Raw genomic sequence first — 127,248 nt, forward strand, 5'->3', positions numbered from 1 at the left:
CAATGATCCCGGGAACTCTGCAGTGGTGACACTTTCTGGCTGGGGGTGCAGCCAGCTCTGGAACTGCGAGAAAGCCACAGCCAGAGCTGTGAGCACCACCCCGAGGCCCTCTCCTACTCGCCAAACTCCTCATCCTTTTTGTCATAGCCTTTTCCAGAGAGACAGGTCTAGCCCATGACCCAAAAGAGAAAGCAGTCTGTTCCCATAGCCTTTCTTTCCACCACTGGGTAGGGAAAGAGGGCAGAGTTTTGCGCCTTTCAACACTGGGGAGCCTCTGAGCTGCCACGAGCCAGCCATTCCCACTGTGTGAGTTTTGCTGGGATTTTATTTTTTATTTTTATTTTATTATTTTTTTGCAGGTCTGGGGATGGAACCCAGAGGCATTGATTGACCTCCGAACCACATCCCTGCCCTATTTTTATTCTTTATTTTGAAACAGGGTCTCACTAAGTTGCGACGGCCTCAGTAAGTAGCCGAGGCTGTCCGCGAACCGCGATCCTCTGTTCAGCCTCCCGAATGCTGGGATTCACGCGTGCGCCACCACACCTGGCTTGCTGGGATTTTAACCCGAAGACAGTTTCCAGTGTTGGTCCTATGTGAGGTGAGGATCACCAAAGACACGGTGATGGGGAGGATGTTACCCCTTCTGGCTGTGTGACCCTGGGCAAATCATAGTGTCTTTCTGAGAGCAACTCTGGTGGTATCATAGGACCATCAGCCATAGGGCTTACAGTTTTTGTTTATTTGTTTTTGTGGGGGGGTTTTGTACTGCAGATTGAACCCAGGGGCATTCTCTCTGGGCTAGATCCCCAGTCCTTTTTTTTTTTTAATTTTAAAATATTTTTGTGTGGTGGTGCTGGGGATTGAACCCGGAGGCCTTCTACCTCCAAGCTACACTCCCAGTCCCTTTTATTTTTTTATTTGGAAACAGGATCTCACTAGGTTGCTAAGGCTGACCTCAAACCAGCAAACCTCCTGTCTCAGCCTTCAAAATACTGGGATTACATGTGTGTATCCCCATACCCAGTATTTTTTCTTTCTTTTTTTTTTTTCTGGTGGTACTAGTGGTGAAACCCAGAGGCTTTCTACCTCCGAGCTACACTCCCAGACCTATTTTATATTTTATTTGGAAACATGGTCTCACTAAGTAGCCGAGGCTGGCTTCAAACCTATGTGATCCTCCTGTCTCAGCCTCCCAAGTGCAGGGATTACAAGCGTGCGCCACCACACCCAGCTGTATTTTTTCTTTTTAATTTGAAACAGTATTGCTAGATTTCCGAGGGTCTAGCTAAAATGCTGAGGCTAGCCTCCAGCATGCAAACCTCCTATCTCAGCTTCCCAAGTACTGGGATTACAGGTGTGCGCCACCACGCCCAGCACACATGATTCTTATCGCCATCTCACTGATGAAGATGTGAGACCAGGAAAGACGTCATTGGCCCAAAGTCACATACTTGGCAAATGATGTTGCTCAGACTAAACCCAGGTGTGTCCACCTCCTAAGCCAGTGCTTCCTCGACTGCCCACAGCGCTTCCCTCGGCTTCTGTAGGACTGAGCTTCCTTATCATGTAACGAGCAGCTGAACCCCAGGGTGGCTGAGGAGGCTTTTGAAGGTCACTCATTAGCTTAAAAAGAAATGGGGCACAGAATGTTAACAGCCATTATTCCAAGGGCAAGTATATTTGGGAAAAGATGGGGTAAACAGAGAAGCAAGTTTCCTTATGTGGGGAGCTTTTCAGAGGCTTTATGAAAGTATACACTATGAGTCTCCCCAAGGCAGGTAGAGGCTGGCACGTACCCACGTGACTTTAGCTTTGCAGAACACACTTTGAGAAACACTGGCTTAGAATGTGCCAGCCCTGTTGGGTGCGGTGGCACATGCCTGTAAACCCAGTACTTGAGAGACTGAGACAGGAGGATCACAGATTCCAGGCCAGCCTCAGCAATGTAGCAAGACTCTCAGTAACCTAGTAAAACCCTGTTTCAAAATAAGGAGTATGAAGGGCTGGGGATTTAGCTCAGAGGCAGAGGTAGCATGCCCTTGGGTCCAATCCCCAATACCACAAAACAGTGTAGCAGTTCCCCCTAGGCTGATAATTGGCAGTTCAGTCCCCCTCCCTTCTGCCCATCCTCGCACTCAGGAGTGTCTCAGACCTCAGTTGCTTCCCTTCTCACCTGGCACGTTCTTTTGGCATCCTCTCACAATACCCGGGCTCTCAGTGGTCACCCACCTGCTCACGACACCCCGACCTCCACCTCTAGATGAGTCTCATCCTCAGCACGGGATCCCCAAGACCCCCTCAGGGATCCTAGAGACACATTAAGCTCAATTTATCCAAAACCAAACTCACCATCCTTCTTCAAACCCTGATCCCACTTTAGTATAGCTGACCTCTTACAAATGGCACTAACATCCACAATGGCGCCAAGCGGGAGACCTGGGAGCCATTTGAGACTCTTCTTTCTCAGCTCCCACATCTATAGCCTGTTAATTTTTTCCTTCCACTGTCCCCACTGCCTGCTGATATATCTCAGACCGCTCTGTTTCTCACTTGGAGCCTTATAAAGCTCAACACCACCTGCTCCAGCATCTCCCTGCAGACTTTCCACCGTAGTGCTTGCCGGTAACTTTCTAAGTCACACATGCATCTCCATCATGACTTTGCCCAAAAGCTTTCCAGGGCTCCCTACTGCCTATAGGATTACAAGTATCCAGTCCTTCCTCACCCATGGCTATCTTCACCTTGAATCCTACTTCCCATTTCTCCAAATTACTTTCTGCCATGAAACATGAAGTACCCTGGACTCATAGCCATTGTACTTCCTGGAGTTTGAGCAGGTGGCAAGAATTGGGTCACTTGTTTATAGTCCCCGATCCAAAACAAAATAAAACCTTGTCCTGTGAACGCAATGGTGATTCAGGACCACGGAGAGCGTCACAGAGCAACCCCCACCCCCAGAGCCTTTAGTAGGGCTCTGCCTAGCTCACTCCTCCTTGGTCCTTCAACAACCCAGAACAGACTTAACTTCGCCCAGGAAACCTTTCCTGACCCACCTGAACACCCGGTCATTTCCTCCTCTGGGCGATTGAGTAAGCTGCACATCCCTCCGTCACGCCAAACTCATTAGTCTGATTCTGTTTGGATAAGAGTCCACCCCCCACACACATACAATTGAGGAGCCTGGAGGGCCCCTGTCTGATTCATCTTCACGATCCAGTATGGGAGGCACAGAAAATGTTTGTTGATTGAATGAGTAAATGGCATTTAGCAGGTGCAGGAAATGCGTGTTGATTTGCATCATGTGTCTGTTGCTGGGTGACTCAGAAACCAGCCAGATCCCTCGCCTGGCCCCTCTAGAAAAGGCATTTTTCTCCCAGTTTGACTCCACCTTCCATTAGTCTCCACCTGCCATTTGCCTCCCACCGTGTGATTAGCCTTCTCTGCAGGTCACCACCCACGGGTGGGGAGAAGGCACCTCTTCCGCTCCTACTGTTGCCAAGCGGAGGACTCAGTGGAGCACCCCCATCCTCCAGCCCAAGCCTGCTGCAAGAGAACGCCTCATCTCTGCCTCTCTCTCCTGCTCAGAACAGATGGCTCTGAGTCCCCACGAACGCAGAAGTCCCCGTTCTGTCATTTGAACATTTTTTTGTGCATGCGTGGTACTGGGGATGGAACCCAGGGGCATTCTACCTCTGAGCTACACCCCAGCCTATTTTTTACTTTTTATTTTGAAACAGGGTCTCACTGAGTTGCAAAGGGCCTCACTAAGTAGCTGAGGCTGTCCGTGAACTGCGATCTTCCTGTCTCAGCCTCCCGAATGCTGGGATTACAAGCGTGCCCCACCATGCCTGCTTTGTTTTTGGTTTTTGACACTTTTTTTTCTTTTATTGCTGGTTTTGTTTTGCTTTGTTGTTGTTGTTTTTGTGGTGCTGAGTGTCAACCCCAGGGCCTGCCACTGCTAGGCAAGCACTCCACTGAGCCACACCCTGCTTTGTTTTGATAGTCAAAATTCATCAAATAGAACTCTAGAACCAGGCTTGGTGGCACACACCTGTAACTCCAGTATTTGGGAGACTGAGACAGGACTGCAGATAACAACCAGCCTCAACAACCTAGCAAGATCTTGTTTCAAAATAATAGGGGCTGTGGCATTAGCTCTAGAATGCCTCTAGGTACACACACACACACACACACACACAGAGAGAGAGAGAGAGAGAGAGAGAGAGAGAGAGAGAGAGAGAGAGAGAGAGAGAGAGAGAGACACGGCCCAGGAACCCTGGCTCCTGAATTGCCAACTTTCCCATCAATTTCATAAGCTCCCAAAATGCTTCCAACAAATCTTATTCTTACTGAAAGTGGCCAGTTCATTTCTGTTGCATACAACTCCACATCCCCAAATGATATGGTGACCCAGAGCAGCTGATACAGCCAGACACCTCCCTGTACTGGGATCAAACATGGTTCCAAGCCCAGCGTGGTGGCACATACCTGTAATTCTAGCTCTTGGGAGGCTGAGGAGGATCCCACGTTTGAGGTTAGCCTCAGCAAGTTAGTGAAACCCTGTTTCAGAGTAAAAATTAAATAGGCCTGTGAGTGTAGCTCAGAGGTAGACTGTCCCTGGGTTCAATCCCTAGTAACACACACACACACACACACACACACACACACACACACACACACGTTTCCAGCAATCACATTTTTTTTCTTTCTTTTTTTTTTTATGTGTGTATGTGTTACTGGGGGATTGAATCATATTTGTTATATTTTTATTTTGGAAATTGGGACTAAGTTGCTGAGGCTGGCCTTAAGCCTGTATCCTCCTGTCTCAGCCTCCCAAGTACTGAGATTACAGGTGTGTGCCACCATCACCATACTCGACCTGCCTGCTTTTCTTTTCCTTCCTTCCTTTCTTCTTTCTTTTTTCCTTTCTTTCCTTCTTTCTTTTTCTCTTTCTTCCTTTTTTGCAGTACTGAGGATGGAACCCAGGGGCATTCTACCTCTGAGCTATACCCCCAGCCCTATTTTTTATTATTCTTTATTTGAAATTGTGTCTCACTGAGTTGCAAAGGGCCTCACTAAGTAGCTGAGGCTGCCGGCGAATTGCAATCCTCCTGTCTCAGCCTCTCAAATGCTGGGATTACAAGTGTGCCCCACCATGCCTGACATCTGCCTGATTTTCTTTTTTTCTTTTTTTTTTTTTTGGTGGTGGTCCTGGGGTTCCTGGAAGCCCTTCTACCTCCGGGCTACACTCCCAGACCTATTTTTTATACCTTTTTATTTGGAAACAGGGTCTCCTAAGCCAGCGCACGCGGCTGGCTTCGAACCTGCGCGATCCTCCTGTCTCCGCCTCCCAAGCGCGGGGATGACAAGTGTGCGCCACCACGCCCGGCCTGCCTGCTTTTCTTTAGAGACTCAGTTCACAGGTCAACAACCTCACAAAACCCACGTAGACAATGCAGAAAATCACAAACTTCAGAGAATGAAACAGACAGACCAATGGCCAGGATAGGGTGCGGGGATCTCAACCTTTGTTCTCAACCCCAAGCCTTAGGTCAGAGTGGAAGGAAAGTGTTTATCTAAGCCCTCTAAACACTCCTTCACATGCTTACACGTGAACTCAGAGATGAACAACAGCGCCAGGTGTGGCGGCACATGTGCAACCCATAATCCTAGTAAGGTTGAGACAGGAAGATCACATTTTTGAAGCCAGCCTCAGCAACTTAGCAAGGCCCTGTTTCAAAATAAAATATAAAAAGGGCAGGGGCTGTAGCTCAGAGGTAGATTGCCCCTGAGCTCAGTTCCTAGTGGGGAGAGAGAGAAAAAAAAAAAAACAGAGAGGGAGGGAGGGAGGGAGGGAGGGAGGAGGGAGGGAGAAGAGAAGAGAAGAGAGAGAAGAGAAGAGAAGAGAAGAGAAGAGAAGAGAAGAGAAGAGAAGAGAAGAGGAGATCAGGCACACACACACACATGCGTATGGACAGGCACCCCTGGCCAGCCAGGGTCTCATTAACACGGGCACTAAGCAGTGTCAGGTTTGAGGGCTGTCTTGCCCAGCAGCATTTTCCCTGCTGTTGGCATTCCCAGCAAACAAGTCACAAGTGTATTAGGGACTGGGATTACTCAAGTGCCCTTTACGCCTGGAAGACGGCTTCTGTCTCCCGGAGTCCTCCACTCTAGCCTGAGTGGCTGGGCTCTCCGGGCCACTCTCCCTGACCCACACCTGAGGCCGCAACCCACCAGGACTGGCCCTAAAGAGGCAGAAGCTGATTGGAGCTGGGACCTGGAAGGTGGGAAGTTCAGGCCAGGAGCTGGGTGTCTGTGGATCCAGACCCAGTGTGTGAGAAGCACGATAAGCCACGTTCAACTCGCTTCTCTATAGTGAGGGAGCCTGCAGCTCCGAGAGACAGAAGGCGGGCCTGGTCACACGGCCAGTGAGCACCAAGAGGGCCCATGTCATCCCAGCTCTGGCCCAGACTAGACTGCCTTCTTCTCAGGAGAAACTTCAGGCCAGCTTGTTTCATGAGTGCCAGGGTCAAGTCTCAGATTGAGGGTGTGCTCAGCCTGTGAGGGGGGGCTGGCCCTGGGGAGCAGGTGCGGGTTAAGCTGGACAGTCCAGCTCTTGGGGCCTATCACAGCCAGTGAGAGGCAGGGATGGATCAGGCAAGGGTTGGGGCTGTGCAGGGTCCGGGCCGCTGCTCCCCCCACACCGCTGGGAGGCCAGCCCAGCAGGATCCGCACAACAGAGGTGGAATCGGGAGGTGAACAAGTGATGGCTGCCTGGACTCCTGGGCAGAAAGAACATGTCTCCCGACTGCTGCCTGCCTGGAGGCTGTTGATCTCCTGCAGGGCCCGCGGAGCCCAGCTGCTCGGAACCCAGTGGCAAGTGTACTTCCCACAGAGCCGCCTCTCCACAGGCAGCCGGGGTTAGAGTGTGTGAGGTGCACAGGACAGGGCACACCCGTGAGCCCCTCCGCCCAGCTCTGGAGCCACCTCTAGGCTGGGGCACTCCTCTGAGTGATCCCTATTTTAGTAGCCACCTGTATCCTTGGCCTGGACTGCCCACCTCTTCCTCCCCTCCCTTCCTGCAGAGACACCATGAGGCTATAAATAACAACTGTCTAAAGGCCTGGAGTCCACGGGCTTTGTACTGCTTGCACTTTAATCAGGGCCCCTGGGCAGCCAGGCTGAGGACGTTGGGCTGGAAGGGCCTTGTGCTGGGTGCAGGCCTTCCTCGGAGAGTGCTGACAGCTCAATTCCCAGCCCAGCCACCAGGCCCTGCCAGCTCTCTAGCTGGGTGCGAACAAGTAGCAGGTGCAGCTCAGCCGGGGTTCCCAAGTCACAGCCAAAGGCAGGCGGAGGCAGCGCCACTGTGTGCAGGGCCAGCATGGGAGGATGGGCAGGCTGGGCCCTCAGGGGGCCTCTGCGGAGGCACTGACACCAGCAAGCCAGCCTTGGGTCTCCACATCCTTTCCATCCAGGTCTCTGCTGTCCAGGGTCCCTGTGGGAGAAAAGGCTCAGCCCACCCTAAAAGAGGCGGAAGGGACTTTGGGACCTGACCTAGGCACAATGTGCCAGGAAATCCTCTAGGTGCTATTTAAAAAACAAACTCCAGATCCAGCCCCTTCTCACTACGGTCTATGCCACCACTGGATACTTCCAGAGCCTCCTACTGCCCGCGTCCCCCAATGACTGCTATCAACCTAGCAGCCAGGGAGGTGCTTTTATAGTGTAAACCAGACCTCTGAGTCGCCTCCTCTGGAACCTCAGTGGCTCCCATCTGGCTCAGGGTAAGGCCACAGTGCTCACCAGGGCCTCCCCAGGCTTGGCCTTACTGCTGCTCCAGCCACACCAGCCTCCTTGTCGGAGACCTCAACACACTAAGCACACATCCACCTCAGGGCCTTTGCACTAGCTGCTTCTGATGCAGAGAGCAGCTTCCCCCGACAGCTGCATGGCTTGCTCTCACTTCCTCCAAGTCTTTGCTCCAGGGTCACCTGTGCAGAGAGGAGATCCCCAACCTCCCTACAGACAGTTGCAGCCCATCCATACTGTTCCTCCTGACTCCCCTCCCGCTCTGCATCTCCATAGCATCCATCCCCTTGAATATATTTCATCTCTCATTTTTCCTGTTTCTGGTCCATCTTCACTCACTGCAGTGAAGGCTACGAGGGCTTAGACTTGGCCTACCTCAGTCACTCCCCAGGACGGGCAGCCTTGCCTGGCATATAGCAAGAGTGCAAATATATATATGATGTGTGCACAGACGTGCGCATGGCACTGAGGATCGAATCCAGGAGCATTCTACCTCTGAGCTCCACCCCAGCCCTATTTTATTTTATTTTATTTATTTTTTTATAAGTTTTGGGTTTTTTTAAATTTTTTTAATATATTTTATTTGGAAACAGGGTCTCACTAAGTTGCTGAGAGCCTCACTAAGTAGCTGAGGCTGGCTTCGAACCCGTGCGATCCTCCTGTCTCAGCCTCCCAAGCGCGGGGATTACAAGCGTGCGCCACCACGCCCGGCTGCCCCATTTTATTTTTAATTTTGAAACAGTCTCACTAAGTTGCTGAGGGTTGTGCTAAATTGCTGAGGCTGATCTTGAAACTTCAATCTTCTGGTCTCAGCCTCCCAAGTACTGGGATTACAGGCATTCAATTCACTATTTGTGAATGAATGAGCAGGCAAGATGGCCAGGGGCTCCGGGCCGGCAGGGGCAGACGAGGCCCAGTGTGAGTGGGAGGGGCAGGAGTACCTGTGCCAGGCTGCTGAGCCTGGGCCTGGGCCTTGGCCTGGTCTCTCTCCAGGTGCAGCGCCGTCAGCAAGAAGCAGCCACCACCCAGGACAATGGCAAAGGCGCAGCACAGGACACTCTGCTGCAGGCTGAGGAAGCGCTGCAGGTAGGTGTCAGGGCGCCTGGCCCGCAGGGCGCTGGAGACCTGCAAAGGAAGAAGGGGTTTGCCAGACGCACCGGGCCAGCCCCCACCCAGCCGCTCCACACCCACACGCCCTGACACGCCTTACAAGTCCAGTGAGGTAGGGGCTGCCAGCGTCTCCCAGAACATGGCCCACTGTGATCTGAAGCGCTTCTGCTGTGCCCTGGCACCTGGGCACCACCACGGACTGCAAAATACAGTGGCACCAGGGGAGCTCCCCAGTCAGGGCACAGCGCCCTCGCCCAACCCCACGTGGAGGAGCACCAGGCTGCCCAGGTGTGTGCGATGGGAGGGGTCAGTACCCGAGGCTGAGCCCTGTCCTAGCACAGGGGTCTCTGAGGCCTGTGTGGCCTCCCAGGCCACGCCTCTTGAGAGTTTGCTCTTGAACAGGACAGAGACCAGACATGACTGTTCTGCTCAGAAGCCAGCCAGGGGAAGCAGTGCAGGCTGGCAGGGGCAGGGCCAGGGCTCTGCGTGTCAGGCAGTTGGGGTAGGGTCTTGATGGAGGACTCCACCTCTCTCTCTCTCTCTCTCTCCTTTCGTGTGTGTGTGTGTGTGTGTGTGTGTGCAGTGCTGGGAACTGAACCCCAGGAGTATTCTACCTCAGAACTATACTCCCCAGCCCTTTTTATTTGATTTTATTATTTTATTTTGCGGTACGGGGGATGGAACCCAGGGCACTCTATCTTGGAACTACACCCCTAGCCCTATTTTTTTATTCTTTTTTTTTTTTTTTTTTTTTTTTTTGCGGGTCTGCGGATGGAGCCCAGGGGCATTCGACCTCTGAGCTACACCCCCTACCCTATTTTTTATTCTTTATTTTGAAACAGGGTCTCACTGAGTTGCAGAGGGCCTCACTAAGTAGCTGAGGCTGTCCGCGAACCCTGATCCTCTGGTCTCAGCCTCCCTAATACTGGGATTACAAGCGTGCACCATCACACCAGGTTTATTCTTTATTTTGAAACAAGGTCTCACTTAGTTGCAAAGGGCCTCACTAAGTACCTGAGGCTGTCTGCAAACTGTGATCCTCAATCCTCTTCTCAGCCTCCCAAATGCTGGGATTATAAACATGTGCCACCACACCTGGCTTGTTTGCTTTATTTATTTATTTATTTATTTATTTATTTATGGTATTGGGAATGGAACATTCTGCCTCCTAACTATCCTCTCAGCCCTATTTTTTTTTTGAAGATTTAAAGAAGTTTATTAAAAAGATAGAAATACAGAAAATAGAAATACAGAAAATAGTTACAGCCCCATGCCAAAATGGCATGGGGGGAGGGTGGTCCGAGCCAATTTACCACCCCCTCAGCACTATTTTTTAGTCTTTATTTTGAAACAAGGTCTCACTGAGTTGCAAAGAGCCTCATTAGGGAGCTGAGGTTGTCCTCGAACCATGATCCTCCTGTCTCAGCCTCCCAAATGCTGGGACAAGTATGTGCTACCATGCCTGATTCCTAATTTTTTTTTTTTTTCTTTCAGGTCTGGGGATGGAACCCAGGGGCATTTGACCTCTGAGCTATACCATCTGCCCTATTTTTTATTCTTTATTTTGAAACAGGGTCTCACTGAGTTGCAAAGGGCCTCATTAAGTAGCTGAGGCTGTCGGTGAACCATGATCCTCCTGTCTCAGCCTCCTGGATGCTGGGATTACAAGCGTACGCCACCACGCCTGGCTCTAATTTTTTTTTTTTAACAGACATGCTAAGTTACTGAGGACCTCACTAAGCTTTTGAGGCTGGCCTCAAACCTGCAATCCTCCTATCTCAGCCTCCCAAGTACTAGGATTACAGGCATGTACCACAGTGCCCAGGTTTTTGTTTTGTTTTGTTTTGTTTTAAACAGAGTCTCACTAAGTAACTGAGATGGGCCTTGAACCTGTAATCCTCCTATCTCAGCCTCCAAAGTATGAGGATTACATGTGTGTACCACCAGGTCCAGCTCTCAGTCCTTCTCTTAGGAGTTCTGGCCCTACTGGGCAAAGACCAAAGGCAGCCATGTCAGGGAGTCCCACACGACTCCACAGAAAAGGGTGAGGAAGTAAAGAATATGGATTCTGAGTTGGGCCTGTGGGGTGCACCTGTAGTCCCAGTGACTGAGGCAAGAGGATCACAAGTTTAAGGCCAGCCAGAGCAACTTAGTGAAACACTGTCTCATAAGAAAATGAAAAGGGCAGGGGTGTAGCTCAGTGGCAGAGAACCCCTGGGTCCAATCCCCAGTACCAAAATTATATATGAATTCCAGAGGCAGACTGCCTGGTTTCTAGTCTGGGATCTCCCACCAAGTAGCTGTGAGACCTTGGGCTGGTCTGCGCCTTAGTCTCATCCCCAAACAGGGATAGAGGATACTGGAGGGTGACATCCATTATCAGTCCTCAGCTGTCCCCTGTAGGCAGAAGGCTTCTGGGCAATTGAATGTGCTGTGTCTTCTGCCTGGCCCATCTCCCCCTCTCTGATCCAGCTGGAGTGTCTCTAACTATCACTCAGGACTTGCCTCTGGGTCACCTCCGTGATGCCCTCTCGGGGCTCAGGGGCTCGTCCTCAGCCCCCACGGCCCCCGCGCATACCATCCACAACTAAGAGGGTCCTTTCTTTGTCCACTTCCCGTGTGCGGAGTAGGCACCAAAGCCCTTAATTTCTCTTGGGGTCCCTGGAGTACACCCAGATACAGGGCAGAGGGGACTTGTGAAAGAATGCCGAGCAAGTAAGTCAAAGACGGGTCCCAGGAGAAACCCACCAGGACGGCCATAAGGGAGTTTTCTGCCCTAAAGCCTTGTCCCCAGGACCTCAGTGTCCATAACTTGAGCCCGGGAGAGCGCAGTGACAATGGTAACCGTGACTAATGTTTATGGAATGCTTCCTGTGGACATTTCACATCGCAACTTGAACTAACAGCCCGAGGGGAAGGGATGCTTATTTTATAGATGAGGAAAACCTCCAGATGGAGGGTAAAGTAGCTCACCTCGGGTCCCAGCCAGGAAATACCAGGGCTGAGACAGGATCTCAGGCCTTCCCTCTCCTTTCGGCCAGTCTACTGTCATGAGCAAAGAGGAGACTGCATTTCCAGCAGTATTTCTGTTTGTTATCGAATATTTAGAAAACGGAGAGAGTACGAAGGTGGTGCATCGGTAGTGCTATGAATGGGTAGGGAGGAACCAGGTAACAGAGAGAGATGGACAAAGGGCTCTCCAGGAAGGACATGGACAAGGAGCCCGCAGCACAGTCTCTGGATTCCAGAGCCCAGAGACTGGCACAGGTGTCTGGTGAAAGGCGCCTGGTGAGCCAAAAGAGGTGGTGCACACCTGTAACCCCAGAACTTGGGAGGCTGAGACAGGTGGATTGCAGGTTCAAGGCCAGCCTCAGCAACTTAGCATGGCTCTCCGCTATCTAGTGAGACCCTATTTCAAAAAGAATTAAAAAGTCTGGGGTGTGGCTCAGAGGCAAATGCCTCCGGGCTCAGCCTCCAAGATCCTCCCCCACAGGGGCCTGGTAGGTGGGCAGCGCAGAGCCACAGTAGTCACTGTGGTTGACTGGCCAGGCCCGGGCCGCTGGCACAGAGCCGCCCTGTCCAGGTGGTGAGAGAAAATGGGCCCCTCGCCATCGCCGGGACCTGCCAGCACCCAAGAAGGAACTGACCGCAGCGTTGCACCTTCCACAGAACTTCCTCCTCACCCCATAATTATGTGATTACTCACTGGTGCTTTGGGGGAGAGGCAGAGCTTCCTAGAGGAAGGACCTAGAATGTTCAAAAAGGGCCCGGGATGTCCAGAAAGATACACGGGGGTGTTTGGGTGGCTTGGACCCTCAGAATAAGGCCCAGGAAGGCTGGCCCCTTCTCTTCCCAGGAACCCCAGCCCTGCCGCTGCTGCCAGCGGTGGGAGAGGCATCTCTCCCTAGCCTGTCCTGGGTCTCCATTGCCTAAGGTGGGCCCTGCGGCATCTGGAGAGCCAAGGGGTTATTTTAAAAAGAAAAGGCTTTGGAGTTTCCAACAGATCTAGGCTTACTCTGTTCTAAGACAAAGACGCCTCTGTTTTGGCTCTCTCTTCTTAGAAGAGTTGTTCCCTTTATAGCCCATGGCAAAATCAGCTCTAGCTCCGGGCAAAATCAGCTCTAGCTTGGGGCTTGCTAAAAGTCAGAGTGGCAACCACCAGGTGCAGACTCCCTGGCAGCCTGCCTCCTGCCCTCCCCACTCCGTCCTCGTGCCCAGACACCCCTGGGAGGGCAAGGCAGACGTGCGAGCAGATGGCTACCTGGAGGGCAGAGGCTGAGCGGGGAGGATTGAGGCAGGGCAGAGGGGAAGGAGGAGGGTGCTAGTCCTCCAGCGGAATCTGCCAGGGACTGGGAAGTGAGCCTGGGGGTCAGATCCCAGGCCCCAGTGGGACCTGGGAAGGAGGCAGCAAGCTGCCCTCTGTTCTACTCCCCACGCTGACTGGTGGAGTGAGCTGGGTAGAAGCTCTTGAGGGTTAGGAGGGAGCTAGAGACCCTGGAAGCACATCTGGGGAGACTGGGAGCTCGGACAGGGAAGATACAGGCTGGAGACACGAGACACAATTTCAGCCTTCCAGGGAACAAGACCCTCGAGGCCCGGGCCAGCCTCGCCAAGAGCAGCCACCAGCGGTGGTTATGAGTGCTGAGCAATCTCATTTTCATAAGTGCAAATCCTCCCTCCCCCAAAGCAGGGGCTGCCTGGGTACAGGGAGTGAGCACCCTATCAGTAGATGTGTGAATAAGGGGCTATCAGGAATTTCTTTTTCTTTTTCTTTTTGGTAGTGGGGATTGCACCCAGGGCCATTCTACCTCTGAGCTATAGCCCCAGCCCGTTTTTAATCTTTATTTTGAAACAAGGTCTCACTAAGTTGCTGAGGCTGACCTGGAACTTGTGCGCCTCCTGGCTCATCCTCCCAAGTACTGGGATTATAGGCGTCTACTGCTGTAACCTGCGGAATGGCGGGAATTTACAAAGGGCTTAGGGACTGGGGAAGTGACTGTGTTAGACCAGTGTTTTATGAATGTGCTCTGAGGAACACAGGACTAGAAACACAGTTCCCCGGATCCACCACAGACTCACTGAATCAGACTGAGGACAAACGGCCTGCAATTAGTAACAAGCTCCCCCAGACTTGATTCTAATGCACCGTGAAGTTTGAGAACCACTGAACCAGAGACCACCAGAAGCCCTTTTCCAGAGAGAATCTGGATTTTCCCCTAGTAGGTTAGGGGTCAGAGGGAGCAGTGTCCTGAGGCAGGACTGTTCTGGCATGATACAGGCCTGAGCTCATTTCCTTTTTATAACCTATTCTACCTATTGTATGCTTAAGCACACTGAGGCCCAGAGAGGTTAAGTTGCTTGGCCCAGGTCACACAGCTCCCAAATGGCAGGGCTGGAAGTAAAAGCAAAAGAATAGCACAGAGTGCCCAAGCCTGGGTTCTGCTGTCCTCGCCCCTCTGACCCACCTGCAGGCCCCAAGCCCCAGGACACCCACAACATCTCCACCACTGTTTCCCCTCAGCCTCTTGGGCATCATCTACACCCAGAGCTATGCACCTGCGGCTGGCTCTGCACCCTGCACCAGGCCCCCTACGGCCTCCTCACTCCTCAGGCTCTGCCCAAAGAGAAGCTCACCTCTCCCTTAGAAGCAAGTTCAGACTGCTGAGACCTTCCTCCACTTCCTGCCAATCACCTGTCCCCAGCCGTAGGCCCCACCCCTTGCTCCACACCCCCAAGTTCCTCCTCTTTGCAAGCATCCTCCCCGGTCTCATGGAGGCCATTCTGGCCTCCTCCTAAAAGGCCAGCTTCCAGCCGGGCGTGGTGGCGCACGCTTGTAATCCCTGCGCTTGGGAGGCTGAGACAGGAGGATCGCACAGGTTCGAAGCCAGCCTCAGCTACTTAGTGAGGCTCTCAGCAACTTAGTGAGACCCTGTTTCCAAATAAAATAGAAAATAGGTCTGAGAGTGTAGCCTAGAGGTAGAAAGCCTCTGGGTTCCACCCCCAGTACCACAAAAACAAAACAAAACAAAAAAAAAAAAACAGGTTTTTGAGCCAGGCGTGGTGGCGCACGCTTGTAATCTCTGCGCTTGAGAGGCTGAGAGAGGAGGATCGCACAGGTTTGAAGCCAGCCTCAGCTACTTAATGAGGCTCTCAGCAACTAGTGAGACCCTGTTTCCAAATAAAATATAAAATAGGTTTGGGAGTATAGCCTGGAGGTAGAAAGCCCCTGGGTTCCGCCCCAGTACCACCAATAAATAAATAAGTAATAAAATAATAATAATAAATAATAAAAGGCCAGCTTCCAGGATCTTCTGCCATGTTCAGGAAGTGTCTCCCTCTCGTTTTCACAAATGTCCCTCTACTGCACACACAGGGTCCCCCACAGGCCTGCAGAGGCCCTGAGACCGCTCCCACCAGATCCCCGATTTCTTTACCAGGGAATCAGCAACATGGGGAGCTGAACTCCAGGGCTGCAAAGATTGGTCTGGCTCCACCTCCAACATAGAAGGGCAGCGTGTGGATGAAGGGCCCCACCGAGAAGGCAAGGGGCGGGAGTCTTGCCAAGCTGTGTGGCTGGAGTCCTCTGAGCCAGGGGGAGCCCAGGGAGGGGGTGCTGGGTCACATTCAGCCCACTCCTTTGACAGCTCCCCAAAGAGTGGGCCAAACTCCAGCTGGCCCAGGACCCCCTTGCCTGCCTCAGCCCTCTCGCCTCACGCACACACGCTCCTCTACCTCTCCAAAGGCCTGCCTCTGCCAGGTTAATCATTCTTGCAAACACAGACACCGGGCGACAGGGCACAGTCTTCACATATCTGGGGGGCTATGATGTGGAAAGGAGGCACACAGTGGGGGGCAGGCAGGGGGAGCTGCAGGGGGCAGGCAGGCTCAGCTCCCTTCGAACCGCCTGAGAGACCGAAAGCTATGCTCACCTCCCTGTGTCCCGGGTGCTTCCTGCGGGCTGTCTAGCTCGCCCCACCCAGCAGGTCATGATTATCCCTTTTTATAGACAAAGAAACTGAGGCCCAAGGCCATACTGTAGGTCTGTGGTGGAGGCTGGGCTGCAGTCCAAGTCTCCCAGCTGCAGGGAGAGGAGAGAAGACCTGCCGGCCCGCTGCTGCCGGCTGAAGACAAGGCCGCGCTCTCCACGCTGGCCCAGCATAGGCCTTGGGGAGGGGGCGATGGGAGCTGCGGGCAGGGGGCAGAACTTCTCAGCAGGGAGCGAGTGTCCCATCAACACTAGTGTGCAAGCAGGCCTTGCTGGCTAACTAAATGACTATACATCCTTGTGGCCCTTTTAAACCCAAATTCTGCCGGGCGTGGTGGCTCACGCTTGTAATCCCCGAGCTTGGGAGGCGGAGACAGGAGGATCGCGCTGGTTCGGAGCCAGCCTCGCTGGCTTAAGAGACCCTGTTTCCAAATGTTAAAAAAAATATATAAAATAGGTCTGGTAGTGTAGCCCGGAGGTAGAAGGGCTTCCAGGAACCCCAGTACCACCAAATAAATAAACAAACCCAAATTCTAGGATGCCAGGATTTCTCTGGGGGGATAGATGGGCAGTGGGAACCTCAGAACCACTGAGACCTCTAGCCAGCATCCTCTGAGCCAGACTCAGGCTGGTTCACAGGGACAACATCACTTCACCCTCACAACAGTCCATGTGTAGGCACTGCTGTCATCTTCGTGTTCCTTATGGGCAAACTGAGGCTCAAAGACACAAAGCGACTTGCCTGGTCACACAGAGCTGGTGGCAGAACAAAGCTGGAACCCAGATCTGTGTCCTAACCCAGGCCTGGGCCTCTGCGCTAGATGGCCCTCAGGACAGCCCTACTGTCGTTTTCCAGGCTGCCCTGACTCCTTCAGGCCCAGCACTGAACTATGCCGGCCTGCCAGGAGGGTGCAGGAGGGCCCTCGGGGTGCTTCGGGAAGGCCCAAGAGACGATCGTCAGTGAGGCCACATCCTTTCACAGAGTTCTAAGTCCTTCCCAGAAGGCAGAGAGGCCATCTAGAGAGTGTGAGGCTCAAGGAGGTGCCGAGATGAACTCTGGACATAGCAGAGTCACATGATCAGGACAGTGTCACTCATTGCAGCCTGAGCCAGCCCCTGTGTGAGCACGTGAGCCGAACACAACAGCCTCAGTGGCTAGTGCGATGAACTCAGGCCTCCCCGTCTGCACATCCCAGGGCTCATGGTAAAGAAGGCAAGGAAGCCAGGCATGGCAGCACGCTCCTGTAACCCCAGTGCTTGGGAGTCTAAGACAGGAGGGCTGAGGGTTCAAGGTCAGCCTCAGCAATGTAGCAAGGCCCTCAGCAACTTAGACCCTGTTTCAAAATAAAAAAATAAGCCAGGAATGGTGATGCACACTTATAATCCCAGTACTTGCGAGGTTGAGACAGGAGAATTGCAGGTTCAAGACCAGCCTCAGGAACTTGGCAAGTCCCTCAGCAACTTAGCAAGACCCTGTTTCAAAATAAAAAAATAAAATAGGGCTGAGGGTATAGCTTGGAGATAGAATGTCCCTGGGTGCAATCCCAAGGAAGGAAGGAAGGAAGGAAGGATGAAGGGAGGGAGGAAGTGAGTAAAAGAGGGAGGAAGGAAGAGAAAGAAGAAAGGCAAGAGGGAAGGAAGATGCCAGTCAAATGCCTGGGCCGCAGTCCGGACTCAGCCTGGCACTGTAGGACCTTGGTCCAGGCACCTGCTCTCTGAACTTCCATTTGCTTATCTGCAAAATGAGAGTAACATCAGAGGAGATGTTTGAGGATGTCCAGCGGCCTGTGGTTCAAGGTATGCAACAGTCTTGGGCCCCTAGCCCCTCCCAGGCCCAGGCCTCTTGTATCAAAGGGCCTAAGCTAGCCCAGCGTGGTGGCGCACGCTTGTAATCTCGGCATGGTAGCGCACGCTTGTAATCTCAGCACTTGGAGGCTGAGACAGGAGGATCGCACAAGTTCGAAGCCAGCCTCAGCTACTGAGTGAGGCTCTCAGCAACTTAGTGAGACCCTGTTTCCAAATAAAGTATAAAATAGGTCTGGGAGTATAGCCCGGAGGTAGAAAAGCCCCTGGGTTCCACCCCCAGTATCACACAAAAGGGGGGGAGGGCTGAGCTGGAGATATCTAGCCCACTCCACCTACCAGCAGGATATCAGCAACCACGGCCCAGTTGCAGGACAGAAGCAGCTCCCCCAGGGCCAGGAACACCTGTGGGCAGAGAGCAGCCTGGGTGAGGCTCCCTGACCTCGGGCACCAACACCTCCTACCGTGTCAAGGGCAGAAACTGAGGCTCCTCAGAGGAAGGCATCCGCAGCGACAGGATGGGTGAGGCCTGGAACTGTTTTTCCACTTCCAGTAGCCTCAAAGGTGGTTAGACAGTGCCAATTGATTCGGAGGTGGGCGCCAAACCCTGAGAACTGAACTCTCCCTGATAGATGGCCCTGGGCCCCAGGAGGAGGCAGCCAGGACTCCCAGCCACGTTCAAAAGTGAAAGAGGAGACCTCCGAAAGGAAGGCCAAGGTCAGCTCAGAGCGTGCCACCCCTCCCCTGTCTTCTCCTAAGGCCCGCCAACACAGATGAGGTGCCTACTGTGTCCTGGCCATGCACCCCACAAGTGGCCTCTCCCAGGCCATCCCTTTCCCAGATCCAGAGCAGCTCAGGGACATGAGCGACCCACTGCCCAGACCAAGGCTTGTCGGAGGCCACTGACTGACTGGCCCAGGGCCAAGACAGCCCGCCAACATGGGGCTTCCGGCCTCTGTCTACCCCCTGCCCTGCTCCCAAAGTCCTCTGGTGACCACAGGCCGTCTCACCCCGCTCCCGGAGCACCCGGTGCCTTGTGCCAAGGGATTAGCCCAATCCTCATTCCCCTCACTCAAGAAGAGTTTAATGAAGCAGCAAGAAGAAAGGGGGGTCTCATTTCTCAGAGTTCCCAAGAGCTTATTGCTGGAGTGGAATTAGTCATTTCTGCAGTCACGGGGCTATGCCAGGGCAGCCCAGGCTCCGGCATTCAAAGGCATGGTGTTCAGAGGCCTGCAAGCACCAGGGCAGAGGAACAAAGCTGACCTGCTACACAATCACGACTACGAGTGCCTACCACTACATATGCTGCGCATACACTACGCACACCTGCCGCCACCAGGCAGAGACACTTTTTTTTATACTAGAGATGATTTTTGTTTGTTAGTTTGTTTTGTTTTGTTTGTTTTTGCAGTACTGGGGATGGAACCCAGGGGCATTCTTCCTCTGAGCTACACCCCCAGCCCTATTTTTTATTCTTTATTTTGAAACAGGGTCTTACTGAGTTGCAAAGCGCCTCACTAAGTAGCTGGGGCTGCCCTTGAACCATGATCCTCCTGTGTCAGCCTCCCGAATGCTGGGATGACAAGCCTGTGCCATGATGCTGGGACTGTTTTTGTTTTTTGCAGTACTGGGAATTGAACCCAGAGGCATTCTACCTCTGAACTCCACCCCCAGCCCAAATTTTTATTGTTTGTTGTTGTTGTTGTTGTTTGTTTTTGTGGTACTGAGGGTGGAACCCAGGGGCTTTTCTACCTCAGGGCTGTCCTCCCAGGCCTATTTTATATTTTATTTGGAAACAGGGTCTCACTAAGTTGCTGAGAGCCTCACTCAGTAGCTGAGGCTGGCTTTGAACCTGAGTGATCCTCCTGTCTCAGCCGCCCAAGCGCTGGGATTACAAGCATGCACCACCACACCTGGCTATTATTGTGGGTTTGTTTTAAAAAAAAAAAAAAAAACAGGGTTTCACTAATTGCAGAGGGTCTCACAAGTTGCTGAGGCTGGCCACAAAGCTGAGATCCTCCTGTCTCAGCCTCCCAAGTGCTGGGATTACAAGCCTATGCCACCATGCCCAGCTGCACTGGAGATTGAACCCAAGGACACTCCACCACTAAGCTATATCTCCAGCCCTATTTTTTTTTTTTTTGCGATGTATTAGGGATTGAACCCAGGGGCATTCTACCTCTGAGCTACACCCCTCATGCTAAAGTTTCTCAGATCTTTCCTCCCCAAGCCAGTTGCCTCTCCTAGGACCCTTACTCCTAAATTTCTGGAAAATCTACAGATCTTCACAAACCATCTTAAAGCTATTAGAAATTCACTCACTTATGATAATAGCCAGGTGCACTGTTAATTATCCCACCAATAAATAGTTTAAGCAAGAAATATACTATAGAGCCGGGTGTCGTGGTGCACGCTTATAATCCCAGCATTCGGGAGGCTGAGACTGGAGGATCACAGTTTGCGGCCAGCTTCAGCTACTTAGCGACGCCCTCTGCAACTCAGTGAGAACATGTTTCAAATAAAGAATTTTAAAAAATAGGGCAGGGGGTGTAGCTTGGAGGTAGAATGCCTCTGGGTTCCATCCTCAGACCCACCAAAAAAAAAAAAAAAAAGAAATATACTATATAGGTTGAGAAATTTATAGTTTAGGAGGCTTTTCTGCTTATCTATTGATCAGACAATGAAGCCTAAGATAAGCCCAAGAGTCCAGAAAATGGCCAGACTATCAGACTGATGTCATTTCTACCTACGTTCTTGTGTGTGTGTGTGTGTGTGTGTGTGTAACCCAGGGGCATCCTAACTCCAAGCTACACCCCCAACCCTATTTTTTATTCTTTATTTTGAAACAGGGTCTCACTGAGTTGCGGAGGACCTCACTAAGTAGCTGAGGCTGTCCTTGAACCGCAATCCTCCTGTCTCAGCCTCCCAAATTCTGGGATTACAAGCGTGCGCCACCACGCCCAGTTTATTTCTACCTACTTTTCATGCCCACTCATCACTAAGTTTTCTTTAAAAGAAAAGACGGGCATGGTGACGCACACCTGTAATCCCAGTACTTGGGGGACTGAGACCAGAGGATCACAGATTCAAGGACAGCATCAGCAAGGTAGTGAGATTTGCAGCAACCTAGTAAGACCTATTTCAAAACAAAATATAAAGGCTGGGGGTGCAGCTCGAAGGTAGAATGCCCCTGGGTTCAGTTCCAAGTACACACACACACACACACACACACACACACACACACACACACACACAAGCCATGAACTAGCCAGGCGTGGTGGTGCACACTTGTAATCCTAGCATTCTGGAGGCTGAGACAGGAGGACTGTGCAGGTTCGAAGCCAGCCTCAGCTACTTAGTGATGCCCTTTGCAACTCAATGAGACCCTGTTTCAAAATAAAGAATAAAAAATAGGACTGGGGGTGTAGCTCGGAGGAAGAATACCCCTGGGCTCCATCCCCAGTACCGCAAAAAAAAAAAAAAAAAAAAAAAAAAAAAGCCATAAACTCCCAAATGCATCTCTGGAGGTGCCACCATATTCTCCCCTGAATGTATATTTCTCACTGCACCCCCAAAGACCTCTCTTCCTCTTGAGATGGCCCACATTCTCCACTAAATGTTTATTTCTTGATTTCCTGAATAAACCTCTATTTATGTCTCTGACTGGTGTGTTCTCCAATTATTTTCATCATGTTAGCCAATGACTCTGACAGGGATTAGATTCAGGGGCATTCTACTGCCAGACTACATCCTTACATCCTTAGCCCTATTTTTAAATTTTTATTTATTTTTATATTTTTATTTTTACTTTTTGGCAGTCTTGGGGATTTAACCCAGGGAATTGTATTCTACCTCCAAGCTAGCCCTATTTTTATTCTTTATTTTGTTTTATTTTTTATTTTTTATTTATTTATTTTTGCAGCACTGGGTATTGAACACAAGGACATTCTACCTCCAGCCCTATTTTTTATTATTTATTTTGAAACAGGGTCTCACTGCCGGGCGTGGTGGCGCCCGCTTGTAATCACTGCGCTTGGGAGGCAGAGACAGGAGGATCGCGCATGTTCAAAGCCAGCTGCGCTGGCTTAAGGGACCCTGTTTCCAAAAATAAAAAAGCATAAAATGGGTCTAGGAGTGTAGCCCGGAGGTAGAAGGGCTTCCAGGAACCCCAGTACCACCAAAATTAAAAAATTTTTAAAAATGAAACAGGATCTCACTAAGTTGCAAAGGACCTAAATAGCTGAGGCTGGCGGTAAACCTCCTATCTCAGCTGCCCAAATGCTAGGATTACAAGTGTGCGCCACCATGCCTGGCTTATTCTTTATTTTGAAACAGGGTCTCACTAAGTTGTGGAGGACCTAAGTAGCTGAGGCTGGCCTTGAATCTGTGATCCTCCTGTCTCAGCCTCCCAAATACAATGTGCCACCATGCCCAGCTTATTTTTATTTATTTTTTAAATTGTGAAGCAGGAACCAGGTGTATTGGCACACATCTGTAAACCCAGTACTTGAGAGGCTGAGATAGGAGGATCACAGGTCCAAGGCCAGCCTCAGCAATGTAGTAAGACTCTCAGCAACTTAGGGAGACCATATTTGAAAATAAAATATAAAATAGGGCTGGGTGGTATGGATTGAAGGAAGAAGGCACCTGGTTTCATTCCCTAGTACCACAAAAAATAAAATAGGACCATGCATGGTGGTGCATGCTTGTAATCCCAGTACTTGGGAAGCTGAGACAGGAGAATCTCAAAGGTTCAAAGCCAGCCTCAGCTACTTAGTGAGGCTCTCAGCAATCTAGTGAGAGCCTGTGTCTAAATAAAACATAAAAATAGGTCTAGGAGTATAGTCTGGAGGTAGAAGCTCCCTGGGTTCCATCCCCAGTACCACAATAAAGAAATAAATTAATTAAATTAAATTAAATTAAATAGGACCTGGGGTGTTGCTCAGAGATAGAATGTTTTGGTGTTAAATTCCCAGTCCCACAAAAGAATAAAATAAAATAATAGTAACAATAATGATGATAATAATAATTCTGAAGCAGGGTTTCCCTAGGCTGGTGTCAAACCTGCTATCCTCCTGTCTCAGCCTCCCAAATACTGCAACCATCTCTCTCTCTCTCTCTCTCTCTCTCTCTCTCTCTCTCTCTCTCTCTCTCTCCCTTCTTCTCAGAATCCTCTCTTCTCCTGTGACAGGTGGGGCCCAGCTGTGAGGGAGCCTAATGAGCCCAAAGAGGCCGGGCAGCCTGTGTGCTCCTGAAGCCAGACTCCCTGTGGCTGCAGCCTCTGGCCCTTGGCACCTAAACTGGGAGAGCCTTGAGGACAGAGCAGGTCTCCTCTGGCCGTGACAGGGCTGACGCGGTGGGAAGGAGGAAGTCTCTGGTGGGCAGGCCTCAGGTGGGGCGGGAGGCCGCAGGCCCACATTCCAGCTTGACAGGGTCTGTCAACTCCACCTCCTGGAGCCACATGAAAGCCAGGCCAAATGCACCCATCTTCCCCACAGTGGTTTAGGGCTCACCCCCACCTGGGCCACCAGACCCCTGTCCTCACATTCCTGCCTCTGTCTCTGCCCCCCACCCCGGCCAGACGCCGGACGCCCAAGCCACCTGGCCACGTGGCCTCCGTTTTGTTTCTCCCCTGCCCCTCCACACCCACAGGACATACTGAAATACACCTTTTCCTTCCTCCAGCTGGAGTAGGGTGGATCCTGACCCCAAAATAGAGCTGATCAGAGGGCGGTGGCAGCCACAATGGGCCCTTTCAGGCTGAACAAGCCACACAAGGATGCCAGACACACCTGGAAACCGGCACCGCGCCACCAAATCCTCAGCTCCACTCTGCGGCTTTGAGGGGCAAAGGGCCTGCCAGGGAGAGACCGCCTTCTAATCCCGTAATTAAGGCTCCCCAGACAGGCCTAGAGCCTGGGGCAGTGCAGCCCCGCCCTGCCTGCCGGGACACCCTGGGGAGGTCACCGCCCTGGTCCCCACCACTGCAGCCTCAGATGCCCAACAAGGCTCCTGGCACCAACAGACTGACCCTGAAGGCTGGCAACCTCGATCCTGGTCCCCATAGGCAGAGTGAAAGTCGGGTCCTGGTTCAATGACTTCCATGACTGATTCACACTTGGGTTCCTCAATTAAAAAACAAAACAAAACAAAATCTAGGACTTGGGAAGCTGAAGCAGGAAGATCACAGATTTGAGGCCAGCCTCAGCAACTCAGTGAGACCCTGTTTCAAAATAAAAATTAAAGAGGCTGAACACCTCTGGGTTCAATTCCTAGTACCCAAACAAAATAAAACAAAAGGGCCTCCGTTTAAAGAAGTTAGCTGACTGTTCAAAGCTATTCCTACATGGGCATCTCAGCCCTGGAGCTCCAGGCCCCAGCTGAACAGTCGCGGGCACCTCACACTGACCAGGTCCCCAAAGCCCCTGCCTCTTCCTGTCCCATCACATCCCTGTCCCTGCCCAGCGTGCCCTAGCTAGCCAGGACATAGGCACAGACTGTGGGCTAGTAAACTGCCAACATGGCTTCTTCTCCAGCTTGGGGGGCCGGGGAGAGCCCAGGCCAGGCGGTCCTCCACGCCACACACGCCCTCATACCCTGCAGTTGCCGACTCCTGTCCATTCCTCATCCCTGATGCTCCTCAAATCTGCCTCCTCCTCCCTCTACTGCCGCTGGCCTGGTCCAGGCCTCCACTCCTCCCACTTGCTCACCAGTTTCCCAGGCCCCCACCATCTCTCCTGACTCCCAGCCCAGAGGGGACTTCCAAAAGGGAACCAGGCTCTGCCTTCACCTCCTAGGGACCTGAGCGGCTTCCCTGCACCCCGACTTCACCCCCATCCCGGGCAAGAGGGCCTGGGAATGCTGCCTGGAGCCTGAGAAAGAGGCCAAGTTTGGCCTCTGCCGTTTGAGACCCAGAGAATTCCCCCCTTGAGCTGGAACACCGAGGATAAATATCACACGTCATACTCACACCATCACGTGTACACAGGCCTACATACACATGTGACCACACGAGCATGCACAGACACTTGCATAACAAGAACACAGAACAAGCAAGCCTCACACACATGCACACTCAGACCTATACACGTACACAGACACCACCGAGGAGACACATGCAAAACTCACACCACAAGTACACTTGTATATAAGAGGAATGACATTTGCTTATTTATTGTGGTACTGGGAATTGGAGCCAGTGGTATTCTACCTCTGAGCTACACCTCAGCCCTATTCTATTCTTTTATTTGGAAACAATTTGGAAACAAAGCCTAAGTTGCTGAGGCTGGCCTTGAACCTGTGATCCTTCTGCCTCAGCCTCCCAAGTACTGAGATTACAAGCGTGCGCCACCACTCCTGGCTATTTTTATTTTTTACTTTTTTATTTTATTTTATTTTTTCAGTACTAGGGATCAAATTCAGGGGCATTCTATCTCCAAGCTACACCCCCAGCCCTATTTTTTATTCTTTATTGTGAAACAGGGTCTCACTAAGTTGCGAAGAGCCTCACTAAGTAGCTGAGGCTGGCTTCAAACCCGCGATCCTCCTGTCTCAGCCTCCCAAGTACTGGGTTACAAGCGTGCGCCACCACGCCCATCTTATTTTTATTTTTTTAACAAGGTCTCACTAGCTTGATGAGCATCTCATTAGCTTGAACCTAACAATCCTCCTGTCTCAGCCTACCAAGAATTGGGATTACAGGCACATGCTACCAAGCCAGCTAAGGGATGACATTTAAAATATCAAACGCAGCTGGGCGTGGTGGCAAACGCTTGTAATCCCAGCATTGGGGAGGCTGAGACCAGAGGATCGCGGTTCGTGGACAGCCTCAGCTACTTAGTGAGACCTTGCTTCAAAATAAAGAATAAAAAATAGGGCAGGGGTATAGCTTAGAGGTCAAATGCTCCTGGGTTCCATCCCCAGATCCTCAAAAAAATAAAATATCAAAACACATGTGGCACTGGGCGCGTTGGCCTGTGCTGCAGTCCCAGCTACTTGATAGGCTGAGGCAAGAACCCAGGAGTTGGAGCCAGCCTAGGCAACATAGGGAGACATCATTAAAAACAACAACAACAACAACAACAACAACAACACATACAATGCTGGGCCTGGTGGTGCCCACTTGTAGTCCCAGCATTTGGGAGGCAGAGACTGGAGGATCGTGGCTCGCAGACAGCCTCAGCTACTTAGTGAGGCTCCTTGCAACTCAGTGAGACTGTTTCGAAAATAAAGAATAAAAAAAAAAATTAAGGCTGGGGGTGTTGCTCAGAGTTAGAATGCCCCTGAGTTCCATCCCCAGTACTGCCCCCCAAAAAAATTTATTTTTGCCAGGATTGATAGCACACACCTGTAATCCCAGTACTTGAGAGGCTGAGACAGGAGGACCGCAGATTTGAGGACCAGCCTCAGCAAGTAGTGAGATTCTAATCAACCTAGCAAGACCCTGCTTCAAAAATAAATTTAAAAAATAAAATAAAATAGGGCTGGAGGTGTGTGTAGCTTAGAGGTAGAATGCCCCTGGGCTCAATCCGCAATACCACACACACACACACACACACACACACGCACGCACGCACGCACACACACACGGGCTGAGGATGTAACCCAGACGTAGAACACTCCTGGGTTCGATCTCCAATACCACAAAACAAAAATAAAAAACAAACAAAAAAGAAACACAAAAGTGCTGGGAATGTCACTGAGTGGTAGAGCACTTGCCTGGCGTGTGCAAGGCCCTGGGTTCCATCTCCAGTACCGCAAACACACACACACACACACACACACACACACACACAAACACACACACACACACACACACACACACACAACACGAGCCAAACAGATGGTGGCATTATTAAATACTGCCACGGGCCTGCTGTGGTGTACTTGCAGAATAACAGGCTAGCACATATCCTCTCATATGAGGCCTAGCAAACACACACACACACACACACACACACACACACACACACACACACGGCTCATGCCTTCACATCCATGCATGTCATGCACACAGCCCTGCACTTGCTCACACCTGCATGCAGAGGTAGGCATGGGGAGGAAAGAAGGCGAGAAGGCAGGACACCTGCCTTCCGGGAAGGGTCAGCCCCTGGGAGGTGGAGGGCCAGTGTCTTCTAACTGGGCCGTAACTGATCTCTGAACTGCAAAGAATGAATTCCAGGTCCCACCAGACAGGGGAACACCCAATGGCCCCCAAGGACTCCATGCCTGGGGCAGACTTGAGATGGAAGACTTGAGCCAGTCAGGACATAGGCCCTGGGGTACAGACTGGCCGCCAGCAAGCTGTTGCACCAGCTGGCATGCTTTGTCCCAAGACCTGCCAACCTGTAATTGCAGGGATGGGCATCCGGGCACAAGGGCACTGCCTGGTTTCCAGGGGTGGCAGCAGCCCAACGATGTGGTAGGCAGGTAGGCAGGGAGTGAGGCGGCGGCAGGGCAGAGCTCTCGGGTGCTCCCGGGACTTAGGCTGGGATCACGGGATCTCCTGGTGAGCTGTGTCACCCATCAGAGAAGAGATACCTGCCAGACCCTGGTAAAAAGGGGGTAGATGCAGGCGGGCTGCTCTCGGTCTCTGTGAGGCAGCCCCTGGTAGGGCCTGCTTCACTCCAACCCAGAAAGCAAGAGAAAAGGTTTATCCAAGAAGGGCCCAAAGAAGCCAGGCCTGGTGGAGCATGCCTGTAATCCCAATACTTGGGGGCTGAGCAGGTGGATTACAACTTCAAGATCAGCTTCACCAACTTAGTGAGGCTCTCAGCAACTTAGTAAGACCCTGTTTCAAAATAAAAACTTAAAAGGACTAGGAGTATACCTCAGAGGCAAAATGTCCCTAGATTCAATCTCCAGTACTTAAAAAAAAAAGAAGCCCAAGGGTTACATCTGAGAAGTGATGAGTTCCCCAGAGCTAACCCTGGCACAACACCACTGTGGGAGCCTCCCTGGATCCTCCTCTGACCCCTAACTACAGTTGGCGGTGGACACACATCCTGGTTGATCCTTGAGAGTCACCAGGCAAGCGCCCCGGAGATGCCAGGCTTTCATCCAGGTCCCAGCTCGGGAGTGCTCGAGGCTGAGAAGGGAGGCGCCCTCCTGCATGTGGAGGCCTCGGTGACAGCCACAGCACTGGGGCAAGGAGGGAACTCAGAGTCACGAGGAATCTGGGCTGGAAGGGGCCTTACAGGTCATCTGTGGCAACTCTCAGGTAAAGATGGAGGATAGAAATTGCATCATAAATTTTCCCTCTCTCTGGATGCAAAAAATAGTAAGTTGGTAGGGGGAAGGTTTTTCATCAAAGAAAAGAACAAAATCTAAAGAAATAAACATTAAATACTGGCAGGCAAGCAAACAGGAGATGGTTCTGCAGTACAGCCCTGCCTGAATTCTCCTCCCCAACGCCACTCAACAAAACCCTCCCATCTTGAGGAAAATGAATTGGGTGGGTGTCCTTAATGGAGAACCAGCGGGAAAAGCTGCTGGGGTAAAAATAGAGAAAACGAAGAATGATGCGAGTCGCTGCCTCCACTCCAGGCCCCAGGGCAGTCCCCATCCAGAGGGGATGCACCCAGCAATTAAGCAGAATGAGCCCTGTTACACACAGCATTTACCTAAATCCCAGAAGAGAGAGCAGAGCCCAGGTGTTCCAACAAAGACTCCTCACTGCCTGCCCCAGCCCTGCAATTCTGCTGGGCGACAGAAAATCTATGGAATTTAACGTTCAACCCTCAAACTACAACCCTTTGCAGGAGAGAACGATCATGAAGGCTGGAGGACAATCAGGAATGAGTTTCTCATACCACAGCAAAGGCAGGATCTGAGCAGAACTGCCTACACCCAGGTCAGGGGCAAGAATTCAGAACATGCGCTGTGCAGACAGAGAGCAGAGAAGAAACGGGGTGGGGAGGAGACGAAAGGAAGGAAAAGGCCAGCGCTCCAATTGCGGCCTGGCAAGAGACCATGAGGCAGAAGATCCAACAAGGCTAGGCCTGGATTTTGTGGCCCACAGAAACTATGGGACAATGAATGTGTTTTGCTTTAGAGTGTTGGCTTTGGGGGTGATTTGTTACGCGGCAGCAGATGATTAATGTGCTATCTAAGCTATTTCGTTTCAAGAATAAATATTGAAATCTTCAAGTATCTAGTTGGCAAAGTGAATAGACATAGGATTTAAAAAAAAATATCAGGCTAGCCCGGCTCAATGGCACAGCCCAATGATGTCAGTACTTAGGAAGTCAAGACAGGAGGATTGCAGGTTCAAGACAGCCTCAACAACTTAATAAGAACCTGTTTCAAAATTAAAAAGTGAAAAGGGCTAGGGTGTATCTCAGCAGTAGAACCCCTCTAGGTTCAATCCCCAGTCACACACACACACACACACACACACACACACACACACACACACACCAGGATAACTTGATTTTTCATAACAATATCTGCTACCAGAAGACAACAGAGAAATGCAAATTAATGAGGGAAAGAAAAGGTGATCTAAGAACAATACATCTAGTTAGACGTTGCTCAAGTAAGGAGTCTATTATCTATTATCTCATACCATTTAGCCACAAAATCTACCCAATTAGGGGCTGAAACAAAATGAAGAACTCATGAGTGGAGAATCTGTGTGAAGACTGCTAATGAGCATTGAGTCTATTTGAATACAGGATCACTGTCAAACAACTCTAAGGATTAGGCAAAGAAAGCAGACTGTGACTGTTGTAACTCTACAAAACACAAAAATAAAAATATAACCAACCAAAATCAGGAGGTTGGGGAGAGAAGAAGAAATGGAGGAGATATAGTATTCTCTTTTTTTTTTTTTTTTTTGGCGAGTCTGGAGATGCAACCCAGGGGCATTCTACCTCTGACCTACACCCCCTGCCCTATGTTTTATTATTATTATTATTTTTTTTTTGAAACCTGGTCTCACTGGGTTGCAGAGGGCCTCACTAAGTAGCTCAGGCTGTCTGCGAACCGTGATCCTCCGGTCTCAGCCTCCCGAATGCTGGGATTACAAGTGTGCACCACCACGCCTGGCTTAGTATTCTCTTTCATAACTGGAATTTGTCAGTAAGTCCACAGTTTTACAATTTGTTTTAATTTAATACTTTTGATTTCCCTTCAGCTTCTTCCAGTAGATTCATATAAGTTACACATGTTTTATGATTCTACTTCCATGAAATGTCTAGTAGAAGCAAATCTATAAAGACAGAAAGCAGTTTAGTGGCTGCCTAGGGCTGGGGTGGGTGGACAGAGTACGTGGAGGTGGGGAGTGGCTGCTAATGGAATGAGGTTTCTGGGGTAAGGAAAATGTTCTGAGATTAGGAAGGCAGGTGGTAACACTGGCACATACCCATAGTCCCAGCTACGCGGGAGACTGAGGCTGGAGCATCAGGAGCCCAGAGACCCTGTCTCAAAATAAAATAAAATAAATAGATACGGGGGCCGGGTATGGTGGCACATGCTTGTAATCCCAGCATTTTTTTTAACAGATGTAAACTATTTATTGAATATTTGCCACCAAATATTGTTAAATACATTATCTTGCAGCATATCGCTTTCAAGTTAAAATGTCAGAAACAAACACCAATATTTACAATTCTTTTAAGGAATGTTATATAATGACACATTAAGGCGTAAATTCTTTTGGCTTATAATTCTTAAAAGAATGATAATAGCAAAAGTGATGCAAAATCTTCAGTTGTGAGATTAAGCTACATTTTATAAAAATATGGTGTAAAATGGCAATAATCCCATTCAACATCCTGGATTAGATCACTTCAGGAGGGACTGATAATTTATATAGTCAAACTTTAAAATTTACAGATAAAGGCAGTTTAATACTGCCACTGAGAAGTACATCTTCTAACATATACAACTTTAAGGCCACAGTTTTGAAGGTCTGAAGTATCAAGTTGGTTTGATGAATTAGTCTGTTGGCACTTATGAACACATTTATTGCCTTGCCATCTTTAAAATACATTTTCAGAGTATCACTGAAACTTTTGGAGCACTTTACAAATTCTTTCTTTTGGTGTCAAGTACCCTGCGGTTCTGATATTAATATTTCTTTTTTTTTTTGGTGCACTGTATTCATACATCATAATGGTATAAAAATACTTTTGTAGACATACATGCACACATCGCCCAGTCAGCCCCCACCCGATCCCCACCCCGTTCCCTCCCCATCACTCCCTCCCATGCTTGGCTTAGTGTTTGACATCTAGTATTATAGCAATTTACATAATATTAACAATGATAATCTCACGTAACAGTTTCATTTGTCTGATACCAAGCTTTTGATGACTTAAAGATAACATTTCAATATTTCTTTTTGCTTTCTTTCTTACCAGAGAATATTTTTCTTTTTTTTTTTTTTAGGTGAAACTATCACACATTTATTTATTTATTTTTCAGGGAAAAATCTATCCTAATATGGAATATGGACTCTAGATACCCAAAACGATCTTGAAAAAGAACAAAGCTAGAAGATATATATTTTCTGATTTCAAATGTTATAAAGCTACAATAATTGAAACACTGTAGTACTGTTCTAAAGGCAGATATATAAACTATTGGAGTTAAATAAAAGCCTAGAGATAAATTCTTCCATATACTGTCAAGTTATTTTTGACAAGGTTTCCATAGACATTTGGTGGAAGAAATACTAATCTTTTAACTAAATATTGTTGAAAAATAATAATTACATGAAGAAGAATAATTGGACCCTTACCTAACACCATATACAAATAATAACTCAAAATAGATAAAAGACCTAAATATAAATCTTAAGACTATAAACTTTTAGAAGAAAATCTGGGTCATAACACCTCATAACATTGAAATTGGCATTGTTTTCTTGGATATGATTTCAATGGCACAGGCAACAGAAGGGTAAACAAACTCCCTAGAAAATAAAAAAAAATATTGTATATCCAAAGACAATGTAGACAGAGTTAAAAGTTACTGATAGAATGGGATAAAATATTTCCAAATGCTATATCTGAAGGTATATTAATATTCCAACTAGAAATCCTAAAAATTAGCAACAATAAAAGCAAACAATACAATTTAGAAATAGGTAAAAGACTAACATAAATAATGAATCTCCACAGATAACCAATCTTAGTTGTCTGTTGGATGGAAAATCTTTTTTCTCTGGTTTTTGTGTGTGTTACCTATTTCTTCTTTGTAGTTAATCTCTTTGACTATTTTCTCTAGTGCTGGTTTTGGAGACATAAATTCCTTCAGTTTCTGTTTGTCATGGAAGCTTCTTGTTTCCCCATCTAATTTGATAGAAAGTTTTGCTGGGTAAGAAATTTCTGGCTGGAAGTTGTTTTCTTTCAGAGTTTGGAATATGTTACTCCAAGCCCTTCTGGCTCTCATGACTTGGTTTGGGAAGTCTGAAGTGATTCTAATTGGTTTGCCTCTGAATGTCACTTGGCCCTTTGTTTTTGTTGCCTTTAAGATTCTCTGCTTGGCTTCCACATTGGTCATTTTGACAATTATGTGGCGTGGGGATCCTCTTCTCCGATCCTGTCTAAAGGGAGTTCTATAAATTTCCTGGACCTGTGTATCAACCTCTTGCTCTATGTTTGGGAAATTTTCTGCTATTACTTCCTTGAAGAGATTGTTGATCCCTTTGGTTTCACTTTCTTTTCCCTCTTCTATTCCAATTATTCTTAGGTTAGCTCTCTTAAAATGGGCCCATATTTCTTCAATGTCAGATTCCTGCTGTCGGATTTTTTTTTCTAAATTAGAAACTATGCGTTCATTTTTGGAGTGATCATCTTCTAGGAGTGAGATTCTATTCTCCATGTGGTCTAATCGGTTGTTTATTCTTTGATTGAGGCCTTTACTTCATTGATTACATCCTTTATCTCTTTTTGGCTCTCTCTGAATTCTTTTTGAAACACCTCTATTATTTCTACAGTTATTTTCCTGATTTGATCCTCTAGAAATCTCCGAATTTCTGTTTTATCAGGTTCTGATGTTGTGGGGTTGTGGGCATTCACTGCTCCATTGTTATTTCTCTTTCCCATGATTTCGGAAGTTTGTGCCTTCTCTGGGTTCTTCCCTGGGTCACTACGACTTCACTTAAGGTGCTCTGAATCTCAAGTCTGTGGTATCTCAGTCACCACTACTCCTTTACTGGGTTGTATCGCAAAGTCTCAGACCCAGGGAGTCGATAGAGGCTGCTTTAGACCATGGGGGCTGCCAGGCTGGGCATTCTCCTACATGGAGTTGTGACTATAGTGTGATATCTCTGCCACCGCCACTTCCCTACTGGGTCAAGTCCCTGGGAGTCAGTACTGGGATTTCTCCTCTAGGGGCCGCAATTTGACTCACTGTTGTTGAGTGCGTTGATGGAGCTGTAGTGGACTTGGTGAATTCTCTGCTGCTGCCCCGGTGGCAATATGGCGCCGCTGCCACGCCCTCGGCCGTGAGGCTGGCATATTTCTTCTCTGTTTTTGAGCTCCGCTCTGAGTCCCTGCAGGGTGCGCTGAGCCCAGCCCCTGGGAGCTTTAGACGCTCCCTGCACCGAAAAATCTGCCGAATCCTGCCTGGCTGATACGCAGCAACTCACCTCGGCTCACTGTCTGCCGCTCCTCTCTGGAGCCTGGTGGGCTGTTGAGTTCGTTGGTCTGGTGCCATCCGATGAAGTTGCCGCTGCCACCGGCAGTAAGGCACTGCTGCTGTGTCCTCGGCCGTGAGGCCGGCGTATCTCCTCTCTGGCTCTGAGCTCCGTTCTGAGTCCCCCTCCTCTCTGGAGCCTGGTGCTGGAAGGCTTGATATTTCTTGAAGACATTATTCACTGTATCAAGAAGTTCTTTTATTGCACTAGCTATATCCTTGATTGTCTGTAGAAATCGCACTCGGTCATTGATCTCATCTGGGATCTTACTGAGAATTTGCTTAAGCACGCGTGCCTTTTCATTTAGGTCCTGGAATTCTGGCTCTGGTCGTTCAGTCACATACTCTTCTACATCATCAGCTGCCATACGAAGAAGGGACTCTGTGAAGTTAACTTCTACACTTTTTTTCTCTAAAATTTTCATGATAATGTCTTGTGTGAGACCTGGAGGTGGAGACCAGAGGGTCGTGGTTTTCCGACAGCCTCAGCTACTTAGCAAGACCCTTTGTAACTCAGTGAGACACTGTTTCAAAACTAAAAAGACTAAAAATAAGGGATGGAGGTGTATCTCGGAGGTACAATGCCCCTGGGTTCCATCTTCAGTACCGCAAAAATAAATAAATAATAAGTGAAAAATAAATACAACTCTTAAGTATACTGAAAAGCACAGAATTACATACTTAAAATGGATAAATTGTATGGCATATAAATTATATCTCAATAAATATGTTTTTTATTGGGCATGGTAGCACACACCTATTATCCCAGAACTTGGGAGGCCGAGACAGGAGGATTACAGGTTCAAAACCAGCTTCAGAAAAAAATTTAAAAAGGGCTGGGGGTGTAGCTCAGAGGTAGAATTCCTCTGGGTTCAATCCCCAGTGCTATAAAAACAAAACAAAACAAAATCTGTATTTTTTTTTTTTTTTTTGGTGGTACTGGGGGTTGAACCCAGGGGTTTTCTACCTCTGGGCTATACTCTCAGACCTATTTTATAGTTTATTTGGAAACAGGGTCTCACTAAGTTGCTGAGAGCCTCACTAAGTAGCTGAGGCTGGCTTTGAACCTGTGCGATCCTCCTGTCTCAGCCTCCCAAGCGCAGGGACCAAATCTGTATTTTAAATTATACTGCCCTGTGAGCCCAGTTTAGTAGTTATTTCTAACCATAAACCTGTGTTTTACGTGGACAGACACACAGAATGATGGTCACCTAAATGAACAGTAAACACAGAAGCAAATAAGCCAGGATGTTAAGAGTTGCTACTTCTAGGAGATAAAAATGTGGGTAATTATTCTTTTCTCTTATTTTTCCTCAAATAAAAATACAAAGGTCAGCGTGGCCGGCTGGACTGTCGGCCGTTGGCTTCACTGTTTCACTCCGCTGACATTCTATACCCGCTCTTGACCCGTGAGCAGCAGAGCCTAATCCCGGGGCTCCTTCTTGCCTGTCCATGCCCATCCCATGTCAACGTCAGTCAGTCTCACAGTTGTATGTATGTATGTATGTATGTATGTATGTATGTATGTGGTACTGAGGATTGAACACAGGGGCATTCTATCTCTAAGCTGCAACCCACCTCTATTTTTTTTATATTTATTTTGAAACAGGGTCTCGCTATGTTGAGAGTCTCACTACTTGCTGAAGCTATCCTCGACCCTGCAATCCTCCTGTTTCAGCCTCTGAAGTACTGGGATTAGAGGTATGTACCACCACACCAGGCAGGCTAGTGGTTTTATTTTATTTATTTATTTATTTATTTATTTATTTTATTTTGTGGCACTGGGAATGGAACTCAGGGGCATTCTACCTCCAAGCTATACCCCAACCCTATTTTTTCTTCTTTTATTCTGAAACAGGGTCTCACTGAGTTGCAAAGGGCCTCACTATGTAGCTGAGGCTGGCCTCAAACTGCAATCTTTCTGTCTCGGCCTCCCAAATGCTGGGATTACAAGCGTGCGCCACCACGTCTGGCTCAGTCTCATGGTTTTAAATAGCTAGTATATTCACAGCCAGCCTCAGCAACTGGGTTCCTATACATCCAACCACATCTTAATATCTCCGGTTGGATGTCCTAGGAGGCATCCCAAACCTAAAATAAATATCCAAACCCATCCCCTCCCCAAAAAGTTTATTTATTTATTTATTTATTTATTTATTTATTTGGGGTGGCACTGGCGGTGGAACCTAGAGGCTTTCTACCTCCGGGCTATACTCCCAGACCTTTTTTATATTTTATTTGGAAACAAGGTCTCACTAAGTTGCTGAGAGCCTCACTAAGTAGCTGAGGCTGGCTTTGAACCCGTGCGATCCTCCTGTCGCAGCCTCCCAAGTGCGGGGATTACAAGTGTGCGCCACCACGCCCGGCCCAAAAAAATTTTAAATAACTTAACCTTGGCCCTTCCTTAGCTTCCCCATCTAGTAAACGGAAGCTCCTTGCTTCTAGTTGCTTGGGCCAAAAACCTTGGAATCACCCTTAACTCCTCCCTTTCTTTCCCACTTCACACCTACCCTGTCAGGAAATCCTGTCCATTCTACCTCTAAAATATACCCAGAATCCAACCACGTCTCCACACTTCCTCCATAATGATCCTGGCCCAAGCTGCAACCATCTCTGGCTTGCACTATTAGAAAACCTTCTAATTCGGTTTCCCTGTTTCTGACTTTAGCACCTTCATTCTATTCTCAACACAGCAGCCAGAGATCTTGTTAAACCACGTGGTCAATAGTTAACAAAATGGTCCCAATTAATAGTGCCTCTTAATGCTCACACCTTTGCACAGTCTCTTCCTTGGTGAGCCTGGGCTGGCCCCACACCTTGCCTTGGCCCATAGAATGAGGCGGGAGTGATGTTGTTGTAGCCCCGGCCTCTTCCACACGCCTTCTTAGAACGCTGCTCTGCAGCCACCAGGGAAGGATGTGCATCCAGCTCGACGGAGGATGGGAGGCCACAGGGAGAAGAACCAAGGACGCCGGCTACGGCCAGGCCTGAGGGAGGCCAGCGCGGACACTCTGGCCAAAGCATCCAAGTGCAGGTGGCCACGAGAGTGGACTCAGGCAGAAGCAGCAGAACTGTCTCGCCAACCCACAAAATACAATAAGGGCAATAGTTGTTTTAAACCACTATGGTTTGAGGACATTTGTTATGCAACAACAGCTACCTGATACAAACCACAAATGAGATCACTTTGCTTTTGTGTTAGACACCTTCGAATGGGCTCTCGTTTCACTCGAGTCTGAAGCCAACGACATATGTGCAAGGCCCTTCACAGTCTGAGCCTCACTCCCCTCCCACCATCACCTCTGCCCCATCTCCTCCGCTCCCCCCTGCTCAGCCGCCCAGGCTCAGCCCACCAACGATGCGCTCTCCCTCGGCCTGAGCCTTGCCTCCCACTTGCTCTTCCCCCTACACGGAGGGCTCTTCCCACTCACCCCACCTCCTTCCTCCACCTGCTTCCAGTTGCCGCTGAAGTGCCGTTGCAGTGAGGCCCCCGGGCCCCTTGCACCATCACGGTTCTTGCCCCCTTCTCCTCTGTGCTACTCTCCGCAGATCTGCAGAACTCATTCTCATCTAGCATACTCTTTGTTGGGTTTTTCATAGTGGGGGTTGAATCTAAGGGCAGTCTCCCTCCAAGCTACATCCCCAGGCCCTTTTTATATTTCATTGTGAAACAGGGTCTCTCTAAGTTGCTAAGGCTGTCCTTGAACCTGCAATCCTCCTATCTCAGCCTCTCAAGTACTAGGATTATAGGCATGGGTCACCACAGCTGGCTTTCTAGCATAATATTTTATATACATTATTAATTTTATTCCAGGCATACACATAATACACACACACACAAACACATTATATATATATATATATATATATATATATATATATATATATATATATATTCCCTTTTTGTTTTGAAACAGGGTATTTCTAAGTTGTTGAGGATGTCCTAAATTGCTGAGGCTGGCCTTGAACCTGTAGTCTTCCTGCGTGCAGATTACTTGGCTCCCGTGCATATTTTTGTCTATTTTGTTCAGTGCTTTTTTTCCCCAGTGCCTGGAACATGGCCTGACATGCAGAAAGAGTTTGGGACATATTTGACAAAAGAAACAAACACTGTAGCTCCTCCCGGCCACCTCACTGAGGCCGCTGCTCTGCCCTTGAGGCTTCAGCTGTGCCTGCTTCCTCCACCCAGGAGGCCAAGCAGAGGTTTGATGGTGAACACTTGACTGAAACTAGAGGAGCCGCATAGAACTAGAAACCCACAGCTGGTGGGCCTCCTGGACACATGGCAGACACCCTTCCCTGTGAGTCCAGACCTCCAGGAGACCCAGAGCAGGAGGGACAAGGAGGCCTTGGGCACTGTGGCAGACTGTATATTCCAAGGTACCTGCTGCAATATTTCGAGCCCCACATGCTCTTTCAGATCACTGATCCTCCCCTAAAAAGATGGAATCTGTTTTCTTGCCCTATTAATCTGAACAGGAAGTTGCAGCTCAAGCAAAGGAGAGAAGGCAGCAGAAGTGTCACTTTGAAGAGTAACTTTCCAGCGGAGGTCAGAGGAGGCCATATGCTTCACGGCTCTGTCTCAGAATGCCAGTCCTTGGAATCCAGCCACCTTGTGGGGAGGAAGCCCGGGCCACATGGAGAGGCCAGGGCAAGTGTTCCAGCCCCAGCCCCAGCTAAGTTCCTGGCCAGCACCAGCTGCCAGACAGCGCTGGCCCCGTGATGATCCGTCCCCTGCCCCATCTTGCCCAACTAAGATCAAGTGGGAAAGAGATGGCGTCTCCTCTCGCCCCTAACCAATCCTTGTCCACACTGAAAATCTGTGAGCAAAGCAAATGTCTTCGTCCTTTTGCGCTACTAGGTTTTATTACATAACCAAGGTAACTAGAACAGATTCAAAAGTTCATTTAGATGCCGGGCATGGGATCACAGGGTCATGGCCAGTCTCAGCTACTTAGTGAGGCCCTCTGTAACTCAGTGAGACCCTGTTTCAAAATTAAGAATTAAAAAAAAATAGGGCTGGGGGTGTAGCTCGGAGGTAGAATGCCCCTGGGTTCAATCCTTAATTCTGAGAATAAATAAATAAATAAACAATAAGAATAAAAAATAAGGCCAGGGTTTAGCTCAGAGGTAGAATGCCCCTGGGTTTAATGCCCAGTAGTGAAAAACAAAAGTTCATTTAGGTCCTCAACAAAACCAATAGCCAAGTAGTAGCCTTCCATTTTAGTAAGTAAAGAAGCCAGAGTGACATCTAGGTCTGTTAGACCTTTCACAAATGCCCTCTCCCCATGCCTGGCTCTGGCCACTCCATCTCAAACACAAAGCCCACAGAAGGGGGATTACAAGTGCTCAGCCACATCCCCCAGTGACACTGCGGAGCCCCTGCCTCAGGCCCAGGCCCTCCTCTAAATACAAACCCCCTCTCCTCTGAAGGGCAGCAGCTCTGGGAAGAAGGCCAGGGGAAGGGGTGAGAGCCAAGACCTGCTGCGTGTGTGTCTGGATCCTAATTAACAGCCGGGAAGGCCACTTCTGTAGCCAAGAGACCACAGGGATAGAAGAGATGGAAGCCTTCGCACCCAGGTAGGACCCAGCGCCTGGGCTCCCCGAAGGAAGGCCCAGACCAGGCTCTGCATGCTAAGAAAACTGCATTTCCATCAAACACGCAGCGTAGTTTGGTTCCCATTTCGGGAAATTTGGGAGCAACACATTGTGTCACCAAAAACCCCTCCTTCCTGTGCAAGGCAGCTACAGACATAATAAAAGAAAAGCTATATTCAGTCACAGACACACATGCACACATATATTCCATGTCATTATCCACATACTGTGAGGTGCATGTATGAATGCATGTGCACAGACATGTAGACAACACATGTAGGCACAATTCTATACATGTGAATAAATTAATGTGATTAGACATGCATATGCCACAGACATTTAGCATAAATATACTTGTGCTAGGTAATATATACACACATATATACACTCATGGACCTGAATACATTCACACTTCGATACATGCACGCACTGGCACACATGTTCACCTTCCCACAGGCCCTTCCCAAGATCTTGATCCCAAGATCAGGCTCTGACAGGCTCCTGCAGCAGCAAACACAGTGCAGGACAGACTTGCCTCCTGCAATCTGAGAGGACTGATGGGTATGTGGGTGGGTCGATGGATGGATGGATGGATGGATGGATGGATACAAGAGGCTAATGACTTGCTATTTTAAAGACCAACAAAAAACAATGTGTTAGTCCCCTTTGGACACCTTTCCTTCTTTCTTTCTTTCTTTCTTTCTTTCTTTCTTTCTTTCTTTCTTCTTCCTTTCATTCTTTCGGGAGGGTACTAGGGTTGAACCCAGGGGCATTCTATGAGCTATACCCCAGTCCTTTTTATTTTAAAATAGATTCTCACTAAGCTGCAAAGGATCTCCTTAAGTTGCCAAGGCTAGCCCAAGACCTAAGATCCTCCTGTCTCAGTCTCCCAAGTACTGGGATCACAGGCGTGTAGCACCATGCCTGGCCTGCACATCCTTTCTAATGCTGACCCCCTTAGCCCCCCAAAACCAAATGACATCTATGATAGTGGCCTGCAGCCAGTTCCTGCACACTGAAATTTTAAGGCTGATGCCATGTCCCTTGGACCTCAGACTTCTGCATCTAACTCTACCTATACCTCTATGTAAATGGCACCCTCCAACACAAACAGAAAGTACAAAACCAAGCTGCTCATCTTCCCCTCAAACCCCCTGTTTCAGCTCACTTTCTTATTCAGGTAATAGACTCTCCCGCTTTCTTATTCAGGTAATGGACTCTCCCTCCTTCTCACAGCTCGGACCAACATCCCAGAACTCACCTTGGACTCATCTTTCTCTCATACCCCACATCCAAACTCGCAGGAGACTCTGAGAGCACTACCTTCACATGCACTGTGACCTCCCACTCTTGCCACCTCCGCCACTGCCACTCTCCTCCAGAGCCCCCCAGCATGATGGCCGGCCTGCTGACCACTCTCCTCCCACCCTTGCCCTCCACACCAGCCTGTTCTCAGCAGAGTAGGCAGGCTGATTCTACTAACCATAAGCCAAGAATAGAACACCAACGGAAAACACTGACAAAACCCAAAGCTGGTTCATTGAAAAGATCAGCACAATTGACCTTTTTTTTTTTTTTTTTTTTTTTTTTGTGGTACTAGGGATGGAACCCAGAGGCTTTCTACCCCGGGTGACACTCCCAGACCTTTTTTATATTTTATTTGGAAACAGGGTCTCGCTAAGTTGCTGAGAGCCTCACTAAGTAGCTGAGGCTGGCTTTGAACCTGTGCGATCCTCCTGTCTCAGCCTCCCAAGCACTGGAATTACAAGCGTGTACCGCCACGCCCAGCTAAAATAGACCGTGTGTGTGTGCGTGTGTGTGTGTGTGTGTGTGTGTGTGTGTGTGTGTGTGTGTGTGACTGGGGATTGAACCCAGGGGCACTCTACCTCCAAACTATAACCCCAAGCCAATTTTTTCATTTTTATTTTGAAACAGGGTCTCACTAAGTTGTGGAGGACCTCACTAAGTAGTTGAGGCTGGCCACCATGAACCTGCCATCTGTCTCAGCCTCCCAAGTACTGAGATTACAAGCCACCACACCCAGCTTTATTTTTATTTTGAAATAGGCTCTTTCTAGGTTGATGAGAGTCTCACTACTTGCTGAGGCTGTTTTTGTTTTTGTTTTTTTATGATACTGGGGTTCCTGGAAACCCTTCTACCTCCGGGCTACACTCCCAGACCTATTTTATTTTTTTTATTCGGAAACAGGGTCTCTTAAGCCAGCAAGACTGGCTTCGAACCAGCGCCATCCTCCTGTCTCCGCCTCCCAAGCACAGGGATTATACATGTGCGCCACCACGCCCGGCTCTGAGGCTGTTCTTGAACCTGTGATCCTCCTGTCTCAGCCTCCCAGTTGCTAGGATTATAGGTGTGTGCCACCATGCCCAGCTTGAGAAGAGTCAAATTATAAATTCAAGAATGAAAGAGGGAGCCAGCATGGAAGTGCACAGCTATAATCCTGTCCTTGGGAGGCTGAGCCAGGGTTACAGGCTCCAGGACAGCCTCAGCAACATAGTGGGGCTTTCAGCAACCTAGCAAGACACTGTTTCAAAGCAAAAAATTTAAAAAGTGGGGGAGCCTGCTGAGGGTATTTTTTGGTGATAGAATGCCCCAGATTCAGTCCCCAGTACCACAAAAAAAAAAGGAAGGGCCATTACTACTGACCTGATATAAATAAAGAGAATTATAAGGAAATATTATAAACATTTGTGGGCCAAGAAATTACATTAGCCTAGATTAAATGTACTAGCTGAGTGGGGTGGCAGACCTGTAATCCCTGAGACAGGATTGCAGGTTCAAGGACAGCCTCAGCATTTAGTGAGACCTCCAGCAATTTAGCAAGACTCTGTTTCAAAATAAAAAATAAAATAGGGCTGGGGATATAACTCAGAACACCTCTGGGTTCAGACTCTAATAACACACACACACACACACACACACACACACACACACACACACACACACAAGTACAAATTCCTAGAAAAATAAAAACTACCAAAATTAACTTAAGAAATAGAAAATATAAACTGGCCTATAACAAGTAAATATTTAGCTTATATTAAAAAAACTTGCCCCAAACAAAAGTCCAGAACCAGATGGCTTCACTGCTGAATGCTACCAAATGTCTAAAGATGAATTAACATGAATCATTCATAAACTCCTAAAAAAATCAAAAAAGGAACACTTGCCAACTCATCCTGAGGCCATTACCCTGATACCAAAAATACAGGCGCATGTATGCTCACCTCTAAAGTTTCAGCGGAGTGTATATATTAGGATAGAGATATATCTTAACATTATATATTAGGATAGAGATATATCTTAACATTCCTAACATCCCTATAAATGTAGGCACAAAAATCCTCAACCAAATACCACTGGGCCAAACCCAGCAACACTGAAAACAATTTTACACCATGACCAAGGGGAGAACCAGGAATGCAAGGTTAGTTAAACAAATCAATCTCAGGGCATGGGGGTGCATACCTGTCATTTTAGTACATAAGACGCAAAAACAGGAAGATAGCAGACTTGAGGACAGCCTCAGCAAATAGCGAGCCTCTTATCAAACAAGTGAGACCCTGTTTAATAATAAAAATAAAATAGGGCCAGGGTTATAGCTCAAAGATAGAATGTCTCTGGGTTCAATCTCCAGTACCACAAAGAAATAAAAAAGTTTTAAAGGGCTGGAGGTCACTGAACATGGTGTCACATACTATTAATCCCAGTACTTGGATGGCTGAGAAAGAAGGATCACAGGTTTGTGACCAGCCTCAGCAACTTAGCAAGGCCGTTCACAACTTAGTGAGACCCTGTTTCAAAATGAAAATTAAAATAGGCTGGAGATATAGCTCAGAGGTAGACCGCTCCTGAGTTCAATTCCCAGTATCTCTCTCTCTCTTTCTCACTCTCGCTCTCTCTCTCTCTCTCACACACACACACACACACACACACACGCACACACATCGATTAATATAATACACTATTGTAATAGACTAAAAGACAAAACCACATGATCATCTCAATATATGCAGAAGATAAAAGTCAGATCTCCAGCTTCTTAGCACCAGCTCCCACTCACAGTAAAAGCCAAGTCCACTTCCTGCCCACAAGGGCGGTGTGCGCTGCCCACTGTCCTTTCTGTCCTCACCGCCCTCTCGCCACACTCACCACAGTGACCTCCTTCAGGGTCTTTACCACTGCTCTTCCCTCTTCCTAGAAAACTGTCCCCCAGATATCCTTACAGTTCACTCCTTCGCTTCCTGCGAGCCTTTGTTCAATCACCTCTGGGCTGGGGTGTAGCTCAGTGATAGAATTCTTGCCTAGCAGGTGCAAGGCCCTGGGTTCGGTCCCTTAGCACTGCAAAAATAACAATAATAGTAATCACCTTTTCAGTGGACCCTCTCTCGTCGCTTTATATAAAACTGAAACCCTCTTCCCCTAACACTCACATGTTTTGTTTCCTTTCCCCACTCGACTTTTCTCCTATGCATTTACTATCATCTGAAATATTGTGTATTTTACATGTATATCTTGCTTGTCTATTTCCCCCAACTAGAATGTTAAGTTTTCTAAGAACACAGATATTTTGGTCTATTTTATTACTGTTATGTCTGCAACATTTAAACTAGGCTGCCACTGAATCAACACTCAGTAAATATTTATTGAGTAAATAAATGACCACCAATAGCTTGAAACTCCACGGGCGCGAGCTGCCCCCACCCCAGCCCATGTGTCCAACACTGTGCGCTTCCAAAGCTGGGGTGCTGAGGAAGATGGAACCCGGCCTGGGCCCTCCTGAAACTCAGACCGGGACTGGGACTGGACGCAGAGCCAGGTAACCAGGATTTGCAGAAGCTAGTGAGGACCACTAGGTGAGGCAGCGGCTCAGGAGAGCAGGGCGGTGCGGAGACGGTGCTCTATGGAGACAGGGTGCTAAGCAGCCTTCGGAGCCTATGGAGAAGGGGGTGGGACAGGGACCCAGAGCAGGGGAGAGGCGTACGGCATGTCCTGCAACAAGGCCCGGCCCTGGGCGGCAAGACTGTTGTAGGGGAGAAGCTCAGAAGTTGCCAGGTGAGTCCATGGGGACTTTGCCAGCATGAGGAGTTGGATGGAGTTCCAAAGGCAGCAGAGTGCCATACAAGGCTTTTGAGCAGGAAAGGTCCATGGGGCTAGAAAACTCACTCTGGCAGGTAGGAGAACAGACTGTAGTCAGTGAATAGGAAAGGGAAGAAAACGAGAAAGTAGCTTCTGACAGTCGTGGAGAGAGATGGTGAAACATGAGCCCAGGCTGGGCCCAGTGGTGAGCAGGGGAGGGTGCGACTGGCAGGTATGAGAGCTTTATGAATGATGGCTGGTGTGAAAAGGAGCCAGCGCCTAGATCTCAGGGCAGAACCTCTTGAAGGGCTGCAGAGGCAGTCAGCAAGCGGGGAGAGGGCTGGAGTTCTGCCACGAGGCCCAGCACCGCTGGGTCGTCCTGCAGCCGATCAGGTTCCCCGCACCTCCTGGCCCTTCCCCCCTCCCTGGTCTCACCCCTCAACCTTGGGCGAGCCTGGAGAAGAGTTTGCTCATCTGGCTTTGTCAGCCAAGACACTGTGTCATTTCTAGATGAGCCTCGCGGCTCTGGAAATGAGCCAGGCTGCAGGATGGGGGACAACTGTGTCTCCAAAATGTAGCCAAGGAGTGGCCTCTCAGAGCCAACCAAGACAGTGGCAGAAGAGGAACTGGCAGGGGTCCGCAGCTCCAGCTGGCTGATGCAGGGACAGGCCTTTGATGGGGTCTCCATCTGCCTGGGCTGCAGTCTCCCCATGAGGTAAGGCCCCCTCGGTCCCCACCAGCTCCCAGCAGCCAGAGGTGAAAAGGTCCCTGGGCTGGAGATGTGGCTTTATGCTTAGGATGAAGGTCTAAGCTGGGCGTGGTAGCACATATCTGTACTCCCAGTACTTGGGAGGCTGAGATAGGAGAATCACAGGTTCAAAACCAGCCTCAGCAATTTAGTGATGCTCTCAACTTAGTAAGACCCTGTTTCCAAATTAAAAAAAAAAAAAAATCCTAGCCAGGCATAGTGGCGCATGCTTATAATCCCAGCGCTTAGGAGGCTGAGACAGGAGGATTGCTCAGGTTTGAAGGCAGCCTCAGCTACTTAGTGAAGCTCTCAGCAACTTAGTGAGACCCTGTTTCCAAAAAAATTATAAAATAGGGCTGGGGGTGTAGCCTGGAGGTAGAAAGCCCCTGGGTTCCACCCCATAGTCCCACAAAAAAAAAAAAAAAGCAGAACTGGGAGGATAGGTTGGAGGTAAAATGCCTAAAATGCCCTTGAGTTCAATTCCAGCACCACAAAAATAAAAAATAAAAAATTACTTTAAGAAAAGCCAGGAGCAAAGCTGGGCATGGTGGTGCAGGCTTGTTGATCCCAGCATTCAGAAGGCTGAGACCAGAGGATCATGGTTCTTAGACAAACTCAGCTACTTAGTAAAGTTCTTTGCAACTCAGTGAGACCCTGTTTCAAAAAATTAAAAAGACTAAAAAAAAGCTGGACATGGTGGTGCAAGCTTGTAATCCTCTTGCTTGGGAGGCTGAGACAGGAGGATCGCATGGGTTCGAAGCCAGCCTCGAACTTAGTGAGGCTCTCAGCAACTTAGTGAGACCCTGTTTCCAAACAAAATATAAAAAAGGTCTGGGAGTATAGCCCGGAGGTAGAAAGACTTCTGGGTTCCACCCCCAGTACCACCAAAAAAAAAAAAAAAAAAAATAGGGCTCGGGGTATAGCTTAGAGGTAGAATGCCCCTGGGTTTTATCCCCAGTACCACAAAAAAAGAAGAAAGAAAGAAAGAAAGAAAGAAAGAAAGAAAGAAAGAAAGAAAGAAAGAAAGAAAGGAGGAAAGAGGCATACTCCTGTATTCAGGCTACACCTGAGAGTGTAGCTCAGCAGCAGAATGCTCCTGGGTTCAATTCAATCACCAGTAGCACCAAAAAAAAAAAAAAAAAAAAAAAAAAAAGGAGCACATGCTTGTAATTCTAGTACTTGGGAGGTTGAGACTTGAGGATCACAGCTTCAAGGACACCCTCAGCAATTTAGTGAGGCTTCCAGCAACCAGTGAGATTCTGTTTCCAAAAGAAATAAAATTGATCTGGGGATGTAGCTCGGAAGTAGAATGCCTCTAGGTTCAATTCCCAGTACCACAAAAAAAAAGTGCAGATCTCAGTCACTTCTCCCCCACCCCAGGAAATAAACATCAAGATTAGGGCTCAGTGAGACAGACTCAGTTTTGTTTCCTGACTCTCCATAACTGCCTCTAGCAAGAGAGTCCTGCTGGGAAGACCACACCTATGTTAAGAAATTGTGCAATGTAAAGTCATGGCCAGAGGACCCCCAAACTAGAAAACATGTCCCTCGGCCAGGTGTAGTGGTGGATGTCAATTATCTTAGTACTTGAGAAACTGAGGCCGGAAGATCACAGATTTGAGGCCAGCCTCATAAATTTAACAAGACTCTCAGCAACTTAATGAGATCCTGTTTCAAAATAAAAAATAAACCGGCATGGTGGCACATGCTTGTAATCCCTGGTTGAGACCAGAGGATTGTGATTTGCAGACAGCCTCAGATACTTAGTGAGACCCTGTTTCAAAAATAAAGACTAGCCGGGCGTGGTGGCGCACGCTTGTAATCCCGGCGCTTGGGAGGCTGAGACAGGAGGATCGCGCAGGTTCAAAGCCAGCCTCTGCTGGCTTAAGAGACCCTATTTCCAAATAAAATATAAAATAGGTCTGGGAGTGTAGCCTGGAGGTAGAAGGACCCTGGGTTCCATTCCCAGTACCACCAAAAATAAATAAATAAGTAAATAAATAAATAATAAAAAAAATTAAAAAGACTAAACCAGGCATGGTGGTGCACACTTGTAATCCCAGCATTTGGGAGGCTGAAACCAGAGGATCATGATTCACAGACAGCCTCAGCTACTTAATGAGGCCCTCTGCAACTTAGTGAAACCCTGTTTCAAAATAAAGAATAAAATATAGGGCAGGGGGTGTAGCTCGGAGGTCAAATGCCCCTGGGTTTCATCCCTAGACCTGCAATAAATAAATAAATAAATAAATAAATAAATAAATAAATAAATAATAGGACTGAGAGTGTAGCTCAGAGGTAGAATGCCTCTAAGTTCCATCCCCAATCCCATAAAAAATAAAAATTTAATTTAAAAAATAAAATAGGACTGGAGGGTGTAGCTCAGAGGTAGAACACCCCTAGGTTCAAGTGCTAGTACCACAAAAAAGAAATGTCCTCTAGCCCAGTATCTGCCACACAGGGGGCACTGACAGAAATGGTCAATAATCCTTGGCCATTTCTCGTCATCTTTCCTCATAGGCTCACCACAGAGGGGACACAGAGATGAGAGGCACAAGCTGGGACCAGGAGCAGGACAGCTGCCCCTCTTCCTAGGGTGGGTTTCTGGGCCTCAAGAGCAGCTTTATTTGGAAGTAGAGCCAGAGCTGTGATTTAAGTGGGACCAGTCCATGACGGCGACTAGAAAGCACAAGACCCGGTCTTGCCCAGGAGAACCCCCATCTGCAAGAAACACTGAAGCCTTTGTGAATTTGCTGGCTGAGTCCGTCTACTTAGTGAACCTGGCACACATGTGTGAGGGCATCTATGTGCACAGAGGCAGAGACCACTGGGCCCAGAGACAGAGCCCTGGCCATGGACCTGGGGGGACAGGAGGGAGCCTGGTTTTGGCTAGGCAGATGCCATCTTCCAGGAAACAACGGTGCTTCTCTTGGGGCACAGGCAGGGCTAGAGACACTGCCATACACAGGGCCTCTCAGCTCTGGCCCCTGCCGTTGGGGCTTCCTGCCTGTGGACACAGCCCGGCACACCTGGAGGTCACATGGGGCCCAGGCTGAGCCCAAGCCTATCTTTATGTTGACATAAAGACAGGGTATTTGGGAGGCTTCTGGAGGATGTGGCTTTGCAGAAAGAGAAGGATTCAAGGATACACAAAGAAGGAATGGTGTCCTTAGTAGAGTTAATGGACACCAGCAAAGGCTGGCAGTGGTGACAGCCCATGTCACTGGGACAGCCAGAGTGTGAGGTGCAGGAGGGATGCGATGGGATAAGGACTTGGAACTTGCTCTTATTGTGATTATCACCCATGGCCAATGGGGGCCTCTCCTGCTTCCGTTAGCCATACCCTGGGGAGGTTTGCCACTTGGACTCACAACTTGTTGCCCTGGCAACAGACTTGCCCCAATATATCAAATCAAAGCATGGCCAAGTATGGTGGCTCACACCTGTAGTCCCAGTACTTGGGAGGCTGAGACAGGAGGATGGCAGGTTCAATAACAGCCTCAGTGAGACTCCCAGCAACTTAGAAAGACCCTGTTTCAAAATTAAAAATAAAAGGGGCTGGGGGTATAGCTCAGAGGGACAATGATGCCCCCTGAGCTTCATCTATAGAAAAAAAAGGAAAAGAAAAGAAAGAAGGAAAGGAAGGAAGGAAGGAAGGAAGAGAAAAAGAAAGAACAAAAGAAGGAAAGAGAGAGAGAGAGAGAGAGAGAGAGAGAGAGAGAGAGAGAAGAGAGAGAAAGTGTGAACCAGAACAGGAAAATCAGAGGGAATACTTCAGAACAGAAAGGCTTAGGTTCAAATTTCAGCTCTGTACTCTCTGTGCCGGGCAGCTCTTGCTAAGCCTCTATTTACTCATCTGTAAAATGGAGGTAACAAGGTCTCCCTGGAAGGAGCAGTCTTCATCATGTACATAAAGACCCGGCAGAGGGAGCCAGCATCTACAGGGACCCACCACCTCCGAAGGGGCCCTCACTCACATAGGAGGCCGGGAGGGTGGTCGGAGCCAGGACGAGAGCCAGGTAGAGGCAGGGGGCTGCAGCCAGCAGGCTGGAGGTGCAGATGAGGGGCTCAGCCCTTGGGTTGACTTTCTTGAACCTCCTTGCAGCCTCTGCCCCCAGGATGACACCGATGACGCCAGTCACAACAGTCAGTATCCCAAAAATCAGGCTGATGGGAAAGAGCAGAGAGGGCTGTGTTGGGCCTTCATCCTGTCCCTACCCCCGGGTCAACCTACCTGGCCAGGTGGTGCCAACAGGGAATGTGGCTGTGGGCCCCCGACCCAATCTCCCCTCGCCCTTCCCTGTTAACTGATGTTCCTGGTCAAAGATCCACATATTCCCCCTGCCCTCCCCACCCCCTGTCCTGTCTCACCCTGGGGATGCCACTGGCCATACGGGTGACCTACCCAGGACCTCAGTACCGCAGGTCCCAGCCTCCTCCAGTGACCTTCTCCACTCCACTCTCTCACACCCCAGAACAGCCCCACTCAGAAATCTTAATTCTAAAGCAGAACGTGGTGGCCATGCCTGTAATCCCAGTACTTGGGAGAGACAAGAGGATGGCAGGTTCATGGCCATCCTTAGCAAGGAGTGAGACTCATCAACCTAGTGAGACCCTGTTTCATATAAAAATAAAATAAGTCTGGGGGTATAGTTTAGAGGTAGAATTCCCCTGTGTTCAATCCGCAATGGCATACACACATCAAAAAAATCTTAATTTTATGATAGTCACCAAGAATATAAATAATCCAGGTATGGTTGATAAACTACTATAATCCCAGTACTTGGGAGGCTGAAATAGGAGGATCACAGGTTCAAGGCCAGCCTCAGAAATGTAATGAGATGCTGTTTCAAATTTTATTTTTTTATTTTATTTTATTATTTTTTTGTGTGTGTGGTACTGGGGTTCCTGGAAGCCCTTCTACCTCTGGGCTACACTCCCAAACCTATTTTATATTTTTGAAACAGGGTCTCTTACGCCAGCGCGGCTGGCTTCGAACCTGCGCGATCCTCCTGTCTCCGCCTCCCAAGCGCGGGGATTACAAGCGTGCGCCACCACGCCCGGCTCAAATTTTAAAAAATAAATTTGGGCTAGGGGTGTGGCTCTGAGATAGAATTCCCCTGGGTTCAATCCTCAATACCACACACAAAAATGATGGGTTGCCAACAAACTAAATGCCACCAGAACTACCTCCCCTAAACATTTTCCTGCGACATGTCCATCCCACAGGCTGAGGACTAATAAGTTCTGGTGACCAATAGTTATCCCCATCCCCTCTGTGTGTAAGAGAAAGTAAGGAGCCCAGAGAGGGCAGGAATTTTCCTAAGGCCTACTACATCAGGCCCTCAAGGCAAAGCCAGAGCCTCCTGGCTCTCTGCCCACCACAGAGAAGCATGTTTGTCCTTTGGCAGCTTAGAGCTCCTCACCAACCTCCCCAGCTTTCTGAGCTGAGCAAAGCTCTGGCTCAGCCAAGTCAAGTGGCCCCAAATTCCAGTGAATGTTATCTACCTCCAAGTCCTGGTCTGCGCTGGCCTCGCAGCTTCCCAATACCTTTGCAAGACTTAGGACTGATCATTCAAGCAGGCAGTGTGGCCAGAGCCCCCCACTGGCCCTTGAGCAGGAGGAGCACCCAACCTCTAAGTCCTTGGCACTCACCCACACAACACTGTGGTTCTCGGGACCACAGACTCAGAGCCAAGAGGACCCTGACAGGTCTCTCAGTTCTGTGTTGCTCCCCTGGACAACCGCCCTAGTAAGCAGTTGTCCAAGCTCTGCTTACACACACCCCCGGGGGGGGGGGACTCACTACATCCCCAGCAGCCCCTTTCCCTGGGCCACTTCTGAGTGTTAGAAGTTCCCTCTGCCACAATCCTACAGAACCCTGCATCCCGCGGCTTCGCACCCCTGTCCCACCTCACCCTGGGGCCTGTCCTAACCAAGGAGGGTGTTAAAAGCTGAGGTCTGTGTAGAATCCCAACACCAAGATCTTCTCCCACTCTGTAGTAATCCAGATGATGACCTCCCAAGATGTCCTGATCTCTGGAACCTTCTATGGGAAAATATGCTTTGGGCCAGGCTCAGTACTGCATGCTTGTAATCTCAGAACTTGGAAGGATGAGATAGGAATTGCAAGTTTAAGGCCAGTCTCAGCAATTTAGACCCTGTTTCAAAATAAAAAATAAAATAAGGCTGAGGGTATAGATCGGAGGTGGAATGCCCCTGGATTCAATCCCCAGTATAGAAAGAAAGAAACATACAAGAGGGGAGGGAGGGAAGGAGGGAGGAAGAAAAGAAGGAAAGAAGGAAAGAAAAATATATTTTGTAGAGGATGGGGCTCCAGGGAAGGTCACAGAGCCCTGAGGATCTTCAAGCAACCAGGACAGGAGGGAGAAGAGCATGAAGCCGAGGAGTTCTGGGCCTCAGGGTTCCATGAAAGAGAGGCAAGGAGTCCTTGAGTCAGTGTCAGAGGTGGTGGGCAGAAGAGGGATCAAGCAGAGCCAGGCCCTCTAGGCCCCCAGAGCTCTGAGCGCCTCAGATGAGCCAGAGAACATAGGAATGCAGACCTGAAATCCCTAAGCCAAAGAGCTCCTGCTGCCCCATCTACAATGTGCAAAATGGTGCAACCTCACAGAAAACACTAGGGGCCCCTCCTGGGAATGGTGGCCCAGGACTCCCCACTGAAGCCTCATCTCCTTCCCCTACAGGTGCCTCTGGACCTCACCACAGCCCCTAGAGAAAAAAAGCCGTGGGAGATGCTGCCTGTGGCCCCTCAGGTGGCAGGCTGAGCCAAAGCCAGAGGCCAGGCCCTGTACCTGCACCTGCTCCCCAAGCCCTGCCCTCTTCGCAGAGCACCACAGGCCCAGAAAAATGAGCCTGGGGCGCACAACCTCTCCAGACTTCCCCAGCCCCACGAGCTAGGCTAGGCGCCCGTCCCCAGAGGTCTCTCACCTGTCCTGGTTGCTGCACGGTTCCCGGAAACAAGGCTGCTGTGACCCGTGCACTATGCGGGCCTCCGACAGAAACTTTGGGACCCAGAAGCCCAGGGCTCCAGTCACAAAGGCCATGAATGTCACTCCGAGGGTCGACCACACAAAACTCCAGCTGTGAGAGAAAACGCCCTTCTCTCATCTCTTCCCTCTCTGGAGCCAGGAGAGGGCTGGGGCTGAGGGGCCTGTCCACTTCCCCCACCCAGTTACACAGGCTCCAACTTCCAGAACCTTCACGCGGCACCCTGCGCTCTAGCATCCCCAGCGTGCCTGAGACATTGCCCGCCTCCACGCCCCTGCGCAAGCCATGCCTTCCTCCCCATTCTGAGAGACACCCATCTGGGCCTCACGGCCCCCTGGAAGCTGCCCCTGCCCATCCCCATCAGCATCCCCTCCACCAGTCTCATGGCTCTGGAACAAAGAGACTTGGGTCCTGTCACATCCCGCGTTGCAGTGAGTCCTGAATCAGGGCAGCAGTTGGCTCTCGCCCACCTCCCTTCCCTCGCCCACACTTCTCAATGGGTGGAAGTTAGCTGTGACAAGGTGGGAGCTTATCGACATTTCAGATCCCAGGCAAGCTGAATGTGGCAACAGAACACAGTCTCTGGCAGTGGGACAGCGATGCTTTCATAAGTGCCTTGTATCACTCAGGTACATAACAGTTTGAGGACCACTAATCTAAATTTAAAAAGGAGGGGAGCCAGGTGTGGTGGCACATGCTTGCTTGTAATCCCAGGGCTTAGGAGGTTGAGGCAGGAAGATCACGGGTTCAAGGCGAGCCTCAGCAACTTGTGAGGCCCTCCACAACTTAGTGACTCCCTGTTTCAAAATAAAGAATGAAATAGGGCTGAGAGTGTAGCTTGGAGGTAGAGTGCACCTGGGCAAAAGGAAGACTCGCCCCCATGTAGCTTGGGGAGATGAGCAATGGGCTCCCAGCAGTCTTAGAAGCTGGCAAGGCTGGAGAAAAATTCCCGTTGAATAAATTAGGAAAATGGCGCTCTGAGTCTCAGGGCCACTCAGGGAGTGACAGGGAAGGCTGGCATTCAAGCCACCGCCCCCTTCCAGCCCACACTTCATAGCCCCAAGTGAGGGAGCCCCAAGTGAGGGAGCAAAGCTCGGAGGAGGAAAAGGTCTGGAAGCACCCAGACAGCAGGGAGGGCTCCCTAGAGGTGGAGAAAGGGAGGCCCGGGGGCTGCGCCAGCACAGGAGGGCCCGGGTCTGTGGCTGCAGGGGCACTCACTTTCTCCCCAGGTATCTGACGTCCTCACACCAGCTGCCCCGTGGGGTCTCCACAGTCACCTCCCCCTGCTTCTCAGCAGCTCCTCGGGGTGGGTCTGGAACCAGCAGGATTAGTAGGACCAAGGCCACAGCTTCCAGGCAGGGCATGATCTGGGGACAGGAGAGCCCAAGAAGATGAGGGCAGCATGCTACCACACCCAGGAACTCTGAGCTCTGCTGTCCAGACCCTGGGCCCCTATACACAGAGCTGGACACACCACTGCTCCTTACCCAACCCCCCTGAGGGCACAGACTCTCTGGGGAGCAGCCCCTGGGGACCTGACTAATACCCATCTGTCCAGGACAGAAGCTACTCTACTGGGAGCAGTGGGCCTGAGACAGTTGAAAATGGGACTTTGAGCCCAGGTGTGGTGGCACACACCTGTAATCCCAGCTACTCAGGAGGCTGAGGCAAGAGGATCACAAGTTCAAAGCCAACCTGGGCAATTAAGCAAGACCTTGTCTCCAAATAAAAGATTTTTTTTAAAGGCTGGGATGTAGCTTAGTGCAAAAGAAGAAAGAGAGGGAGGGAGGGCAGAGCCAGTCATGGTGCTTGAAAGGCTGAGACAGGGGGGTCACAGGTTCATGGACAGACTCAGCAAGTAATGAGATGCTCGTCAACCTAGCAAGACCTTGTTTCAAAATTTAAAAAAAAAAATAGGACTGTGGGTGTAGCTCAGAGGTAGAATGCTCTGGGTTCAATCCCCAGTATCAAACACACCTCACACACACACAAAAGAAGGCGGCGGGAAAGGTGAGAAGAAAAGAGAAGAGCTCTGAGCACTGAGTACATGCTGCCCCTACCACTCCAGTCCTGCCCCGGCTCCTGCCCTGGAGTCCTCCCTGCCCACACTCCAAGGTCAGGGATCTCACGACCTGCCTTGTAGCCACCTTCAAACAGCCAGGACCATAAGCAAGTTCAAACCAAGTCGACCTCCTTGAATCCTAGCACCCAGCATCCCAACTCTGCCTTCACCGAGCCCCGCCCACTCTGCGGCTGAGTTTCCTCCTCTTCCAAGACTGGACTGTGGCTGCGGCCAGACAAGGCCTACGAGGTATGTTCCCAGACGTCCTGGCTCCACTCCCTGAGTGACCCTGGCTGCCAGTCCCCAGGGGCCTCCAAATGCCTTGTCTCAACAATCTGCAAGACTACATAGGTGGCATTCACCTCTCTCCAGTGGAATTGAACCCAAGGGCCTTCTGTCTCGGAGCTGAATCCCCAGCCCTATTTTTTTATTCTTTATTTTGAAACAGTGTCTCACTAAGTTATGGAGGGCCTCACTCATTAGCTAAGGCTGTCCTTGAACCTGTGAACCTCCTGACTCAGCTTCCCAAGTACTGGGATTAAAAGCATGCGCCATCATACCCGGCTTCCCTTTTATTTTTATTTTGAAACAAGGTCTGGCTGTGATCCTCCTGTCTCCCAAGTACTGGGATTACAGGTATATACCAAAGCACCCAGTTTCACACTCCCACTTCACACAGAGCCAAACCAGGGCTCCAAAGAGGGAGGCAGTTTGCCTGAAGACACATAGCTAAGACCGAACAGCTGGGATCTGACCCAAGGTCACAACTTCCATAGCCCATGTTCCACAGGAGGCCCCATTGGCCATGCTAACGACGTCTGGCACCCGCCATGGCGCCGGGTACCCTGCCAAGTAGCAAAGGCAGCAGGAGCCTGGAAAGTCCCTGCCCACCCCAGGGGAAAGCAGAGAGAAGGAAAGGAAGCGGGACTCACCCGGAGGGCCCAGCGCCAGTTCCCTGTCAGCTCCGTCACGGTCGACCCCAGCACGTAGCCCAGACCACTGTGACAGAGGGGCCGGGGAGGTGGGCGGTGAGGGGTGGGAAAGCAGCCTGAGCAGGTGCCCCACCCAGGAGCCAGCTCTCTGCAGGCTCACACTCTGCCTGAGAACCGTGAGCCACGTGAGGCCCAGATGTCAGCCGCCCTAGGTCAGGTCACCAGTGAGCTCTGGCTCCTGCCCACCCGAGGCCCCACCGCCACTCTTCCCATTCGAGGACACCGTCCCACCAGCTCACCCTCGTGCCCGAGGCTCAGCCCTGCTTGAGTAAGGGAAGCTCAGGAAGTCCAGGCGAGAGCTCAGGGGCCTGACCGCACACCCTACTCTATTCTCCCTGCTGTGGGGACCCGCATGGCCTAACTCACCTCTCAGGACCGCCCTCCCTGAGCAGCCACACAACAACCTGTCTAGTGCCTCTTCTGTCTGCAGTCCTCCCCACAGCTGGAGCTACTGCCCCTTTTCCAGATGAAAAGCCAAGGCTCAGAGGGGCATGTGAGTAGCAGGCAAGGGCAGCCCTGGGGTCCCAGCCCTAGCCCTCCTGGCTTGACCTCTCCTGTCCCCTGCTCCGACTCTTCTGGCCTCAGTTTACCTCCTGAGGACATGGCTCCGGGGGTGCTACCAACCTCCCAACGGGGATGAAGATGTAAAAGATGGCCAGCACACAGGTCCGCTGGTCCCTCGTGAACAGGTCGCCCAGGATGGTGGGCGCGATGGTGGAGTAGCTGGCAGTCCCAGTGCCAACCACACCCCGGGACAGGAAGAAGAGCCAGGAATACTGTGCAAATCGGGAACAAAACCAGGTTCAGACATTGGCCCCAAGGATGTGTCTGAGGGTGCAAAGGGACCTCATGACAAGATGCTCAAGGGGAAGGAGACCAGGGCTACAGGCACTCACTTTCTCCCCATGTACTCCACCCCCATATCACACGGGCACCCCCTGCCGGCATCTGCAGCCAGATCCAACCCACACCCAGGGGAGCCCTTCTGCTGCTGCTACTGCTCTCCTAATCAGGCCAGTTCCCAGAGGCAGCAGCTCTTACCCCCACCCCCACCTCCAGCAGCCAGGGCGGAAATGAAGCAGAGGGGAGGCTGACAGCCAGAGGTACAGAAAGGAAGCCTCGAGTTAAGAAATAACGGTTCTGCACGGTGAACCCACACACCCCCGCCTGCCACTGAGCCAGCAACTGAACGGAATCCTGCCACCCTGCTATGACGGGCCGGATCAGGGAGAAAGCAGAGGGCAAGGAAGGTCGGGTGTGGACACTTACCTTGGGGGAGATGAAGGAGCTGGAGAGGCCAGCTACTGACCACAGAAAGATCCCAAAGCTCAGAGTGGCTTTGCGGCTGTGACGATCACCCAGGTAGCCAAATATGGGTGCAGACAGTAGCAGGCAGCCGATGAAGACTGGAGGAGACACACAAGGGGAAGCCTGGGTTCCCCTATGACAGTGGGCAGGCAGACAGCCCCCCGGCCCAGGGAAGGGCCTGGCTCAGATGTCACAAGCTAGCTTCTTAGCGGTGGGCCCCAGCCATGAACAGGAAAAGATAAGGCGAATCTCACAACACTTGTCTAACAGGCAACCCATAACCCTGCGTGTGCACACTGGCCTGGGCCAAACCTCAACCCTGCCGCTTGCTCGCTGTGTGGCCTCTCTGATCATCATTCCATCATCAGAAAGCCGCCACCACCACCACTACCCCCAGGCTTATAAAGATGAGAGGACTGAAACAGGAAAATCCCAGGTTTGAGGCCAGCCTCAGGAACTTAGTGAAGCCCTCCTCTACTTTTTAAGTGAGATCCTGTTTCAAAATAAAATAATAAGCCGGGCATAGTGGTGCATGCTTGTAATCCCAGTACTTGGGAGGCTGAGACAAGTTCGCAGCCAGCCTCAGCTACTTAGTGAGACTCTCTGCAACCTAGTGAGACCCTGTTTCAAAATAAAGAATAAGCCGGGGTGGCACACACTTGTAATCCCAGCATTTGGGAGACTGAGACAGGAGGAATGAGGTTCACGGACAGCCTCAGCTACTACTTAATGAGGCATTCTGCAACTCAGTGAAACCCTGTTTCAAAACAGAGAATAAAAAAATAGGGCTGGGGGTATAGCTCGGAGGTAGAATGCCCCTGGGTTCAATCCCCAGTACCGCAAAATAAGTAAGTAAGTAATTCCAGTACTTGGAAGGCTGAGACAGGAGGATCGAGGGTTCATGGCCAGCCTCAGCTGCTTAGTGAGGCCCTTTGCAACTCTGTGAGACCCTGTTTCAAAATAAAGAATAAAAAATAGGGTGGGAGTGTAGCTCAGAGGTAGAATGACCCCAGGTTCAATCCTCAGTACTGCAAAAATAAGATAAAATATGAAATTATAAAAGCACTAGAAGAAGCTGGATGTGGTGGCGCACGCTTGGAATCCCAGCATTTGGGAGGCTGAAGTGGGAGGATTGCGGTTCGTGGACAGCCTCAGCTACTTAGTGAGGCCCTTTGCAACTCTGTGAGACCCTGTTTCAAAATAAACAATAAAAAATAGGGCTGGGGGTGTAGCTTGGAGGTAGATTGCTCCTGGGTTCTGAAAAAAAAAAAAAAAAAAAGCACTAGAAGAAGCCAGTGGTAGTGGCAAACACCTGTAATCCTAGTACTTGGGAGGCCGAGACAGGAGGATAACAGGTGGACAGCCTCAGCTACTTAGCGAGGCCCTCCTCAACTTAGTGAAATTCTATTTCAAAATAAATAATTAAAGGGGCTAGGAGTGTAGCTCAGAAGGAGAATGCCCTGAGTTCCATCCCCAGTAACAAAAAACTGAATAAAAAATAAAGTGAGAGGTAAGTGGAAATGAAGCCTCTGACGTGGGGTGGATGCCTGTTCCTATCTTTACCAGAACATGGGAGCTTCTGTGAGCCTGGGGATTCAACTAATTTGTCACTCATTCATACACCTGCTGCCCGTCGGAGGAAATCGAGGTCGGTCCAGGGCCTGCTTTGACCAGCAGATGAGGATAGTTTAGAAAGAGCACACGAACCATAAATCAGTACTGGTTCTAGGAGGCCGGGAGAGAGCTGATTTCCTAAGTAGTATTCCCTAGACACTGATTGTCATGTCTATATCCTTTTTTTTTTTTTAATGGTAGTAGAGATTGAACCCAACAGCATTCTACGTTGAAGTTACCCCCCCACACCTCTTTTTTTTTTTTTTTTTTTTTTTTTTTTTTTTTTTTGCAGTATTGGGGATGGAACCCAGGGGTATTCTACCTCTAAGCTATATCCCTAACCCTATTTTTTGTCCTTTGTTTTGAAACAGGGTCTTATTGAGTTGCAAAGGACCTCACTAAGTAGAGGAGGTTGTTCTTGAACTGAGATCTTCCTGTCTCCGCCTCCCAACTGCTGGGATTACAAGCATGCGCCACCACGCCTGGCTTTATTCTTTATTTTGAAACAGGGTCTCAGTATGTTGCAGAGGGCCTCACTAAGTAGCTGAGGCTGTCCGGGAACCGCGATCCTCTAGCCTCAGCCTCCCAAATGCTGGGATTACAAGCGTGCGCCACCACGCCCGGCTTTCTATATCATATTTTAAAGTGAGCCTTTCATGCATTAATGAGTGTTTACTATTCTGTAAGGACAAGAAAACTACTATATTTTTATGAGGCTATATGCCACATGAGTGAGTGTACACACTACTTCTGTGCCTTAAATAAAATTGCCTCTACCCTTGGAAGACAGTGAATTCCTGCCTCCCTGCAGGAAGAGCTAGCAGGTAGAGAAAGGGAGGTCTGGATCCTCTTCCACTCAATCCCACCATCCAAGGTCCTTGGGCTTTGGAAGCCCTGGCCCAGCACCTGGGTCTCCATTCCCTGTACATAGATGATTGACATTTCCTGAGCCCAATAAATATCCAGGTTCTTCCCTGCTCAGGTTCCAACCCCTCCTGCTCTCCCATGACCTGCTCTAGTATTGGGTAATGCCATATACATTTGTGGAAATTAGGCCAGTTTTGACCTACAAAACTGGCAATTTAATATGGTTCAACCTAATACTCCACAGAGAGTGATCTTTGGTGTCAATAGCATTTATAATTTTAATAGCTACTGCCAAAATAGGGCTCCAAAAAGGGCTGCATCAATTTATATTGGCATATAAGTACATGCCAGCACCATTGCTTACACTTGATCTGACCAATCATTTTATTTTTTGTTCATCTAATTTTTTTTTTGGGGGGGTTGTGTGTGTGTGGTACTGGGGGTGGAACCCAGAGGCTTTCTACCTCCAGGCTATACTCCCGGACCTTTTTTATATTTTATTTGGAAACAGGGTCTCACTAGGTTGTTGAGAGCCTCACTAAGTAGCTGAGGCTGGCTTCGAACCCGTGTGATCCTCTTGTCTCAGCCTCCCAAGTGCGGGGATAACAAGCATACACCACCACGCCCGGCTGTTCATCTAATTTTAAAAAAAGGTAGCTCACTGGTTTCTTAATCTGCGTTGTCCTTATTCCCAGTGAGGTCAAGCAACGGTGTCTGTGTTTGCATCCTTTGCCCCATTTCCTCTTGAGCTGTTGTTTGCCTTTAATATATTTTGAAAATAATTTCTCCCAGCCTCCCCCCACCCCCTTTTGCTATACTGGGGTTGGGACCCAGCAGCATTCAACCTCCAATATACACCTCCAGACCTATTTTTAATTCTTTAATTTGAAACAGGGTCTCACTAAGTTGCAGAGGGCCTTAATAAGTAGCTGAGGCTGGCTGTGAACCTGCGATCCTCCTGTCTCAGCCTCCCAAGTATTTGGGTTACAAGTGTGTGCCACCACGCCTGGCTTCCCAGTCTCTTATATTAGGGTTTTTGTTTGTTTGTTTGTTTGTTTGTCTGTTTGCAGTACTGGGGATGGAACCCAGGGGCATTTTACTTTTGAGCTACACCCCAGCTCCATTTTTTGTTTTTTATTTTGAAACAGGGTCTCATTGAGTCGCAAAGAGTCTAAGTAGCTGAAGCTATCCACGAACCATGATCCTCCTGTCTCAGGAGAATCAGAGGTTCAAGACTAGCCTCAGCAATTTAGCAAGACTGTTTCAAAATAAAAAACAACAAACAATATGATGTACATCATGATGTGAGACTATAATGCACTAATAAAAGCATATTAAAAAAAACCAGTCGGACCAGGTGTGGTGGCACATGCTGGTAATCCCAGCATTTGGAAGACTGAGACAGGAAGATCCTGGTTCATGGCCAGCCTCTAATGAGGCTCTTTGCAACTCAGTGAGACCATGTTTTAAAATAAAGAATAAAAAATAGGGCTGGGGGTGTAGCTTGGAGGTAGAATGCCCCTGGGTTCCATTCCCAGTATCGAAAAAAAATTGCGCATGGTGGCACACACTTGTAATTTCAGCATTTGGGAGGCTAAGACAGGAGGAATGCAGTTCGAGGACAGCCTCAGCTACTTAGTGAGGCCCTTTGCAACTGAGTGAGATCTTGTTTCAAAATAATTAAAAAATAGGGCTGGGGATATAGCTCAGAGATAAAGTATCTCAGGTTCCATCCCCAGTACTTCAAAAATATAAAATAAAATAAAATCAGGCTGGGCGTTTAGCTTGGAGGTAGAATGCCCCTGAGTGCAATCCCCAGTATACATACATACATACATACATACATACATACATACATACCATACCAGGTGTGGTAGCACACACTTGCAATCCCAGCATTTAGGAGATTAAGACAGGAGGATCGTGGTTCACGGCCAGCCTCAGCTACTTAGTGAGGCCCTTTGCAACTCAGTGAGACCCTGTTTCAAAATACAGAATAAAAAATAGGGCTGTAGGTGTAGCTCAGAGGTAGAATGCCCCTGGGATCCATCCCCAATACCACTAAATAAATAAATAAATAAATAAATAAATAAATAAATAAATAACAAGGGCTGAGGGTGTAGCTCAGAGATAGACTGCCCCTGGACTCAACCCCATACCAAAAAAAAGAAAGAAAGAAAGAAAGAAAAGAGATGTAAAGGAAGGACAAGTTATTAATGTCCAAATAACTTTAATCTGAAAGCCTTGTGCTAAAACTTCTCATACCTGCCCTCCGCACGCCAGTTCTCACTCCCAAATTTCTGGGAAATCTACAGACCTTCACCCCCCATCATGAAGTTACCGGAAATTCACTCCCTCATGATAATTACCAGGTGCACTGTTAATTATCCCTCCAATAAATCAATTAAACAAAGAGAGATACAACACCTTGAGAAACCTATAACTTAGGGAACTTTCCAGCATTATCTATTGATGAGATTAGACTAAGCATTCTAAGAATGACCAGACCACCATAAACTGTCTTGACATCATCACACTCATCTTCACAAGTCTCCCCATACCCAACTCTCACCAAGTTTCCTTTCAAGGAAGAGCTGGGCGTCCCCAGGCACCCCTCACTCTTGAGAAGGCCTCAGTCCCCCTTGCATGTGTACCTCTGGTTTTCCTAAATAAATCTCTGTGCCGCTGCTGACATGGGCCAAATTCTTTTCCATCACCTATGCCAACAACCCCTCTGGTCCTGTGTCAAGTTCTCCTCTCTGTCTAGGACCTCCTTGGGACCGTCTTCTGAACCTATTTCTTCTTCCACGACAGTACTAGTACTTTCTTTATAAAGTTATTTAGAGGGTTAAATAAAATAAAGCATGTAAAAGGTATCTGAATGGCTTTATGAAAATGCCCAACAAGTGTTATCTATTATTATTATTTACATAGTTTCGGGTACCACCATGCAGACAGGTTTAGCTGTGATATAGACAAATTTATCAGTCTTTCTCTAACGGGAGAGAATTGCTTTATGTCTTGTTTATACATTCCTTTTTTTTTTTTTTTTTGACAGTACTGGGGATGGAATCCAGGGGCATTCTACCTCCAAGCTACAACCCCAGCCCAAGTGCTTATTCGTTATTTTGTTTTGTTTTGTTTTGTTGTGTGGGGCTGGGGCATTCGACCTCCGAGCTACACCCCATGCCCTATTTTTTATTATTTATTTTGAAACCGGTCTCACTTAGTTGCAAAGGGCCTCACTAAGTAGCTGAGGCTGTCTGTGAACCCAGGTCCTCCTGTCTCAGCCTCCCAAGTACTGGGATTACAAGCGTGCGCCACCACGCCTGGCTTTTAGTCGTTATTTTGAATCAGGGTCTCACTGGGTTGCAAATGCCCTCACTAGGTAGCTGAGGCTGTCCTCAAACCGCGATCCTCCTGTCTCAGCCTCCCAAATGCTGGGATTACAAGCGTGCGCCACCACGCCCGGCTTGTTTATACATTTCTTCTTCTCCTTCTTCTCCTCCTAGTTTTGTTTTGTGGTACTAGGGATTGAACCCAGGGCACTCTACCACTGAGCTACATCCCCAACCCTTTATTTATTTAGTTATTTGTTTGTTTGTTTCATGTGTATGCATGTGGTACTGGGGTTTGTTTGTTTGTTTGTGTACTAGGGATTGAACTCAGGAGCATTATACCTCCAAGCTCTACCCCTCCAGCCCAATTCTTTTTTTTTCAGTACTGGGGATGAGATCCACCCCAGCCTTATTTTTTATTTTTTTTTTTTAAAACAGGATCTCACGGATTTGCAAAGGGCCTCCTTATAAGTAGTTGAGGCTCTCCACAAACCGTAATCCTGTCTCAGTCTCCCAAATGCTGGGATTACAATCATGTGCCATCACACCCAACTTATTCTTTATTTTGAAAGACAGTCTCCCTAAATTGGGGAGGGCCTCACTAAGTTGGGGAGGGCTTCATCGGAGGCTGGTCTCAAACCTGCAATCCTCATGTCTCAGCCTCCCAAGTACTGGGATTACAAGAGTACACCATGCCTAACTCAAGATGAGTGTGTGTGTGTGTGTGTGTGTGTGTGTGTGTGTGTGTGTGTGTGTGTTACTGAGGATTGAACCCACTGGGAGTCTACCTCTGAGCTATACCCCAGACTGATTTTATTTCTTATTTGGAAACAGGGTCTCACTAGGTTGATGAGGGCCTCAGTGCTTGCTGAAGCTGTCCTTGAACCTACGATTCTCCTGTCTCAGCCTCCCAAGTACTGGGATTACAGGCACGTACCAGCATACCTGGCTCAAGAGATAGATTCTGAAGGCAAACTTTCTGGATTCAAATCCCAACTTCAGAAAGACCCATAATCTTTCTGAGTCTCGGTTTCATCAACTATAAAACAGGCATAATAAGAATACTTGCAAGATGGGCTGGTGTCTCACAATAGTAACCTCAGCATTTGGAAGGCTGAGACAGGAGGATCGCAGTTCGAGGACAGCCTCAGCTACTACTTAGTAAGGCCCTTTACAGCTCAGTGAGACTGTTTCAAAATAAAGAATTAAAAAAAAAAAATAGGGCTGGGAGGTAGCCTTGAGGTAGATGGCCCTGGGATGAATCCATCCCCAGTACCACAAAAAAAAAAGAAAGAAAGAAAGAGAGAAAGAAAGAAAGAAAGAAAGAAAGAAAGAAGAATACTTGCTTTGCTTCATGGGATTATTGTGAAGACTATTTATTTATTTATTTATTTATTTATTTATTTATTTATTTATATTTTGGTACTGGGAATTGAACCCAGAGGAATTCTACCTCCAAACTACACCCCAGCCCTTTTTAATTTTATTTTCTGGCTCCTGGGGATTTAATTCAGGGACATTCTATCTCTGAGCTACACTTCCAACTCTATTTTATTTTTTATTTTGAAACAGGGTCTCGTTAAGTTGCTGAGGTCCTCACTCATTTGCTGAGGCTAACCACAAACCTGCAATCCTCCTGCCTCAGCCTCCCAAGTACTGGAATTAAAAGTGTACACCACACTCAGCTTTATTTTTTATTTTTATGTATTTATATTTTTGTGGTACTAGGACTGGAACCCAGGGGCATTCTACCTCTAAGCTAAACCCCAGTCCTATTGTTTTTTTTTTTTTTTTTTGAAACAGGATCTCACTAAGTTACAGAAGGCCTCACTAAGTAGCTGAGGCTGGCCATGAATCTCCTGACTCAGCCTCCCAAGTACTGAGATTACAAATACTTGGCTACCTTTAATCCCAATACCAGTTATTTTTTATTTTAAAACAATTGTGCAAGCCAGGTATGGTGGCGCACGCTTATAATCCCAGTACTTGGGAGGCTGAGATAGGAGGATCACAGGTTCATGGCCAGCCTCAGCTACTTAGTGAGGCCCTCCACAAATTAGTGAGACCCTGTTTCAAAATAAGGAATAAAAAATAGAGTTTGGGGTGGAGCTCAGAGGTAGAATGCTCCTGGGTTAAATCTCCAGTACCACAAAAATAAATAAATAAATAAATAAATAAATAAATAAATAAACCAGTTGTGCACTACCATGCCCAGTGGAATTTATAATTAAAGTACTTGAAAGCTAGGAGTGGCCCATTCCCGTAATCCCTGTACTTGCAAGGCTAAGACAGGAGGATTGCAGGTTCAAGTTTAGCCTCAACAATTTAGCAAGGCTCTCAGCAATTTAGTGAGACCCTATTTCAAAATAAAAAATAAAATAGGGCTGGGCGTGGTGGCGCACGCTTGTAATCCCCGCGCTTGGGAGGCGGAGACAGGAGGATCGCGCTGGTTCGAAGCCAGCCTCTTTGGCTTAAGAGACCCTGTTTCCAAATAAAAATATAAAATAGGTCTGGGAGCCGGGCGTGGTGGCGCACGCTTGTAATCCCCACGCTTGAGAGGCAGAGACAGGAGGATCGCGTAGGTTTGAAGCCAGCTGTGCTGGCTTAGGAGACCCTGTTTCCAAATAAAAATATAAAATAGGTCTGGGAGTGTAGCCCGGAGGTAGAAGGGCTTCCAGGAACCCCAGTACCACCACCAAAAAAAAAAAAAAAGGTCTGGGAATGTAGCCCAGAGGTAGAAAGGGTTTCCAAGAACCCCAGTACCGCCAAAAAATAAATAAATAAATAAATTTTTAAAATAAAATAAAATAGAGCTGAGGGTATAGCTCAGAGATAGAATGCCCCTAGATTCATTCCCCCGTAACACACACACATACATGCATGCATGCATACACACAAACAGACATAAATAATAAATGGTTTTAGATGTTGAGCCAAGATGGCCTCACTCTGGCTATGAATATTGACTGGAAGGTCAGCACTCGCTTCCAGTCTCTCAGCCCCAAGAGTAAAAAGACAACTAGCAAAAAATCTCTGGTCTACAGTGTGGCCTCACTTGACAACACAATTATAAAACTACGTACTCCTTCACACATTTTCAGTTAACAATTAACATATTTTTATTGTAACTTTACTTAAACTACTTAGTGATTTCCAACATTATGGTGTACAGTTTATCCTCTGTATCCCTGAGTCCCATGTCCTTGGAGTCAATCAATCAACCACAGGTCAAAAATATTTGAAAATAAAAATTGCATCCAGGTGCAGTGACACACGCCTGTAATCTCAGTACTGGAAACTGAAAACAGGAGGATTACAGGTTTGAGGCCAGCCTCGGCAACATAGTGAGCCCCTCAGAAATTTAGTGAGACCCTGCTTCAAAATAAATAGCAAGGCATGGTGGCACACACTTTTAATCTCAGTGCTTGAAAGACTGAGACAGGAGGATCATGGTTTCAAAGCCAGCCTCAGCAACTCAGAGAGGCTCTCAGCAACTTAGTAAGACCCTGTTTCCAAATAAAGAATTAAAAAATATATATAGGCCGGGCGTGGTGGCGCACGCTTGTAATCCCAGCATTCGGGATGCTAAGACCTGGAGGATTATGATTCGCGGATAGCCTCAGCTACTTAGTGAGGCCCTCTGCAACTCAGTGAGACCCGGTTCCAAAATAAAGAATAAAAAATAGGGCAGGGGGTGTAGCTCGGAGGTCGACTGCCCCTGGGTTCCATCCCCAGACCAGCAAAAAAAAAAAAAAAAAAAAATATATATATATATATATATATATATATATATATATATATAGTCAGACAGTCAGACAGAAGATATAGTTTACACAAATATAGTAATTCCTCAGTATTTATAGGGCATTGGTTTAAATACCAAAATTCATAGATGCTCAAGTCCCTTATATGATAAGGCATAGAATTTACATATAATCTGTGCATAACTTTTTGTTTTTTGTGGTACTGGGGATGGAACCAAGGGGCATTCCACCTCCAAGCTACACACCCAGTCCTATTTTTTAGTTTTTTGTTTTGTTTTATTTTGGGTTTTTTTTTGTTTTGTTTTGTTTTGTTTTTTTGGGTTTTTGGGGGGGTTTTTTTGGCGGTACTGGGGGTAGAACCCAGAGGCTTTCTACCTCCAGGCTGTACTCCCAGACATTTTTTTATATTTTATTTGGAAACAGGGTCTCACTAAGTTGCTGAGAGCCTCACTAAGTAGCTGAGGCTGGCTTCGAACCTGTGTGATCCTCCTGTCTCGGCCTCCCAAGCGCGGGGATTACAAGTGTGTGCCATCTCGCCCGGCTATTTTTTAGTTTATATATATAGATATATAGATATATAGATATATAGATATTTTTGGTGGTACTGGGGTTCCTGGAAGCCCTTCTACCTCCGGGCTACACTCCCAGACCTATTTTTACATTTTTATTTGGAAACAGGGTCTCCTAAGCCAGCGCGCATGCGCGACTGGCTTCGAACCTGCGCGATCCTCCTGTCTCTGCCTCCCAAGCGCGGGGATTACAAGCGTGCGCCACCACGCCCGGCTTAGTTTTTATATTTTTTGAAACAGGGTCTCACTGAGTTGCGAAGGGCCTCGCTAAGTAGCTGAGGCTGTCCATGAACCGCGATCCTCCTCTCTCAGCCTCCCAAATGCTGGGATCACAAGCGTGCGCCACCACGCCTGGCTTTTTTTTTTTAACAGGGTCTTGCTAGATCTCTGAGGCTCTCCTCCAACCTACGATCCTTACATCTCAGCCTTCCAAGTACTGGGATCGCAGACATGCTCTGCTATAAACTGTTTTTTCATTCCAACCCTCCCAGCTGTAGATGGAGTTCATTCAATTAATGAAAATCTTCCCCCATGGAGTCCAAGGGTAAAGATAGTCCACCCCTGGCCAAACCAACCTCACAGACAAGACTGATTGTGAGAAAAAATGCTGGCTTCAGTTTTTTAATCGAAATACATGTGTTAACACCCATCCTCAAAACCACTATCTCACTTCTGAATTCTGATTTGCAGATAAATAGCAGACAGTCACGCATAGCGGCTGGCTAAGTAAGGCCTGGCTCCGTGCCTTGGGTGTGTGGCCTGACCCGGTGTGTGGCCTGACCCAGCGTGTTTCTATCGATGCATCTCTGCTTAGCGCTCCGAGCCTTTGTGCAGAAGCTGTAACTGTCCTTCTGTTTGGGGCCTTGGAGTTTTTACACCCCTGAGGAATGCAGCCAGGATGGGGGTGTCTCTTCTGCTTCAGATAGGAGACAGGAGGGGTGTGTGTGAGAGTGAGTGTGTGTGTGTGTGTGTGTGTGTGTGTGTGTGTGTGTGTATGTGTGTGTGTGTGTATGTGTGTGTGTGTGTGTGTGTGTGTTACTAAGGATTGATTGAATCTAAGGCTGTTCTACCTCTGAGTTATACCCCCAGTCCTCTCTTATTTTTTAATTTTTGAAGCAGAGTTTCACAAAGTTACCACATGCTGGCCTAGAACCTAGGATCCCCCTGTCTCAGCCTCCCAAATACTGGAATTATAGGCATGCTCAACTGTACTCAGCTTTACACAGGCGATGTATGTGGGTACACACACATGTGACTGGACATTGAACCAGGGACATTCTATCTCTGAGCTACACTCCAGCCCTTTTTACTTCTTGTTTTGAAAAAGGGTCTTGCTAGGTTGCTGAGAGTGTTACTAAATTGCTAAGGCTTGTCTCAAACCTGCAATACTTCTGTCTCAGTTTCTCAAGTACTGGGATTAGAGGCACGCACCACCATGCCCATCTTAGACAGGAGATTTGAAAGAAGAGGTGAGAAAGGAAACCAAGAGGTGGGGCATAGGCTTGTTCTCAGACAGATCCGTGATCTGTACAGGCAGGTGCCATGGCACACACCTGTAATCCCAGTACTTGGGAATCTGTGACAGGAAGATGACAAATTCAAGGCCAGCCTCTGCAACTCAGTGAGACCTTCAGTAGCTTAAGAAGACCTTGTTTCAAATAAAAATAATAATAATAATAATAATAATAATAATAATAATGCTGGGCGTGGTGGCGCACACTTGTAATCCCAGTACTTGGGAGTCTGAGACAGGTAAGGACCTGGGTTCGCAGACAGCCTCAGCTACTTAGTGAGGCCCTTTGCAACTCAGTGAGACCCTGTTTTAAAACAAAGAATAACACCAGGCGTGGTGGCACACGCTGGTAATCCCTGCGCTTGGGAGGCAGAGACAGGAGGATCGCGTAGGTTCGAAGCCAGCCGTGCTGGCTTAAGAGACCCTGTTTCCAAATTTTAAAAAAGTTATAAAATAGGTCTGGGAGTGTAGCCCGGAGGTAGAAGGGTTTCCAGAAACCCCAGTACCACCAAATAAATAAATAAATAAATAAATAATAAAAATAAAACAAAGAATAAAAAATAGGGCTGAGGATGTAGCTTAGAGGTAGAATGACCAAGGGTTCCATCCCCAGTACCGCAAAATAAATAAATAAATAAATAATAAAAAAAATCAGGCATGGTGGTATATGCCTATAATCCTAGTACTTGGGAGGTTGTGACAGGAGGGTTGCAGGTTCAAGCCTTGGCAACCTAACATGATTCTTAGCAATTTGGTGAGACCTTGTTTCAAACTAAAAAATAAAATAGGGCCAGGCATAGTGGCGCACACTTATAGTCCCAGCATTTGGGAGTACCCCAGTACCATCCCCAGTCCTGCAAAAAAAAAGTAAGTAAAAAAATAAGTAAATAAAGCTCAGAGGTTAAATGCCCCTGGGTTCAATACCCAGAATCAAAAAAAGAATAAAGAACCATCCAGGTTGGAGGATATAGAAGTGTACCTCTCTAATGCTCTGTGTGCTGTTGCTCTGAGTTTTCATGCACCCCAAAGGCACCTGTGCCTAGTTTGAGAGCTATGTTCTCAGCTTAAAGCCCTGGGGTGGTGAGTAGTTAGGTGAGGGCAGGGCCTGTGGAGAGAAGGGGGCACATTCGGGTGTCCTGTGTTGTGATCGATCGCATGTGCACACATGTAGTCATACCTGTGCTGATGTCACCATGCAGTCCCCTCAGGCGAAAGGCCAGCCATGCCTCACAACCCCAAGCACCTCACATATTTGATCAGGACATAGGTGCTCCCTGGTGCTGGAATTAAGGCTCTTTGTGGCCCAGAGCCCTTCTGGGCCCACATGGGGCAGGGATATCTGTGTCTGTTATCTGTCTGTGTCCTGGTGGTAAGATTTTTTAATTCTGTGAGAGAAAAACACACATCAGAATTTCTCAAACTGACCTAGGCAGCAGGGTGTGGTGGCGCATGCTTGTAAACCCGGTGCTTGGGAGGCTGAGATAGGAAAATCGCATGGGTTTGAAGTCAGCCTCAGCTATTTACTGAGGCTCTCAGCAACTTAGTGAACCCTGTTTCCAAATAAAGTATAAAATAGATCTGGGAGTATAGCCCTGAGGTAGAAAGCCCCTGGGTTCCACCCCCAGTACCACAAAAAATAAAAATAAAAATAAAAAACTGAGCTGGGCATGGTGGCATACACCTGTAATCCTAGTACCTGGGAGGTAAGACAGGAGAATCATGATTTGAGGACAGCCTCAGCAATTTAGCAAGGCCCTCTGCAACTTAATGAGACCCTGTTTCCAAATAAAAAATAAAATAAGAGCCGGCATGGTGGCACACACTTGTAATACCAGCATTTGGGAGGCTGAGACAGGAGGATTGCAGTTCCTGGACAGTCTCAGCTACTTTGTGAGGCCCTCTGCAACCTAGTGAGACCCTGTTTCCAAAAAAAGAATAAAAATCAGACTGAGGTATAGCTTAAATGTAGAATGTCCCTGCTTTCAATCCCCAGCACCACAAAAAAATTTTTTTAATTAAAATAAATAAACTAGGCCTGGAGTGTAGCTCAAAGGCAGAATGTCCCTGGGTTTAATTTCCAGTAACACACACACTTCTCAAACCTAGCAAATCTCTAGTACACAGCGGAGCTTACACACATGTAGGGAATGAGTGGAGAATCGGGGCGGGACACAAAGCTCAGGAGCCCCCCTCCCCAGCTCCCCCCTTTGTCATGGCACCTGTGCTTCAGCCCCAAGCCTTGCCCCACTCTCTCCTCTGCCAGGTCCCACCCCTCCTCTGTGCAGGGACTCAGTGGAGCTGGAGCTGGGCCAGGGACTACCCAAAACCCAAGGACTCCCTCCTCACCTGTCTGAAGCAAGCCAGCATTGCTGTCACTGATTTGAAAAAATTTCTGGATGTCCAACAGCATTCCTGGGGACAGAAGGACAACAATGGACGTGAGAAGCAGCCCGCAGGCTGGCCTCCAGGGCTCAGTCCTCACACTGGGGACACTGTGATGCTGAGCAGCACAGGGCAGGGCAGGAGCAGGCCCTTCTATGCAATCCCTCCACATGTCCGTACAGCCACACCTTTGCAGAGCAGGTGCAGGCACATGTGCACGTCAAGCACAGAGAAAGAGCACCGCAGACACAGGCACACACATTCACACAGAGCGTGCACTTACTTTTTTTGTGTGTATGTGGTGCGGGGGATTGAACCCAGAGACACACTACCTCCAAGTTACACCCCCAACCCAATTTTTTCATCTTTTATTTGAGAACAGGGTCTAGCTAAGTTCTTGAGAACCTCACTAAGTTGCTGATGTAGAATCTGCCATCTTCCTGTCTTGGCCTCCTAAGTACTGGGATTATAGGCATGTGCTACCATGCCTGGATACAAGCATGTGGTTACAAACATGCACATACACATATGTATATAATTCGGGCTTTCCCAAAGAAACATGCTTGCAGAGATAAACATGCACATGGAGGAGCCGGCAGTCACAGACACAAGACCTGGTCTTGTACAATCAGATACACACACACACATAAAACACCCACGGGATGGGCATGATGGCACACACCTATAATCCCAGTACTTGGGAGGCTGAAACAGGAGGATCATGGCAACTTATCGAGACTCTCAGCAACCCTGTTTCAAAAAAAAATTTTAAAAGGCTGAAAGTGTAACTTGGAGGTAAATGCTCCTGGGTTCAATCTCCAGCAACACACACACACACACACACACACACACACACACACACACACTCAGGCTGCCTTCGCATCTTAGTGCCTCTACTGCACAATGCACAGCCCTTCACTTAAACTAATAGGTAAGTGGAAATCTCTAGAGTGTCAGCACAGCAGCCTACTCATGAACAGACACCAGAAACCCAGAGACATGGGTGGAATGAGTGCCTCAAATGCATGAGGTCTTGGGTTTGATCCCCAGCAGTGAAAAAAAAAGAAAGAAAGGAAGGAAGAGATATACATATACACATAAAGAAAGAGATATACATATAAACATGTGTGTATACGTTCAAAAACATATATGCCTTGGCCTGAAGATATATTTACATATTCATGTTCTTCCACAGGCTTGAGCACACATATACGTGCATGCACACAGCTGAGTATGGTGGTGTTTGCCTGTAATTCCAGTTCTTGAAAGGCTGAGATAGGAGTGGCAGGTTTGAGGCCAGTCTCAGCACCTTAATGAGACCCTCAGCAAAGCTGGCTGGGCCGGAGCCTGCCATGAGCGAGGCCGTGTTTAGAGCCAACGAGGCTGGGCCCGGAGCCTGCTGTGAGCGAGGCCGGGTCTGGAGCCAGCGAGGCTGGGCCCGGAGCCTGTTGCGAGGCAGGCCTGGAACTGGGGCCTGCTCCACAGCAAAGGGCCAATAGGTTTCTTCAACTGTGTGGCCAGGAAGCAATAGAAGCTGCCGCTGCCTCACCTAATCTCTCAGCAGATTTCCAGATCCAAGTGACCTCTATTTAAAAAAAAAATTGGTTGTGAATGGATCATCCTGCCAAAGTTACTCACCTTCTGGCTTTCAGGTTTTCAGTAAGTGGGAGTAAGTGTGGAGAAATAGAAACTCTAATACATTGTTGGGGGATTGCAAGTTGGTGCAACCACTTTGGAGAACAGTATGGAAGATCCTCAGAAGGAAAACGAATTTACCATATGATCCAACAATACCACCTCTGGGTATCTACCAAAAAGAATGAAAACCAAAATACCAAACTAATGCATGAACAACCATGTTCACAGCTACACAGTTCAACATTGCCAAACTGTGGAATCAGCCAAGATATCCTTCAACAAATGAGTGGATTTCAAAAGTACTTGATACAAACACAATGGAATTTTGTTCAGCCATAAGGGAGAACAAAATTATGGCATTTACAGTGAAATGTCACAAAAAAATAAGAAATCAGATGCTTTTCTTAATGTGCAAAATATTAGGGAGAAATGTGTAACAGGAGGAACTCTAGATGAAGAAGGGACCCTATAGAGGAACAATGAAGGTGACATATCTGAGGGGATAAGAGGGAGGATAAGGGAAACTCTTTAAAGCTCATGATGTACTTAAACATATCAAAGTCAATCAGGAAGCCAAGCTTGGATAGGAAGGAGGGGGAGAGAAGGGGTTAGAGATTGGGTAGGGGCTGATGGGGTGATGTTGCATGTATTTCTCCACAGGTTTTTTTTCTCATTGAGATGTATGACTACAATGCACCAATAAAAATTTATTAAAAATAATAAAAATGGCAAGCCGGGCGTGGTGTCACATGCTTGTAATCCCAGCATTTGGGAGGCTGAGGCAGGAGGATCACAGTTCGCGGACAGCCTCAGCTATTTAGTGAGGCCCTTCACAACTCAGTGAAACCCTGTTTCAAAATAAAGAATAAAAAATAGCCGGGCATGGTGGCGCACGCTTGTAATCCCCGCGCTGGGGAGGCAGAGACAGGAGGATCGCGCAGGTTCGAAGCCAGCCGCGCGCGCTGGCTTAGGAGACCCTGTTTCCAAATAAAAATGTAAAAATAGGTCTGGGAGTGTAGCCCGGAGGTAGAAGGGCTTCCAGGAACCCCAGTACCACCCAAAAAAAAAAAAGAAAGAAAGAATAAAAAATAGGGCTGGGGGTATAGTTCAGAGGTAGAATGCCCCTGGGTTCTATCCCTAGTACCACACACACACACAAAAAAAAAGGAATAAAAATTAGGACAAGGGGTATGGCTCAGAGGTCGAATGCCCCTGGGTTCCATCTCAGACCCACAAAAAATTAATTAATAAATCAATTAATTAAAATTAAAATAGCCAGGGATGAAGTTGGGCATGTGCATTTGTAATCCCAGCATTTGGGAGGCTGAGACAGGAGGATCTCAGTTCAAGGACAGCATCAGCTACTTAGTGAGGAGGCTCTTTGCAACTCAGTGAGACCCTGTTTCAAAATAAAGAATAAGCCGGCGTGGTGGTGCACGCTTGTAATCCCTGCACTTGAGAGGCAGAGATAGGAGGATCATGCAGGTTCGAAGCCAGCCGCACTGGCTTAAGAAACCCTGTTTCCAAATTTAAAAAGTATAGAAATAGGCCTGGGCAGCGAGGCCGGGATCAGAGCCTGTTGTGAGGCAAGGCCGATGCTGGAGCCTCCGAGGCCTGGATCAGATCCTGCCAAGGGGTTAGGCCGATGCCGGGGCCATCAGTTAACATCGGAGCCTGCCGTGAGGAAAGCCGGTGCTGGGGCCTCCGAGGCCGGGATCGGAGCCAGTTGAGGGGTTAGGCCAGTGTCGGGGCCAGCGAGGCCAGAACCAGGGCCTTCCGTGAGGCAAGGCCGCTGCTTGAGCCAGCGAGGTCTGGATCAGTCCACTGGGTAGCCAGGCCACAACTGGGGCCGTCAAGAGTGGGATCGGTATTTGCAACGCGGCATGCACAGAGAAATATCGTAGAAAATTAAAACCAGATGTTTCCCCTAATCAGCAATAACTAGGAGGAAACAGGCAACAGGAAGTGGTCGAGCTATAGAAAGGGCCCTATAGTGAAGCAATTAAGGTGACCAATCAGAGGGTATGGAATAGGGGAGGATGGAGCCTCTTTAAAAAGCAGGAGGTACATAAACAAATGTATCAAAGTTAATCACCAAACAAGCATGGGATGGAGGGAGGGGGAGGGAATGGGATGGGGACTGGATGAGGGCTAATTGGATGATGTGTGCTTGTATATCCTCTCAAGTCTTATATTCCAATGTGATGTATGATTACAATGCACCAATAAAAATAAATTTAAAAAAATTTAAAAAAGAAATAGGCCTGGGAGTGTAGCCCAGAGGTAGAAGGGTTTCCAGGAACCCCAGTATCACCAAAAAAAAAAAAGAATAAAATATAGGGCTGGGGGTGAAGTTCAAAGGTAGAATGCCCCTGGGGGCATTCCATCCCCAGTACCACAAAAAAAGGGGGCTGGGGATATTCCTCAGAGGTAGAAAGCCCCTGGGGTTCAATCCCCAGTACCAGGGGAAAAAAATGTCTATAACTGCACTCATCTTCCATTTTCAGGAAAGAGGTTTCTTGTTTTGTTCCCTTCTGAGCTCATCCAGACCTAGAGAAGGTCGGCGGCTGCATGAACCACATGTCCTCAGCAGTCCTCAGGGGCTCGGAGTGGTTTCACTCCTCTAAGCCTTCAACCCCACAATGACCACAGCCAGAGGACTTCCCAAAGGGGAAGAGACTTCAACAGGAAGAACTCAGGACCTGATAACTTGGGCAGGGCCCAGGGCAGTGGAGGTGAGCAGGCCGCCCAGGCTCCAGGCTCAGGAGCTGCTCACTGCGGCACCCAGATCCCTGCAGCTCTTGGCCCTGTCCTACTCTTCACACCCCCAGCCCACCTCACACCCAGGCCCCCGAGCTCCCGCCGACCCCTGCAGTGGCCTGCGAGCTGGCCTTCCCAGCTCACTCTGCCTCCGTTAGGGCCTCAGATCCAAAGGTACTCTCCTACTTGAAGAATTGTCCTGCTGGGTGTGGTGGCACACACTTGTAATCTCAGTATTCGGGAGGTTGAGACAGGAGGATCTTGGTTCGAGGACAGCCTCAGCTACTTAGTGAGGCCCTCTGCAACTCAGTGAGATAGACCCTGTTTCAAAATAAAGAATAAAAAATAGGGCTGAGGGTGTAGCTCAGAGGTAGAATGCCCCTGGGTTCCATCCTCAGTGCTGTAAAAATAAATAAATAAATAAATAAATAAATAAATAAATATCATCCTATGGCTCCCTGTTGCCCAGGGAGAAAGTCCAAGCTCCCAAGCCAGCACTCAAAAAGCTCTTGCCACAAATCCTCTTTTAAAATATTTCCTGCTTTTTTTTTCTTTTTTTTTTTTTGGTACAAGGGATGGAACCCAGGGCATTCTACCTCTGAGTGACACTGCCAGCCCTATTCTTTATTCTTTATTTTGAAACAGGGTCTCACTGAGTTGCAAAGGGCCTAAGTAGCTGAGGCTGGCTTTGAACCTGCGCAGTCCTCCTGTCTCAGCCTCCTGAATATTTCCTGCTTTCGCTGCTTCTTGCTGTCCTGATTAGACACTGAGCTTTGACTCATGCTGATGCTTCTGAATGTCCTCCTCCCACCCAATCCCTGTCTTTCCAATCTTCTCTGCCTTCAAGACCCAAACCAAACACGCCCGCATCTGTGAGTCCCGCAGAGCCCCTCAGTCACACTACCCAGGGCTGCCCCGCAGCACGCTCTGTCCTATGTTACAGTGACTTGCATGCATCTTCTGTGTCCCCCTGAAAAACTCAAAGACAGAGGCCAGGTCTGGTGATGTGTGAGCCCCAGAACCCCATCCTCTCCATGCCTACTCCCTGGTGTGCAAAGCCTGTGACTGACACATCGACTCCCCAGCCCCCAGGGAGCCTGGCTGCTGCAGGAGCCCCTTCTGGACTCCCTAGCCTGGTCCATGCCTCCCTCGTCTGGCCCTGTCTCTCTACCTTGCAGGATCACCACTAGCCAGCTGCTCCTGTGCCCCCAGAGAGGGTCATTCCTGCACTCAGGAACTACAGGTCTGATCTCCATTCGGGTTAGTATTCAATTTTGAACCAATGGGTGATAAAGAACGTAAAGGTTAAGCCGGGCGTGGTGCACACTTGTAATCCCAGCATTCAGGAGGTGGAGACCAGAGGAGGATCGCAGTTGGGGACAGCCTCAGCTACTTAGCGAGGCCCTTCACAACTCAGTGAGCCCCTGTTTCAATAATAAAAAGACTAAGAAATATAGGGCTGGGGGTGTAGCTCGGAGGTAGAATTCACCTGGGTTCCATCTCCAGTACCGAAAAAAAAAAAAAAAAAGAACAGAAAGGTTGACTCAAATGAGTGAATGAACAAATGAACGACAAAGAGAAAAGCAGCCAGGCGTGGTGGCGCACACTTGTAATCCCAGTACTTGGGAGGCTAAGGCAGAGGGATCACAGGCTGGACGCCAGCCTCAGCAATTCAGAGACACAAGACCCTCAGCACCTTAGTGAGCCCTTCCCAGCAGGTGCTGTGCCAGGATGCCTCCCCTCCTCACCTGCGATGATGAACCAGTTCATGTAGTTCAGGAGGTTGACGTAGCAGAGAACGGCGGCAGCCATGTAAGCTCTCCAGCGGGGCAGGCTCCAGGGGGTGGGCGTGGCGGGAGAGGTGCACTGACCAGAGATCCAGGTCCCATAGTGCCTGCGTGGCCCTGGAGATGTGTCCTGAGGCCCAACTGGCCCTGACTCGGGGCACTCTGCTGGCATCCCCAGCAGTGCTAGACTGCAGGACCTGTCCCGGGACAGTGCAGGGCCAAGAAGCATGAGCTCAGCACAAGCCACTTCCTGTGGGCCTCCAGGCTCCAAACCCCAAAGCAGCCACCCTAACCGCTAGGCATCTCAGCACAGGTTTCTGCTAAGCCCGCCGCAGCCTCGCAGATGAGATCTCACCATCCTCAGCTCCGAGGCCTGCTACCAGGAAGAGAGGGCTCCTGGCATCCCTAGCCTGATGACTGAATAATTTTGTGGCCCCTTAATCTTGCCTGTGGCTGCCGTGAGGAAGGGAAACTCCTGGGACAGGAAATGATATAAGTCCCCCTGAAGCCCGGCAGGGTGGCCTGGCTACAAGAGGCCAGCGTGAGGCTGGGCCTTGAACCGAGTCAGGTCAGGAGAGCAGCTGCAGACTAGTTAGCAAGGAAAGGTTGTGCTTCCTCCGTATCTAATGCCTGCCTGGAGAAACAGACACCGGAGGGGCTGACGACATACATAAAGAATAAAGACGGCTTTGTATAAAACTATCAATGGCTGGTAACTCTAGGGGGATATTTTTGGTGAGGAGCAGGATAACGGCATGGGGTTCAAGTGTCTCTTCATAGGTTGCTTACTAGTAGTAAGATGGAAAAAAGTAATTACAAGCTGAATGTGGTGGCACACATCTATAACCCCAGTAGTTGGAAAGCTGATACAGGAGGACTGCAAGTTTGAGGCCAGCCTCAGCAACCTAGTGAGACCCTGATTCAAAAAAATAAAATCAGGCTAGGAGTGTAGCTCGGAGGTAGAATGTCCCTGGGTTCAATCTCTACACCACACATTAAAAAAAAAAAAAAAAAAAAAAGAGTGCACATTAGAAGGAGCAGACATCCTGATCAAGGATTAAACAGCCACCTGTGGGGCAAATGCATTGTGTGCCCAGATGTGAAGCTCTGCACAGGTCAGGATGCAGGGTTCTACCCGGAAATGCATACCCCGAATCTAATCATAAGGAAACATCAGACAAACCCAAACTGAGGAACACCTTTTTAAGGAACTGTATTACTCAAAACTGTCAAAGTAGGGTGGGGGTGTAGCTCAGTGGTAGAGCGCATGCTTGAACAGGCCTTTGGTTCTATCACCAGCAGGCAGGCACACACACACACACACACACACACACACACACACACACACACACACAGAGTCATGAAAGACTAAGAAAGACTGAAATATTTCATATTTATATGAAAGGAATCAAAAAGGATATAACAGATAACAGAGCCGGGCGTGGTGGCGCACGCTTGTAATCCCATTATTCGGGAGGCTGGCGGGGGGGGGGGGGGGGTTTGCAAGCAGCCTCAGTTACTTAGGCCCTCTGCAACTTAGTGAGACCCTGTTTCAAAATAAAAAATAGGGCAAGGGGTGTAGCTCGGAGGTCTAATGCCCCTGGGTTCCATCCCCAGACCCCCCCAAAAAAAAAAGATATAACAAGCCCAGCATGATAGCACACACCTATAATCCCAGTAATTGAGAAGTTGAGACAGGAGGGTTGCAAGTTCAAGGCCAGCCTCAGAAATTTAGCTGAGAATGTAGCCTGGAGATAGAATTCCTCTGGGCTCAGCTGGGTGTGCTGGTCCAAGTTTGTAATCCCTTGGGAAGCTGAGACAGGAGAATCACAGGTTTGTGGCCAGCCTCAGCTACATAGCGAGGCCTTCCACAACTTAGTGAGACCCTATTTTAAAATAAAAAGAGTAAGCCGGGCGTGGTGGCGCACACTTGTAATCCCAGCATTTGGGAGGCTGAAACAAGAGGATCGGGGTTCTCAGCCAGCCTCAGCTACTTACTGAGGCCCTTTGCAACTCAGTGAGACCCAGTCTCAAAATAAAGAATAAAAAATAGGGCTGGGGGTATAGCTTGGAGGTAGAATGCCCCTGGGTTCCATCCCCAGTGCTGCAAAAAATAAAATTAAATTAAAATAAAAAGAATAAAATAGGGCTGGAGGATGTAGCTCGGAAGTTGGACACCCCTGAGTTCTATCTCCAGTACCACAAAAATAAATAAATAAATAAATAAATAAATAAATAAATAAATAAATAAATAAGATTCACCAGCAAAGCCCTGTGGATTTGTTAGAACCGGGCTTCTATAGCGACACTATGTGGTCACAAGAAGCAACAGCAGTCATGAACTTTTCCAATCATGGTGTTAAACCAGGAAAGTTTCTGGATAATTCAAAGTGTTCTCAAGCTCCTGGATTTCTTGCTATTAAGGCACATGCAAGTGTGAGACATTAATTGAGAAAGTAAGGATTGTGACCATATTGTATTCCGATATGGAACCAGCTACATTTCTGTTTGTTTTTTTTTTTTTTCTTTTTGTGTGTGTGTATATACACACACGTGTTTTGAGGATTGAACTCAGGGGTGTTCTAACTCTGAGCTTCACTCCCAACCCTTATTATTTTTATTCTTGGTGGTACTGGGGGTGGAACTCAAGGGCTTTCTACCTGTGGGCTATACTCCCAGACCTATTTTATATTTTATTTGGAAACAGGGTCTCACTAAGTTGCTGAGAGCCTCACTCAGTACCTGAGGCTGGCTTGGAACCTGCGCGATCCTCCTGTCTCAGCCTCCCAAGTGCTGAGAGCACAGGCGTGCGCCACCACGCCCAGTGCCACATTTCTACAGTGCGTGCACATAACAAGCGTGAAAGGACATACCCAAAGGGCGCGCAGTACTTCCTCAGGCTTATAAGACTGGGTAACTTTTTTCCTTTCCGTTTCTTTTCTCTTGCTAAATAATAATAATAATAATAATAATAATAATAATAATAATAAATAATAATAATAATAATAAAATAGCAACAAACCCTTACAGCAATTACCAGGTACTGGAGACCCATGAATTAGATATGATAATTATACTTATTTTTTGTGTGTGTGGTACTAGGGATGGAACCCAGGAATCTTCTACCTCCTGGCTACACTCTCAGACCTATTTTTTATTTTATTTTAAAACAGGGTCTCACTAAGTTGCTGAGAGCCTTACTAAGTAGCTGAGGCTGGCTTTGAACCTGCGCGATCCTCCTGTCTCAGCCTCCCAAGTGCTGGGATTACAAGCGTGTGCCACCATTCCCAGCTATACTTACATTTAAATGAAAAAAATAAAGCCAGGTATAGTGGCACACACCTGTAATACCAGCTACTTGGAGGCTGAGGCAGAAGTATTGTAAGTTTAAGGCCAGCCTAAGCAATTTTATAAGAACTTGTCTCAAATTTTTAAAAATATACAAGGAGGATTGTAGGTTCCAGGCAACCTCAGCAGCTTAGTAAAACCCTGTTTCCAAATATAAAATACCCTGGAGTAGGGGCACAAACTTGTTATCCCAGTACTTGGGAGGCTGAGACAGGAGGATCTCAATTTTCCCAGCCTCAACAACTCAGTGAGACCCTGTTGCAAAATAAAATAGTGCTGGGGGTGTGGCTCAGAGGCAGAATGCCCCTGGGGTTAATACCCAGTATAATAATGATAATAATAATTATTAATATTATTAATATTATAATATTAATAATATTATTATTTTAGCCAGGTGTGGTGGTACATGCTTGTAATCCCAGCATTTGGGAGGCTGAGATAGGAAGATCAGCCTCAGCTACTACTTAGTGAGGCCCTTTGCAACTCAGTGAGACCCTGTTTCCGAATAAAGAATAAAAAATAGGGCTGGGGGGGGTGTAGCTCAGAGGTAGAATGCCTCTGGGTTTAATCCCTAATGCAAATAATAATAATAAATTAAAAATAAGACAGACCCAGGCTTGGTGGCACAGCATTTGTAATCCCAGCATTTGTGAAGCTGAGACAGGAGGATGGTGGTTTGTGGACAGCCTTAACTACTTTAGTGAGGTCCTTTGCAACTCAGTGAGACACTGTTTCAAAATAAAGAATAAAAAATAGGGCTGAGGGTGTCATTCAGAGGTAGAATGCCCCTGGGTTCCATCCCCAGTATTGAAAAAAAAAATTAAATAATAAAGAATACTCTAGATGAAAAGAGAAATCCTATAGAGCAGCAAACAAGACAACCTAAATGAGGGGATGGGAGGGGGGAAGAAGGAGATTCTCTAAAGCACACAATGTACTTAAACATATCAAAGTCAACCACTAAGCCAAGCAAGGGAAGGAGGGATGGGGAGGGAATGGGGTGGGAATTGGGTAGGGGCTAAATGGGTGATGTGTACATGTATGTCCACGCAAGTTTTTTACCCTGATATGATGTATGAATATAATGCAACAATAAAAATAAAGAATTGCAAAAGACCGAAACCTCCCCCCCAAAAAAATCATACACCATAACCAAGTAGGGTTCATCCCTGGCATGCAAGGCTGGTTCAACATATAAAAATAAATTCATATAAATCATCACATAAACAGAACCAAAGACAAAAATCATAATCACTTCAATAGATGCTGAAAAGGCATCTGACAAAATTCAACATACATTTATGCTAAAAGAACTTCAGAGAATCAGATTAGAAGAAAAATACCTCAACATCATAAAGGCAATCTACAATAGGCCCACAACCACATCATATTAAATAAGAAAAAACTGAGAATTTCCCCTAAAAACAGAAACAAAATAAGAATGTCCATTATCACCACTTCTTTTCAATATAGTACTTGAGACTCTAGCCAGAACAATAAAGCAAGAAAAAGAAATTAAAGGAAGACAAATAGAAAAAGAAAAACTAAAACTTTCACTAATTGCAGATGACAGGATATCATACTTAGAATATCCAACAAACTCAACCAAAAGACGTATAGCACTGATCAACAAATTCAGCATGGTGTCTGGATACAAAAATCAATATTAAAAAATTGGCCGGGCGTGGTGGCGCACGCTTGTAATCCCCACACTTGGGAGGCAGAGACAGGAGGATCGCACAGGTTCGAAGCTAGCCGCGCGCGCTGGCTTAGGAGACCCTGTTTCCAAATAAAAATGTAAACATAGGTCTGGGAGTGTAGCCCAGAGGTAGAAGGGCTTCCAGGAACCCCAGTACCAAAAAAAAAAAAAAAAAAAATTGGAAGCTTTTCTGTATACCAACCACAAATACATTGAAAAAGAAATCCAGAAAACACTTTCACTCAGAGTATCCCACAAAGGTGGGCGTGGTGGCGCACACTTGTCATCCCAGCACTCTCGGGAGGCTGAGACCAGAGAATCGCAGTTCACAGACAGCCTCAGCTACTTAGTGAGGCCTTCCTCAACTCAGTGAAACCCTGTTTCAAAATAAAGAATAAAGAGCCGGGCGTGGTGGTGCACGCTTGTAATCCCTGCACTTGGGAGGCTGAGACAGGAGGATCACGCAGGTTCGAAGCCAGCCTCAGCTGGCTTAAAGAGACCCTGTTTCCAAATAAAATATAAAATAGGTCTGGGAGTATATCCCGGAGGTAGGAGGCCACTGGGTTACATCCCCAGTCCCACCAAAAAATAAATAAATAAATAGGGCAGGGGGTGTAGCTCGAAGGTCAAATGCCTCTGGGTTTCATCCCCAAACCCGCAAAAAAAAAAAAAAAAAAAAAAAATTCTACAAAAAAAATTTTAAAACATCTTTTTTTAAAGATGTTTTAAAACATTTTTTAAATGTTTTAAAAATTTTTAAAACATTTTTTTTAAAAAAGTAAAAAAAAAACCTTAGAAGATGAAAAGTTCTTCCATGTTAATGGATAGGCAGATTAAATATCATCAAAATGGCTCTACTTCCAAAAGTGATTTACACATTGAACACAATACCCATTAAATTACCAAGGTCATTCCTCACAGATATAGAAAAATCAGTCCTTAAATTTATTTGGAACAATAAAAAACCCAGAATAGCCAAAGTAGTTCTCAGCAGCAAAAATCATGCAGGAAGAATCACAATAACTGACTTTAAACAATACTACAAAACCATAGTAATAAAAACAGCATTATGATGTTTTCTCTAATATACCCCAAATAGGGAGTATTAGGAATACCAGAGGGACTCTAGAAAAAAGAAGGAAAGAAAGAAAGAAAGAAAGAAAGAAAGAAAGAAAGAAAGAAAGAATAAAAAATAGGACTGAGAATGTAGCTCAGAAGTAGAATGCCTGGGTTTCATCCCCAGTACCGCAAAAAGAAGAAAAGAAAGGAGAGAGAGAGAGAGAGAGAGACAGAGAGAGACAGAGAGAGAGACAGAGAGAGAGAGAGACAGAGAGACAGACAGAGAGAGAGAGACAGAGAGAGAGAGAGAGAAGCCAGATGTGTGGCACACACTTGTAATCCTAGCATTTGAGAGGCTGAGACTGGAGGATCATGATTCACAGACAGCCTCAGGTACTTAGGCTGTTTTTTGCAACTCAGTGAGACCCAGTTTCAAAATAAAGAGGAAGAGCCGGGCCTGGCGCACGCTTATAATCCCAGCATTTGGGAGGCAGAGACCAGAGGATCTCGGTTCGCAGACAGCCTCAGCTACTTAGTGAGACCTTTCGCAACTCAATGAAAACCTGTTCCAAAAATAAAAAAGACTAGCTGGGCGTGGTGGCGCACGCTTGTAATCCCAGCATCCAGGAGGCTGAGACCGGAGGATTCCGTCCCTGGTGTTGCAAGAAAAGGAAGAGAAAGAAAGAAAGAGAGAAAAAGAAAAGACCAGCATCAGTCTCAGCAGTCTGTATTGGGGAGGGAAGAAGTGGGGGAGCCCACCAAGTGCCATGTGCGTGCCTGTCATCTTCAATGTGATTTACATTATGATACAAGACTGTAAAGCACAATACAATAACATTATAACACATACATAATGTTCCAGCACATATATTATATGTCATAATGTTCTTTTGTTGTGCATCATCGCTGGGAAGCTGGGCGTGGCGGCACACACCTGTAATCTCAGTACTTGGGAGGCTGAGACAGGAAGATTGCAAGTTTGAGGACAGCCTGAGCAAATCAGCGAGACCCCATTTTAAAATAAAAAGGGCTGGGGTGTAACTCAGTGGTATAATGCCCCTTGATTCAATTCCCAGTACCAAACACAAAACACACGCACATTTGAGGAGGGTGCTGGGATTGAACCCAGGGTAAATCTGCCTCTGAGATACATCCCTAGCCCTGTGTTTTTGTTTGTTTGTTTTAATTTTGAAACGGGCTCTCGTTAAGTTACTGAGTGTCTCCTTAAATTGCTAAGGGTGGCGTCAAACCGGGGTTCCTCCTGTCTCAGGTGAGTGCCAGTGTGCCCAGCCACTCACACAATCTGAACCAGCCTAGAACCGGCCACATTGCGCATGGGACGTCAGTGCTTCCCATCCCCCTCAGCGCACAAACACTGCTGTCTGGCAGATCTCTGTGAAATAGATATCAGTTGAATTTATTTCCCCATGAATATATTTGTGGGGCGGCTTTCCTTCAGCCGTGGGGTACAATGCAAGCCTCCCCTCGCTGCAGACTTTAGCAGCAGACTAACCAGCCTGCCCACACCTCTTACCACTTCATCTAACTTCTTCCCCCGATTTAATCTGTCCCTGTCACACTGCTTTCCTTATTCCCCAAACACAGAAGCTCTTCAGAGACTTGAGCAAGCCCCACCAGAACACTGCTCCACAGGGTCACTGCACAATCGCGCCTTCTTTTTTTTTTTTTTTTTTTTTTTTTTTTGCGGGTCTGGGGATGGGATCCAGGGGCTTTCGACCTCCGAGATTCACCCCCTGCCCTGTTTTTTATTCTTCATTTTGAAACAGGGTCTCACGAAGTTGCGGAGGGCCTCACTACTCACTAAGCAGCTGGGGCTGGCTGTGAACTGCAATCCTCCGGCCTCAGCTTCCCAAATGCTGGGATTACAAGAGTGCACCACCACGCCGGCTCCAGCTCCTTCTACCTATCCGGCATCTTCAATGTCACCTCCCCCAAGAGGTCCTCTCTAACCACTCCCGGTCCCAGCTTCATAACTTTAATCACCTTCTGATATTTCCTCACGTTTGCTCACTTATCTTCCTTCTCCCCCACTTACCTGCCTTGTTGCTTGCTGTGTTGCCAGCACTAAGGTGCCTGGCACTCAGGCCAGGGTGGTTCACATGTTGGAAGAAGCCAGCCATGGCGGAGCATGCGTGTAATCCCAGTACTCCGTGGCCAACCTCAGCTGTTTATGAAGCCCTCCGCAAATTAATGAGACCCTGTTTCAAAATAAAGAATAAAAAATAGGCGCCAGGCGTGGTGGCGCACGCTTGTAATCCCAGCGCTTGGGAGGTGGAGACAGGAGGATTGCGCAGGTTTGAAGCCAGCCTCGCTGGCTTAAGAGACCCTTTATATTTTATATAAACAAACAAATATTTATATTTCCAAACAAAATATAAATTAGGTCTGGGAGTGTAGCCCGGAGGTAGAAGGGTTTCCAGGAACCCCAGTACCACCAAAAAAATAAAAAATAGGGCTGGGAGTGTAGCTCACAGGTAGAATGCCCATCCCCAGTACAATAATAATAATAATAATAATAATAATAATAATAATAATAAAAGGAGATCCAGGAGTGGTGGTACACACTTGTAATTTCAGTACTTGGGAGGCTGAGACAGGAGAATTGCGGGTTCACAGCCAGCCTCAGCTACTTAGTGAGGACCTCCACAACTTAGAGAGACCCTGTTTCAAAATAAAGAATTAAGAAAATAGGGCTGGGAGTGTAGCTCAGAGGTAGAATGCTCCTGGGTTCAATCCCCAGTACCACAAAAATAAAAAGTAAAAATAAAAAGGAGCCAGGCATGGTGGCACACACCTGTAATCTCAGTGCTTAGAAGACAATAACAGGAGGACCACAGGTTTGAAGCCAACTCAGCAACTTAGTGAGGCCCTTAGCAACTTAGCGATACCCTGTTTCAAAATTTAAAAAAATAATAGAAAATAATTTTAAAATATAGGGCTGGGTGTGGTGGTACATCCAGTACTTTAGGAGGATGAGACAAGAAAGAGGCTTGCAGGTTCAAAACCAACCTTAGCTACTTGGTGAGACTCTGTTTCAATTTTTAAAAATAGAGCCAGGGCCAGGAGTGGTGGCACACACTTGTAATCCTCGCACTTGGGAGGCTGAGACAGGAGGATCGCGCTGGTTTGAAACCAGCCTCTGCTGGCTTAAGAGACCATTTTTCCAAATAAAAAAAATATAAAATAGGTCTGGGAGTGTAGCCCAGAGGTAGAAGGCCCCTGAGTTCCATCCCTAGTACTACCAAAATAGAAAAAATAGAGCCAGGCATGGCGGTGCATGCTTGTAATCCCAGTACTTGGGAAGCTGAGACAGGTAAATCACAGTTTGCAGACAGCCTCAGCTACTTAGTGAGCTCTTTTGCAACTCAGTGAGACCCCGTTTCAAAATTAAAAATTAAAAATAGGGCTAGGGGTGTATATCAAAGGTAAATGCCCCTGGGTTCCATCCCCAGTATGGCAAATAAATAAGTAAGTAAGCCAGGAGTGATGGCGCAAGCTTGTAATCCCAGTACTTGGGAGGCTGAGACAGGAGAATTGCGGGTTCACAGCCAGCTTCAACAACTCATGGGGCTCTCCACACCTTAGTAAGACCCTGTTTCAAAATTAAGAATAAATGAGGACTAGGGGAGTACCTCGAAGATAGAATGCCTCTGGGTTCAATCCACAGTAACGCTAAATAAATAAATAAATAAATAAATAGGGCTAGGGGTGTAGCTCAGAGTTAGAATGCCCCTGGATTCAATCTTCAGCATGACTGACACACACAAAATAGGGATAGAGGTATAATTAAGAGGCAGAATGCCCCTGGGTTCAATCTCCAGTGCCACAATACATACATACATACATACATACATACATACATACATACGTACGTATATACGTAGGACTAGAGGTATAGCTCCCTAGGCTCAACTCCAAGCACAAAAAGAGCAAAGAGGAAAAAAAAAGAAAAAAGAAAGAAGGTGGTCCATGCTCGTAATCCCAGGTACTCAGGAGGCAGAGGCAGGAGGACCTCAAGCTCGAGGCCAGCCTGGGAAGCTTAGTAAAACTCTGTCTCTTAAAATAAAAAATACTTACTAAGGTCCTCTGCAACTTAGTGAGACCCTGTTTCAAAATAAAGAATAAAAAAATAGGCAGGGGGTGTAGCTCGGAGGCTGAATGCCACTGGGTTCCATCCCCAGACCCGCAAAAATAAATAAATAAATAATAAATAAAATAAACTGGGCGTGGTGGTGCACGCTTGTAATCTCAGCATTTGGGAGGCTGAGATTACAACCAGCTTCAGCTACTTAGTGAGGCCCTTTACAATTCAGTGAGTCTCTGTTTCAAAATAAAGAATAAAAAAATAGAGCTGGGGGTATAGGTTGCAGGTAAAATGCCTCTGCGTTCCAACTCCAGTACCAGAAATAAATAAACAAACAAATAAATAAAGTGGAGATGTAGTTCAATGGTGAAGTGCCCCTGGCTTCAATCCTCAATACAAAAAAATTAAAAAGAGGGCTGGTAGTGGGGTTCAGTTGCTAGCACGCATGAGCCCTGGGTTCCATCTCCAGTGCTGCAAAATAGAATGAAGAAAGGAATAAGCTGTGATGTAACTTTGTGCAGCTCAGTGTTGCCTTATGAGCTCTCTCTCTCTCTGTGAAGTGAGAAGACAGAAAGAACGCCGGGTGTGGTGGCACACGCTTGTAATCCCCGCACTTGGGAGGCTGAGACAGGATGATCGCACAGGTTCGAAGCTACTTAAGCCTCAGCTACTTAGTGAGACCCTGTTTCCAAATATAATATAAAATAGGTCTGGGAGTATAGCCCGAAGGTAGAAAGCCCCTGGGGTTCCACCCCCAGTACCACCAAAAAAAGAGAGAGAATAAAGGAAGAAAGAAAGAAAGAAAGAAGAAAGAAAGAAAGAAAGAAAGAAAGAAAGAAAGAAGAAAGGAAGAAAGAAAGAAAGAAAGAAAGAAAGAAAGAAAGAAAGAAAGAAAGAAAGAAAGAAAGAAAGAAAAGAGCGGGGCGTGGTGGCGCACGCTTGTAATCGCCGCACTTGGGAGGCTGAGACAGGAGGATCACATGGGTTCGAAGCCAGCCTCAGCTACTTAGTGAGGCTTGCAGCAACTTAGACTCTGTTCCCAAATAAAATATTAAAAAAAAAGGTCTGGGAGTATAGCCCAGAGGTAGAAAGCCTCTGGGTTCCACCCCCAGTACCACCAAAAAAATAAATAAATAAATAAATAAATAAATAAATAAATAAAAGAAGGGAAAGAAAGAAAGAAAGAAAGAAAGAAAGAAAGAAAGAAAGAAAGAAAGAAAGAAAGAAAGAAAGAGAGAGAGAGAGAAAGAAAGAAAGAAAGAGAAAGTGAACCAGTTAATTGCTTCTGAGGATCCACCTTAAGGCAAGTCAGAGTTATGATGGTTAGTGGCCAGCAGGTGGCGCCAAAGACTAAGGCGAGAACTTTACCCACCTGTGGTTCTCTGGCAGGGATGTGTCCAGTGGGTCAGCTCACCACCAGGAGGGGCTAAAAAAAAATAGTTATGATACATGCCTGGGAACAATTCTGAAGTCAGGGATCGTGAAAGATCCAGCAATGCAGGCATAAGACCTAAACTGTCTCTGGGCTTCAGCCTTTCTATCTGTCTACACACACACACACACACACACACACACACACACACACACACATTCACAAATAAATACATGTACAAATGCTCCTCATCTTACAATTTTACCAATAAATCCATAACAAGATGCAAATATTATAAGTAAAAAATGAATCAAAAAGTGGGAATTGTGGCAAATGCCTGTACTCCCAGTACTTGTGAGGCTGAGACAGGATAATCTCAGGTTCAAAGACAGCCTCAGCGATAGCCATATTCTGAGCAACCTAGTGAGACCCACATTTAAGAAAGAGCTGGGAGCCAGGTGTGGTGGCGCATGTTTGTAATCCCAGCACCTGGGAGGCTGAGACAGGAGGATCACATGGGTTCGAAGCCAGTCTCAGCTACTTAGTGAGGCTCTCAGCAACTTAGTGAGACCCTGTTTCCAAACAAAGTATAAAATAGGTCTGGTAGTGTAGCCCGGAGGCAGAAAAGCCTCTGGGTTCCACCCCAGTACCATAAAAAAGAAAAATAGGGCTGGGGATATAGCTCGGAGATAGAATGCCCCTGGGTTCCATCCCCAGTATTGGGAAAAAAAAAGAGAGAGAGAGAGAGAGAGAGAGAGAGAGAGAGAGAGAGAGAGAGAGCGAGAGCGCTAGGGGTGTAACTGATGCAAAATGCACCTGGGCGCAATCCCCAGTACCAAAAAAAAAAAAAAAAAAGTAAAGAAAAAATAATAAATGCCCAGCTGAGACAGGAGAATTGCGGTTCGCGGCCAGCCTAAGCTACTTAAAGAGGCCCTACACAAATTAGTTGAGACCCTGTTTCAACATAAAGAATAAGCTGGTCATCGTGTGCATGCTTGTAATCCCAGCATTTGGGAGGCTGAGACAGGAAGAATCACAGTTCGAGGACAGACTCAGCTTCTACTTAGTGAGACTCTTTGCAACTCAGTGAGACCCTGTTTCAAAATAAAGAATAAGCCAGGCATAGAGGTTGAGACAGTAGGATGGCAGTTTGCAGACAGCCTCAGCTACTTAGAGAGGCCCTCTGCAACTCAGTGAGACCGTCTTTCAAAGTAAAGAATAAAAAATAGCACTTGGGGTGTCGCTTAGAGGTAGAATGCCCCTGGTTCCATCTTCAGACCCACAAAAATAAGTAAATAAATAATAAACCCTGTTCTAATTAGCAGTCACTCTCCATTACCCCAAAAGACCCTTCCAAGCCGGGCGTGGTGGCGCACACTTGTAATCCCCGCCCTTGGGAGGCTGAGACTGGAGGATCGCACGGGTTCGAAGCCAGCCTCGGCTACTTAGTGAGGCTCTCAGCAACTTAGTGAGACCCTGTTTCCAAATAAAATATAAAAAAGGTCTGGGAGTATAGCCCGGAGGTAGAAAGCCTCTGGGTTCCACCCCCAGTACCACAAAAAAAAGACCCTTCCAAACCCTGGCAACCACAGATCTACTTTCATCACTATGGCTTTGCTCATTCTAGACATTTCATATTAATGGAATCATACAAAATATGGCCTTTCATGACTAGTTCCTTTCATTTAGCATCATTTTTCAAAGTTCATCCTTGGTGTAACATATATTAGTACTTTGTCCATTTATTTATTTGTTTATTATTTTGCAGTACTGAGGATGGAACCCAGGGATATCCTACCTCCAAGAGACATCTTCTGCCCTGTTTTTTATTCTTTATTTGGAAACAGGGTCTCACTGAGTTGCAGAGGGTCTAAGTAGCTGAGGCTGTCCACTAACCACGATCCTCCTGTCTCAGCCTCCCAAATGCTGGGATCACCACCACGCCCAGCACCACAATTTTTAATATACCACAACTTATCAATTCTTCATTTGAACACACTGGTTTCTTCTCCCTTTTGGTCATTATGAATAATGCTATTACAAACACTCATGTCTTTTTTTGTGTGTGTGAATATATTTTCAATTTGGGGGCTATAGAACTAGAACTGGAATTGCTGGGTAAAAGGCAAGTTCACGTGTAACCATTTGAGGAAGTCTCTGATTGTTTTCCGAAGTAGCTGCACCATTTTATATTCCCACCAGCTGAGTCTGAGGGTTCCAAATTCTCCAAATCTGAGCCAGGTGTGGTGGGCACCTGTTTAAGACAGGAGGGTCACAGGTTTGAGGACAGCCTTAGCAAGTAATGAGACTCTCATCAATTTAGTGAGACCCTACTTCAAAATAAAAATAAGATAGGGCTAGGGGTGTAGCTCAGAGGTAGAATGTCCCTGGACTCAATCCTTAGTACCATACACACAAAAAAAAATCTCCAAATGCTTTTTACTTTTTTTTTGTATTAGGGACTAAACTCAATGTCATTCTACCTCCAAGGTACACCCTCAGCGCCCCCCCCCCCTTTTGGTATGGAACTCAGGAGCTTTCTACCTCTGGACTATATTCTCATATCTATTTTATATTTTATTTGGAAACAGGGTCTCATTAAGTTGCTGAGAGCCTCACTAAGTAGCTGAGGCTGGCTTTGAACCTGTGCGATCCTCCTCTCAAGTACTGGGATTACACACCACCACACTCAGTTTTTTACTTTTTTTTGGGGGGGGTACTCTGTATGAAACCCAGGGGCATTCTACTTCTTAGATACACCCCCAACCCTTTATATTTTTAATTTTGAAACAAGGTCAGCAGGGCATTGTGGTGTACACTTGCAATCCCAGTACTTGGGAGGCTGAGCCAGGAGGATCACAGGTTCATGGCCAGTCTCAGCTACTTAGTGAGGCCCTCCGCAACTTAGTGAGACACTGTTCCAAAATAAAGAATAAAATAATAGGGCTGAGAGTGTCTCTCAGAGGTAGAATGCTCCTGGGTTCAATCCCCAATACCACAAAAAAGAGAAAGAAAGAAAGAGAGAGAGAGAGAGAGAGAGAGAGAGAGAGAAAGAAAGAGAGAAAGAAAGATTTGCTAAGTCGCTGAGACTGTCCTAGAACCTGAGATCTTCCTATCTCAGCCTCCAAAGCAGTGGGGTTACAGGGATACACTACAACGCCCTGCATGAATTTGTGTGTGTGTGTGTGTGTGTGTGTGTGTGTGTGTGTGTGTGTGTGTGTGGTACCAGGGACTGAACTCAAGGACATTCTACCTCTGATCTACACCCCAGGCTTATTTTTTTTATTTTCTTTCTTTCTTTCTTTCTTTCTTTTTTTTTTTTTTTTTTTTTTTTGTGTGTGTGTATGGTACTAGGGATGAAACCCAGGGACTTTCTACCTCCAGGCTACACCCCCAGCCCTGTTTTTTTTTATTATTTATTTTGAAACAGGGTTTCACTGAGTTGCAAAGGGCCTCAATAATTAGCTGAGGCTGGCTATGAACCTGCGATCCTCCTGTCTCAGCCTCCCAAGTACTGGGATTACAAGCGAGCGCCACGACGCCTTGCTTAGATTTCTTAAAAATCCAAACTGCCAAGATAATGCATTCACAATTATCACGACTCAGGCTAGCTGGTGGTGCCTGCGATCTGTCATGGGCCAGACAGGAGCAGGGGAGAGGAATTGCCATTTGTGAAGTGCTGTTTTTGTGCCAGCCCTGTGCTCTATGCGTCCCGCAGGTGGCCTGCTAAGTGCTGATCCTGTTCTGACATAAGTGCTTTTACCCTTATTTTATAGAGGAGGAGAGCAAGGCCCTTCACTTCTAAGTCACCCCAAGTAACACCCCTAGTGAGGGGCAAAGGTGGGAGCCTGGCTGGCCAAAGACAGCCTCTGCCCCTGCAGGAGGGTCCAGAAACTCTCCAGGAAGGAAGAAATTTAACTGGGCCTTGAAGTTCAAATTGTGATAGGGAATGAAGGGAAAGAGACTCTAGGCAGAAATAAAGTGACCCCTGGGTGCAGAGGGACATCAAAATCAAGAGGGCAGCCACCACACCAGAACCCAGCCCACCTGGGAGTCTGGAAATGTCTGTTCCCAGCTAGGTGTGGTGACGCACACTTGTAATCCCAGTTCTTGGAAGTCTCAGACAGAAGGATCATGTTCAGCCAGGCCTGGTGGCACACACCTGTAGTCCCAGTACTTGAGAGGCTGAGATAGGAGGATTCAAAGGTTCAGCGCTAGCTTCTGCATCTTAGCAGGGCTTTCAGCAACCTCGGGAGACCCTGTTTCCAAATAAGATATAAAAATCAGTCTGGGGGGTGTATCTTGAAGGTAGAATGCCCCTGGGTTCAAGCCCTAATACCAAAAAAAGAAGAAGAAGAAGAAGAAGAAGAAGAAGAAGAAGAAGAAGAAGAAGGATCTCAAGTTCAAGGCTAGCACAAATTTAGCAAGACCCTTTTTCAAAATGAAAATAAAAAAGCCAGGCATGGTGGCGCACGCTTGTAATCCCTGCGCTTGGGAGGCTGAGACAGGAGGATCTCACAGGTTCAAAGCCAGCCTCAACTACTTAGTGAGGCTCTTAGCAACTTAGTGAGACCCTGTTTCCAAATAAGTATAAAATACGTCTGGGAGTATAGCCCAGAGGTAAAAAGTCTCTGGGTTCCACCTCCAGTACCACCAAAAAAGAAAAAGAAAAAGAAAAAGAAGTGGAGGTGTAGTTCAGTGGTAGAGCAATCCTGGGTTCAATCCCCAGTGGCAGGGGGGAAAAGAAAAAAAGAGATGCCTCTTCCCTACCCTTGCTCCCACCCCTTCTTTCTGCCTTGCTTCTCCTGCCCATAAACTCTCCCTTCTGGCCATGAAGCCCTCCCACTGAAGGGTCAGGCTGAGAGCTGCATCTTGAGTCTGAAAAGTGGTGATTGTAACCTCACGGTGTGTGCGTGTTCAGGTAAGTGCTTAACAACCCACTGACAGAGGAGGGGGCCTGGCAGCATTCACCAATTTCCTTAATGTAAATAATCTCGCCATGGCCAGACTATTAACATCCCTCAACAAAAACAGCAATTGAAAGCTCAGAAGATGCCCCTTGGTGGTGCACGTTTGTAATTTCAGTACTTGGGAGGCTGAGACAAGAGGAACACAGGTTTGCAGCCAGAATCAGAGATTTAGTGAGGCCCTCTGCAATTTAGTGAAACCCTGGACAGCCTCAGCTACTTAGTGAGGCCCTTTGCCACTCAGAGAGACCCTGTTTAAAAATAAAGAATAAACTGGGCGTGGTGGCACACGCTTATAATCCCAGTACTTGGGAGGCTGAGACAGGAGGATCCAGGTTTGCGGCCAATCTTAGCTACATAGTGAATCCCTCTGCAACTTAGTGAGACCAGTTTCAAAAATAAGGAATAAAAACTCAGGCTGGAGCCGGGCGTGATGGCGCACACTTGTAATCCCAGCCTTCAGGAGACTGAGACAGGAGGTTGCAGTTCATGGACAGCCTCAGCTACTTAGTGAGGCCCTCTGCAACTCAGTGAGACCCTGTTTCCAAACAAAGAACACAAAATAGGGGTGGGGTGTAGCTTGGAAGTAGAATGCCCCTGGGTTCCATCTCTAGTACCACAAAAAGAAAGAAAGAAAGAAAGAAAGAAAGAAAGAAAGAAAGAAAGAAAGAAAGAAAGAACCAGGCTGGGGGTGTAGCTCAGAGGTAGAATGCCCCTGGGTTCAATCCCCAGCACCACAAAGAAGAAAGAAAGAAAGAAAGAAAGAAAGAAAGAAAGAAAGAAAGAAAGAAAGAAAGAAAGAAAGAAAGAAAAGAAGAAATAGGGCTGGGGTGTAGCTTGGAGGTAGCATGTCCCAGTACAGAAAGAAAAAAAAAAAAAAACCTTGGAAGAATCCAGGCATGGTGTGCACTCCTGTAATCCTAGTAATTTGGAGGTTGAGCCAGCAGGATTGCAGGTTTGAGGCCAGCCTCAGCAACTTAAGAAAACCCTCAGCAACTTATCAAGATCCTGTTTCTGTTTCAAAAAATAATAACAAATAAATAAAAAAGAAGCTGGGCATGTTGGCACAGGTTTATAATCCCAGCATTTGGGAGGCTGAGACAGGAGGATTGAAGTTTGCGGACAGCCTCAGCTACTTAGTGAGGTGTTCCGCAACTTAGTGAGACCCTGTTTCAAAATAAAGAATAAAAAATAGGGCAGGGGGTGTAGCTCCGAGGTCAAATGCCCCTGAGTTCCATCCCCAGTACCACAAAATAAATATATAGATAGATGATAGATAGATAGATGATAGATGGATGGATAGATAGATAGATAGATAGATAGATAGATAGGAGGGGCTGAGGATATGGCTGGGAAATAGAACACGCCTGGCTTCAATCCCCAGCACCAAAAGAAGAAGGAGGAAGGGGGTTCGAGGAAGAGGAGGAGGAGGAGGAGGAGGAGGAGGAGGAGGAGGAGGAGGAGGGAAGCAAGCAGGCAGGCTCAGAAGAGCCGAGTGCACCCTACCTCCCTTCCCATCCCTCCCTGAGGGAAGCATGTGTCAAAGGTAGAGTGGAAATGCTTCTGGAGCTGTGTGTTCCCAAAAGGGTCAGATGGTTCCTCTTTCTTCGTCATCTTCTCCTCTTCCCCCTCCTCCTCCTTCCTCCTTCATGGACTTGGCAATCTCTGCCTTCAGGGAGGGATAAGGCAATACAGCCTGACAACCTTAAGGAAACTGAGGCTGAAAGACAGCACCTACCACTGAGTTTCTACAGACAATTAGAGGTTTCTAGAGACAAGTAGAGGTTTGGGGCTGTTTTTAGGTTGAACCAGAATATGGATTTGTTAAGTGTTGGTTTTTTATATTTATTTATTTATTTATTATTTGCAGTACTGGGGATGGAACCCAGGGACATTAACCTCTGAGCTACACCCATGCCCTATTTTTTTATTCATTATTTTGAAACAGAGTCTCATTGAGTTGCAAAGGGCCTAACTAAGTAGCTGAGGCAGTCCTCGAACTGTGATCTTCTGGTCTCAGCCTCCCGAATGCTGGATTACAAGTGTGCACCACCAAACCTGGCAAGTGGTGATTTTATATATATATATATATATATATATATATATATATATATATATATATATATAAAGGCAGACTGCCACGTGCAGCGCCTCATTTGGATGTGTCTGGAGTCTTGGAAGCTTAACTACCCTATATTCTCCTACAAATGGGCCTTGAGAGCTTGGGAGGTTCTAGCAGGGGAGCACAGCTACTCGTATACCCTTGACCGAAGACCGATCCTCCTCTGTTCGGGAAAGTTGTCCTCTTTGATGGAGCGCGCAGCTTCGGGAGGGACGCACATGGAGGGTGAGGGAGGAAGGGGACACCCGCCTCGCCAGCCAGATCAGCCGAACCAACCCTGGCGATCAGTGGGGTGACAGATGTTGCAGCCCAAGTGGTGATTTTTAAATGTGATGCTTTATTTTTATTTTTATTTTGTGGTCCAGGGGATAAAATCCCGAGGCATTCTACCTCTCAGCTACACTCCCAGCCCAATTTTTTTTTTTTTTTGGCAGTACTGGGGATTAAACCCAGGGGCACTCTGCCTCCAAGAAATACCACCACCCCTATTTTGTATTCTTTATTTTGAAACAGAGTCTCACTGAGTTGCAAAGGGCTCCCTAAATAGCTCAGGCTGCTGGTGAACTGCTGTTCTGTCTCAGCCTCCCAAACACTGGGATTACAAGCATGTACCACCACACCTGGCTCCCTGGGCTATTAATTATAAAGGGCTTCTCTCTGGTTCAGCTCTTCTGAGCCCCTTCCCTACCTGTCTCCATGGGCACAAGAACCTGGAAATCAGGTCTTAGGGGTCGGGTGGGCCAGGTGGAGGTTTATAGATTTTTTTTTTTTTCAAGTACTAGAGATGGAACCCAGGAGCATTATAACTCCAAGCTACACCCCGGCCCTATTTTTTAGTCTTTATTTTGAAACAGGGTCTCACTGAGTTGTAAAGGGCCTAAGCAGCTGAGGCTGTCCGCGAACCTGGATCCTCCTGTCTCAGCCTCCCAAGTACTGGGATTACAAGCGTGTGCCACCATGACCAGCTGCCTAGAATGTTTTGCCTTTGTGTTTTGCAGTCCTGGGGAGCAAACCCAGGGTCTCAAGCACTTCATCACTAGCTGTATCCCCAGCCCCACAGTGGGTGTTCTTGCTGCCACTTGTGAGAAGTTTCCTTTGGGGGTAGGGAACTCTAGGAGAGACGAGACAAGGAGACAAGGAGGCACTAGAAGGAACATAGGCCAAAGTAGGGAAAAGATCTAGAATACCAAAGCTTTGAAAGTGATTCAGGAGGCGGGAGTGGCGGCACACACCTGTAATCCCAATACTGGGAGACTGAGACAGGAGGATCACAGGTTCTAGGAGAGTCTCAACAAGGAGTGAGACTTTCAACAACCATAGCAAGACCTTGTTTCAAAATAAAAATAAAGCCGGGTGTGGTGGCGCACACTTGTAATCCCAGCATTCGGGAGGCTGAGACGGGAGGATCGTGATTCGTGGACAGCCTCAGCTACTTAGTGAGGCCCTCTGCAACTCAGTGAGACCCTGTTTCAAAATTAAGAATAAAAAATTGAGCGGGGGGTATAGCTCGGAGGTCAAATGCCTCTGGGTTCCATCCCCAGACCCGCAAAAAAAATAAAAATAAAAATAATAAAAAATAAAATAAAAAATAAAAAAATAAAATAAAAATAAAATAGGGCTAGGGGTGTAGCTCAGAGGTAGAATTCCCCTGGGCTCAATCCCTAGTGCCACAAAAACAAAAGAAAAGGGAAGAAAATCAGCCTCCAGCCTGGCTGTCCACCGTCTGTTCTCAGGCCAGCATCCGGCATCCTCTGGAAGCCTGGATAAGGGCGGGGCTCAGCAGGACCCAGCTGCCCAGCCTTCAACCTTCCTGAGGTTTCCTCCAGCTCCAGAGGGCCTGTCACCCACCAGGCCATCAACCCACCCACCACCCCCGATCCCGAGTGACAGCAGAGAGGGAACCAGACCAAGCTGGGGAATTAGAAACAGAGCTAGCTCTGTGTAAGTTGTCTTCCAAGGAACCTGGCTGTGTCACCGCAGAGAGCCAGCGGTCAGACACGCCCCGGAGGTGGCTTAACCTGCTCTGGCCAGACCGGCTGCATCCACACGCCCCCCAGAGGACATTCATTCAACAAACATCCCACAGGCAACTTCCAGCTCCTCCTCACCTCCTGCGGACCTCTTACCTTTCCCCCAGGATCACCTGTCTGCCTGCCCGCCCTCCCCCACGCAGTCTGACTCCAGCTCCACTGCGTGGCTCAGGCTCATGTCGCTCACTGAGCGGCTCCTCCCTCCTCCCCATCTACCCAGCTCTATTTCCAATGAAAGCAAGTCTCATCTTGCCACTCCCCGGGTGCAGGTCCTCCCCATTTTGCCATTTTAAATCAGGGGCCAAACCCCATCCCTGAGAAACAGAAAAGCAGGACAAACCAGGCTGTCTGAGTAACAGGAGCCTCCTCTAGTCACTCAGGAGAAACTCATTCCAGGTGAGGGTGTGGGGGAGACAGCCCCGGGGAGGGCTGAAGGCCTGGCTGCCCTGCCGCCTCCTACCAGTAGCATGCAGAGTAGGAGGCACCCAGACTCAGCCTGGAGTCTGGCCAGACCCCATCCCAGCTACAAACTGGCCTCTGGGATTCTATCAGAGATGCTCAATTTCACTCATAACAAAAAATGTAAATCAAAAGTAAGAGAGAGAGAGCGTGATGGCACACACTTGTAATCCCAGCATTTGGGAGGCTGAGACAGGAGGATCCGGGTTCGAGGACAGCCTCAGCCACTTAGCGAGGCCCTTTGCAACTCAGTGAGACCCTGTTTCAAAATAAAGAATAAGAATATAGGGCTGGGGGTGTTTCTCAGAGGCAAAATACCTCTGGGTTCAACCCCTGATGCCACTAAAAAAGAAAAAAAATTGGGCTTGGTGGCAACAACCTGTAATTCCAGTACTTGAGAAGCTGAGACCGGAGAATCACAGGTTCCAGAACAGTCTCAGCAATTTAGGGAGGCCCTCAGCAATTTAGCAAGACCCTATTTCAAAACAAAAAATGCAAAGGGCTAGAGGAGTAGCATGAAGGTAGAATGCCTCTGGGTTTGGACCCTAGTGCCCCCACCGCAATTTTTTTTTTTTTTTTTTTGGTACTGGGGACGAAACCCAGGGGCGTTCTACCTCCGGGATACACCCCAAGCCATATTTTTTATTCCTTATTTTGAAACAGGGTCTCACTGAGTTGCAGAAGGCTTCACTAAGTAGCTGAGGCTGTCCGCAAACCCGGATCCTTCCGTCTCAGCCTCCCAAATGCGGGAATTACAAGTGTGTACCACCATGCCCAGCTTCCAGCTCTATTTTTTATTCTTTATTTTGAAACAGGGTCTCACTGAGTTGCAAAGGGCCTCACTAAATAGCTGAGGCTGTCTGTGAACCTCAATCCTCCTGTCTCAGCCCCCCGAATGCTGGCCTTACAAGCGTGTGCCACCACGCCCGGCCCCCCAAATTTTTTTTTTTTTTTGGTGGTACTGGGGGTGAAACCCAGAGGCTTTCTACCACCGAGCTATACTCCCAGACCTATTTTATATTTTATTTGGAAACAGGGTCTCACTAAGTTGTTGAGAGCCTCACTAAGTAGCTGAGGCTGGCTTCGAACCTGCGCGATCCTCCTGTCTCAGCCTCCCAAGCGTGGGGATTACAAGCATGAGCCACCACGCCCGGCTCCCCAAAATTTTTTTTAATAAGAAAAAACCAATAAACCCAATATGATAGCACATGCTTGTATTCCCACTACTTGGGAGTCTGGGAGAGGAAGATCACATGTTCATGGCAAGCCTCAGCAATTTAGTAAAATCCTGGTTTTTTGGGGGGGTTTTTTTTTGGCAATACTGGGGGTGGAACCCCAGGGCATTCTACCTCTGAGCTGCACCTCCAGCCCTATTTTTTTATTCTTTTTTTTTTTTTTTTTTTTTTGCGGGTCTGAGGATGGAACCCAGAGGTATTTGACCTCTGAGCTACACCCCCTGCCCAATTTTATGAGTTGCGGAGGGCCTCACTAAGTAGCTGAGGCTGTCCACAAACTGCGATCCTACAGTCTCAGCCTTCCAAATGCTGGGATTACAAGCGTGCACCACCACACCTGACTGTATTCTTTATTTTTGAAATAGGGTCTCACTGAGTTGCAAAGTAGCTGAGGCTGTCCGTGAACCGCTATCCTCCTGTCTCAGCCTCCCAAATGCTGGGAATACAAGCGTGTGCCACCACGCCCGGCTCTTTTTTTTTTTTTTTTTTTTTTTTGAAAACAAGGTTTTGCTAGATTGATGAGAGTATACCTACTTTCTTTCTTTTTTTTTCTTTTTTTTTTTTTTTTTGGTGGTACTGGGGTTCCTGGAAGCCCTTCTACCTCCGGGATACACTCCCAGACCTATTTTATATTTTTAAAACAGAGTCTCTTACGCCAGCGCTTTGAACCTGCGCGATCCTCCTGTCTCCATCTCCCAAGCACGGGGATTACAAGCGTGCGCCACCACGCCCGGCAGTATACCTACTTTCTGAATCTGTCCTCAAACCTCCAATCCTCCTGTCTCGGCCTTCCAAGTACTGGGATTACAAGCATACACCATCACACCCGGCTGAAACCTTGTTTCAAAATGAAAAATGAAAGCCAGGCATAGTGGCACATGCTTGTAATCCCAGCATTTGGGAGGCTGAGACAGGACGATCTCAGTTCACAGACAGCCTCAGCTACTTAGTGAGGCCTTTTGCAATTCAGTGAGACTCTGTTTCAAAGTAAAGAATAAAAGAAAAATAGGGCTGGGGGTGTAGTTTGGAAGTAGAATGCCCCTGGTTTTCATCGCCAGTACTGCAAATAAATAAATAAATAAATAAATAAATAATGAGCAGGGTGTGGTGGTGCACTCTTGCAATCTCAGTACTTGAGAGGCTGAAACAGGAGGGTCACAGGTTCAAAGCTAGCCTCAGCAACTTAATGAGGCTCTCAGCAACTGAGTGAGATAAATAAAAAATAAAAAATAAAAATAAAAATCTCCAAATAAAAAATAAAAAAGGTCTGGGGGATAACCTGGAAGTAGAAGGCCCCTGGGGTTCCATCCCCAGTACCACAACACACACACACATACACACACACAAACACACACACACACATACACATACACACACACATATACACAAATGCTTAAAAAATAATCCATGTTAAGATTTAAGATTTAAGATTTAATTATTTAAGAAATAATCCATGTGTGATGGCACATACTTGTAACCCCAGTACTTGGGAGTCTGCAACAAAAGGATTGAGTGAGGCCCTCCACAATTTAGTCAGACCCTGTTTCAAAATAAAGAATAAAAATCAGGGCTCAAGATACAGCTCAGACGTAGAATGCTTCTGGGTTCAATCCTCAGTACCACACACACACAAATAAATAAATAAATTAAATATGGCTAAAGGCGTAGCTTAGACATCGAATGTCCCTGGCTTTCAATCTCAGTACCATGAAAAAAAAATAGATGTGATTAGTGCAGCCAACCTCAGCAACTTAGTGATCCCTTCCACAACTTATTGAGACTGTTTCAAAAATAAAGTAGTGCTGGGATGTAGCTCAGAGAGGTATGCCCCTGGGCTCCATCCCCAGTAAAACACACACACACACACACACACACACACACACCACACACACACACACACACACACACACACACACACGCACACACTTATGAAGCAGCCTCCAGGTACATTTGTAGAAAGAGAATTTGGTCTTACATTCCTCCTGAGAATTCCATCCATAAACTGAGAGTCCAGGCTGAGCAAGCAAAGGCTCCTGGTGATGAAGCAGACGTTCCGTTCCCAGGGGTGAGCCTTGCTTCCTAAAGCTGCCATCGTTCAGCCTCTACCTGAAGATAGAAAGGAAGCCCGGGACATCCAGAGCCTAGATGAGGCAAAGGAGCCCTGCTCTTGGGGTCAGGAAACGTATATGCTGCTGTGGGCAACAGCATCTCAAGTGACCCTGGTTGTTTGCCTATCCTAATGGATACACAATTCTGTTCCTTTAAAAAAAAATTTTATTTTGGTGATTTCTGGGGGTTGAACCCAGAATGATTTTACCTCTGAGCCCCCAGCCCTTTTTTATTTTGACATAGGACCTCACTACGTTGCTGAGGCTGGCCTCAAACCTGTGATTCTTCTATCTTAGCCTCCTAAGTACTAGGATTTAAGTACTAGGATTACAGGTGTGTGCCATCTTGTCCGTTTTTGTTTTTGTTGTTGTTTTTGTTGTTGTTGTTGTCGTCCTAGGAATTGAACTCAGGGGCGCTATACCACTGAGCTTTTTTTGTGTGTGTGTGTGTGTGATACTGGGGTTCCTGGAAAGCCCTTCTACTTCCGGGCTACACTCCCAGACCTATTTTTATATTTTTTTATTTGGAAACAGGGTCTCTTAAGCCAGCAAGGCTGGCTTCAAACCTGCACGATCCTCCTGTCTCCGCCTCCCAAGCGCGGGGATTACAAGCGCGTGCCACCACATCAGCAATAACCATTTTATTATTTTATTTTATTTTATTTTATTTTACTTTATTCGGTACTGGGGATGAAATACAGGGGCATTCTACCTTTGAGCTACATCCCCAGCCCTATTTTTTATTCTTTATTTTGAAACAGAGTCTAAGTTGCAGAGGGCCTAAGTAGCTGAGGCTGGCCGGGAACCTGGATCCTGATGTCTCTGCCTCCCAAATGCTGAGATTACAAGCCTGCACCACCACGTCTGGCTCCCCTTTTTATTTTGAAACAGGGTCTTGCTAAATTGCCCAGCCTGGCATTGAACTGGAAATCCTTCCTCCCAAGCAGCTGGGATTATAAGTGTGTGCCATGGTGCTTTGTACATGCTTTTTTTTTCTTTATTTGAAGCTTGGGATTAAGCCCAGGGGCATTCTACCTCTGAGCTACACCCCGAGCCCTACTTTATTTTTATTTTTATTTTTTAGGGGGTGCTGGGGAAGGAACCCTTCTATCTCTGGGCTATACTCCCAGACCTGTTTTATATTTTATTTGGAAACAGGGTCTCACTAAGTTGCTGAGAGCCTCACTAAGTAGCTGAGGCTGGCTTTGAATCCGTGCGATCCTCCTGTCTCAGCCTCCCAAGCGTGGGGATTACAAGTGTGCGCCATCACACCCGGCTAGAAACAGGGTCTCTTAAGCCAGCAAGGCTGGCTCCAAACCTACGTGATCCTCCTGTCTCTGCCTCCCAAGCACAGGGATTACAAGCGTGCACCATCATGCCCGGCTACTTTATTTTTATTTTGAAACAGAGTCTCACTAGGTTAATGAAAATCTCACCTCAAACCAAAATCCTCCTGTCTCAGCCTCCTACGTACTAGGATTATAAGTGTGTTCCACCATATCTGTCTAGATCTCAAGATTTGATTACATTTGGATTCAATTTTGTTCCAAGATCCCTACATATGTGGTGCTGGGTATTTCTTTTCTTTTCTTTCTTTCTTTGTCTTCTTTTCTTTTCTTTTTGTTGTACTGGGGATAGAATCCAGGGGCATTCTATCTCTGAGCTGCACCCCCAGCCCTGTTTTTTAGACTTTTTTTTTTTTTTTTGAAACAGGGACTCATTGAGTTGAGAAGGGCCTCGCTAAGTAGCCGAGGCTATCTGCAAACTGGCGAGCCTCCCGCCTCGGCCTCCCAAACGCTGGGATTACAAGCATGCGCACCAACATGCTGATGCCAGCTCTTTATTTTTTATTTTGAAAAAGGGTCTCACTGGGTTGTGGAAGGCCTCACTAAGTAGCTGAGGCTGTCTGCGAACCGTGATCCTCCTGTCTCAGCCTCCCAAATGCTGGGATTACAAGTGTGTGCCACCACACCCAGCTGCTGGGTATTTCTTTCAAAGAGGTATGTACTCTGATTTTTCTTTGTTGATGATTGGCAATGCAACCCTGTCATAGTTTGGATTCTTGCAGACAAAGGCCCTAAGACACTTGGAAGGCAATCCCAGGAACACATAGAGGAGTGGAAAATTTTCCCACCTGAGGGCAAAGAGCCGGTGTAAATAACCAACTCTAATTGATTGTAAAATGCTAGGAGCCAGCAGGACAAGTTCATTCTCCTTCCATTTTGGCCTAACATGAGGGTAGAGCCGATTCCCGCTAGAGATGATGAGCTCGGCTCCAACTAGAGCTACCGAGGGTGTCATTAGCAATATACCACCTTAATAAAGCACCTTAATAAGGTATTGGAGGGGGTGGCATCTACTGTGGTTCCTTTGAAAGAATTACTCTTCTTTATTTTTATTTTTTGCAGTACTGGGGATTGAACCCAGGAGCATTCTACCTCTGAGCTACACCCCCAGCCCTATTTTTTATTCTTAATTTTCAGACAGGGTCTCTAGCCAGGCGTGGTGGCGCACACTTATAATCCTAGTACTTGGGAGGCTGAGACAGGAGGATTGTGCAAGTTTGAAGCCAGCCTCAGCTACTTAGTGAGGTTCTCAGCAACTTAGTGAGACCCCGTTTCCAAATAAAATATTAAAAAAATAGATCTGGGAGTGTAACCCAGAGGTAGAGACCCCCTGGGCTCCATCCCCAGTACCACAAAAATAAAAATAAAAATAAATAAAATGAAACAAGATCTCCCTGAGTTGCAAAGGCCCTCACTAAGTAGCTGAGCCTGTCCTCAAACTGTAATTCTCCTGTATCAGCCTCCCAAATGCTGGGATAACAAGCATACGCCACCATGTTGGGCAAGAATTACTCTTTTTGAACTGGGCATGGTGGTGCATGTGCCAGTATTGGAAAATTGCTTTGGTATTAATTTCCAAAATGTAAAATATAGTCAGGGCCTGGGTGCTGTTCAGATACTCAGGCAGGGAGGGAGCTGTAGCTATTAAAATGCAGAGTTCCTCTCTGTCTTTGCCCTTCATTCTAATGATTAACCTATAGTAAAAGTCTCAGAGTTAATTGAAACCTTTAGCCCTAAAATTATATAGAGACAATCAATGCCTCTGTTTACCTCCTCTCCTCTGTGACCTGGCCTGGGTATAGGAAAGGTAAACTTTGTGGCTTCAAAGCACCCTAGTTGAGCCAGGCATGGTGGCGCACGCTTGTAATCTCTGCGCTTGAGAGGCTGAGACAGGAGGATCGCACAGGTTCGAAGCCAGCCTCAGCTACTTAGGCTCTCGGCAACTAGTGAGACCCTGTTTCCAAATAAAATATAAAATAGGTCCGGGAGTATAGCCTGGAGGTAGAAAGCCCCTGGGTTCCACCCCAGTACTACCAAAAAAAAAAAAAAAAAAAAAAGCACCCTAGTTGATGGCAACCAATACTTCCCAAAAGAGTAGAGGTAAGGGCCAGGTAGATTATTGACCCCTGCACTGAGTAAGTACACTGTCCAGAGACAAAGAGGCACTACCTGCCTAAGGAATAAGTTACTAGCCCATTGCCTTGGTAACACTGATAAGAAAAATACCAATACTTAAGGGCTAGGGTCCCAAGAGGGGGAGAGTTCCATTTTCGGGCTCTCTACCATGCATGCCAGCATGCTGCTTTTTCCTTCTCTTCTTTATTTCCTACTGATTTTGTTATAAAGATTTGTTAAAACTGCACTGAGAGGCTGGGTGTGGTGGCGCACGCTTGTAATCCCTGCTCTTGGGAGGCTGAGACAGGATGATCGCACAGGTTCGAAGCCAGCCTCAGCTACTGAGTGAGGCTCTCAGCAACTTAGTGAGACCCTGTTTCCAAATAAAGTATAAAATAGGTCTGGGAGTATAGCCTGGAGGTAGAAAGCCCCTGGGTTTCACCCCCAGTACCACCAAAATAAATAAATAAATAAATAAAACTGCACTGAGCTGCCTATTAGTTTTAATTTTTCTATTCAACAAACTTTAGTTGAATAAGAAAAAGAACCCCCACCATTTAAACCATAACATTAGTGGCAACTACAAAGGGACACATGGCTCAATTAATAATTTTCACGGGACTTTTGGTCCGGTGATTCAGTGGGCAGCAGCAGCTCCAGCTCCGGCTGTAGAGCTGTTGAACTTTAAAACAACTATCGAGCAGCCTTTGCATCACTGCGTCTCTGAAAGTGATTTCCAGAGTATCTCACTGCTGGGCCTAATACCACTGCGCCCCAGAAGGTATGTACCTTTCTGGAGCGAGAGGAGTTCACCTAGAATGACCGTGATCGTCCAGCATCTGGGAGGCAATTCTGGTTCATGGAGACCCACACACACACACCTCCTGGCCAAGGAAGTAGCCCTGCGGCCGAATCCCCTCCAGGAAGTACCTCCTTTAAATAGTGTAGGGCAGACAAGAAGGGACTCCAGACCCTCCTCAAGCTTACTATATGAACCCACAGGCACCGGAACAGCGACTTGGGAGCCACATGCCTTTTGAGGTAACGGCTCATGTTGCCTTAGTTCTCCTGAGGCTAGATCTGTGTCAAGACTATATTGGAGTCCTGAGGAAACCCACTATTGATTGTCTAGTGAGGCTCCTAATGAGTGCCTGTCCATTCTGCCCTCATCAAAGATGGTACACGCTTTTAAAAAGCTTTGTAAAAAGTTAAATACAAAAAATACCCATAGCCATAGCCCACCTCCAGAGAATTCCAAAACAGAAAACACCAGCCATCACCCCTTGCTAAATAGCAGCTGCAGGACACGGCGATAGGCCAAGCATGCCTGCTAGCTTCTAGTGGCCACACTCTGCGAGCGTTGTCATTAGCAACCACAGTCAGTAGACAGACCCAGCCTCTAACCACTCACAGGATGGCCTGTGTGTGCCCCATTTGTCTGTGAACCTTGGCAGCTCATGTGCCCCAGCCACCCCAAACTCCCAGTGGCCTGAGCACTGGAGTCTGAATTTTGTGTTTAGAAGCCTGCATGGCTAAAAGTCTAAACTCTGCTTCTGACTACTCGAGGCGACTAAGAAACTCTGCGCAGCTCCAGTGGCCTGGGATTCTCAGGGTCTTCTTGCCACCAGATTAGCCTCCAATCAGCTCTGCCCATATAATTCCTACAGAGATCAATGTCCTCTATGTCTTGGGCTCCTTTCTTCTGTCACCTAACATAGCATATGCTGTTACTGGCCCCTTTTACAAAATTAAAAACAAAAATCTGTTTGTGGCTATCTCTGATTTATCAGCAGTTTTAGGCTTCTAGTCCCACCTAGCTAATACAACTTTCTGAGGCAGAATATTAAAAACAGGGACCTAGCCAGGCATGGTAGTGCACACTTGTAATCCCAGCATTTGGGAGGCTGAGACTGGAGGACCAAGGATTGAGGACAACCTCAGCTAAATAGTGAAGCCCTCCATAACTTAGTGATACCCTGTTTCAAAATTAAAAATTAAAAATAGTGCTGGGAGCCGGGCATGGTGGCGCATGTTTGTAATCCCAGTGCTTGGGAGGCTGAGACAGGAGGATCGCACAGGTTCAAAGCCAGCCCCAGCTACTTAGTGAGGCTCTCAGCAACTTAGTGAGACCCTGCTTCCAAATAAAGTATAAAATAGGTCTGAGAGTATATCCCGGAGGTAGAAAAGCCCCTGGGTTCCAACCCCAGTACAAGAAAAAAAGAAAGAAAGAAAGAAAGAAAGAAAGAAAGAAAGAAAGAAAGAAAGAAAGCTGGAGGAGGTATAGCTTGGAGGTAGAATGCCCCTGGATTCTATCCCCAGACCTCCCAGAAAAAAAAAAAAAAAAAAAAAAACAACCAGGGACCTTCCACCATTGAAATTCTAGCTCTGCTAGCCACAGTCTGTGAGTCACTGATAAAAATATTCTGGCCGGGAGTGGTGGCGCACGCTTGTAATCCCCGCGCTTGGGAGGCAGAGACAGGAGGATCGCGCAGGTTCGAAGCCAGCCGCGCATGCGCGCTGGCTTAGGAGACCCTGTTTCCAAATAAAAATGTAAAAATAGGTCTGGGAGTGTAGCCCAGAGGTAGCAGGGCTTCCAGAAACCCCAGTACCACCAAAAAAAAAAAAAATATATATATATATATATATATATATATATATATATATATATATATATATATATATTCTGAAAAATACAGTGTTTGATGAGCTGGTAGCACTAAGGATTTCTGAGCTTGACTTCATCCAGAGGGAGAGAGGAGAGAGAGGGATGATCAACTGAGGCAGGTACAGGGCAGCTCAGACTCACACTCTTAACAGGTCTACCCTGCTGAGCCGCGAGGAGCCGCCAGCAGGAAAGCTCACACAAGGTGCTTAGCCGGACTCGCCCCCAGATGAGCTTCACTTTACTTCGTTGATTTTAGGCTGGAATGTAGTGGGAAGGGGGGGGGGGACCTTGCCCAGACAGACCAGTAAAATCCCAACCTCTCTCTCTTAGATAGGATCCCAGCAATCCAAAGTGAAGCTGGATCTTCACTCGTGTGCATTCTCCAAAACTGGGGGAAATTTGACCCCAAAACTCTAAGAAAGAAAGCTCTCTTTTTATCTGCACTCAAGTATGGCCATAGTACTAGCTAGGGGATGAAGATACCTGACCACCTCAGGGAAGCTTCAATTACAACACCATCTAGCAATTAGATTTATTTTGTAAAAAGGAGGGCAAATGGACAGAGGTAGCTTATCTTCAGCTGTTCTTTTACCTCCAGGACTACCCAGATTCATTTAAAGATTGCAGAGTTGAGACAATTTTGGCAGCCTTGGCTAAAACAGAATCTAAAGATCAATTAGCCAAACTGGTCCATCAGGCTCTCTCGCTAGAATTCACGCTGGAACAATTAGTGCAGGCTGCTAACTCTGTCTACTATGATGGAGGCTTAAAAAGGGAAAACTGGGAGGAGAAACTCTCGGCGAACATGTGTCTAAATGCCAGTTCCTAGCCGGGCGTGGTGGCGCACGCTTGTAATCCCCGCGCTAGGGAGGCTGAGACAGGAGGATCGCACAGGTTCGAAGCAAGCCTCAGCTACTTAGTGAGGCTCTCAGCAACTCAATGAGACCCTGTTTCCAAATAAAATATAAAATAGGTCTGAGAGTATAGCCCGGAGGTAGAAAAGCCCCTGGGTTTCACCCCCAGTACCAAAAAAAAAAAAAAAAAAATGCCCCAGAGAAACCCAGGCTCAGGTCTACTTCAGGTGTGGAAAGCCAGGGCATTTCAAAAGCCAGTGCCTTCAACCAAAAGGCTACAAACACCCTCCAATGCCCTGCCCACGGTGTAAGGGGAACCACTGGAAGTACGAGTGCCCCTGAGGTCCTCAGAGTTAGATTCCCAATGATGGGTCCCAGGGCCATCCCTCCAGGCTCCCACCACCTGGGTTAAGACAAAGGAGCCTTGGGCAATCCTTACAGTGAGATCTCAGACTGTTGGGTTCCTTGTGGATACTATGGCCAGGTTTACAGCATTACCCTTCTCTTCTGGCTCAAGGTCCAAATATATAGATAGCCATAGTTAGGGGCATATCAGGCCAGTCCCTAAAGTGTTTCTTTACTCAAGATTTAGCCTGCTCCTGGGTAACCTCCACTTCTCCCATTCTTTCTTAATTAGACTCCAGCTCCTCTATTTAATTAATTAATTTATTTATTTATTTTGTTATTTTGTGGTACTGGGGTTCCTGGAATCCCTTCTACCTCCGGGCTATACTCCCAGACCTATTTTATACTTTTTAAATTTGGAAACAGGGTCTCTTAAGCCAGCGAGACTGGCTTTGAACCTGTGTCTACTCCTATCTCTGCCTCCCCAGTACAGAGATTACAATCGTGCGCCACCACGCCCGGCTCTTTTTATTTTTTGAAACAGGTTCTCACTAAGTTGCAAAGGTCCTCACTAAGTAGCTGAGACTGTTCTTGAACCGCGATCCTCCTGTTTCAGCCTCCCAAATGCTGGGATTACAAACGTGCGCTTCAAGGCCTTCTTGTGCAATTGCACAAGCCCTGTCTAGAGTGATGCAGGATGCTGGGGGATGTGACTCTTTGAGGTGAGTCCTGTTGAATATCTGCAGTACAAATTCTATCTCATTCAAAATTACTAAGACAGAGCCGGGAGTGGTGGCACATGCTTGTAATCCCAGCATTCGGGAGGCTGAGACCGGAGGATTGCGGTTTGCCAACAGCCTCAGCTACTTAATGAGGCCCTCTGCAATTCATTGAGACCTGGTTTCAAAAAAAAAAAAAAAGAATAAAAAAATAGGGCAGGGGGTATAACTCGGAGGTTGAATGGTTGAATGCCCCTGGGTTCCATCCCCAGAGCCGGAAAAAAAAAAAATTACTAAAACAGGCCGGACATAGTGGCACATGCTTGTAATCGCAGCATTTGGGAGGCTGAAACAGGAGGATCATGGTTCATGGATAGCCTCAGCTACTTAGTGAGGCCCTTTGCAACTCAGTGGGATCCTGTTTCAAAATATAGAATAAAAAATAGGGCTGGGGTTGTAGCTTGGAGGTAGAATGCCCCTGGGTTCTATCCTCAGAACTGAAAAAAAAAAAGAAAAAGAAAACTTTTTTCTAAGACATTGGGGCAAATGCTTTTAGATTTTTCTTCAGCAGAAGAAAAATGTGTTTGCTATAGAAATTAGGTCTGAATATTCCAAGAATGACTTTTGCTGCCAACCTTTTCTCTTCTACACATACCTGCTGAATGAATATGTGAAAACATACATGTACAAATGAATGAATAAGCAAATGATTGCCTGTGGGAGTGAATAACACATTTCTAACTCTATCAGGAATATAACCGCCATCATAGCTGAGCCTTCTTTGAACCCCTTGAAGTAAGCAATTATTATTTATTTTTTTTTTTTTTTGTGGTACTGGGGATGGAACCCAGAGGCATTGCACCTCTGACCTACACTCCCAGTCTTATTTTTTAGTCTTTTTATTTTTTGAAACGGGGTCTCACTGCTTTGTGAGGGGTCTTGCTAAGTAGCTGAGGCTGGTTGCGAACCGTGATCCTCCTTCCTCAGCCTCCCAAATGCTGGGATTACAAGCATGCGCCGCCACGCCGGGCTTGAAATGAGCAATTTTAAGAAAATAAGACCTGTTAGGATAAAGAATAAAAAATAGGGCTGAGGGTATAGCTCAGAGGTAGAATGCCCCTGGGTTCTATCCCCAGTACCACAAAAGAAAAAAAAAAATAGTGGCCTCTCATCAACCTAGTTAGACCCTGTTCTAAAATAAAAGTAATGGGCGGGCATGGTGGCCCATGCTTGTAATCCCAGTATTGGGGAGGCAGAGACTGAAGGATCGCGGTTAGCGGACATCTTCAGCTACTTAGTGAGGCCCTCCGCAACTTACAGAGACCCTGTTTCAAAATAAAGAATAAAAGCCAGGCGTGGTGGCGCACGCTTGTAATCTCCCCTGCTTGGGAGGCTGAGACAGGAGGATCATGTAGGTTCGAAGCCAACCTTAGCTGGCTTAAGAGACCCTGTTTCCAAATAAAATATAAAACATAGATCTGGGAGTATAGCCCAGAGGTAGAATGTCCCTGGGTTCCATCCCCAGTACAGCAAAATAAATAAATAAATAAATAAATAAATAAATAAATAAATAAATAAATAAACAATAGGGCTGGGAGTGTAACTCAGAGGTAGAATGCCCCTGGGTTTCATCCCCAGTACTGCAAAAAAAAAAAAAAAAAGTAATGGCAGGCATTGTGGTGCACACCTCTAATCCAGTATTTAAGAGGTTGAGACAGGAGGATTGTGGGTTCAAACCCAGCCTCAGCAATTTAGTGAGGCTTTCAACAACCCAAGTGATACCTTGTTTCCAAATAAGAAATAAAATTGGGCTAGGAATGCAACTGGGTTCAACCCCAAGCACCAAAAAATAAAAATGAATGAGTGGATAAATAAACAAATAAGTAAGTAAATTCAATATAGGACTGAGAATATAGCCTGAAGGTAGAATGCCCCTGAATTCTATCCCTGGTACAAAAAGGAGTGGGGTTCTGGAGTTAGTGCAGGACTGTAATCCCAGTATTTGGAAAGCTGACCCTCTTCAACTTAGTGAGATCCTATTTCTTTTTTTTCTGTCTCTTTTCTCTTTTTCTCTTTTCTTTTGCAGTACTGGGGACGGAACCCAGGGACTTTTTTTTTTTTTTTGGCGGTAGTGGTGAAGGAACCCAGGTCATTCTACCTCTGAGCTATACTCCCAGGCCTATTTTTTAATTCTTTATTTTGAAACAGGGTCTCACTGAGTTGCAATGAGCCTCACTAAGTAGCTGAGGCTGTCCATGAACCATGATCCTCTGGTCTCAGCCTCCGGAATGCTGGAATTACAAACCTGCACCACCGGCTCCCTATTCCTATTTTTTTTTTTTTTTTTTTTGTGTGTGTGTGTGTGAGAGAGAGAGAGAGAGAGAGAGAGAGAGAGAGAGAGAGATACTGGGGGTGGAACCCAGGGGCTATTCATCTTCTAGGCTATATTCCCAGACCTATTTTATACCTTATTTGGAAACAGGATCTCACTAAATTGCTGAGAGCCTCACTAAGTAGCTGAGGCTGGCTTCGAACCTGTGTGATCCTCCTGTCTCAGCCTCCCAAACACTGGGATTACAAGCATGCGCCACCACACTCAGCTTGTCTCAGTCCTATTTTTATGCTTTATTTTGAAACAGGGTCTCACTGAGTTGCAAAGGGCCTCACTAAGTAGTGGTTGAAGCTCTCTGTGAATAGAGATCCTCCCTCCCAAATGCTGGGCTTACAACAGTGTGCCACCATGCCCGACTTAAAACCCTATTTTAACATAAAAAATAAAATAAGATTGGGGGTATAGCTCAAAGGTAGGTTCAATCCCCACTACCAAAAATAAAAAATAAGAAAATTCTGGTGGTGCAGCTCAGTGGTAAAGCTCCCATGGGTCCAACCCGTAGTATTACAATAAAGAAATTAAAAACTTTGAAACCTTGTAGTCCCAGAAGAAGCCTCCTTTGCCAGAAGACAAAGAAGCCTTGGTTGTCATCACATTATTGCTTTGTAGACTTCTGTGGTCTGTGCCACCGAAGAGTCTGTGGGTTGTTTTGTTCACAGAACATCCAAGGACCTGGAGGAGTAGCCAATGCTGAACCCACGGGCCTGGAAGTTCCAGGTGAGGAGATGATGTCCCTACAGGATGATCACTAGAGACACCCTTTCACTTGTCAAGGTGGGAACCCTAGCTTTTTTTTTTTTTTTTTTTTTTTTTGCAGTACTGGGGATTGAACTCAGGGATTCTACCTCCGAGCTACACCCAAGCCCTATTTTTTTTATTCTTTATTTTGAAACAGGGTCTCACTGAGTTGCAGAGGGCCTCACTAAGTAGATGAGGCTGGCCGCAAATGGTGCTCCTCAAGTCTCAATCCCCCAAATGCTGGGATTACAAGCACCACGAAGCCCAGCTGGAACCCTAGCTTTTTATGAGTCATCTGCTCACAGAGTTGTCTCCCCACCCCCGGTACTAGAGATAGAACCCAAGGGCATTCTACCTCTGAGCGACACCCCCAGCCCTATTTTTTTTTTTTTTTTCTGGTACTGGGGATGGAACCAAGGGGCATTCTACCTCCGAGCTGTATCCCCAGCCCTATTTCTTAGTCTTTCATTTTATTTATTTATTTTTTTATTTTTATTTTTTTATTTTTTTGGTGGTACTGGGGGTGGAACCCAGGGGCTTTCTACCTCAGGGCTATTCTCCCAGACCTATTTTATACTTTATTTGGAAACAGGGTCTCACCAAGTTGCTGAAAGCCTCACCTAGTAGCTGAGGCTGGCTTCGAACCTGTGCGATCCTCCTGTCTCAGCCTCCCAAGCACGGGGATTACAAGCGTGCGCCACCACGCCTGGCTTTAGTCTTTCATTTTAGAAACAGGTTTCACTGAGTTGCAAAAGCCCTCACTAAGTAGCTGAGGCTATCCACGAACTGCGATCCGCTGGTTTCGGCCTCCTGAATGCTGGGATTACAAGCATGTGCCACCACACCTGGCCCCAGCCCTATTTTTTATTCTTTATTTTGAAACATAGTCTTACTAAGTTTTTGGAGGTTGTTTTTTATGGAGAACTTGTGTTTTTCTATCTGGGTCACCCACAGCACACCACCAACTACTGCCACCAAGGCTACTCTGAAAGGTCACATATTCCCTGGAGTTGGTTATGATCATGAGAACACCTTACGGGAATATGGCAATTACCATGTATTTTTTTAGAAGAAGCCTTGGTCAATAATTCATATTGAAGCTGGGCGTGGTGGCACACGCTTGTAATCTCAGCATTCGGGAGGCTGAAACCAGAGGATCACAGTTTTCAACCAGCCTCAGCTACTTAGTGAGGCCCTCTGCAATTCAGTAAGACCCTGTTTCAAAGTAAAGACTACAAAATAGGGCAGGGGGTGTAGCTCAGAGGTCAATTGCCCCTGGGTTCCATCTCCAGACCCACAAAAAATATTCATATTGAAAGTCAAGCGTGGTGGCACACATTTTGTAAAATCAGCATTCGGGAGGCTGAGACTGGAGGATCGCGGTTCACAACCAGCCTCAGCTACTTAGTGAGGTCCTCTTCAACTTAGTGAGACCCTGTTTCAAAATAAAGAATAAAAAATAGGACTGGGGGTATAGCTCAGAGGTAGAATGGCCCTGGGTTCCATTCCCAGTACCACAAAAATAATAATAATAACAATAATAATTCATATTGACTGGTCATGGTGGCACATTTATAACCTCAGTACATGGGAGGCAGAGATGTAAGGATCACAGGTTAAAGAACAGCCTCAGCAGTTTAGCAAGATCCTCAACAAACTAGAGAGATGCTGTTTCAAAATTTAAAAATACCCAGAACTGGCCGGGCGTGGTAGTGCACGCTTGTAATACCCGCGCTTGGGAGGCAGAGACAGGAGGATCACGAAGGTTCGAAGCCAGCCGCGTGCGCTGGCTTAGGAGACCCTGTTTCCAAATAAAAAAATGTAAAAATAGGTCTGGGAGTGTAGCCCGGAGGTAGAAGGGCTTCCAGGAACCCCAGTACCACCAAAAAAAAAAAAAAAAAAAAATACCCAGAACTAACTGGGCATGGTGGCGTATGCTTGTAATCCCAGAGTTTGGGAGGTTGAGACAGGAGAATTGCACAGGTTCGAAGCCAGCCTCAGCTACTTAGTGAGACTCTCAGCAAATTAATGAGACCCTGTTTCTAAATAAAATATAAAATAGGTCTGGAACTATAGCTCAGCGGTAGAACGCCCCTAAGTTCCACCCCCCAGTACCACACACACACACACAAAATACCCAGAACTAAGTGCTGCTCTGTTCTGCCTAACAAAGCTTAAAGACAAGACTTTAAAACAATTTTTTTTTTTTTTTTGGTGGTACTGAAGGTGGAACCCAGGGGCTTTCTACCTCTAGGCTATGCTCCCAGACCTATTTTTATATTTTATTTGTAAACAGGGTCTCACTAAGTTGCTGAGGGCCTCACTAAGTAGCTGAGGCTGGCTTTGAACCTGTGCAATCCTCTTGTCTCAGCCTCCGCAGCGTGGCGATTACAGCATGGGCCACCACGCCCGCTTCAAAACAGTTTTTAAGTAAACCATATACACCATGAAAATTCAAAACTTAAAGCCATAATAAAGTGACAAATAATTAAAATTCAGTTCCAAAATTAATGAGTCCTGCCGGGCGTGTTGGTGCATGCCTGTCCCAGCATTCAGGAGGCCGAGAGCAGGGGATCGTGGTTCATGGACAGCCTCAGCTACTTAGTGAGGCCCTCCATAACTTAGTGAGACCCTGTTTCAAATAAAGAATAAAAAACAGGGCAGGGGGTATAGCTCGGAGGTCGAATGCCCCTGGGTTTCATCTCCAGACCCGCAAAAAAAAAAAAAAAAAATTAACAAGTCCTACCTTTAGGGTTTGGTGGCACTGCTCATGGTGATTTAAATGATTACCACCCAGTTTACATAGATGACAAACTGGCCTCCTACATAATTCACAGTACATGTTTATTCTCTGTTTCATGTTCTGGACACATTAAAATCTATTTCATAAAGAATAAAAGTATAGAGCTGGGTGTGGTGGCACATGCTTGTAATCCCAGCTTTTGGGAAGCTGAGACAGGTGGATCGCGCAGTTCGAAGCCAGCCTCAGCTACTTAGTGAGACCCTTTTTCCAAATAAAGTATAAAATAGGTCTGGGAGTATAGCCCAGAGGTAGAAAAGCCCCTGGATTCCACTCCCAATACCACATACACACAAAAAAAGTATATAAAGGTATAAAAATGAATAAAGAAAAATTAAAAATTAAAAAATCTGAGCCGGGTATGGTGGTGCACGCTTGTAAAACCAACATTTGGGAGGCTGAGACAGGAGGATCACAGTTCACAGACAGCCTCAGCTACTTAGTGAGGGCCTTTGCAACTCAGTGAGACCCTGTTTCAAAATAAAGAATGAAATAAAGCCAGGTGTGGTGGCCCGGAGGTAGAAAGCCTCTGGGTTCCACCCCCAGTACCACAAAAAACAAAAATTTAAAAATCTGGGGTGGCTAGGCGTGGTGGCACATGTTTATAATATAATCCCAGTGCTTGGGAGGCTAAGACAGAAGCATCGCAGGTTCATGGCCAGCCACAGCTACTTAGTGAGGCCCTCTGAAGCTTACTGAGACCCTGTTTTAAAATAAAGAATAAGCCAGGCGTGGTGGTGCACGCTTGCAATCCCAGCATTCAGGAGGCTGAGACTGGAGGATCGCGGTTCACAGTTCACAGACAGCCTCAGCTACTTAGTGAGGCCCTCTGCTACTTGGTGAGACCCTGTTTCAAAATAAGGAATAAAAAAATAGGGCAGCCGGGTGTGGTGGCGCACGCTTGTAATCCCAGTGCTTGGGAGACAGAGACAGGAGGATCGCGCAGGTTCGAAGCCAGTCGAGCACGCTGGCTTAGGAGACCCTGTTTCCAAATAAAAATGTAAAAATAAAATAGGTCTGGGAGTGTAGCCCGGAGGTAGAAGGGCTTCCAGGAACCCCAGTACAACCAAAAAAAAAAAATAGGGCAGGAGGTGTAGCTCAGAGGTCAAATGCCCCTGGGTTCCAGACACACACACACACACACACACACACACACACACACACACACACACGAATAAAAATAGGGCTGGGAGGTAGAATGTCCCTGGGTTCCATCCTCACTGCTGAAAAAAAAAAAATCTGGGGTGTATTGGAGGGTAAGAATGCCCCTGGGTTCAATCCCTAGCACCAAAAAAAAAAAAAAAAAAAAAAAAAAAAAAAATTTTTATACTGGGTTGGGCATTATACCAGGTGTCTATAATTCCAGCTTCTCAGGAAGCTATGGCAAGAGTTCAGGCTAGCTTGGGCAACTTAGCTAGACCCTATCTCAAAAGAAAATAAAGAGCCGGGCGTGGTGGCGCACGCTTGTAATCCCTGCGCTTGAGAGGCTAAGACAGGAGGATCGCACAGGTTCGAAGCCAGCCTCAGCTGCTTAGTGAGGCTCTCAGCAACTTAGTGAGACCCTGTTTCCAAATAAAATATAAAATAGGTCTGGGAGTATAGCCTGGTGGTAGAAAGCCTCTGGGTCCCACCCCCAGAATCACCAAAAAAAAAGAAAAAAAAAAAAAAGAAAAGAAAAGAAAAGGAGTTTGATCCCTGCTACAGGGAAAAAAAAAAAGAAAAAAAAAAAAAGTGGGAGGATTCATACTGGAAGCTAGGCCTGGGCATGGTGGTATGGACCTGTAGTGCCAGCCATACAGGACGCCAAGGTGGGAATGTCACTTGAACCCAATAATTTAGGACCAGCCTAGAATATGTTGTTGTATGTTCAGGGCAACATTGTAAGACCCCCATCTCTCACCACTACTTTTATTTATTTATCTTTATTTATTTATTTATTAGTGGTACTGGGGTGGAACCCTGAGGCTTTCTACCTCCAGGCTCTACTCCCAGACCTATTTTATACTTTATTTGGAAACAGGGTCTCACTAAGTTGCTGAGAGCCTCACTAAGTAGCTGAAGCTAGCTTCGAACCTGTGATCCTCCTGTCTCAGCCTCCCAAGCACGGAAATTACAAGCGTGCGCCACTACGCCCAGCTACTTTTATTTTTTTGTAGTACTGAGGATTGAGCTCAGGGACATTCTACCTCTGAGCTAAACCTCTGGTTCTATTTTTTTTTTTTTTTTTTTTGTATGTGTGTGTGTAACTGGGGATGGAACCCTGGGGCATTCTACCTCTGAGCTACACCCCCAGTCCTATTTTTAATTCATGAATTTTAAAAAGTGTCTCACTAAGTTGCTGAGATCCTCACTAAGTAGCTGAGGCTGGCTGCAAACCTGCAAGCCTCCTGTCTCAGCCTCCCAAGTGCGGGGATTATAGATTGTGCCACCGCATGTCTGTAAGGCCACCATACCTGACTCTCCCAGGCCTGTTTTATTTTTTATTTTGAAACAGGGTCTCAATAAGTTGTTGAGGACCTCATTAAGTTGCTGAGGCTGGCCTGGAACCTGCAATCCTCCTATCTCAAGCACCCAAGTACTGGGATTACAGGTGTATACCACCACACTCAGTTAAAAACCTACCTCTTAAGAAAAAATTTAATTAAAATTTTAATTTGGGGGTAGAATAATTTTTTCAATATTTCAATAATTATTTATTATTGCTATTATTATTATTATCATCATCATCATCATCATCATTATTTTGGTACTGAGTATTGAACCCAAAGGTATTCTACCTCCATACCTCTATACTACCAGCCCTTTTATTTTTCACTTTGAAATAGGTCTTGCTTGGTTGCTAGGTCTGGCCCAGAACCTGCAATCTTCCTATTTTAGGCTCCCAAGTACTCGGATTACAGACATGTGCTATCATGCCCAGCTTCAATTTGTAAATATAAATATATATATTCTTGTTACTGGAGATGGAACCCAGGGGCATTGTTCCTCCAAGCTACACCCCCAGCCCTATTTTTTGTCATTTTATTTTATTTTATTTTATTTTATTTTATTGTGGTACTGGGGGGTGAAACCCAGGGGCTTTTTACCTCTGGGCTACACTCCCAGACCTATTTTATGTTATATTTGGAAACAGGATCTCACTAAGTTGCTGAGAGCCTCACTAAGTAGCTGAGGTTGGCCTCGAACCTGTGTGATCCTCCTGTCTCAGCCACCCAAGTACTGTAATTACAAGTACTGGAATGCACCACCATGCCCAACATAGTCTTTTTATTTTTTTTGAAACAGGGTCTCACTGAGTTGTGAAGTTCCTCGCTAAGTAGCTGAGGCTGTCCACGAAGTGCGATCTCAGTTTCCCAAATGCTGGGATTACAAGTGTGCACCATCACACCCGGCAAACTTTTTTTTGTGTGTGTGTGGGTCTGGGAATGGAATCCAGGGGCTTTCTACCTCCAAGCTACACCCCCTGCCCTATTTTTTATTCTTTATTTTGAAACAGGGTCTCACTAAGTTGTGGAGGGCCTCACTAAGGAGCTGAGGCTGTTCACAAACCGTGATCCGTGAGAAGGTGTTGACCAACACCAGCATATGGTGGTATTTGTGGACTGTGGGCATGTTGGTAAAGTCAGTCTGCCAATCTGATGCTGGGCAGTGGCCACGGACCTGCTATGAGGAAAAAGTTCCTGGCTTAAGGGATGTCTGTGGGTTAGTGTGCTGGCAGATTGAACAACTGGATGTGAGCTGTCATAGGAACTGGGTGTCCTTGGGGGACAGAGTGAGAAGAGTTAGCAAAAAATTATTAAGGTGTTAGGATTAGGGAGGAAGATAGTGTGTAAGTATGAAAGGAGTGACTGTGCAGCCTCGGAGTTGTGATCAGGGTTGGTCAGTGGGACAGGCTATACAGGAGCCACGAGGGAGGGAGAATGCATTGCCGCTTCCTTTGCTATCCTGTCAGCCCTAGTGTTCCCCTGTGTAATTGGGGAATCATCATTTTTATGGGCTGGGCAATGGGAGATTCCAATTGTTTTGGGTAGAAGGGAGGCTTGTAAGAGTTTTATCATTGTGGAGCCCTTTGTGTAGTCAGAAGGCCATGTTCCTTCCAAATGGCCGAATGTGATAGTAAACTATGGAACACATATTTTGAGTCTGTGTAAATGGTAAGGTCTTGATCGACCGCTAACTCAAAAGCCCATGTCACTGAGATTAGTTCGGCTAATTAATTAATTAATTAATCTAATTAATGAGATTAGCCTGCTGATTAGTAGTATTGGGGGAGAGGGACTTTGCTTTGGCTAACGAAACAATGGCATATCTCGTATGGCATTAGCCCTCCTGCGTGAAGGAGTTCCCATCTGTAAACCAAATAAGGGAAGAAGCCAGGGAGTGGTCCTTCCTGAATGTGAGAAGGGCAAGCGGTAAGGGCATCTAAGACCTCTAAACATTCATGAGAAGGAGGGGCAGTGGAAGTGGGTAATAAGGTGACTGGGTTTAAGGATGAAGATGAACTAAAAGAAATAGTGGTATCATGTAAAAAGGCGACCAGGAGGGAAAGCACCCGACAAGGAGGAAGAGTTTGAAGGCCTTTATTTATTTATTTATTTATTTATTTATTTATTTTTTGGTGGTACTGGGAGTGGAACCCAGAGGCTTTCTACCTCTGGGCTATACCCCCAGACCTTTTTTATATTTTATTTGGAAACAGGGTCTCACTAAGTTGCTGAGAGCCTCACTAAGCAGCTGAGGCTGGCTTCGAACCCGTGCAATCCTCCTGTCTCAGCCTCCCAAGCGTGGGGATTACAAGCGTGCGCCACCACGCCCGGTTTGAAGGCCTTTATACGTGAGCAAGTCCTTGAGTTGGTGTGGTGAGGTGACCATGATGTGGGCCCCAAATGTTAGCTTTTTTGCTTCTTGGAGAAGCATATAAGCAGAGGCTAAGGCACGTAGGCAGGGCGCCCAGAACTGGATGGTTGGGTCTAACTGAATAGATAGGCCACTGGTGCAAAACCAGAACCCTTGTCCTGGCCCAGGACATCAAAGGGCTAGGCCTGTGACTTCATGTACCTAGAGGGTAAAAGGTTGAGTTGATTGAGAGTCAGGCACGGTGGCGCACTCTTGTAATCCCCGAGCTTGGGAGGCTGAGACAGTAGGATTGCATAGGTTTGAAGCCAGACTCAGCTATTTAGTGAGGCTCTCAGCAACTTAGTGAGTCCCTGTTTCCAAATAAAAATATAAAATAGGTCTGAGAGTAAAGCCTGGAGGTAGAAAACCCCTGCGTTCCACCCCAGTACCACCAAAAAAAAAAAAAAAAAAAAAAAGGTTGATTGAAGTCGGGGAGCTGGAGGGCCAGAGCATGTAGCAGTGCCTGCTGTAGTGTCCTAAAGGCAGTATTTATGTCTGGAGGAAGAGGTTTGTGGGTGGATCCCCTTGTTGCCTCATAAAGGGGTTTTGTATGAAGAGAGAAGTTAGGGATCCATGCTCCAAAATATCCTGCCAGGCCCAAGAAGGAGAGTATTTCCTTCTTGGTTTTAGGACAAGGAAGGACCTTAATAAGGGCTTTCTGGTCCAGAGTGATGGTCTGTCCAAAAATATGCGGGCTGTCCCTAAAACCTTGAGGGAGGACAGTCCAGGTGAGCTGCTGGGACCGCTCAGTGTCAGGATCTGTCCAGGTGAAGGCAAAGAGATACTGAGAGGTAGGCGAAAGGGGAATCGTATAAAAGACATCCTTTAAGCCAACGACTGAGAAGTGGGTCCCTGAAGATGGAATAAGGGAGAGGATGGGTTGGGGGCTAAAGGGTGTATGGGCTTAACTGCTTCGTTAACTAAGCGTAGGTCCTGCACTAAGTGAAAAGCACTGTTAGGCTTTTTAACTGCCAGAATTGGGGTGTTACATGGTGAATAAGTGGGTCACAGAAAACATTTTCTCAGGAGGTCCGAAATAAGTGGTTGAAAACCCCAGAGGCTAGCTGTAGGGAATGGGTATTGAGGCTTATTTGGAAAATGATAAGGGTCTTTTAGTTGTATTTGGATAGATGGGTAATTAGCAAGTAAGGGAGTGTGGGCATCCCAAACTCTGGGGTGCACCAAATGAGGAGGGATGGGATATGTGGGGGCTTTGGGAGGATTGTCCACATCCATCAGGGTAAGGAGAAAGGCCAAGTCAGAGGAGATGGTAGGGCCAGGAGGCCAAGAAGCCATAGTAATGGAGGCCAAAATTTTGCTAAAATATCCCTTCCTAACAAGGGAATAGAGCATTTAGAAATAACTAAGAACTGATGCGTAAAGGGGTGGCCATGGAAATGGCAGGTTAACATAGGGGTCTTACAGGAATTAAATGTGTGTCCCTCTATCCGGACAATAGAGGACTGAGCTAGGCTGATGGGCCCCCAAAATTCCCTCAGGACCAAGAACGCAGTTCCTGTATCCAGGAGGAAATTTATGGGGCGCCCATCAACTACAAGGGTTACCTGAGGTTCTTGGGCAGCAATGTTAACGGTCGGGAGGCAAACCCCAAGGTCCCGTCAGTCCTCTGTGGCCAGGCCAAGTAGGTCGGGCTGTTGGAATGACCCAGCTCCCCTACGGAGGCTGGGGCAGTCAGTAGCCCAATGATCGGATTTGTGACACTTTGGACACAGCCTGGTGGGGGGCTGGGGATTGGGCAGGCTTTTGCCCAATGCCCTCATTTCCACATTTAAAGCAAGGCCCTGGGGGACCCTTAGGTGTTGATGGCTGCTTTTCTGCAACCTTTGGCAAAGTTCTTGATTTACAAATGGCTTGAGACAGTATTTGATATTTGCTGTGTTCGGCCTTTTCATATTTCTGATATCTACAGTTTTCAGCGTTCTCATCTCTATTATGATAGACCTTGACGGCCATGGCCATAATTTCTGTCTGAGGGGTGGCGGGTCCCTATTCCAGCTTTTTAGTTTTGCTCTCATGTCGAGTAACTTTGGTAGAGGAAGTAAGTCATAAGGACTTGTCTTCCACCGGCTGATTCAGGGTCTAGATTAGTATACTGCTGAAGAGCTTTAGTAAGCCTATGGAGGAACTTAGTTGGAGATTCATTTGGGTTATTTTGAGAATTCACTGCCCTTTGAGCCGCTCTCTTAAGGCTGGCCACCATGCAGGTAGAAAATTGATTTCTACAAGTAAGGCCTGCCGGGGAATTATAATTCCAATTTGGATCCCCATCTAACACAGCCTGGGAACCCATAGAGTGACTTGGGTTTGTTCTATGATTTTCATCTGCATAAGCCCGTGACTGCTCCTCAGGTAGCAGGTATTAGCCAAAGGCATGTAAATATCATGAAAAGTAAGGTTATAAGCCTGGAGGACCCACAGGAATTCCTTAACATAAGTAGAGGGGTCAGTTGTGTAGGAACCCAAACACTTCTCCATTTCAGCATGATCTGCCATGGAAAAGGGAACACGAACAAGGACAATTCCCTCCACCCTGCAACCTCCCTTAGGGGTGCTAAGACCTGAGCAGCAGGGTGTAGAGGAAAAGAAGAAGTAAGAGAGGAGGCCGGAGGGCATTCAACCCGGGGCCATACTAAAGGTGCTAGGGGAGGAGATTTGGCAGCCAGACAGGCCAGGACCTGTGCAGACCGGGCCTGTGAAGAAAGGGTGAAAGGAGGAGATTGGGGGAACTGAGCAGCTAGCAAAGGTGAGAGAGTAAAGGCTGGACTGAAGGCGGGGGGCAGACACAGACTCAGTGTAGAGGTTGGAAGGGAGAGGGAGAGAGGAGCGGCAGCAAGAACCACGGGCTTTGAGGCATTCCCAGGGGGAGGGGTTGCAGCTGCGGAGGAAGAGAAGGGCGAGGGCTACAGAAGCCCAGTAAAGAGGAGGTTCATCTGCCGAGTCTGGATAACTAAGATAAATCGAAGGCAGAGGAGCAGCTGGTTGGCAGGCTAAAAGGACATCTTTTGGCGAGCAGTTAGTATAGAGAGTAGGATTTGAACTAAGAAGGAAAAAAGCCTGTTTATAGGGAATCTCTGTCCATTTTTTCAATCACTCACAAAAGTTAAAAGATCCCTCAGCCGGGTGTGGTGGCGCATGCTTGTAATCCCAGCATTCCGGCTACTTAAGTGAGGCCCTCTGCAACTCAGTGAGACCAGGTTTGAAAATAAAGAATAAAAAATGGGGCAGGGGGTGTAGCTCGGAGGTCGAATGCCCCTGGGTTCCATCCCCAGACCCGCAAAAAAAAAAAAAAAGTCCCTTAGGCCAGGCGTGGTGGCGCAGGCTTGTAATCCCCGCTCATGGAAGGTGGAAGCAGGAGGATCGCTCAGGTTCCAAGCCAGCCTCGCTGGCTTAAGAGACCCTGTTTCAAAATAAAAATATAAAATAGGTCTGGGAGTGTAGCCTGGAGGTAGAAGTAGAAGGGTTCCATCCCCAGTACCACCAAAAGAAAAAAAAAAAAGATCTCTCAGGAGGGAGGGATCCAGTGACCCCTTAGAGGGCTATTTGTTCTCATTTTCTAAGGGATACATAGACCACTCCAGAGTACAGAGCTTTTTAAGTCGTTTGGGTTTAACATTGGGTGGATTAAGGGCCTTTAAATGACTTAAAAGACACCTTAGCGGAGAGTCGGCGGAATAGAAGAGGAATTTCCCACTGGGGCAGGGTTTTAGAAGCTGAATAGTGGGAGAAGGGCCCTTCTGAAGCTAACAACTGCTTGGTATCTGGCTCTCAGAATCAAGATTGTCACTGGAATTCAGGAGGTGGAGAGAGGTCTCAAGAGACCAGGATCATGGGTTACCTGGTGCTGGGATTTTTCCCCTAGGGGGAGTACGTGAGAGGAAAGGAGGGCCCTACAACCTGAGGGGAGGGAAAAGGGAAACACTTCTACTACCTCAGCTGAGTTCCATAAAGGGAAAAAGGGGGACTCCACAAGGACCACTGTGACCTTGAAGGACTAGGTGGGGTGTGTTTCTCCCTGTGGAGATTCTTTAACAGGTTGCTGGATTCTCAACGGTCAATCCCACCAGACAGATCCCACGAGTTTAGGAGCCCAGGAGGGTAGGGGAAACTTACCAATGAGAGATCGATGCGATGGTGAGTGCTGCTGAGGAGCGATCAAAAGATGGACCCTGGCCAAAGGGGCTTGGTGGTTCTTAGTTCACCGGTTCAGATAGGGCCTGTCCGGGGTCACCACAAGGCAGGGAGTCCCATCCGAGTCACAAGGCACCACTGAAAGGACAAAGTTTGACCACATCAGTGACCGCCTTATAGCCAAGAGATTTCTTGGGGAGGGGGCTGGTATGGATGAACGAAGGAAACAAAGGAGAGAGAAAGGGAGAGAGAAACAGAAGGGGAGAGAGAGGAAGAAGAACAGAAAAGAGAGAGCATGGGCCAGGGTCAGGGCTAGGAGAAATGCCTTTTGAACTAATTGGCTGAAGTCCCACAGGGGGGGTCGTGTGGTCAAGTGATTGGGCTGGGGTCAGCAGGAAATGTCCTTTTCACTGATTGGCCAAGGTGGACCAGGAGAGGGCAAGTCTTCCTGGTAACTGACTAGGTCTGGCTGGAGGGGGGATGGTCAGACCAGGGCCTCTCAGGAAACGGACACTTAATTCATGGGGGGTTTCTGGAATAGAAACTTAACACTGGAGATATAGCTCGAGGTAGAATGCCCCTGGGTTCCATCTCCAGTACCACAAAAAATAAAATAAAATAATAAAGAATTAAAAAATAAGGCCAGGGGTGGTGGCATATGCTTGTAATCCCAGCATTTGGGAGGCTGAGACAGGAGGATCATAGTTCACAGCCAGTCTCAGCTACTTAGTGAGGCCCTTTGCAACTCAGTGAGACCCTATTTCAAAATAAAGAATAAAAACTAGAGCAGGGGGTGTAGCTCAAAAGTAGAATGCCCTTGGGTCCATCCCCAGTACAAATAAATAAATAAATAAATAAATAAATAAACAAATAAATAGGCAGGCTTGAGGGTGTAGCTCAGAGATAGAATGCCCCTGAGTCTATCTGCAGTACAACAAAGATGAAGAAAAAAAGAAGATACAAAAACAAATCCACACACTTATAGACAATTAATTTTCAACAAAGGTGCCAGATACACATTGGAGAAAAGACAGCCTTTTCAACAAATGGTTTCGAGAAAACTGGTTATCCTGTTGTTGAAAAATGGAACTAAATTCTTACCTGGCACATAAATAAATTTGAGGTGGATAAAAGACCTGGAAGTTAGGCCAGAGGTGCTGAAACTACTAGAGGAGGGCATAGGTCCAACACTCCAACATAGAGGCACAGGTAGAAACTTCCTCAAGAAGATCTCCAAAGTTCAGGAAATTTTAACAAGAATTAATAAATGGCAATCATCAAGAAGTCAAAAAATGAGGTGGAGCATGGTGACACACAATTGTAATCCCAGCATTCGGGAGGCAGAGACTGGAGGATAGCAGTTTGCAGACATCCTCGGCTACATAGTGAGGCCCTCCACAACTCAGTGAGACTCTGTTTCAAAATAAAGAACAAAACATAGGGCAGGGGGTATAGCTCAGAGGTTGAATGCCCCTGGCCTCCACCCCCAAACCCGCAATAAACAAACAAACAAACAAACTAAAAAACAGGGCTGGAAAGAGCTGGGTGTGGTGGCACATGCTTGTAATCCCAGAATTCAGGAGGCTGAGACTGGAGGATCGTGGTTCGCGGGCAGCCTCAGCTACTTATTGAGGCCCTCTGCAACTTAGTGGGATCCTGTTTCAAAATAAATAAAAAAATAGGGCTGAGGTTGTAGCTTGAAGATAGAATGCCCCTGGGTTCCATCCCTGGTACCGCAAAAACAAACAAACAAACAAACAAACAAACCAAAACAAAACAAAAAACGATGAGCACCGTGATGGTACACACTTGTAATCTCAGCATTTGGAAGGCAGAGATGAGGGATCGTGGTTCGCGGACAGCCTTAGGTACTTAGAGAGACCTTTCACAACTCAGTGAGACCCTGTTTCAAAAAATAAAAAGACGGCGGGACTCTGGGCCCCGGGCCGAACTGCACGTAGCACGCCAGACCCCTAGAGAAACCCGGCCCAGTAAGACGCTGGGTTCGGGGCAGGGGTCCGCGCGGGGCATGCCAGATGGGGCCTGGGTCGCGGGACTCTGGGCCCCGGGCCAAACTGCAAGTAGCACGCCAGACCCCTGGAGAAACCGGGCCCAGAACAGAAAAAGATAAAGAAAAATATCGGAGAGGAGGTAAGAAAGCCGTTATGGATGCCAGGACACTGGAGATGCAGACAAAACTTATCTAAATGCACTGGAACTCATGGAAAAATTCGCCATGAAAGAGGACTGCTATTTCTCTATATTGTTAAGAATCTCAGACATCACCTGTAAGGAGAGAGTTTAGCAGAGACCAAGGAGAAATGCGGTGTTGAAAGAGTTCTCCGTGATGGTGGTGGAGACTTGTATTCAGGAGAAGCAGAAACCGGATCCTACCAACTTTATTTTTTTTGGAGAAATTACACCAAATGTCGAATGCTACCATCACGCATGCTTAGGAACACTGGACAACATTCAGAGTGGAAAAAGAGCCTGGGAAGGATTTGAAATGGTGGAGGCAGTGGCAATGCCAGTGGCCAATACTCAGGGGAGGCAGAGATCTGATACATTACACCTGGAACCTTTGAAATAATAACCACAGAGACAGTGATTGGAACCTGCTGAGGGGTTAGGCGGGCGCCGGGGCCAGTGGCCGACATCGGAGCTTGCTGTGAGGCAAGGCCACTACTGAGGCCTCCGTGGCCGGGATTGGAACCTGCCGAGGGGTTAGACCGATGCTGGGGCCAGCGAGGCCAGCATTGGAGCCTGCCATGAGGCAAGGCTTGTGCTGGGGCCTCCGAGGTCGGGTCCGGAACCTGCTGAGGGGTTAGGCCGGTGCTGGGGCCAGCGAGGCCGGCATCGGAGCCTGCCGTGAGGCAAGGCCAGTACTGGGGACACTGAGGCCAGGATAAGAGCCTGCCGAGGAGTTAGGCCGGTGCTGGGGTCAGCGAGGCCGGCATCGAAGCCTGCCGTGAAGCAAGGCCGGTGCTGGAGCCTCCGAGGACGGGACCGGACCCTGCTGCTGAGGGGTTAGGCCGGTGCTGGGGCCAGCGAGGCCGGCATCAGAGCCTGCCATGAGGCAAGGCCGGTACTGGGGCTTTCGAGGCCGGGATAAGAGCCTGCTGAGGGTTAGGCCGGTGCTGGGGCCAGCGAGGCCGGCATCGGAGCCTGCCGTGAGGCAAGGCTGGTGCTGGGGCCTCAAAGGCCGGCATCAGAGCGTGCTGTAAGGCAAGGCCAGTGCTGGGGCCAGCGTGGCCAGCATCGGAGCCTGCCGTGAGGCAAGGCCGGTACTGGGGCCTCCGAGGCCGGGATAAGAGCCTGCTGAGGG

At 47.5% G+C, this 127,248-nt stretch overlaps 2 protein-coding genes across 2 annotated transcripts; both read right to left on the reverse strand.

Annotated features, from left to right (window-relative positions):
* Window positions 1-7,409: 7,409 nt before the first annotated feature.
* Window positions 7,410-76,572, reverse strand: SPNS3 (SPNS lysolipid transporter 3, sphingosine-1-phosphate (putative); the record flags this gene model as incomplete). Its single annotated transcript, XM_080713974.1, has 12 exons — window positions 7,410-7,498; window positions 8,721-8,937; window positions 9,023-9,121; window positions 18,050-18,115; window positions 48,776-48,965; window positions 51,747-51,899; window positions 53,025-53,173; window positions 54,801-54,867; window positions 55,485-55,636; window positions 56,130-56,266; window positions 70,180-70,245; window positions 76,362-76,572. The coding sequence occupies 12 exons, from the start codon at window positions 76,570-76,572 to the stop codon at window positions 7,410-7,412; spliced, it is 1,596 nt and encodes a 531-aa protein (XP_080570100.1).
* On the reverse strand, window positions 30,528-40,348 carry LOC308274986 (programmed cell death protein 10-like; the record flags this gene model as incomplete). The annotated part of the gene is given in 6 exon segments (XM_080713006.1): window positions 30,528-30,760; window positions 30,763-30,775; window positions 33,496-33,800; window positions 36,172-36,342; window positions 39,384-39,454; window positions 40,215-40,348. Coding segments are annotated over 6 exon segments (927 nt in total).
* Window positions 76,573-127,248: the final 50,676 nt, after the last annotated feature.

Source organism: Muscardinus avellanarius (genome assembly GCF_963383645.1).
Source record: "Muscardinus avellanarius genome assembly, chromosome: 16".
Taxonomy (NCBI): domain Eukaryota; kingdom Metazoa; phylum Chordata; class Mammalia; order Rodentia; family Gliridae; genus Muscardinus; species Muscardinus avellanarius.